At 37.1% G+C, this 144,179-nt stretch overlaps 1 protein-coding gene and 2 long non-coding RNA genes across 3 annotated transcripts; 1 reads left to right on the top strand and 2 right to left on the bottom strand.

Annotated features, from left to right (window-relative positions):
• Positions 1–35,628: 35,628 nt before the first annotated feature.
• On the bottom strand, positions 35,629–102,196 carry MTX2 (metaxin 2). Its single transcript, XM_025934880.2, has 10 exons — positions 101,951–102,196; positions 79,383–79,430; positions 78,343–78,389; positions 55,408–55,480; positions 50,844–50,920; positions 49,488–49,580; positions 48,942–48,980; positions 48,431–48,556; positions 47,256–47,332; positions 35,629–36,073 (listed from the first exon to the last, which is right to left on the bottom strand). The coding sequence occupies exons 1-10, from the start codon at positions 101,988–101,990 to the stop codon at positions 35,890–35,892; spliced, it is 804 nt and encodes a 267-aa protein (XP_025790665.1). The 5' UTR covers positions 101,991–102,196; the 3' UTR covers positions 35,629–35,889.
• Positions 79,431–79,878, bottom strand: LOC147578553 (uncharacterized). Its single transcript, XR_015255335.1, has 2 exons — positions 79,589–79,878; positions 79,431–79,547 (listed from the first exon to the last, which is right to left on the bottom strand). It is a non-coding gene; the product is annotated as an uncharacterized LOC147578553 (long non-coding RNA).
• Positions 102,197–102,230: 34 nt separating the features above from the next.
• On the top strand, positions 102,231–130,909 carry LOC147578552 (uncharacterized). Its single transcript, XR_015255334.1, has 3 exons — positions 102,231–102,359; positions 107,840–108,343; positions 130,838–130,909. It is a non-coding gene; the product is annotated as an uncharacterized LOC147578552 (long non-coding RNA).
• The last annotated feature ends 13,270 nt before the right edge of the window (positions 130,910–144,179 follow it).

Raw genomic sequence — 144,179 nt, 5'->3', positions numbered from 1 at the left:
CCTGGAGCCTGTTTCAGATTCTGTGTCTCCCTCTCTCTCTGCTCCTCCCCTGTTCATGCTCTGTCTCTCTCTGTCTCAAAAATAAATAAACGTCAAAAAAAAATAAAAAAAAAAACAAAACTAGATTGAGATATTATTTCTTACCTCTCAGATTAGTAAAAATCAAAGAGTTAGAAAACATACTTTGTTGATATAAAGGGAATAGAAACACATACACGACTAGCAGCAATGCAAAATTAGATCATTCATAGGGAATTTGCCAGTAACGACCAAATGACCATATATCTGACTTCTAGGAATCAATTCCAAAGATATATTAACAAAAATATGGAAAAAATATATACACAACTTTCCATTAAAGCACGGTTTGTTCTGCAATGGAAAACAGAATAGGAAAATACCTAAATACCTGGAGACTATGATATATTCAGGACAGAGATACAGGCCAGACTTCTCTGAATATGCCTTGTGTTTTATTTATATGTATGAATATGCTTATATTTTGTTTCCTACTTCCATTCACTGAAAATTCCTAAACTAATGATCAACCCAGTAGCCATGAGTTTTTCAACTGTGTTCTCAAGATACCATTTCCCACCAAAAAGAAAGAAAGAAAGAAAGAAAGAAAGAAAGAAAGAAAGAAAGAAAGAAAGAAAGAAAGAAAGAAAAAAGCCAGAGTTCTTAAGAGAGATAGCTAATCCTAGGCCCGGGAAAGGAAATGTATAAATGGATCACAATAAAAGCCAAACAAACATTGGATGCCACCAAATACTACCCCAGTCAAAAGGATTCAGAGTCAAATTTGAGACCCTCCCACTGGCCAAAGATGAGACCATCTGAGCATCAATAAAGCTGATAAATACGCATATTGGAAGAGCAAATCTTTAAAAGTCCATTTGTTCATAATGGTACTAACAAAAATACACTCATTGGTCATTGAAGAATGTTAGGGAACCAATCCATTCATTTGAAAACTGGTAAGTAAAGGGAAAGAAGATGCCATCAGCAAATCCAGACTGCAGGAAAGGCTGTCGGACAAATACCTAGTTTTTTCAACAACTAAATGCCAAGAAAAAATAAAGAGATGGAGACGTTCTCTACAGATTATACAAGATTAAGTGACTCATCAACCTGATAGCAATGTGTGCACCTTATTTCGATCTTTATTTGAACAAACATAATTTTTAAAATACATTTTATAAGCCAACCAAGGAACACGAACATTGACTACATATTAGATGATAGTAAGGTGTCACTGTCAATTTTGCTAAGTGTTATAATGGTGTTTAATAAGTTTTCAAGGGAGTCCTCATCATTTAAAAGATACCGTATGTTTAAAGGTGATACAGGGGCGCCTGGGTGGCGCAGTCGGTTAAGCGTCCGACTTCAGCCAGGTCACGATCTCGTGGTCCGTGAGTTCGAGCCCCGCGTCAGGCTCTGGGCTGATGGCTCAGAACCTGGAGCCTGTTTCCGATTCTGTGTCTCCCTCTCTCTCTGCCCCTCCCCCGTTCATGCTCTGTCTCTCTCTGTCCCAAAAATAAATAAACGTTGAAAAAAAAATTTAAAAAAAAATAAAGGTGATACAGATCATCTAGGATCTGGCTCAGCACAATGACGTACAGAAACAATGGGAATGGATGTATAGACAAAAGAAGATTGCCCATGAGTTCATTACTCTTGAAGCTGGACAATGGGCACAAAGAGTTCATTATGTTATACTCTCTAAACTTTTGTATGTTTAAAATTTGTCAAAATAAAAAAGTTTTTTTTTAAGCACCAGTCAACAGTTGAAAGGAAAAGAGAAATCTAATCAGGGCATGTGAACTAAAAATACTTGTCACAAAGAAGAGAGATCCGACTTGGTGACTGTATGGAATTACATTATAAAAGGCAACTATGCAAAAATGTAACAGTCAGACAATATTGGAAAAGTCCTGATTGCTGAAACACAAATCCTACAATAAGGCCATGAATCCTTGGAGCAGCCAGAGCACTAGGAAACATGTACCCCACCTAGAGCAGGGGCAGAAATGGAGAACCTCAGCCTGGAGGGAATAGGTAGCAAAAACTAATAGCAGAACAATGAGGATCTGAAACCAGGAACAAAGCAATGAAATGAAGATGGTGCCATAAATTCTAGAGACAGTTCACAGGAATAACCGATACTGAGAAGAGGAAGAAAGAGGAGCCAAAGAAGATTTGATTCGATTCAATAAATATTTCTCGAGCAGCTATGTGCCTGACACGGCTTCAAAGACCTGGCAGTCTAATTGGAGAGATTAATAATTAAAATAATTAACTATAAGATACACACAACGTTTATGGCAGAAATGAGCATGAACATTGTAAGAGAACATGGACTAAGGAGCAACTGAATAGATGGTGAGATTAACTGAGATGGTGGGAACACTGGAGGAAGAGCAGTTTAGAAAGGACTGGAGAATTTGAGGTGCTCATGGGACATCAGGGACAACAGGAGGTTAGATGGAGGTCACATCAGCATACAGGCAACGACTTCCAAAATAAACGATTACTTAAGTTTGTTGGAACACAGCCAAAATTGCCATCTTTACACTTTGGTCCTACAAGTACCATATTTTCCTTTATCAGCATCTTCATCGAGTTTACATTTTTATGTCTTTAAACGTTTCCTGAATGCTAAGTAAAGAATATTCCAATTTAATGCTACCATAAAGACTCTGTGAAATCGTCTGGACCTAATGTCAAATTCCCTGATGCACTATTTAAGGGCATCATTTAAGATAGATTAAAGTAATTTATTTACAAATGCTCGCCTCACTGTGCTTACCAGGATAAATATAAAATGGTATAGTGATAATGGCTACCTTCGGTGAGAAAAAATGTTATCTCAAAGAGGGAAATGCAATAAATCTTTGTTTCAAGGGCTGCGTAATGAGAGAGCGAAGGGAGGTGCAGCTGTGCTGATGTAAGTAAATGGAGGTAACTTTTCCAAATGAAAACAAATCATATTTCTCTTTAGAAATCTTTGTACTCGATGTCTGTTTTGGAATTGATAGTTTTCTTGGAAACTCTGGGAAATAGAGGAACTGTCTCTAAGTTTCATTCATCAATTAGTCCAAACAGATACAAGAGAACAAGGACTTAGGAGTGCTCACAACATTTGCTATGTGTGGTTAAAGCATCACACGCGGTTTTCAACATCAATTGGCATCGGGAACTTGGTAAACAAAATGTGTCATGTGGCGTGACGTTCTTTCTATAGCAACCCAGACAACGCATCTATTTAATCACCATTGTTAGTCATTTTCTTGGGCTGAGCAAGAAATCCAATAATACCACGTAAAAAAATGAAAGGTGACCATGAGATATCTGGGATACTTGCATATTAACTTCTTCAATTTACTGGAAAACGTAACAAAAATCCTTCTGATGGGCCATTTTCATCTTCTACACACTCTAGATATCTTTATAGTGAGGAAACGGAAGTCCATAGTCTCAAAAATAACCCCGCCAACTTGAAAGATGAACGAAAGGTGACTAATGGTTGCAGATGGAGAGGTTTATTTAACGATCCCCTCACAGAGATAGGGACTGGAAGACTGCCTCCAGATCCCCATCCCACGGACCGCGCGTTTTTATTTTTATCTAAGCAATGCGCATGATACAGTACATGACTAAACATAATCCAATTTGATTTGTGTTGCAGTGGCTCTCCAAAGAACAAATCTGTAAAATTACAACATGTGAAAGCTTAACACAGTGATATAAAATGGCAGTGGCACGGTTCATATCTTAAACTGACAGACTGATGGTGATTATTGCAAGGACAATGCCCTGCATATGTCAAACGATTTGCAAATAATTTATGTCACCTTCTCCCCCATTATTGTTTTTGCAGAGGACATAAACTGTGTCACCAATATTAAACTGTCTGCAAAAAGAGCCGAGCTCAGCTTTCTCCTCTCTGAGAACGCAGGACCATCTGCACCCAGACAAACATGCATATGGCCATCATTTGTCCAACATCTTACACAGTGTGAAGGTTTTTTACTTGAAATGCCAACCTGTGTGGCAGATGATGTATGTGTTTCCCCAGCCCTGTGATTACCAGGCCCGCGCCGCTGTGCCGCGCTCTCACCTCATCAGTTCCACAAGCTGCGCTCCGAGGTGTGTGAGGCATTTGCGGCGATATGGCTTCTGACACGCGGGGAGGCGGGGCGCTCCGGTGTGAATATCTGCCTCCGGATTTTGTTGCAATCAGGGTCAAAGTCTGACCTGCAGAAATTAGTGCGGGGAGAGATTTAGGACGCCAAAACAGTGGTTTGAAAACTGGAATGAATATATTTTGATAAAGGGGAAAGCAGAGGGCGCTCCCGCTGTCCCCGAGTCCCCGGCGGTGCCAAAGGCCTTCGAAATGGCCTGTGTTTTGCCCCTCTGGAAGAGGATGTAGTGTGAGGTGTGCTTGTTGTCATTAGCCATAAACAGAAAGGGTTACACCTACAAGCTGAAGGTGTAATTAGTTTTAGGGATTTGCCATTACTGTGGACCAGAAGCAGTGGGGGGGAATTGTCATCGGTGCAATGACATGATTCTGCAGATCTAAAATTTGAGGAACACTTCAGTAAGATTTTCTTTTATGTATATGTACGTCCACACATGTGCACACATGCACAGGGTAAAAGTGAGGTCCTAACACATAATTTCTAAACCTTTTTTTTTTTGCTTGCAAATGCTCTCCAGAATCCAGACATTTGATTCAAGGCAGAATACAGTATTTTTTTTTCTTACTATGATCCTCCTGTTTTTATCAGGGAGGGAGAGGGAGCAACAGAGAAGAACTAAGAAGTTTAAAGATTGTCCCAAAGGGATCTGTTTAGACATCAAATAGTTTTTTTACAAAACCACACATTTTGATGAGTTAAGTGTAAATTCATCAGAAACATATGGATTTATTTTCCTATAAAATTCACATGGACATAAAATATCTCCCTGACCCCCCTCTTTCAATGGCGGGGGGGGGCACTAAACAAAGACATGTGATACTTAGTTCTTGTCCTCTATCATTTACCATATTTGGACATAAACAAAAAAACTGTCAAACATGGACTTTGAAAACTTGAGCAAAAGTACCTTTAAAAAGTACCATTTTTTTTAAATAAAAAGAAATCATTCCTCAAATTTAATTTACAAATCAAATATCTATGTACTTACCAAAATGAAAAAATCCCACTTAGGACCAGTTATGCTTATGGGAGTAAGTGAAGTAGAAGCCATCGAGGCCATCTTCGTAGTGACTCAGTAGGATATGATTTCCAGAAAAATGAATACTCTCAATTGGAAATAACAGCCAGTTAACCGAATTTCCATCAATATTTGCCACTTTTGATTACCTGTAATTCTTTCAATTAATGACAAGAGGGAAGAAAATGGAAACATACATATGTTAATAATAAAATTATAGAAAAACAAGCAAGATGGATTTTGTGAATTTACATTTGGGAGTTTTTAAGATGTGGCCAGCAGCCCCCTAGGAACTTATTCTGACAAGTTTAATTTACATGTTTTAAAATGAGCATTGTCAAAGTTGGCAGAGCTAAATTACACCCAGTTTACCCCTCCTCCATCCCCCCCGCTTTTTGTTCTCCTATATCCTACAAAATACCAAGGGCATGGATAGTAAAGTCTCTTTTATGTATGGAAGATTCTTCGAGTGATTTGTTCAATTAGAATTGTAGAAATCAACGTCTTTTTAAACTGCCTACTGGACATTTCCATTTGGATGTCCAGCTCCACACATCCCAAACTGGCTTCCAGACTGTCAGTGTGTCATGCGTGTACTTTTCTTTTTTTTTTTTTCTTTTTTTTTTAATGTTTATTTATTTTTGAGACAGAGAGAGACAGAGCATGAACAGGGGAGGGTCAGAGAGAGCGGGAGACACTGAATCTGAAACAGGCTCTAGGCTCTGAGCTGTCGACACAGAGCCCGATGCGGGGCTCGAACTCACGGACCGCGAGATCATGACCTGAGCCGAAGTCGGATGCTCAACCGACTGAGCCACCCAGGCGCCCCATGCGTGTACTTTTCTATCAACTATACTTCTCCTGCCATTGAGCCTCAAAATCTTTGCTACCACTTTTTCTTACACCCCATCTCATTACCTATCAGCCCTGTAACCTTTTCCTTCCAAACTTTTCTCAGATCTGCCCTTCTATTTCCCTTTTCTTGGCAACCTTCCTAATCCAAGGACTCATTACCTCAACTTAAATGAATGAAATTTAAGTTTCATCCACAAAACACTTTCATGTGAATTAATTTGCTTGGTCTTCACACCAAGCCTGTGAGGTGGACAGAACAGGTATTAACATTTCCATTTCCGTTTTGTAGATGAGGAAGATAAAACTTGCAGAGGGTATAACTTGCCTGAGACCATTTACACGGTTACCAATTGGAGCCAGGAGTCCGAGGCAAGGTTTTTGACTCTAAGCCCAGAGCAGTTTCCATTACACCACACTGTCCAACGACGGCACGTTGCCTAAATGTCAAAACTGCTTAAGCATGCTCAGGGCCATTTGTCACCTAGTCCAAATTCATACTTGTAACTTCACCTTTCATGGTTATCCTGCAGAAACCTTTGATCCAACCACACTGATTTACCTACCATCCATGAATTGGCTGGGCACTTTTTACTCATACTATGACCCTTTAATAAAAGTCTTCTCCCCTATTCAAAGTCTACCTTCCTACCTTTTAAAATGCAATTCAAGGGGTGCCTGGGTGGCTTAGTCAGCTGAGCATCCCACTTCGACTTCAGCTTGAGTCATGATCTTGCCGTTCATGAGTTGAGCCCCAGGTCTTCTGTCCCTCTCTCCCTGCCCCTTCCCAGCCCGTGCTCTCTCTCCCAAAAATAAATAAGCATCAATAAATCAATCAATCAGTCAATAAAATACAATTCAGTTTGCCTTCTCCATGAAGCTTTCTACAACCATTCCATTAAATGTCAATAATTTTTCACATGCTCAAACTGTCATTTTTGGAATACTCCTTTATATATGACCTTCTGTCTCTTCTTACATTCTTGCTTTTTTGCCATCCCATTTACCTTTGCACACACCTTTGCCTTATCTATCCCTATAGATTATAATTTGCTGGAGAGCATGGGCTGTGTCTGTCTTTGTATCTCCTTCAGAAGCTAACAAATGCAACATAAAAGATGTTCAGTAAATATTTGTTTAATTGAATTAAATTCATTTTGATTGAGTTTTGTTAGATGGTTTCATATTTGGAATTTCCATTCTGGCCTTATAATAGGGTGCCATATACAGGCATCTTGACTCCCCTCTCTTAGATACTTTCCATTTGACCTGATATATTTTTTAATTATAGTTACTTTAAATACTATATACATTACATTATTAATAATCACCAAATGAGTTTAAAATAAAGTAACTTTTTTTCGTAGTCTCTTCTAGAAATCAAGTTTTCATGTGACACATTATTTTCTGATTAGTTTACACAGAGATGGTGTTCACTGACTCCTATTAGAAAACCACTTGAAATAACTTCTATAGCAGAAATGTCACTTATCAATACTATTAATTGTATAAATTGTAAAGCTTTGACAACATACCGAATGAAGTGGACATTTGCCTACACTTTATTCCTTTATGTATTATTAATCATCTTAAGTTAATTTCAACACAAGCATAAATATGATAAAGTTAAGCATTTCAATTTGCCATTAAGGATAACTTACTTTCTTTTCCTATTGTTTGAAAATACAAATAACAAATTTTTTCAGCGTTTTCCATGTTATTGAAATGTATCTTCTCTGAAGCCAATCATACGAATCCTGGCTTATCTGCACTTATTGGGTCCTTAGCAAACCTTTCAACATCTTAATATCAACTATAAATGTAGAATAACATTTATTTTATATAGGGTTCTCTCATCTACCTTCCTGAACATATGGAGTATGTATAATAGCTGTTGTAACACTATTATGTGCTAATTCTGTCAACTGTGTCATTTCTGGGTCTATTTCTACTGATTGATTTTTCTTCTCGTGTTACTTTGCATGCCTGGTAATTTTTTCTTGGATGTCAGACATTGTGAATTTTCCATTATTAGGTGCTACAGATTTTTATCCTTAAATGGTTTAAGGTTTTGCTCTGAAATAAAAGTAAGTTACTTGGAATTAATTAAATTCTTCAGAAGCTTGCTTTGAAGCTGTCTGAGGAAGGTCCACACAGCCTTAAGTCTAGGTCTACTTTGGCCCTAATCCTCTTCTGAGCCAACGCCTTTCTAAAGACTCAATTTGATGTCACATGTATCAGGTGATTTTTCCATTCTTGTCTGGTTGGAACACAAACTATTTCCAACCCACCATGAGTCTTAAGGATCATTCTTCTTACTCTTTTCCAGTAGTTCTTTCCTGAGTCTTGGTGGTTTTTTCGTATGCATGAGATGATCAACAGTCAAGACCAGAAGCAAAACTCTCTACAGACAGGTAGAGCTCTCTTTGCAGTTGTTCTCTCTCTGGTACTCTGCTTTGTGTATTCTGGCCACCTTGGCCTTCTTGAACTCTGAACTCGTGTCTTCTCAACCCAGGGAATCTAGTGGGCTCTGTTTGGGTTCCCCCTCAGTAAGCAGCCTAGATAGAAATGCTTGCTAAGCAGAAGCTGGAGCAATGGGAGGGCTCACTTTGTTTCCCTCACGCAAGGATCACAGTCCTGAACTTACTACTGTTTTGTGTCTGAAAACCATTGTTTCCTATATTTTGTCTGTTTTTTTTTTTTAAGCTGTTTAAGGCAGGAAAATAAATCCAGTGCCATTATTCCTATCATGACTAAAAGTGAAGGTTCTTAGATAGCATTATGAAAGGTGAGGGTTAATCTAGGGTACAGAGTAAAAATGAGCTTTTTGGGGGGGAATTTTCAAAAACAAAACAAACAAAAAACCCCAACAGAAATGGAAATTTACCCTTTCTAAAATAAACCCTTTAGCAACGATATTCAGTTCAGAACAGAAAAAGTAAAATGCATCAACTCTTTAGAGTAAAATCCTTGATTAATACATGTATGAAGAGGTAATGCAACATTTTAAAGGTGATGTACCTTTTGAAATCATTTTCGTTTCTTAAAGGTCACAAAAAACATTGTTTTGTTTCAGCGGCCAGAAATATTTTCTGATACACTATTAAAATATAAGGTATTTCTCCCTTTGTGTTATTTGGTAGAAAAATAAAAAAATAGCGTGACTGGCTATACAAATCCGTTCATAGTCACAGGGAAAAAGAGAGAGAGAGAGCAAAAAAGAAAGAAGAAATAAACAGAAAAATTGGTCTGAGCAAGCTGGTACTTTTTTTTCCTTACATGCCCCACTTTGTATTGGTAAGACCAGATAATGAGTAGCACTTTTTCTTTGTAACAATTCATTAATCAGAGAAATGATCCTTGCTAGTGTTTAGATGTTTTACTTAATTTGGTACCTCTGGCCTGCTGCCCCACTAGTGCCAAAATTATTATTTCTCACCCAGCAGGTGATAAATAACAACTTCAGTCGTGATTAATACCATGAATCCTTCAACCTGACTAATGCAAAAAAACTTGAGACCTACAGAACAAGTGGGCGATAATTGTTGTGAGGACTGTTGGAGCTCTGCTCAGCCTGTGAGGAAAGAAATCCACAGGAAATGAAGCGTTTGCTAGCAGGCCAGCTGATCCTAAGAGGCTTCATTAAGCCCAACTCAGCGACATTCGCCATTTGAATACCAGTGCTCCATTTTCTCCCTCCCAACACTAAGTTTTAAGTATCTTCAGAGAAAAGAAACCACTAACTCATTTTTGCATGCATTTAAATATTTATTGAATGGAGGAATGAATGGATGAATGAATAATAAATGAGAAAATAGAATTTTTGCCCAAGTACTCGACATTGTGATATGGGTCATTTGAGAGCTACATATGGTTATCTCTTGTCATTTGTCTAATAATGCAATTGTGCACAAATGTAGTTTTGCTCAAACCCATAGCAAAATTAACATTCTCTGCTGGCAAAAAGAAAACTGTTAGCAATGGCCAGTAACTAAAGCCACATGGTGCCATCAACTTGATTATTGTCATTTAAGACTACATAGTAAGGTAGTGTAACAGTGGTTCTCAATTAGGCAAATGGTAAGGGGAATATATATTGTTTGAAAAGCTTCCCACAATATTCCTTGCTTCCTAATTGAGAAACTTTTGTAACTGGCACTATATAAGTCACAAGTCAATGGATTCATAATAGCGGTCAACCAGTTTAATATGGCCTACAGACATATTTGTTTGGCAGGCGAGTTGTTTTAACTTTTCTTATGTTATTTTAATGCTTTGGGTACAGGGATGCATTCTCCAGTTTGGCACAGCCCCCACTATTCCCCATTGTCTTAATATCCAGTCTATCTCATTTTATTCATTACAAGCCTGGCTTCTGAATTGAAATTGTGATTCCTGGCTAAATGGAGAAGTATTAAATAACAAACAAGAAAAAAAAAAAAACAAAACCTTAAAAAAGAAAAATCTGGGTTTGGGATATGTGGCTAAATATATCCAAAGATTTTCAAGATTCACAAGTTATATAAGCATCGATTTCTTCAGTTAAGAAATATTTTACTTCTGCCCTCATCATAAGAAGCAGGCTAAAGCCTGGCATGGTTATCAAAACCACTTGAAAAGTGTACAATGTTGTAAGTGATATGGAAACACAGAAGAAGAGGGGAGGGTAACCAAGTCTAGAACCCAGGGTAACTCGTAAGAATAGTCCTAACTAGAATCTGTGGAGAATCCTGTGGAGACACAGGATGAAAGGAGAACCCTCTTCCCTCAATAATATCTCATAATTCTTAATAAAAAGTAAAGTATCTTAAATTGGAATCTAGGATACTGATCTATCACTGATTTTCTCTTAAAATTTAAAGAGGAAATTGAAAACCTAAACAAATTAATGACCAAAAATATAAATTGAACTGGTAGTCAAAACTCTACTCTCTACTCCTTTCCCAAATCCAGTAACTTTGAAGAATGGGAATCCCTACCTTATATAAGTTTCAGACAAGAGAGAGAAAGTGTCGCCCAATTCATCTCTTTAAATCATCTTTATTGAAATATGGTATAATTTTCACAGAATAAAATATAGTTTGATAAGTTTTTCCAGAATTTGTTATACATCTTATAAACACCACCATAATCAAAACATAGAACATTTCCATTACCTCAAAAAGTTCCCTCGTGCCCCTCTGTATTCAATTAACAAAATATATAAAATAAAAAATTTTCAAAGCACTTTACCCCATGCAACCATTGATCTCTCATTACTATAAATTAAATTTGCCTACTCTAGAATTTCATATATATGTACATAGAGTATATACTTTCATTTCTGGCCTCTTACCCTCAATAAAGTTTTGAGATTCATCTAGGTTGTTGCAAGTAACAATAGTTTGTCCCTTTTTATTGTTGGGCAGTAGTCCACTGTTTGAACATACCATAACTTATCTATACATCTATAGATGGACTTTTGGATCTTTTTCAAAATTTAGGCGTATATTACCAATTAAATTGCAATGAACATTCAGGTACAAATCCATATTTGGATATAGTTTCATTCCTCTAGCGCAAATACTTAGAAATGGACTTGCTCAGTCATATAGTAAATGCATGTTTAAGAAACTGCTAGTTAGAATGCCTGAGTGGCTCAGTCGGTTTAGCACCGACTTCGGCTCAGCACCGACTTTGGCTCAGGTCATGATCTCACGGTTCGTGGGTTCAAGCTCCACGTTGGGCTCTGTGCTAACAGCTCAGAGCCTGGAGCCTGCTTTGGATTCTGTGTTTCTCTCTCTCTGTCCCTCCCCTGCTCACACTCTGTCTCTCAAAAATAAACAAACATTAAAAAGATTTTTTTAATTAAAAAAAAAAGAAACTACTAGTTTTCCAAAGGGCTCACACCAATTTATATTTTCACTGGCAGTGTATTAGAATTCCAACTGTTACTACCCATCTTTGTCAACACTTGTTAATGTCAAACTTTTCAATTTTAGCTATTTTAATAAGTGTGTAACGGTATCTCATTGTGGTTAATTTACATTTATGTGATAACTGACATTAAGTTTGTTTTCACACATTTATTGGCTATATATATATATATATATATATATATAGTGTGTATATATATATATGGTGTGTATATATATATATATATATATATATATATATATATATGGTATAATTTCTGTGTAAGTTTTTTGCTCAAGTTTCAACCTGGGTTGTCTTTTTACTGAGTTCTAAGAGTTCTTTATGTGTTCTAGATAAAAGACGTTTATCAGATACATTATTGCAAATATTTTCTCCCATTCTGTGGCAACCCTTTGCATTTTTTAGTGTCTCCAGAAGAGCAGAGGCTTTTAATTTTGATGAAGTCCAACTCTTTAATATTTTCATTTTTTATAAGTGTTTGTGTCCTATCTACAAAATCTTTGCTTACCCCAAACTCATGAAGATTTTTCCCAGTATTTTCTTAAAAAAATTTTTTTTAATGTTTATTTATTTTTGAGAGACAGAGAGACAGAGTGTGAGCGGGGGAGGGGCAGAGAGAGAGGGAGACACAGAATCGGAAACAGGCTCCAGGCTCTGAGCCATCAGCCCAGACCCTGACGCGGGGCTCGAACTCACGGACCGCGAGATCGTGACCTGGCTGAAGTCGGACGCTTAACCGACTGCGCCACCTAGGCGCCCCGTTGTTGTTTTAATAGGATATGGAGTTGCTCCAGAACCATCTGTCTAAAAGGCTATCCATTTCTCTTTTGGAATTATTTAGAGTTTTATTGATTATTCTCTATTCATTTCTGTTTTCTATGTCATTTTCACTGATTTTCTCTATTGTATGTCCACTTCATATTTTACTGATTTCCATTATTTATCATTTTCTTCATAGTACTTACTAAGGGTTAATTGCTCTTTTTCTACATTCTAAAGGTGGAAGCTAAGATCGTTGATCATAAACTTTCTCCTTTTCTAATATGAACATTTATTTTTTTTAAGCTTATTTATTTATTTTGAGAGAGAGAGAGCATGAGCAGATTAGGGGCAGAGAGAGAGGGAGACACAGCATCTGAAGTAGGCTCCAGGCTCCCAGCTGTCAGCACAGAGCCCGACCCAGGAGGGCTCAAACCCAGGAAGCATGAGATCATGACCTGAACGGAGGTTGAAGGCTTAACCGACCGAGCCACCCAGGCACCCCTGTGATTTTGGTTTTGATTCTGGGTTATTTTGAAGTGTGTTGTTTCATTTCCAAACATCAGGGGTTATCCCTGACCTAAATTCACACATTAACTATTTGTTGAGTATCTACCATATGTTCAACAAGTAGGTACACTCTTGGAGATAAGGGGCAGTAAATTAGGCAGATCTTTATTCAGACAACTTACCTTGCACCGACCCTGAAGACTAAAGATTTTTACTAAATAAATGAAAATAAGCACTTCGGGGAATGTAAATATTAAATCTGATTGGAACTTAAGTCTCAAGAGTATTAGTCTAGCGATGAAATAAGAATATGATACCAAGAGAAAGACAACGTGGGTCTTCAAGAACTTGACAAATTGCTTCCTGTGCTGTCCAATGAGAAATTTAGCACCTCTAGATTCTCCGAGGGAACAGATAGATAATGGATGCCTAAAATGTTACTGCTTTTGGTTGGAAAAAAATTTTAACATCATATAGTCAAATGACTGGTGATAAATGCTACTGTGAATCCACATTATATGAATGTGTTAAATTATTATTTACATAATTATGGCCTTATATCCAGTAATATATCACAGATTAAGTAATCTTCCAGTCTATTCAAAACATCAACTATTTATCATGATAAACAACTAGACAGTTAGGGAGTGATCTTTCCTCATTAGAAGCCTGGACATTTAAAAAATCATTAATTGACTTAATTTCATTATTAGCTTTGTCTTTTTACTGTGAGACTCCATGTATGGTTGTTAATGAGACTTGCTATTTGTTTTTCCTCACGGTGTTTGCTTCTTGGTTTTCAGTTTGTATTTGTTGTACTAGTTCTAAGCAATATTCCTTTGATGATACCTCGCTTATTCCAACAGAAAAAAATAAATAGGACCAGGAATTCAAACCAAATACATACAACAAAAACCTAAAAATACCAATATCCTTAATGTTTTATTATTAATTCTCTCTAGTTTTATAGGCATGAAACATTACACTGATGAAAGTATATTGAATTAAGCTCAGTAAGGCAACATCTCTGATTTAAAGAAAAAACAGCATAAAATTAAGAGTTTTATTTTATAGTTCTTTTACATATTATTATTTTTAAAAGAATTTTGTTAAGTTTAATTTGAAAACCTAGGCAGTGAAAAACAATAAGGAACTAATCCCCCAGAAACAACTTTGTGCCTATGAATGGTATTTCTTTAGAATATATTATTAAACCAAAATGAAATAATTACATCTTCAACATTAACAAAATATACATGTTATATGGGAGCAGAGAGTATGCTCGCCTCTCAAGAACACAATTTTAACTCAATAATCATTGAAAGTGCACATATTAAACACATATTGTGTGTAAAAACCACAACAATACTGAATAATACCTAATAAACCAAACTTAGGACATTGATCTAACAGTCAGTATAATCACTTAAGTTTGTATTTCAGTAACTTGATGTTTGGTAAAGTTTTCAAAATACTTAGTAAATAACAAAGTGTTTAGTTGTTTTTTTTTAAGGTATAGTCCTTGAGCATCTCACACTAATGGAAAAAAGTATGAGTCAGGAGGGAAAAACGTCATTTCTCAAATTAAAATAATACTATTTCCTCCAACACAACCTCATCAGTAGGTAGGCAAGGATAAAATGAATGCTACATATCTTTAGTGTTTTAATGGGATGTGAATGCTAGAGTGACATCACCACGATGACGACATAGGTTGTTCCTGATTTCACTCCCCCTCACAAGAACAACTAACCACTATTCAAGAACAAGACATCTTTTTGGACACCGGGCTGGCTCAGTGGGTAGAACATGCGACTCTTGATCTCAGGGTTGTGAGATCAAGCCCCATGTTGGGCATAGAGTTTGCTTAAAAATTAAAAAAAGAGGGTGACTGGGTGGCTCAGTCAGTTAAGCATCTGACTCTTGATTTCTGCTCAAGTCATGATCTCATGGTTCGTGAGTTCAAGCCCTACATCGCTGCATCATGCTCTGTGCTGGGCATGGAGCCTGCTTGGGATTCTCTTTCTCCCTCTCTCTCTCATTCTCTCTCTTCTCCTCCCCTGCTTTCACAAGCATGCACATGTGTTCTCTCTCTAAGAAGGAAGGAAGGAAGGAAGGAAGGAAGGAAGGAAGGAAGGAAGGAAGGAAGGAAGGAAAGGAGAGAGGGAGGAAAGAAGAGAGGAAGGAGGAAGAGAGAAGAAGGAAGAGAGAGGAAGGGAGGGAGGAAGAGAAGACACCATTGAGAGAATCCTAGAACATGGGGTGAGACTGAAGCGCCCCAGCACTTCAGAGACCAAGAAAGACCACATTACAAGGGTAAGAAAAGCTGTTACATGCTGACCACTTTGCCCCTCCCCAGGCCAGCATGGCACCACTCAGAGAGGTCTCCCCTGAGCCTCTGGTTCCTCCACTGGGAAAAGAGAACCAGCCTCCTCCCCTGCATTGTGGGTCGCTTTGTAGGAACCTCTACTCTGATCTTGCATCACAAGATTGCAGGGGAATCTGTGGGGCCCACTGGCACTGGGAACGTGACTATGACAGAGAAGAGGGGCTTGCCACAAGCAGCGTGCAGATGGTGGCAGACCGAGTGCACGTCTGCGGTGCCCAAGTAGTAATCCCAGCCACTGGCTTTCCTCATCTGCAGAACCAAGTCAGGGCGGCACGCTGACCAGGGAAACTCAATAGGGTGCAGATCTGCCTGATCCAGATCCTCAAACAAGGAGTTGTGCTGGCCCTAGAGCCCAGGCGCTCATGCCCAGGCAAGGTGCTGAATCACAGCCCCACTTGGGAGTGTCTGCCAGTCCCATCTGACCAGAAGGGCTGGTGACAACTTCTGAAAGCTGTGCTGGCCCAGCAGCCCCCGCCGGAGCTGAGAGGCAGGCAGAGTTTGCAGAACAAAGCCGATAGTCCTGTTCGGTCAGGGAACTTGAGGTGTGGGTCGGCTGGAGTAAAGAGAACAAACAAAGAGCTTCACCAGCTTTAGAGCTATTTCTCCTACCGTGCCTGGGCAGGGAATCTAATTCATAGCCCTGCTCATTGCTGAATACAGCCTTCAGCTTCTCTGATCAGGAAACCTAACCAGAGCACCCAGGAAGCTGTGAAGCCCATTCAACAGCCCTAGGTACAGGGACACCTGAACAGGGAATGCTGCCCGGGGCTTCTCCTGTCTTTAGAGCAAAACTGGTGGCCTCACCTGACCAGAAAACAAAGTGCACCCTCTGGACTTAACTGGGTCCCCAAACAACAAGTTGTATAGGCCCTGGGTCCTGTCCTGTCGCCCTGCCAGGGCAGGAAGGCTAATTCACAACCCCATCAATTACTATGGTACCCAGTCCCAAATATCTAGTAAGCCTAGATAACCCATGGAGCCCATCCTACAGCCTCACTTGGGTAAAGAACCAAGCTGGCAGACTATCCAAGTGTTCTCAGCCAGGGGCACACACCCCACCATCCCAGTCCTCAGAGCTCAAACAGTTGCCTCACCCAAAATAAATAATAGCAGGTCTCACCTGCCCAAGGACACTACCAGAAGACACATCTAGAAACCCAAAATGAGCTGGCTACCAAAGCAAACTTTTAAAGTCTGAAAGAGAAGCCTGGTTACCCAAATGTGCAGATTCCAATGTAAGGAATCAAGGATATGAAAAATCAGGTAAATATGACGCCATCAAAGAAAATTACTAAAGCTCCAATAACTCTAAAGAAATAGAGATCTATGAACTGTCAAAGAATTCAGACATCCTCTTAAAGAAGTTTACTGAACTACAAGAAAACAGACAACTAAGTGGGATTAGGAATACAATACAGGAAGAAAACAGGAAGTGCAACAAAGATTTGGCAACCATTAAAAAAAAGGAAAAAAACAAAAAACAAAAACAGACATCCTAGAGTTGAAACATACAATATCTGAAGAATTGAATAGAGTTACAGGTAGTTGACCATGCAGAAGAAAGAATCAGTGACCTGGAGGACAGGACATTGGAAAGTACCCAGAGGAGCACAGATCAAAAAGAATGATAAAAGAATGAAAGTCTACGGGAATTATGGGACTGAAAGAAAAGAAACAATATTTGCATTATGGAAATTCCAAAAAGAGAAGAGAAAGGGACAGAAACTATATTTAAAGAGAAAAGGCTGAGAACTTCCCAAGCCTGGGGAGAGAAATCTAGATCCATGAGGCTCAAAGGACCCCAAAGAAGTTGAGCCTGAATAGGGCCACACAGAGACACATTAAACTGTCAAGACTCACAAAGAAAGAATTTTAATGGCAGCAAAAGAGAGAAGTTACCTACAAGAGAACTCCCATAAGACTATTGGCGGGTTTCTCAACAGCAACTTTTTAAGCCAGGAGAAATATTGTTCAGCCCTAAAAATTGAGGAAAGCCTACCATATGTGACCACATGATTGGACCTTGAGGGCGTTATGCTAAGTGAAGTAAGTCAGACAGAGAAAGACAAACACTGTGTCACCTCACTTACATGTGGAATTAAAACAAAAACAAAAAAACCAAACGCATAGGAAAAAAAGGTAGGGCTTGTGGTTACCTGAGGCAGAAGGTAAGAGGAGGGGCAATATGAAAAAAGTGGTCAAAAGGTACAAATCTCCCGTTATAAAATAAGTTTAAGTATTGGGGATATAATACATCCCATGAACAACATCATGACTATAGCCAAGACTGCTGTGTGATATACAGGAAAGTTGTGAGGAGAGTAGATCCTAAGAGTTCTCATCACAAGAACACTTTTTTCCATTTTCCTTTCTCTTCTTCAATACATACAAAAAGATGGATAGTAGCTGAACTTATTGTGGAAATCATTTCACAAATACATAAATCAAACCATCATGCTGTATGCCTTCAACTCCTATATGTCAATTATTGCTCAATAAAACTGGAAGGAGGGGCGCCTGGGTGGCTCAGTCGGTTAAGCCTCCAACTTCAGCCCAGGTCATGATCTCATGGTCCGTGAGTTCGAGCCCCGCGTCAGGCTCTGGGCTGATGGCTCAGAGCCTGGAGCCGGCTTCCGATTCTGTGTCTCCCTCTCTCTCTGCCCCTCCCCCGTTCATGCTCTGTCTCTGTCTCAAAAATAAATAAACGTTAAAAAAAATTTTTTTTTTTAAAAACTGGAAGGAAAAAAGATAAATAATGATGTGGTAAATCAAAGTTTTAGAACTTTAGAAAAGTTAATAATTATGATTTAAACATGTATCTAGCATTCTAGCAACTACATATATCAGTTAATTGGCACTAAGGTTCTTCATTCTAATTATAACTGATTTTAATAAAAATAACCCTAAAGCATTACAATATCCTAGAATACTTTCTGATTCATTCTGAGAAATTCAAATCATGCCAGATGCAATTTCATTGTTAACTACATTCTATTGCATTTTAATTATTTGAAAACTGATAATCCATGTAACAAGAAATGCTATAGCTTACTATAATAACTAAAGTCACTGTAACATTTCTGGACAAAATTTCAAATTACGATTTAATACAATAAATATGGCAATTCTTTTTTTTTAATAAAAATTTTTTTAATGTTTATTTATTTTTGAGAAACAGACAGAGACAGAGTATGAGCAGGGGAGGGGCAGAGAGACAGGGAGACACAGAATCCAAAGTAGGCTCCAGGCTCTGAGCTGTCAGCACAGAGCCCGATATGGGGTTTGAACTCGTGAACTGCGAGATCATGACCTGAGCCAAAGTTGGATGCTTGACTGACTGAGCCACCCAGGAGCCCCTAAATATGCAACTGTAATCAGTGAATTCATAAAATGGTATTGGAACAACAGCCTAGAAATTTGTATAAACAAGTAAATAAATATACAAAAAATAAAGCCAAGTCCTTAACTCTCTCTTTTTTTGCCTTGAAATTTCTGAACAGAACAAAAGAAGCACACGGATCAGAAAGCCACAATGAAAACAAATACACTTAAATTTTAATGTATTCATTTACACTTACATTTAATGTATTCATTTACATTTATATTTATGTATTTACTTACATTTACGTTTACATTAATGTATTTATTTACATTTAAAACAATACATTTAAAATGTTTAAATTTACTTCTGGAAAAAATAAAGCCAAAAGCAAATGCCAAGCTGAGGACAAATACCCACAACACCTATGAGAACAATGCATTAATTTATCTATGACACAAAGATCATGCCATGTAAATCAGTAAGAAACAATCCAAATGGCAAAAGACAAAACCAGAGGTTACAAATAACCAATAAAGATATGAAAATGTTCAACCTCACTTATAAAACTGAAGATACAAAATGCAAGAGTAATGAGATATTTTTTACTTAGATTGGCAGATATACATGTTTCACGGTGAAACAGTTTTATGGGAATCTAAATTGATATAACTTAGCTATGTGACCTTGAACAAATTTCTTAATCTCTCTATACCTCCTTAGTTTTCTCACCTTGAAAAAGGTGATGATATTCAATCATAGGTTTACTGTGAAGAATAAATTATTTAATATCTGTAAAGAGCTTAGAACAAGGCCTCATACACTATAAGCACTGTATGTCTTTATTAAATAAATATGTCTTAAAAATTCAGACTTTGGGGCGCCTGGGTGGTGCAGTCGGTTAAGCGTCCGACTTCAGCCAGGTCACGATCTCGCGGTCCGGGAGTTCGAGCCCCGCGTCAGGCTCTGGGCTGATGGCTCAGAGCCTGGAGCCTGTTTCCGATTCTGTGTCTCCCTCTCTCTCTGCCCCTCCCCCATTCATGCTCTGTCTCTCTCTGTCCCAAAAATAAGTAAACGTTGAAAAAAAAAAAATTCAGACTTTATTTTTAGAGTAGTTTTAGGTTCACAGAAAAGTTGAAGAGAAAGAACAGCGGCCTCCCTTATACTCCCGCCCTCACATGCATTATTATTGTCAACATCCCCCACCCAAGGAGTACATTTGTTACCACTGATAAACTCACATTTACAGACCCATCATAATCACTCAAAGTCCACAATTCACAGAACATTACAGTTCACTCTTGGTATTGTACATTCTGTGAGTCTGGACAAATGTAAATACACTTTTTAAAAAGATAATTTGATAATATATAGTTTTAAAATGTATTAAAAACCAGAAGCACATACTCTATGACAGAAAATTTCTGCCATTTGAAATTTATCCTTCAGAAATATTTACATAAACATGTGAAGATATATGTTCAACAATGTTCATTATAATGTAACTTCTACATACTGTAAACCATTAAAATCTGTTAGTAATGGCACATCTTCATATAATAAAACCTTATGGAACCACTGAACATGTGTCCACATCTCCTTTATTCTATAGCCTATAAACAATCTATATATATATATACACACACACATATATATGTTCTAAATATATATTCATACCAACAGTGAAAAGCAAGAAAAAGTGCTCCCAGAGGGTCAGAAATTCTGAAGAACTCCTGATTGGAAAAAAATAAAGCAGATGGCATTAGATCTACAAAGAAGTAAGTTTGAAAGAAACCAAAGTTCCAAATGATAGCAGAAGGTTATCACCAAAAAAATGAAATCTAAGGAAATTACATAGGTCAGTGGCATGTTATACAAAGTACAGGAAGGGATCCTCAGTATTCAAGTGATTAATTAGAAAAATGGATTTTAAGAAGCCAGGCTAATGAAGCTCTTCTCCAGATTTTGCTAAGAATATAAAGCAAGTGGGGGCGCCTGGGTGGCGCAGTCGGTTAAGCGTCCGACTTCAGCCAGGTCACAATCTCACGGTCCGTGAGTTCAAGCCCCGCGTCAGGCTCTGGGCTGATGGCTCGGAGCCTGGAGCCTGTTTCCGATTCTGTGTCTCCCTCTCTCTCTGCCCCTCCCCCGTTCATGCTCTGTCTCTGTCTGTCCCATAAATAAATAAAAAAAAACGTTGAAAAAAAAATTAAAAAAAAAAAAAAGAATATAAAGCAAGTGTTCAATAGCAGTATTTCCTCTCAGATGATGTAGTGAGCACAGACCTGGGATCAGAGAGACAGTGAAGCACACAGGAACAACTAATCCCAAGAATGAGAAACAACACACTCACAAGACAAATCACCACCAAATTCTATTTAGAAGCCTATCGTGAAAAATGAGAACCAAGTAAGGTTATATTACTAGCATCTGCAAAGAAATGATCAGCGATTCTCAAAGGCAAAGATTAGCAGACAACCAAGAATTGTCAAACATACAAAGAAAACCAACCCCATGAGAAAAAGACCCCAAATTCAAGAGAGAAGCCTTCATCCAAAAGGAGTGACTTATGCAACCAAAGATAAATTTAAAATAACAACCAACAATAAATTCTTAGAGACTCCAGAGAATACTGTTAAGTGTGAAACAAAGATAAATAAAAATCTTGGAAATTAAAACTACTCTTATTTGGATAGCAGCTTCTGCCAAGACAAGAGTAATAGGGACCAGATTTACCCTCCAGCCTGAAATACCTAAAACCAGACAAAACCTAAAATTCAGACAAAAACATGAAACGATGGTTTCAAGACACTGGATATCAGGCAACAGAGGACATCAGTCCCTGAAAGATGAGAAACAAAGTGATTTCTATGCTTGCCCGCATTACTGTCTTGAGTTTCCAGGACAGGGCACAGGGAAGAGGAACCTGAGCGGGGCCTGGCAGACTCCCTAAATTGGAGAAGTAGAGGGGAGAGTCCAGGGAGACAAAGGCAGCTAGAGTTTGCAGGGTAGAATAGTAGAAGGAAAAGAGAACTCCAGAGATCCACAGAAGATCCCCTTTGAATATTTAGCAGGATACTGATCAGTACACATGTATGGGGAAATAATCTGGGGCCAAGGCCAGAAGAACACCTAAAAGGATTAGAGAGGGCAGTATGATTAGAGACATATAAGGGTAAGAATATAGTGCCTATTCCCACCAGTGAGATTTTAAATTTTCATAATTCACAAAATGTTAGTGTATTTAGAAGGGTCTTGTCTCAGAAGAGAAAATAATTAGCCCTAGACTAAATATTGCTGCTCTCATGTCTGACAATTATTACAGACAAGACCTAAAAGGATCAAACCATTTCCAAGTAATTTAACTGAATCCCAAAACAAAGCTTGAGAATTGTCACAGGAATGCAAAATTTTCCAGGTCCCCAAAAGATAAAGTTCACAATATCTGGCATCAAATGAAAAGTTATCAGATATGCAAAGAAGTAGAAAGATAAAACTTGTTAATAAGGAGAAAAAAAAAGTCTATATGCAGCAAAACATAAAACTTTCATGAGGTAAATAAAAGAAAATCTAAATGAATGGAGAGATTTACCAAGTTTTGAGACAGGAAACTCAGTATTTTTTTAAAATGTCAATTCCCATCTAATTAATCTGCAAGTAAAAAGATCTTTTATTCTTATTTAACATTAAGGTAGAGGTGCTGGTTACCATAATATGACAAGAAAAAGAAACAAAAGTGTGAAAGAACTAAAACTGCCTTTTTCTAGGAATTATATTATTTTATCCATAGAAAACCAAAAAAGATCCTTAGAAAGATCATTCGAATAACAACGTTCAACAGAATTACAGGGTAGATTTCACATAAAAGTCAAGAACATTTCTTTATATCAACAATTTAAATTTTTAATTAAATATCATTTATAGTAACTAAAAATAGAAAAAGTGAGCAAACAGCAACAAAATCAACAAACAAGATTTCTCTGTGGAGAAAAACTTTATCAAAAGACATTAAAGAAATATATGGAAGCAAGACACATTTAAGAATATACTCAATTTTGTAAAGGTAGTGATTCTTCCCAAAATAATCCAGAGATTCAGTATAAATCCAATCAAAATCCTAGTTTTTGTTTTTGGTGAAATTTTAAAAGTTGATTCTAAAATTTTCAAGAAAGTACAAAGATCCAACATCAATTCCTGAAGACAAAGAATAAGATGGGATATTTGCTTTATCAGATGCCAAAACTTTATATAACTACAGTTATTATGAGCATTTATTTATTTTTATTTTTTTTATTTAAAAATGTTTAATATTTATTTATTTTTGCAAGAGAGACAGAGCACAAGTGGGGGAGGAGCAGAGAGAGAGGGAGACACAGAATCTGAAGCAGGCTCCAGGCTCCAAGCTGCCAGCACAGAGCCAGATACAGGGCACAAACCCAGGAACCGTTAGATCATGACCTGAGCCGAAGTCAGATGGTAACCAACTGAGCCACCCCGGCGCCCTGAGCATTTGATTTTGACGCAAAGTAGGATAGTCGACTTAATAGACCAATGTTATAGTATAGCCAAGAAACAATCCTATGTGCAATGGGATAGGTAATAGAATTGGGATTTTGGACCAGCCAGAAAAACTTAGGCCAGTCAAGAAGGTGAATATGCAGTCCTGGGAAAATTATCCATTTTGAGAAAAGAATGAAATTAAATAGCTACCTCATACCATTTATAAAAAAAAAAAGATATTCCTGGTACATTAAGAACTTCAATAGGAAAGGCAAAACTTGTATAAGAAAATATTGAGGAGTGGCTTTATAACCTCACAGTTGATGAATACAGTGGATTGATGTTCAACACCCGTGACACCATCCTTTTAGGGTGCTATGCTCTCCTGCAGAAGCCAGAAATTTAAAACTTACATTTTCCAGACGGGCTTTACAAGAAGGGCCCTGGATGTCACTTAGGCTCAACCAGATACATTTGTGAAAAATTTGAAAAGCGAAAGTGACGTGCAAGGTACAATTCATTCCATAAAGGTTTTTTCTGTAGCAGCATCAGCAGAGGCCCTGGTAATCTAGTCACTAGCTTTGTGAAGTTAAGAGGCAGGGTGTGGACATCCACGTTGCCAATGCGTATTACAGCAGGCATTGCTGGACTCCTGATCCATGCTGCAGCATGCCAACAGCATCCCGATCGTGGCAGCTTGTTGATCACAGCAGTGATGGAATGGCTGTGGAGCCCACGGTTTCCCGACTGTAAGGGGCAGAAGCTTCACTGGTGACCGAGTCCTATGGAATCATTCCTGAAAGTACAACCTAGATGTTTCTTCAGCACTCTCAAAAATTCTGTAAGTCATTAACATCTTATAATGAATTCCTTCTTGTTTAAACTATCCAGAGTAAATTCCAGTGGGCTTTTGTTTAGTTTTGCTTCTTAATGTTTTAAAAGATTTGTTCATTAACAGGATCATCATATGTTGTCATCAAAATACCCAAGACCCAGGTGAGCAGAGTTTAGTCCTTTGTAGGACAATCCTTCAGGCCAATCAGTATGTGAAGAACTTGACTTTTTTCTTCTTAACTTTTATAAGTATGCGATGCAGTTGAAAATTGTATCTTTGTCAACATATCTGATGTCAGTTTCATTGTCTTCCTCCACAAATTTCAACTGTGCTTAGGAATTACACAAAGTGTCCTTTGCCTGTATTACTTTTGATATATGATTTTTTTTTTCAACGTTTATTTATTTGTGGGACAAAGAGAGACAGAGCATGAACGGGGAAGGGGCAGAGAGAGAGGGAGACACAGAATCGGAAACAGGCTCCAGGCTCCGAGCCATCAGCCCAGAGCCTGACGCGGGGCTCGAACTCATGGACCGCGAGATCGTGACCTGGCTGAAGTCGGACGCTCAACCGACTGCGCCACCCAGGCGCCCCTGATATATGATTTTTTAAGGTCTCCCCTAAGTTGGTAAAGTAAGCAAAGCTTACAAAGGGAACACTAAAATACACAGAAATATTCTACTCAACATCACACAATGCACATTTAGTTTCCAGTTATGGGCTCTATGACATGGCTATCCACTATAACCATATTGGTTCGCAAGACTGTGTCTACCTGATAGGTTAAAATGCAGAATATAAACCAGCCACAAAGGCTTAGGGGTCACCTCCCAAGGAAAACAACAAGGACTTCTTATTCTCATGAATGATGGGACACTAAAACTGATCCCTGAATTATACACAAGAATGGGAAAGGGTGTCCTTTTTTTTATAAACAAGGCACAAAAAGCTCAACTCATAAAGGAAAAGACTGACCAACCTTTCAAGTATATAAAACTTAAGAACTTCTGAACATTAGAATATACCATAAAGGGAGTGAAAAGACAAACCACAAACTAGGAATACAAATATTTGTAGCACTCAGAACCAAGTAGGCATTAATGTCTGTAATGCAAGCAGGACTCCTATAAATTACTAACGGCAAACAACCTAACAGAAAAACAGGCAAAGCCTACATGAGTAGTCATATCACAAAAAAAAAAAAAAAAAAAAAAGGAAAAAAGCATTGGCAATAAATATATAAATATATACTTAGCTTACTGGGAATCTTGAAAATACAAATTATAACCACATTAGGAAAAAACTGTCTAATAATTCCTTGGCAAAGAGTTAGATAGGTATAAAGTGCAAACTGGCACAAACATTTATGAAAACAATTTGGAATTACCTAGTTAAGTTAAATATACACATACTTGACAACACAGCAATTATACTCTGGAAAAGCATATACCCTGGAAAAACTATTGCACATTTATACCAGATATGTAAAGGATTGTTCATAAGCAACATTTTTTAGAACATCAAGACTCTGGACATAACCAAAATGTCCACTGACAAGGGCACAGAGAAATCAAGTGTTACATTTCGGGATAAAAGAATACTATATAATTAACCACTGATAAGTACAAGAAAATGGATGATATTCAAAAATGTAATATTGTGGGAGAGAAGCAAAACACAGAAGAATGCACATAATATAATTCCATTTATAGAAAGATCAAAAGCAAAAAAATTAAATCATGGGAATGATTAACACAAAATTCAGGATAGTGGCAAACTCCAGTGGTAGGGTAGAGCTGGGATTGGGTGAAAATAGTGTCATATACAGGTCTTTAAGATATTAGTAAATGTCCTATTTTTTAATTTCGGTGCGAACACGATCCACATAACAACAATATATTAAGCCACTGAGATAAAAGAACGTGTTTGAATATCTTCAAAAGCAAACTTCTATGAACTTATGTACATCATATATTAAGTAAATAAAGCTTATAAAAATAATGGGATTATAGACTGCCCTCAGTTGGGAGCATCTGAAGCAAAGGAGTGGTTCATTGGTACATGGGAATTTTTATTATTTTCTCTTTTATGTATGTTTAAAATTTTATATAATAAAACCTCTTTAAGAATTTACCACTTTTAATTCTAAATAAGCATTTCTTATCTCAAGATTAACAAGCAGCCTAGATTTCCAGATTTTCAGTTTTAGAATGTAGAAAGCTGAAAAACGCATTGCTCCCACCCTCAGAATAATGATGAACTGGCCATCTACAAATTCACCCCAGTTCTCAACCGGCAGAAAGCTGAGAGTACATGGCCAACTAACCAGGTCTAAGGATAGAAGACACACAAGCATTTGTTTACTTTAAACAGACACTACTGAAATGTAAAAGATAAACAGACACTACTGGACAACGGTAAGAACTCAGCTAAAATTTCTAATAAACTACTGAGTGTGGCCTGACAAAAGACTATTAAAATCCTGGGGCCACAGCAAAAGAGGAATTCACATTCACTGCCAGGCTCTTGTCCAAGGACCTCATAGGAAGTTTACAAAAAAAAAAAAAAAAAAAAAAATTGGAGACACAGTGAGAATCTAAGAAAGTGTCCCTTGTGGTCCCTTGGTGAGAACAGCAGTAGTTGCAGGAAAGGCACAAAGTTCTCACCTGGATCCTTCTCCCATATTTCTCACATGGAACAAAAGGTGTCAAACAAAAGCAATTGTATTATCCATATACAAAAACAAACAAACAAATACACAAAAACTTAGACTTTTACTTCACCCCATTAAAATTAACTTAATATGGATCACAGACTTAGATGACATAAGAGCTAAAACAATAAAACTTCTAAAAGAAAACACAGAAGAAAATCTTTAGGACTTTGCATTATGCAAAGATTTCTTAGATATGCCAACAAAAGCATAATCCATAGACAAAAAATGTGATAGACTACACTTCATCACAATTAAAAATTTCTGCTCTTCTAAAGACACCACTGAGTAAATAAAAAGACAAGCAGAGACTGGGAGTACAGCAGTATATATTATTTGAACATGGGCTCTGCTTAAAGATATATATTGTACACTGTATGTTATAGGTAGGTGATGAATCACTAAATTCTACTCCTGAAACCATTATTACACTATATGTTAACTAACTTGGATTTAAATAAAATTAAAAAAACATTTTTTTAAATACGTATTGTAAACCCTGGGTGACCACTATAAAAAAATTAAAGTATAAATAATAATAGTGGTAATAAGCCAACAGTAGAGATAAAATGGCCTCATTAAAAACAAACACACACACAAAAAAAAAACAAACAAAAAAAAAAAAACCCAATCTGAAAGAAGAGTTAAAAGAAACATGGAACAAGTAGAACCAACAGAAAATAACTCGTAAGATGATATGTTTTAATCCACCTGTATCAATAATTACTTTAAATGTAAACACCCTAAACACATCAATTACAGGACAGAAATTGTCAGGTAATGCAAGATTCAATTCTAAGCCATTTGAAAGAAAAACATTTTAATCTTTTTGAATGTTTATTTTTTGAGAGAGAGAACGCATGCAGGGGAGGGGCAGAGAGAGAGAGAGAGAGAGAGAGAGAGACAGAGAGAGACAGAGGATCCAAAGCAGGCTCCACGCTGAGAGCAGAGGGCCTGATGTGGGGCTCGAACTCACAAACCATGAGATCATGACCTGAGCTGAAGTCGGGACACTAAACCGACTGACCCACGCAGGCTTCTTTATTTAAAAAGAAAAACATTTTAAATAAAAGGAATAAGTAGGCTAAAAGTAAAACAATAAAAACAAAGAGATCTTGCAAATATTAGTAAAATGAAATATAGAGGAGCTATATCAAATAACTAAAGTAACCAAAATAACTAAATATCAGACAAAAAGCTTTAAAGCAAGAAACATTACTAGAGATAAGGAAAGACAGTACACATCAATAAAGGGATTAGTTTTCCAAGAAGAAATACTAACCTTAAATATCTATATATAACTAACAGAAGATCTTCAAAATGTATGAAAAAAATTTGATAGAAATGAAAGGAGAAAAAAAATAACACAAAATTCTACACTCTTCTCAGTAATGTAGAACAAGTAGGCAGAAAATCAATATAAGGATATAAAAGACCTGAATAATGTTGTCAACCAACTAGACTCACAACATATATAGAACAGTTGTCCAACAATAGCAAAATATTCCTTTCAACTGCACATGAAACATTTACCAAGATCAACTATATCCTGGACCATAACACAAACTTTAACAAATTTAAAAGAAATGAAATATAAAGTATATTCTAGAAATATAACAGAATTAAACTACAAATCAATAATAGAATGATATCTGGAAAATCCTCAAATACTTTCAAATAAAAGAATACACTTATAAATAATCCATGGGTCAAAGAAGAAAGCATAAGGGAACTGGAAAATATTTCAAACTGAATGAAAATGAAAGCACAATATCTCAGATTTCTGAGGCATTGCTTGGAGGAAAATGCTTAATATTAAAAGCTTATATTAGAAAAGAAACTTTCAAATCAGTCTAAGCTTCCACATTAAAACTATAAAATGTAGAGCAAGTAGGGGCACCTGGCTGGCCCAGTCAGTAGAGCATACCCAACATGACCCTATCTTGATCTTGAGGTCGTGAGTTCAAGTCCCACCTTGCATATAGAGATTACCTAAATAAACCTTAAAAAAAAAAATGTAGAGGAAGTAAAAGAAAGGAAATAATGAGAACAAAGAAGAAACTGAGAATGACAAAACTACACAGAAAATCAATGTAATCAAAAGCTGGATTTCAGAAAAAATAATCAATACAATTGATAAATCTCTAACCAGACTAAGAAAAAGAGAAAACAAAAAATACAAACATAAAGAAGGAAAGAAGGGATATTACTACAGATGCTACAGACATAATCATGGAATACCAAGAACTCAATGCCTATAAGTTCAAAAATATGGAGAAAAATACACAAATTCTTTGGAAAGGCACACACCAAAACTCTCTCAAGAGAAAACCAGTAACTTGAATAGTCCTAAATCTATTAAATAAATTAAAATTTTAAGTTTAAAATCTTCCAACAAAGAAACCTCCAGGCCTAGCCAGCTGCATTGATAAATTCTACCAAACATTCAAGGAAGAGATAATACCAAATGTAAACTCTTCTAAGAGGAAGGAATACTTCCTGATTCATTTAATGAGGCCAGCATTAACCTGATACCAAAACCAAAGGTATTACAAGATAACTGGAGACCAACATCTCTCAAGAATATGGACACAATAATCCTTAACAAAACCTAGGAAATCACATCACATCCATATGATCATATGGGATTTACCCCAGGAAACTAAAGCTGATTCAACATTTGAAAATCAATTAATGTAACTCTTCATTTCCACAGACTAAGGGGAAAAAAAGATATGATCATCTCAATGGGTACAGAAAAAGTCTTTGATAAAATACATCATTCATTCATAACTTAAACACGCACACAAACTCTCTACAAACCAGAAACAGAAAGGAACTTTCTCAATCTGTTAAAGGGCATCTACAAAAACCTACAATCATACTTAATGGTGGACTAAATACTTTCCCCCTAAGATCATGAATAAAGCAAAGATGTCCATTCTCATTACTCCTGTTCAACACTGTAATGGAAATCCCAGTCAGTGCTATAGGCAAAACAAAACCAAAACAAAACAAGTAAAAGCCATGTGGATTAGAAAGAATTAAATAAAATCATTTCTATTCACAGAACACAGGATTGTCAAAGTCGAAAATCCAGAGAATCTACTATAGTTTACCACAAATTCAATTACTGTAATTTGATAAAAATGTAAAAAAAACAAAAAAACAAAAAAAAACCCCCTGAAGATATAAATTCAACCCCAATTCTTAAAAACTTAAAAACAGATTAGGAAAATATTTATATCAGTCTAGATATAATCAATCTTTTTAATGTTTCCTTTTAAGACTCAAAATACATACATTAGCTCATAAGAGGCAACTGGTTATAATTAAAACAAGTTCAAATAAGTTCAAAAAAGTTACTACATTAAGTGTTACTTTAGAATACAGTATCTTGAAACAGCTACATTTTACCCATCCTCATCAAGGGACAATCATACACAACAGCAATAAGAACAACTACTCATTATCTGTTCTTCAAAAAAGTATCAAGATGTATTAAATGAACAGACTGACATTTTATAATTCACCTTTTCTAGACTTGGGCTCCTAATGAATTAGTTAATACAATGGCTACTTGTCCAGTAGTCAAGTCAGTTAAAAATAACAAGTTGGGACTTCTAAAGGGTTTAATACAAGATATATTAAATCCTTAATGTACATCATTCAGAAGTCATCAAATGACACTGTAAACTGTATCTATCTTGATTTAAACTTTCTCACTACTCATAATTTAAATTTAAATTTAAATAGAGGATCATGCTACTTATTTTAAAGTTCAGTATATACATTAGGTATTTTGTCAGTAAAACAACACTTAACTTTTTTGGACAGCAAACCAGCTTTTCAATGATCATTTTTAGCTACTATAAACTGGCTTTGTGGACCCAAATTTAAAAGATAAAAGCAGGTAACTAAATCACCATAATGGGATGGTCAAGGTTTCTACTTTCTAATGCATTATTTTGATGGTGATTCAGTCAACACTAGAGAAAAACAAGGCCCCCCAGAGTGATCCATAGATACAGTAAGTCTTAAGAAAGAGTAAATAACTCAACTTGGAATAAATAACCATTGTCTCCCAAAGTTCCTCATTTTAAAATAAGAATACAGGCAGTAGTAAAGATTCCAAAAAAATAATGGAAGGGAAGTTTCTGGGCTCATTCTATGAAGCCAGCATTACCTTGATTTCCAAACCAGACAAAGACCCCACTAAAAAGGAGAATTACAGGCCAATATCCCTGATGAACATGGATGCAAAAATTCTCAACAAGATAGTAGCAAACTGAATTCAACAGTATATTGTAAGAATTATTCACCATGATCAAGTGGGATTCATTCCTGGGCTGCAGGGCTGGTTCAATATTCACAAGTCAATCAATGTGATACATCACATTAAGAAAGAGTAAAAACCATATGATTCTGTCAATAGATGCAGAAAAAGCAATTGACAAAATACAGCATCTTTTCTTAATAAAAACCCTCAAAAAGTTGGGATAGAAGGAACATACCTTAATATCATAAAAGCCATATATATGAAAGGCCCACAGCTAATATCATCCTCAAAGGGGAAAAACTGAGAGCTTTCCCCCTGACATCAGTAACATGACAGAGATGTCCATTCTCACAACTGTTGTTTAACCTAGGGTTGGAAGTCCTAGCCTCAGCAATCAGACAACAAAGTAAAAGGCAACCAAACTGGCAAGGAAGTCAAACTTTCACTTTTCGCAGATGCCTTGATACTCTACATGGAAAACCTGAAAGACTCCACCAAAAACTGCTAGAACTGATACATGAATTCAGCAAAGTTGCAGGACATAAAATCAATGTACAAAAATCAGTTGCATTTCTATACACCAATAATGAAGCAACAGAAAGAGATGTCAAGGAATTGATCCCATTTACAATTGCATCAAGAACCATAAAATACCTAGGAATAAACCTAACCAAAGAGGTAAAAAATCTGTACACTGAAAACTACAGAAAGCTTATGAAAGAAATTGAAGAAGACACAAAGAAATGCAAAAACATCCCATGCTCATAGATTGGAAGAACAAATACTGTTAACATGTCAATACTACCCAAAGCAATTTACACATTCAATGCAATCCCAATCAACATAGCACCAGCATTCTTCTCAGAACTAGAACAGTCCTAAAATTTATATGGAACCACAAAAGACTCCGAATAGCCAAAGTAATGTTGAAAAAGAAAACCAAAGCTGGACGCATCACAATCCCAGACTTCACCCTGTACTACAAAGCTGTAATCATCAAGACAGTATGGTATTGGCATAAAAACAGACACATGGATCAATGGAATAGAATAGAGAACCCAGAAATGGACCCACAAATGTATGGCCGGCTAATCTGCAGCAAAGCAGGAAAAAGTATCCAACGGAAAAAAGACAGTCTCTTTAGCAAATGGTGCAGAGAGAACTGGACAGCAACAGGCAGAAGAATGAAACTGGACCATTTTCTCACACTATACACAAAAATAAATTGAAATGGATGAAAGGCCTAAATGTGTGAACAGGAAACCATCAAAACACTAGAGGAGAAAACAGGCAACCTCTTTGACCTCAGTCACAGCAACTTCCTATTTGATATATCTCTGAAGGCAAGGGAAATAAAAGCAAAAATGAACTATTGAGACCTCATAAAGATAAAAAGCTTCTGCACAGCGAAGGAAACAATCAGCAAAACTAAAAGGCAACCAATGGAATGTGAGAAGATATTTGCAAATGACATATTAGATAAAGGGTTAGTATCCAAAATCTATAAAGAACTTACCAAACTCAACACCCAAAAAACAAATAATCCAGTAAAGAAATGGGCAGAAGACATGAATAGACAGTTTTCCAAAGAAAATATCCAGATGGCTAACAGAAATATGAAAAGATGTTCAACATCATTCATCATCAGGGAAATACAAACCAAAACCACATTGAGATACCACCTCACACCAGTCAGAGTGGCTAAAATTAACACCTCAGGAAACAGATGTTGGCAAGGATGTGGCAAGAACCCATTGATGACCTGATCATCATCAATGACAACCTGGACAAGGCCTATCAGGCCCTGGAGGAGGCACTGTCCGAGGAAATCAAGAAGGCCCAAAGGACCAGCCACTCCTGAGAGGAATCGCCAGCTATGTCCCCCCTGATGGGGACTCCGCTCAAGTCAGCCAGCACCTCCTTCCCTCAGACTGCCGTGTCTGGGGGACCCTGGCCTCCCCTTTCCCCTCCTATGGGAGCCAGGCCCATGTCCTAATAAAAACTGCTGGGTAACTGAAAAACAAAACAAAACAACAAACCAACCCTCTTGCACTGTTGTTGGGAATGCAAACTGGTACAGCCAGTCTGGAAAACAGTGTGGAGTTTCCTCAAAAAATTAAAAATAGAATTACCCTACAACCCAGCAATACCACTACTAGGAATTTATCCAAAGGATACAAGAGTGCTGATTCATAGGGGCACATGTACCCCAATGTTTACAGCAGCACTATCAACAATAGCCAAATTATGGAAAGAGCCCAAATGTCCTCAATTGATGAATGGATAAAGATTATGCATATATAGACAGATAGATACACACACACACACACACACACACACACACACACACTACTAGAATACTACTCGGCAATGAAAAAGATTGAAATCTTGCCATTTGCAGCAACAGGGACAGAACGGGAAGGTATTATGCTAAGTGAAATAAGCCAGTCAGACCAAGATACTGTATGTTTTCACTCATATGTGGATCTTGAGAAACTTAACAGAAGACCATTGGGGAAGAGAAGGAAAAATAAGTTACAAACAGGGAGGCAAACCATAAGAGACTCAAAAACAGAGAACAAACGGGGGGGGGGGGGGCAGGGAGAGGTTGGGAAAGTGGGGAAAATGGGAGATTGGCATTGAGGAGGGCACCTATTGGGATGAGCACTGGGTGTTGTATGTAAGTGATGAATCATGGGACTCTATTCCCAAAGCCAAGACTATACTGTATATACACTGTTAGCTAATGTGACAATAAATTATTAAAAAAAAAAAAAAGATAAAGATTAAACAACTTAAAGAAAAGAGTCTAGATTTATATACTGAAGTACAAATGGTTCTGGTTCAATTAAATGAATGTTATGGTAATATTAAAAGAAAAAAGCATTGGGGTGCCTGGGTGGCTCAGTTAAGTATCCAACCTACTCAGGTCATGATCTCTCGGTCTGTGAGTTCAAACCCCATATCCAACTCAGAGCCTGGAGCCTGCTTCAGATTCTGTGTTTCCTTCTCTCTCTGCCCCTCCCCCACTCGCACTCTGTCTCTTTCTCTCTCTCTCTCTCAAAAATAAATAACCATTAAAAAAATTTTTTTAATTAAAAAAAATCACTAAGTACAAAACAAGTATACAAAAATATACACCAAAAAAAAAAAAAGGTCATAAAAATTCTGCAAAAACACAGGTAACTTGGGATTTTTTAAGAATATACATTACAAAACTAGTTCAGGAAGGCTATAAGTGGCACTATAGTCCAAAGAGAGTACCCAAAGTTTATGTGGGATTTAGACCAAGGAGAACCCAATATATCCCTTATATGGTATAAATCTATGATCTTAACAACAAAAAGAAGTGTAGCGTTCGCTAAAGGCCAAACCGATGCCAGACTGCCTGTGTTTGAATTCCAACTCTGCCACTTGCTTAAAACTCTATAACCTTGGGCAAGGCATTATTGCTTTCTTGGTCTCCATTCCCTCCTCTGTAAATTGAGGATAATATCCCTCATATTGTTTTTGTAAGGATTAAATGAAGTAAAAATGCCTGGTATTACACAGACAGAAAATACAAATGTACAATTATTCTAGATATTTTCAAGAATTAACATGATTTTCACATCTCTTTATAGCATCCCTGGTTTTATATAAAATACGAGAAAATTTGAAAGGGACAAAACATATAATCCTTAGTACTTACATATAAATTCCTGTTGATACCTCAGTGAAAACTATACTCTCTTCCCCACAAGAGGAATGAAACATCATTAAAATAATCGTCTCAAAAAAATAAGGTCCTTGAAACTATCCGTTTATCAAATATAAATTATAGCTGCTCTGATGAGATGTTTAAAAATTCAAGGGGTGCCTGGGTGGCTGAGTCGGTTCCACCTTTGGTTCTGGTCATGATCTCATAGTTCGAGAGTTCGAGCCCCACATTGGGTTCTGTATTGACGGCTCAGAGTCTGGAGCCTGCTTCGGATTCTGTGTCTCCCTCTCTCTCTGCCCCTTCCCTACTCATGCTTTGTCTCTCTTCCTCTCTTAAAAATAAACATTAAAAAATAAATAAATAAAAATAAATAAAACTTCAACTAGGTTTAGATATGAAGAATGCTCTTAAGCGGTAATCTGTTCCAGGATTTAATTGCCTTGCAATTATTTACATTTTCTGAGTGCATGTTTCTTAAGAACATTTTTCCCATGCCTAGGTTCACCATGTACCTATTAAAGTAATCTTAAAAGTATGGAGCATAAATTACTCGCCTTAGAAAAGACCGTTTATTCCATGTAAAAAAACTCAAGAGTGGCTTTCAGAAAGATCAAAAGGAAATAAATACACCAGCCATACAGTTCTTTGAGCTTTATTTTTATAGGCATACGTTTCAAGGAAAACAAAAATTTCAAGATATAGAGTACAACATAGCAAATGAAATCATTCAGAATTGCTTTAATTAACAGTATAAAGTACATGTATAGGATACATTATATAATTTACTCTGAGGTTTCAAAAAGCAGTATTTTTGGTTTTAAAATTCTGATATCATTTACTGGGTCTTTCACATATTTCAAGTTAATTTTTTCTAAATCACTAAATTAAGACGTATCTCTAAGATGATCTGATAGATGAGCTGCCTTTACCACGGTCTTCAAAATAGTGCTGTTCAATTCTTCTACAGAAAGCAAGGAGGTTGCTATAGTTTTTTACCTTCTCGGAAAGTTCATCATTGGTCAACTGTGTGGTAAGAATGGTATACAAATGGCCAAATACCAGTGCATCTAGTTCAGTAGGCCTAAAACAAAAATAGAAATGAGAGTAACAAGAACAGCATTTAACTTGTATGGTAGAATATACATTACTTTTTAAAACATTCTATTCATCTATTTAAAAAAAATTTTTTTTTAACGTTTTATTTATTTTTGAGACAGAGAGAGACAGAGCATGAACGGGGAAGGGGCAGAGAGAGAGGGAGACACAGAATCAGAAGCAGGCTCCAGGCTCTGAGCCATCAGCCCAAGCCCGACGCGGGGCTCGAACCCACGGACCGCGAGATCGTGACCTGAGCCAAAGTCGGACGCTTAACCGACTGAGCCACCCAGGCGCCCCTCTATTCATCTATTTAAAAGAAAGTCACATGAGAAATAAATCCTACCTCAACTTGATAGAATTTATTTTGTTTTTACTTGGGAGTTTCTGTTGTAAGACATGAAAAAAAACCTTTTTAAGTTATGATTTGCTAGTTGTGTGACTTGCTTTTTAAAGTAGTAAGACATTAAAATAACCTTGGCACAATTGTTTATATTCATTTTACTCATTAATTTATCCATTAAACAGGTCTCCAATGCGCCAGGAACTGTGTGCTAGGTGCGAGAGCTACGAAAACACCAAAGATATTCTAAGACATGGGACACAAAACATAAATTACCACAGCACAATTTAGTAAGTGCTGTAATAGATGTATAAACAAAATGGTATCGAAGCACAGGATTTCACTGTGGTGCAGGAACAAATAACACCTGATTACCCAATCATGTATGAAAAACAGGATTTAACTTTAACTTTACCACTTTTCAAGTAACTTAGCTTTCTGAAAGAGAAATAAACATAGCTTCAATAAAAAAATTTCCAGGGTTTTTTCCCCTTTAATTAAATATTAGTAACAAAAAATTGAAATTTATCCACCTCACTACTAATGGTCTATAAATGAGGCATCACCAAACTACATTATATTAAAATAATTGCCAGCACAATCTTACTGAAGGGAAAATATCATCATAATTAGGAGCTAATTATTGGTGTCAGTCCCATAGTGATAAAGCTTTTGAGAAAATATGTGTTAGCCTACCTAAATGTGAAAGTATGTTGCAGTGATCTAGTTTAGAATAGATTTTGGGGGTCCATCAAATCTAAGTATGAATCCTAATTCTGCCACTTCCTTTCTAGCTATGTGGCCTTGATCACTAATGATGAATGACCTCATGCTGCTGCATGGCTTTAAATACCTCTTTATGCCACTAAGTCCCCACTATTTGTCTCCAATCCCAGTCCCTCTTCTAAATTCCTGAATCATACACACATACATACTACATAACATCTCTGCCTGAATGGTGAATAAGCATCTCAAACATGCTCATCTCATTTCCCAAACTAAAAGGCACCACTAGCCTCTCAGCCATCTGCACCAAAAATCTCAGGGTTACTATTGAGTCCTCTCTTTCTCTTGCCCTCATATCCATCAGCAAGTGTTGTGAGACACAACCGCCAAATACGTCCTGATTACTACTAATTCTCTCCCTCCGTTCTCATCTACTCTGAGCCACCATCATCTCTCAGCTAGACCACTGCAATAGCCTCCTAACGTTGGCTCTATTCATTGTCCACAGAGTAGCCAGAGTGATTTTTGGTTTAAAGTCACCACACCGTACCACTCCAAGCATAAAATATTCCAACGAATATCCATCCCACTTACAGTAATATGCCAAACTCATTACATGAAGTATGCAAAGCCTAGATGACCTGGCCGCTGCTTATCTCTTCAGCCTCATCTCCCACCACTGTCAACATACTACTAACAGCCTTGCTTCTTCCATCCAAATGTAACAAACTCAAGCCCATCTTACGGCCTTGACACAATTATTCCTGCTGCCTCTAACACTCTTCCCTTGACTTCACATTGCCAGCTTCTTATTTTTCAGAATAAGGTTTAAATGTCACATCTTAAAGCCTCCCCTGAACACCCAAACTAAAGTGGACATGCAGTCACTTATTACCACGTGATCCATTTTAATTCTCCATGTGGCACTTAATACTATCTAACATTTGTTGTTAGGTGTCTGTCTCCCTCTACCAGGGAGATCTTCTCTACTTGTTTCCTGCTGTGTCCCCAATACTTAGAACAATGCCTGGTACAAAGTAGGTTCTTACTATGTTTTGAATGAATAAAAAGGTGATGCATTTATATTACCACACTATAACTGTGTTCACGTGTTTCCCCTCATTATACTCCAAGCTCTTTAAAGATAACACTGCATATATCTTTTATATCCCCAGTTCTTGGAAAAGGATCTCAGGAACTGAATCTGTATATGCTGGATGCAAACAGAGAGAAATACATCCTGCCTAACGTATCCAGGATATTTAATTTTTCAATAGTGGTTATTCAGATTCTTTCAAAGCCTTCCCTTTTTTGACACATTCATGAAGAATTATTAGTCAGGTGAGGGTAGCCAACGTGTCCTTGGACTTAATAGCACCATGATCCTATCATATAAATGACGAATCAATAACAAAGGGATGCCTGAAAAGAACCAGAGATATAGAAGGTGGACAAATGTAGAGCTGAGGCACTCTGGGAGAATTAATATAAACACTAACTCTTCCATATCCCTAAATATATTTCTTAAAAGATGTATCTTATCTCACCAATCTTTCCTAATTCCTGTTTAGGATTAACTACTCTTTGCTACTTGAATTAGATAATAAAAAAAGGTGAATTTATTTCCTGATGCAAATTCCAGTGGTATAGATGGGCATCCTTTATCAATAAATGAAGGCTCTGAGGGAGTTCAAGCATTAAGTGTATATTCAAACTAGAGTGGTCTAAAAGTACCCCTGAAGTGGTCAAAATGTTATTTGCTGCAAATAAACATCCACGTAATTCAAAAGTTGCTGAATTATACAGGTAATGAGCATACAGAAATTGATCTTATGTTACATAAAGATAGCAACTCTTTGGCAAGTTACTTTACAACATCTAACAGGAAGTAGAATACAATATGCTATATCAACTGAAACGTACATAACTTCTAATGCATATTTTTTGTAATCTTTACAAATTTCAGCCATTACTTAATTATATATATATATATATATGACATATAAATTACCAATTCCTACAATTCTTTCTTTTTAAAAAGGACACCAGTGATAGTAGTTACACAACTGTATACCATTCCTAAACATCAGAGCTGTAAACATAAAACTGTCAATTTTACTATATATAAATACCATAACAAACCTAATTTTTAAAGAATTTTTTTAAGTTTATTTTTGAGAGAGAGAGAGAGAGTGTGCATGTGTGAGCAGGGGAGGGCAGCGTGGAGTGGACAGAGGATCTGAAGCAGATTCTGTGCTGACAAGCAGAGAGCCCGATGTAGGGCTTGAACTCACAAACCATAAGATCGTGACCTGAGCCAAAGTAGGACACTTAACTGACTGAGCCATCCAGGCACCCCTAAACCTAATTATTAATTTTTTTAAGAGTATTTATTTTGAGAGAGAGAGAGAGAGAGAGAGAGTGCATGTGCATGCACAAGCAGGGAGGGGCAGAGAGAGAGGAGAGACAGAAGCTCAAGCAGGTTCTATGCTCTCAACCTAGAGCCCAATGCAGGGCTCGATCCCATGAACCAAGAGATCATGCATGACCTGAGACAAAATCAAGAGTCAGAGGCTTTACGGATTGAGCCACCCAGGTACCCCTAACCCTGATTTAAAAAAAAAAAAAAAAAAAAAAAAAGGCAATAAACTCAAAATATTTGCAATTCATATGCAAGCACAAAACACACACTTTGCCCAATATTTCTACTGAATTAAGAGCCAAGATCCTGATGAACATCCAGTTTTAATAATTTTTCCTAAACCATATATAAAGAAAAACAACATTTCTACCCTTCTGTTAAGTAGTGGATTGTAATTTGAATACTGATAGCAACTCTCCTCCTAAGATTTTTAACATCTTTTATATATATTATTACATCTAGCTTTATAGACTTTTTATTAGAAAAACATTCAAAGGTCATAAATACATATTTAAATTCCTTATCTTGCATTATCATTCTTCCCACATTTCTGTTGGTTATTACTATTCTTTTTTTTCCTATTTTTATTGAGAAATAATTGACATATATCATTGTATAAGTTTAAGATGTACAGCATGGTGGTTTGACTTATACATATTATGAAATGATTATCCCAAAAGGTTCAGCTAACATCCATCAGTTATCTAATATTCTTTCATTTGAATATCAAAATAAAAATACTGTAAAATGTGAATGTTTTCTTAATCTTTCCCATTTAAATTTCTCTGCACTCAACTTTTTTGCTTTATTATGACTACGTATTTCTTTCTTTCGGATACCTTTTATAGTCAGTTCAAACACATTAATTTTGTCTCAGTTTTCAAGTAGTTTTTCTCTCCCTTACACTACTAACTTGCCATGTCTTCATACTCTAGCAATAATCTACATATTCTTTCTTTATATACTAATCACTGATCTTTAAGACTGTCATTCAAGTTTGTAAATCAAGTCCCTTGCCAGCCTTTTTTATATCTAACCTTTGAAATTTTAAGCAATTCCTCCTTAATTTTCTCAGGTGGTGATTTTTAAAATTACTATCACTAAAGTATAATTGACACACAATGTTAGATTAGCTTCAGATGTACAACATATTGATTCAACAATTGTATACATTATACAATACTCACCACAACAACTAGTCACCATACAACATTATTACAATATTATTGACTATATTCCCTATGCTGTACTTTGCATCTCCATGACTTATTTATTCTATAACTAGAAGTTTGTACTTCTTAATTCCTTTTATCTATTTTGTGTATCTTTCCCATCCACCTCCCTTCTAGTAACTGCCAATTTGTTTCTGTGTTTAAGAGTCTGGTTTTTTTGTTTATTTGTTCTGTTTTTTGGTGTTTTTTTTTTCCAGATTCCAAATGTAAGTAAAATCATATGGTATTTGTCTTTGACTTAGCCTAATACCCTCTAGGTCCATCCATGTTGCTGCAAATGGCAAGACCTCATTACTTATGATTAATATTCCATGTTATATGCATACATATTATATACAGTATATTTTAATTATATATTATGTATATATACATACATATATACACACTTTCTTTATTCATTCACCTATTGATAGACATTTGGGTTGCTTCCATAATTTGGGTTTTGTAAATAATGCTGCAATAATAAATAATAATAAATATGTATCAACAATATTTATTATCAATAATTATTATCAACAATAATAAATATGTACCTTTCCAAATTAGTGTTTTCTTTTTTGTGTATGTGTGTAAATACCCAGTAGTAATATTACTGTTTATTTCTATTTTCAATATTTTGAGGAAATTCCATACTGTTTCCCACAGTGGCTACACCAATTTACTTTCTCACCAACAGTGCAAAAGGATTCCCTTTTCTCCATCCTTACCAACACTTTTTTATTTCTTGTCTTTTTGATAATAGCCATTCTGACTGGTGAGGTGATAGCTCATTGTGGTTTGGATTTGCATTTCCCTTATGATTAAGTAATGTTGAGCATCTTTTCATGGGTCTGTTGGTCATCTGTATGTCTTCTTTGGAAAAATATCTATTCAGGTCCTCTGCCTATTTTAATCAGATTGGTTTTCTGATGTTGAGTTGTAGAAGTTCTTTACATATTTTTGATATTAACCCCTTATTGAATATATCATTTGCAAATATCTTCTCCCATTCATTTTGGTTTTGTTGATGGTTTCACTGTACAAAAACTTTTTATTTTGGGGTAGTACCAAGTTTATTTTTTGCTTTTGTTTCCCTTGCCTGAGGAGACATATCCATAAATATGCTGCTAAGGGTGATGATGTCTAAAGGATTACTGCCTAATTTTCTTTTAGTTTTATGGTTTCAGGCCTCACATTTAGGTCTTTAATACATTTTGAGTTTATTTTTATGTCTGGTGTGAGAAAGTGGTCCAGTTTCATTCTTTTGCATGTGGCTGTCCAGTTGGCACAACACCATTTATTAAAAAAACTATCTATCTTTTCCTTCTGTGTCATATTGGATATTTTTACCTCCTTTGTCATAGATTAATTGACCATACATGCATGGGTTTATTTCTGGGTTCTCTATCCTGTTCTATTGATCTATGTGTCTGATTTGGTGGCAGTACCATACTGTTTCGATTACTATATCTTGAAATCTGGGATTATGACGCTTCCACAGCTTTGTTCTTCTTTCTCAAGATTGTTTTGGATGTTTGAGGTTTTTTGTGGTTCCATACGTATTTTAGGATTATTTGCTATAGTTGTATGAAAAGTGTTATTTGGGTTTTGATAGGGATTGCATTCAATCTGTAGATTGCTTTGGGTAATATGGACATTTTAACAATACTAATTCTTCAAAACCATGAGCAGACTATATCTTTCCACTTGTTTATATCATGTTAAATTCTTTTCATCAATGTCTTATAGCTTTCAGGGTATAGGTCTTCCACCTCCCTGGTTAAATTTATTCCTAGGTATTTTTATTCTTTTTGGTGTAACTGTAAATGAGATTATTTTCTTAATTTCTCTTTCTGTTACTTTGTAACTAGTAAATAGTAACACAATAGATTTCTACAGATTAATTTTCTATCCTGCAACTTTACTGAATTCATGTGTCAGTTCTCATAGCTTCTTGGTAGAGTCTTTAGGATTTCCTATATATATTATCATGTCAAATGCAAATAGTGACAGTTTTACTTCTTTCTTAACAATCTGGATGTCTTTTATTTATTTTTCTTATCTGATTGCTGTGACTAGGATTTCCAGTACTATATTGAATAAAAGTGGTAAGAGTGGATATCCTTGTCTTGTTCCTGATCATAAAGGAAAAGCTTTTATTTTTTCACAACTGATATTATCTGGGTTTTAATATATGGCCTTTATTATGTTGAGGTACGTTTCCTCTATTCCCACTTTGTTGAGAGTTTTTATCATGAAGAGATGTCATACTTTGTCAAATGCTTTTTCTGGATCAACTGAGATGACGATCATATGGTTTTTATCCTTTCTCTTATTAATGTGATTTAGCACACTGATTGATTTGAGAATACTGAACCACCCCTGCAACCATGGAATAAATCCCACTTGATCTTGGTGAATGATCCTTTTAATGTACTATTGAATTCAGTTTGCTAATATTTTGTTGAGGATTTTTTGCATCTATGCTCATCAGAGATACTAACCTGGTTTTCTTTTTTTCCTTTCCTTCCTTCCTTCCTTCCTTCCTTCCTTCCTTCCTTCCTTTCTTTCTGATAGTATCTTTGCCTGGTTTTGGTATCAGGCAAAGATACAGATCAGAAAAATCAGATCAGAAAAGATACAGATCAGAAAATCTATAACGCTGGCCTTATAGAATGAATTTATAAGTTTTCTTTCCTCTTCTATTTTTTTGAATAGCTTGAGAAGAATAGGTATCAACTCTTCTTTAATGTCTGGTAGAATTCACCTGTGAAACCATCTGGTCCTGGACTTTTGTTTGTTGGGAGTTCTTTTATTACTGATTAAATTTATCAATTGGTAATTTCTTTATTGAATAAACCTCAATAAAATCCAAATCCCCTCTGAAATCTTTCATCTTAAGATTCTTATGTGTAATTTTTGCAGCATTTCTTCAATATCCTTTCCCATCAGTATACGAAAGTTTATTTTCAAGTTTTACCATTTAATAGTTAATAACAACACTCTTTTTCAAATATAACTCTTCTTCCAATTTCTCAATTTAAGCTGGTTTTTTTTTTGTTTTTTTTTTACATTTTACTTATTTTTGAGAGACAGAGCACAAGTGGGGAAGGGGCAGAGAGAGAAAGACACAGAATCCAAAGCAGGCTCCAGGCTCCGAGCTGTTAGCACAGAGCCCGACGCGGGGCTCGAACTCACAAACTACGAGATCATGACCCTGAGCCGAAGTTGGACGCTTAACTAAGCCACCCAGGCGCCCCTCAATTTAAGCTAGTTTTAAAAAACACTTACTGAGCCTCTGCTACCAACTAGGGTTTGTTTAGAAAATACACAGACCTGCAAGGAGCTCATAAATGCTTTACAACAATGTAATTCATTCATCCTGACTATACTTAGGGGGAAAAAGGTAACATAAAAATAACCCTTTAAGAAAAGTTTACTTTTTCATTCCAAGTCCATGCTCACATGAAAAAGAATAAATGACCCAGTAGTCTGTCAGTATGTGTCTTAAAAGAGATCACATCAGCAAGATAGCTTATATATATAACAAGAAAATACAGATTTTGTTTAACTGCATTTCAGAACTATGATTTAAAGATTTAAATGCTACCAACACTATATACTATTAAGAATAAAGAGGCCACCTGATATTAATAACTATCTTGCATTATTTCTAATTCCTTTCAATTTCACCTTCCTTTTTTCTTTCCACCATTTATCTTCTTTGTCCTCTTTTCCCAATTCCTATTCCTGCTGCAGGATTTCCCTCATCTCCCTTTCCCCTTCTCTCATCAAGTACAACTACCGAGTTTCTTTCATGAGTCCTCTCAACATCCCCAGAAGGTAAGCTAGGAGAAAATTTTATTCTAATTTTAGAGGGTAAGGGGACAATACACGGGGAAATAAAGTAACTTGCTGAACTCTGGTATATATTAAAGCCAAGAAGAGAATTCAGGCCACTGGCCTGGAATCCAATACTACCTTATCTAGTAGTATCTTAAGTATCTTAAGCTAGTGCTCTATTCACTAAGGTAAGGTATCTCACAAAGTAATGATTCCTGATACATAAAAAAATTCTGTCATATCAAAGTGAAAATACAAGTTACATTTTCCTAATTCCAGTTCAGCATTAGACAATGGGGTAAAACTAAAGTTAAAAATAAAATCTATTCATTTTTCAATCATTAGGGGAAAATGTTTATGTAAGTCTCATACAAGGTAAAACTATTTCAGAAACCTACATCTTAATATTAAACAGTTCCTCCATAGCAACCCTTGGTTTTTTGCCTGTTTTAAACTTTGAATTTTTCATTACAAGCTTAAATATAATCGTACCATTATATGAAAAAAAAATTTCTTTCTATTGCCACTAAATTACATGCTAAATGATACCTGGTTATGAAATCCCTGACACTGAGTCAAATGAGAAAAATAAGATATATTCTCTTGGCCTCTCATGAAGATAGCATGTATAACAAAACTAACTCCTAACACATAACAATGCACTTCAAACAATAAAACACACCTCTTCTGAGTGTTTCAACCCCTAAGAATTCCTATATCAGCAAGACAAGGAACTACTTGATACTAACATGTGGATACATTTCTTTTGTGTTAGAGACACACAGAGATCTGTTGATCTCTGAGGCACATACAGAATCTACATTGCAAACATTACTAACATGGCTGTAGAAGCTTTACCTACCTGGATTTCATGGTATGAATTCTTTGACCTCTGTGCTTCAGAGATCAACAGACTCCAAATTTCAATTATAGGTAGTATACTTTAATATAACAAATATTTTTTCCTTTTTTTTTTTTGAAAATTTTTAAAGTTTATTTATTTATTTTGAGAGACAGACAGAGCGTGAGTGGGGGAGGACGGGGGGGGGGTGGGGAGAGAGACAAAATCTCAAGCAGGCTCTGCGCAGTCAGCGCACAGAGCCCGATGTGGGGCTCAAACCCATGAAGTTGTGAGATCATGACCTGAGACTAAATCAATAGTCAGACACTTTACATTTGAGCCACCTAGGCATCCCTTCCTTAATATAACAAATATTTCTAAGCTATCACCACAGTTGTGTTTGTTACAAATATTAATATCTATACCAAAAGATGTTTGACGTGGCTACAGAAGATGACTGCCTAGAAAGATATAATAAACAATAGCAAATAAACCTTTTTAAAATTACCAATCTAAAAAGCAAAAATTTGTATTACAGAGCCAAGAAAAGTCTAGAATTTCTACGTAAAACAGTGTGATTAAAATGCTAATTGAGGTCCATCTTAAATTGTATCACAGGATGATTGTGACATATTAAAATTGTAACATTTTTAAAAAAATTTTTTTAATGTTTATTTTTGAGAGAGAGCCCGAGCGAGCAAGCATGAGCAGGGGAGGGGCAGACAGAGGGAGACACAGAATCCAAAGCAGGCTCCAGGCTCTGAGCTGTCAGCACAGAGCCCAACAGGGGGCTCGAACTCACAAACTGGGAGATCATGACCCGAGCGGAAGTCGGACACTTAACCAAGTGAGCCACCCAGGTGCCCCAAATTCTAACATTTTTTTTTTAAAAAGGAAAATTCATTCTTTGCCTTGATACTCTTTTCCAGGTTACAAAATAATTCTGTCTTAAACATGAATTATTCAATTTACATATACATACATACATACATATTTAACCTACATCCTTCATACTCATTTCTGTGCTTTACAAATATTTTCATTAACTTTTAAAATTAAAGCACAACTTACAGACCTATTTTTTTTATTTTTATTTAACTTTATTTCTTTATTTTGAGATAGAGAAAACCTGTGGAGAACAGGCACAGAAAGGGGGACAGAGGATCTGAAGTGGGTTCCATGCTGACAGCAGACAGCCCAATGTGGGGCTCGAACCTACAAACTGCAAGATCATCACCTGAGCCGAAGTCGGACACTTAACCAACTGAGCCACCCAGGCACCCCTATTTTCATTAACTTTTAAAAGATAAGTTCATAATAGTGTTTGTCCATCCAACAATGTTTTTAATTGTTTATTTTTATTCACTCTTCTACTCCCCAGGGTATCACCCTATATAAAAAAGTATAGCTACACTTCATGTTTTAACAGTACTTTGCAAATGCAGAATTTTATTAAGATTATGTAGTTAGTTCCAAACACAGCATCTGGAACTACCCGTAGTAGCACCTCTATCCTATCAGACAATAATGACTGGTTTACATGTCTGCCCTGAAGACAAATTTTTAATGGCAAGGGCTACATTTTAGAAATTTGAGTCTCCCAGAGCCTAGAGCTGTGTCTGATAGCCAAGAAGTGCTAAGTAAATGTCTAATGAGGGCAAAAATGAATTTAAATATACCAAAATCTTTTCACAAATACTGATAAAACAATCCCTCTACGATAGAATAAGTTTGTAACCTAACAATATAGAGAAGAAACTCAAAAAAGATAAACTTTCTTACTGCTTATTGAAGAAATATGGTTGTGTTCCCAGTCTTTGAGAAAGTGCTTGACAGCACTGGTCTACATCTTCTAAGACCTAACAAAGGCAACGGACCACAAAGAAAAATATTTAAATTAGCAAAACAATAAAATGTGTCTAACACTTAGTCTGCACCACAGTTTATAACAAAAATATAAATGTAGGTAACTTTTCATAATATATTTAAATCGGACTACAGAACACATACAGAACATAAGCCATATTTTTTTTCATAAGCAATACTTTCTATATAACAGGAAGACAATGTGAGAACAGCTTTCCTTTAAACACAAGTACACTTACGTTACTTGTAAGGATTACTATCAAAGAAAGTTTTTATCTCAAAACTCCACACCCTACAAAAATGTTTTCCTGAATCCATATATTCAAATTATCTTACATACATTAAAAAGCTTGCTTCATAAAGATGACACTACTGACCTACCATGAGTAAAAGCATCTGAGTGGTCTTCCTGCTAGTGGAGATGGATTTATGTCATTTACTCAATCCCTATTCATTTACCCAATCCCCCTGGTGGCCAATGGCACACATCGGTAAACTGGCTGCTAGGACTACGCATAGCCTTGGAAAAGAGACATTAGTTTAATGACTGAATTAGTTCAATCTCATGACCTTGACCAGACACGTATTTTTTTAATTTTGCTACTTCAGTAAATTTAAAAAAAATTAAAAAAAAAAAAAAAACAGATATATTAAGCACTGTATTTAACAGGGTTTGTTTTTTTATTTTTGTTTTTTGTTTTTTTAATTCTGATGTTGCAGGCTACATTTACTGACATAAAAGATGCCCACGATGTACTGGTGAATGGGAAAAAAAAAAAATCAGATTATAGAGTGACAGGTATAACATGATCCCATTTAAGGAAAGTGTTATTAAGAGATATCCAGAAGAATGTTCTCCAAATAGCAGTGGCAATTTCTATGTGGTAGGATTTCAAGCAATCTCTATTTCCTTTTTGAATTTTTCTGTGTTACGTAATTTGTTTATAAAACAAATAAAAACCACTTCCAAGTCAGAAAAAAATAAGAGCAAAAATTTTCTTAATTTTTTTAATTAAAAAAAACTAAATATAAAAAATGAATTTCTTAATGCATTAAAGTTGAGGCTTTTGTCAACTTCAGTCTGAACTCACCTGGTCCAGAGTCTTGTTACCCCATCCAATAGCTTTCATCTTACGTTTGACTTCCCACTGTTTCTGGTAGGCCAAAATATGATTCAGGGGCCAAGGGTAAGGAGATCCATATCTAGCATGAGTGATCTAGAACAAAAGGATTTTGTTATCAACACGATTCTTTCTAAAAACAAAGCCTGTTTTTACAAACAGAATACTCAGGAAAACATATTTTCAGAACACAAACACAGCAATCTGAAAAAAATACACAGCTTGCAAGCTAAAAAATTAAAATTTTAAGCCATTCCCTTTAAAAATATATAAACTTTTATGTACTTTGCAACCAGTTATATCAAACGATGACACATAGCTTCCCTAAAATGTATGTGCAAGCAAAATTAAAGTAAGTGAAAAACTATATCACTAATGGTATAAACCACAATGTTTCATTTATGAGCAGGGACTTAAGATTCTGAGCAAAAGTGTTTTCTCATTAAATTTTAATTAAGATAAATGCTGCAGAACCACTCACCTCTCCTACTGTAGCTTCATCACACCACTGAAGATACAACTAGGAACAAAAGAACAGTCACTAGAACTTTAGAACACCAAAGAGAAAATGGATAAAGAAAATTATTTTCTGCCATGGTGATTTTTTATGAGCCAACCCTATAAATGTCACACATAAGACAGTTTCCCTCCTCTGGCTAATGTTGCTATACAGAATTATTAAATTTAATTGATGGTAATACTGAATAAAAGTATTTCTTATTCATATAGTAGTGTATCTCTAAATATCATCAAAGTATTTTACAGATATGAATGAAGTAAACGTCCCAAGCCCAAAGTCAAATAACGAATGGGCAAGAATCACTCCTTTTTACAAATAGAAAAACTAGATCTGAAATGCCAGGCAACTTGTTCAAACATAATAACCAAATAATTCCAGGAACCATCCTAGTCCGAGAATTGACAGACTATATTCCTATTTCTCAATAATTTTAAAATAACCCATAAGAAAGATTATCTTTTGTAAGAGGAAAAGCTTATTTTCAAGGCCTATTATCTTCTATTATACCTCTGCAGTCAACAGCATATTGTTGACTAATTCCATGTAGGCTTTCATTTCTGCTTTTTGGACTTCATCCAGCCCATCACTAAGAGAATGGCCCTAAAGGGAATTTAAAAAAATTTAAAAGAGCATCGTATTAAATAGAGAAAAACTTTCAGTTATCTTACTACCAAATAATATAACTTTTTACATCAATGGTTTTATGACAAATGTACAATAAACTTCTAGAATATCTCCTAAAATTTTATATGAAAAATCATTAATTATCTGCTATCACTACAAAATATTAGTAAGTAGTATTTCTATGCTATCATAAAAGTGTATCTTTCAATGGACAAAATTAAATTTTCAATTATTTCACAAAAGAAGAAAACAAGAATGATCAGTAAACCTTTTTTTCTAAGAGACTAACCTTATTAGTAATAAAATAAATGCTGGAAGATTGACATGTGTTACTTATAAAGTGGTCAAAGTTGAAAAAAATGTTAGTAAACGTATAGGGAAACAGACATTAATTTTTAAATTCTAATATACTATAATAATGAAAAAATGCATAAAATGGTATATCCTTTAGTTCAATACAACCATCTGTGGTGAGATTTTAAAAATGCACACCCCCTTTAACATCACAGTATCACTCTTCGGAATTTATCCTAAAAAGATAATCTGACAAGTTTACAAAGGTGTGTATAGAAAATATTTACCTGAACACTCAGTAAGAGCCAAAACCTGACTACAACTTAATGTGTCCATCAATAAAGACTTAAGTGAATAAGTTATAATACATCCATATAAAAGAATACTATACAAGAATTTAAAAGGATGATGTATTTCTGTAGTCATTAACATGGAAGAATTTCCAAACATATTGATGATTTTAAAAGGCAGGTTGCAAAATAGCACATAATAGTAAGATCTGTATTTTTCTATATATGCCAAGAAAAAGTCTGGAAAGATGTTCCCCAAAATGTTAGTGGGGGGTTGTCCTTTATAAGTATTAAAACGTAAGCTGAATAATTCAAATGTATATATTAATATTCAACTTCCAAATATATCCTATATTTCCTTCTCAAAGGTTAACTCAACATTTTATAACAACCTAAGTTTTCATTTATGACCAAAATTCTCATAAGTGTAAGTTAGAAACTTATCTACCATTTTGTAAAGATCAAATTACATCTTTTGCCATTGATTTACACTACGGGGGAAAAAAACTTCCACTTTAGAAATATTTCTCCACTAGTTTATATTGGCATTTTATGAAACTAGGTTAAAATCAATGTAAATGTTAAGACATGCTAAAGAATGATGAATGACTTAAGAGTAACTGTGATCAAATATATTTAATATCTTTTTTATTACCTTTGCTTTAACGAATTGGACTATTGGACCAAGTTCTGATACTACTTGATTTCCTACATGAATAAAAGGTACTTTACCTGTTGAGGAAAAAGAAATGTATGAAAATACTTTCAGTAAATTAACATAAAAATGGAATGTTTTATTAATATACTGCTCTTGTAATCCTGTAACTTTTGAAAATTATAAATGTGTATGTTAAATTCTATAAACTATTTTTTTAAGTTTATTTACGTTGAGAGAGAGACAGAGACAGAGAGAGAGGAGAGAGAGCATGAGCAGGGGAGGATTAGAAAGAGAGGGAGAGAAGATCCCAAGCAGGCCCTGAGCTATCAGCATGAAGTCCAATGTGGGGCTAAAACTCTCAAACTCTGAGATCATAACCTAAGCCAAAATCAAGAGTTGGACACTTAAATGACTGAGCCACCCAGGCACCCCAAATTCTATAAACAATTACTAATTTTAAAAGAAAAAAAGGAGATTCATTTCTAGAATTCTCACCTGCATATAGTAACCGACCACAATAATATTCCCTTTGCAGAACTAACACTGACAAGTCACTCTATAGCAGTAAACACTAATTATTCAATTTACATGAATAGGCAGGACATTGGTTCACAACCACTGATAGATTTCTAAGAAATGCAGTGGGTCTTTCTCTTCAGAGTCCAATGAATCAATCTATTTTTAAACTACATTTAAGAAGACGACTTCTTTTTACATCTACTTTTAAACCTCAGACACGGAAGTTCAATATCTTAAGCACATAACGGTACCTTAATAAATGTCTTTGACTCAAAAAAAATCAGGCATTAAGAGAATTAACAATCTTTGAAGGTATGCTAGTTTATGAATTCTAATACAAAGTATGTTCCCAGACATATTTGGGGGAAAAAAATAAAAGTATGCTTATAAAAACTGGCTTCTCTCTATAAATGTCACATTAAAAAACTAATATTTCATTTTTATAAAAACTAATAGTTGACAAAATTATCAGAGAGGATAATAGTCTCCAAACAGCAATGAAGTTCACCCCAAAAGCTAGAGGATGAAATCTGCTGTCAGACCTAATTCAGAGTTCACACTAACAGCAGGCTTCTTCATGGTCCTTTTCAACAGATTGACTCCTCTCGGCCTCATGCAGACCTAGGGTAAAGGATGAGGTGAACAGCACCAACAAAAGCTTCACCTACATCCATAAAATAACGTGCATTATAAGGGAAAGGCAGGCCTTCGGGGAAACAACTCTATTGATGTGTTTAGAAGACATTTCCATGATACCAGTATAAAAACACCGCATTCCACATACCTTTCTTCTAATCTTGCAAAGGTCAGAAGAATGTATTTGGGTAAATAAGTACTGGGTAAATAAGTAAAATTAGTAAATAAGTAAAAACTAAGTAAAAAGTAAGTACTGGTAAATTTATTGGGTCAGTAAGTAAAAAAGTATTGGGTCATAGTGTTTTTTAGCTTGAGATAAAATCTTTGTTAAGTACTATAATGCTAGAAATAGCACAGGTCGTCTGAGATAAAATGATCTAAGAATGAAAACTATGTGTGGATAAATGCCTAGACTAAAGCTATTTTTAGGGCATAGCATTTTGAAAGCAAAGTGTACTTCTCATTTTCAATAACCAGTTTGGTTTGTATTTTATTTCTTTTCTTAAAAATACTTTGAGTATTGGGCACTGGGGTGGCTCAGTTAAGCATCTGACTTCGGCTCAGGGCATGATCTCTGGTTCGCAAGTTCTAGCCCCCCATGGGGCTCTCTGCTCTCTGCTCTCAGCACGGAGCCCACGTCAGATCCTCTGTCCCCCTCTCTCTGCCCCTTGCCCGTGCATGCTCTCTCTCTCAAAAATAAATTTAAAAAAATATTTTTTCAGTATTGTAGATTATGAAGCAGGAAAGCAGAGTACTCATACATCTCTAAATATAAAGATGTATATAAAAATCAAGGCAACAAATTAGAAGTAAATAATGTTTTTTGTCACTAGCCTGACTTAAAGTGGAGCCAATGTTGGGGTGCCTGGGTGGCTCAGACAGTTAAGCATCTGACTCCTGATTTCAGCTCAGGTCATGATCTCAAGGTTCATGAGTTTGAGCCCTGCCTTGGGCTCTGTGGTAACAGCACAGTCTGCTTAGGATTCTCTCTCCTCCTCCTCCTCTCTCTCTCTCTCTCTCTCTCTCTCTGCCCCTCCCACATTCATACGCACTCTCTCTCTCTCTCTCTCAAAATAAATAAACAAACTTAAAAAAAAAGTGGAGCCATTGTTACATCCTTATTATTGCAAGTACCAGGCAAAAGCACAGTGAGACATTTATTCGCTGGCACCAATCAAAGACCATTAAAAAAAAAAAATCTGAGGGCCCTATTTCTTATTTTATGCAAAACAATCATTTTTTCAACTTTTGTTTTTAAGGGCTCCTGGCTGGCTCAGTTGGTAGAGCATGCAACTCTTGATCTCAGAGTCGTGAGTTCAAGCCCCACAATTGGGCATGGAGCCTACTTAAAGATTTTTTTAAAAAGTGCTTTTAAAAAAGAATTTTTGTCTTTAAAGGAAGCAAGAAGAAAGCAAGCAAGTTTGTAGATTCAGAAAATATTAGAAACAAAAAGAACCCCGGATACCATCTAATGCAATCACCACATATTACAGATGAAGTCACTGACACTCAAAAAAGAGAAGGGAAATTTCCCAAGGAAACTGTTAATAAGTGACAAGGTCACAGAAGGATTAGAGTAAAAATTTCGTAGCTCTTAGCCAAGCAGTCTTCTGATTACTCCATGATGCTCTCTGCTTTAAAAATCTACTAGAACAAGATCATTCCAACAAATAAAACATCCCTTGATCACCCCAAATCATATGATGAAAGAGAGTAATACTAGTCATATGATACAATTTAAATAAGTGCCTTAAGAGAAAGTGCCATTTTCATCTACTTATGGGAGACTCCTCTCTATGAATGTATGTATGTATATATGTATGATTTGTAGCCTCTATAGTATTTATTTGTCTTTCAAAATATCACCTAGGTGATACTTAGTACAGTCATTTTAGGAAACAGGTGGATGAACCACATGGCTTTTCCTCATTTGCCAAGGATAGTAACTTTAGTATTAGATTATTAACATTTTTGTATGCAAAGCTACACTCTTTTTGTATGACTACATAAAGGAAAAAATGGACAGAACCCAATATAATTCATTTCACCAGAATTCAGAAAGTTTATAAAATTTCTATACAAAAATAATAGAAAATGAGTTAATTAATGGGCTTCAAGAATCTAAAACATGTCTATGTTTACAAATCTAGAAATTCTTTTATGGAGATGTTTTAAAATGTATATTCATAAATCTATAAATGTAGATTATTAATGTAGAATTTTCAGTGTGTATGGAGGCTGTCTTCACAGCTTTTGATAATTATTACCACCTTTAAGAATCGAAGATGAAAAGAAAAAAATGCTTTATACAAGTCATTTCTAAGTTATTTTCACAGTGAGGAGACAGATAAATGTCTCCCTAAAAGCAATGTAACTCACTTATCCCAACCATTTATACTCAGTGGATTTACCCATAAAGGAGCGATTCTGTGTTATTACTGTAGCAGCAAAACCATAATTATAATCCATACCAATTTTAGTTAATATTTATCAGCTTTGTGGCACTATATTTTTATATTAAAAATTATCTGAACCAGGGGCACCTGGGTGGCTCGGTTGGTTGGACGACCAACTTCGGTTCAGGTTATGATCTTGCAGTTCATAGGTTCAAGCCCCATATCCGGCTCTGTGCTGACAGCACAGAGCTCAAAGCCTGGAGCCTGCTTCAGATTCTGTGTCTACCTCTCTCTCTGTCCCCCTCCCCTTCTCACGCTCTGTCTCTCTCTCTCTCTCTCTCAAGAATAAATAAATGTTAAAAAAAATTAAAAAATTAAAAAACTGAAAATTACAATTAAAAAAAAATTTATCTGAACCATATTTAAAGTTGTACCCTAATCTACTAATACATGACACACAGAAAAGGCAACACTGATTATAAAAAATAGCGGAAAGGCTAAAATCTTAATAAAAAGTATTTTAAAACCTGTTGAAATAAAAATAAAAAAGAAATAATTAGAAACCAAAAGCTTTCAGAGATGACCTTAAGATCTTTGACAAATTAATTATTCCACACTCTCTTCTTCCCTCTGAATAATAAGAGGACATAGTTTAGAGAAGTGTGTTTAATAATGAATGGATTCATTAATATTAAAATTTGTTTTCTGAAGTGGAAACAGCACTATGTAAATAAGATTGGGGATATCTGAGATTATGTATTTTCTTAATATTTCTTAATATTTACTGTGACTTTCCACTAACCATCTATGACCGCAGAGTTGAAATGAACAGCCATGTCCGCCCAAAGATTATCAAGTTTACAATTGTTACTTCATAAAACCATGGGAAAAGTCTTCAAAGGGTAAACAAAACAAAAAAATCTAGGTACAAACTGAACTATCACTACAATTTCACCAATACAGAATATTAACAGAGAATTAAAAAAAAAAAAAAACAAAAAACAACTTACCAGATGGAGACATATATTCTGCATTTGCCCTACAAACCACTTTGACAGGCAGGTTACACATTTGCAAAAAGGCCTGCAAGTCAATACAAGTATAATTAGCCTAGTGAAGGTAGATATATATTTGAACAAAACTTTTTACTTATTTTCTAAACTTGAGCAAAAGCTCATAGAGTAACACTTTATTGGAAAAAAAAATGAATCAATTTAAAGTAAAATACTTGTCCGAACAAAATCAAATGTCATTTCAGTGCTAAAAAAATCAAGGACTTAGACACCAGTAAATGTATGTATGACACTTAGAGCGTTTATACACACTTTAAAAAATGTAAATTATCCACACTTATTTTATTCCATTAGTTTATATAAGTCAGCAATACTATGTATTGGTTTAACCTTCTTTAATAGATGACTATAAAGTCCAAATTTTACAAGGTATTGCTTAATTCCACTATTCTTTCCAGGATCTTCATCTTTGTTTTAGAGGAAAATTCTCAAAATGTTATTTTTGCTACTTCCAAGTTCTTTCTTATATACTCAGTATTCTAATGTGTAGCTTTATGCTTATCAATTCACTTTTTAAAGACATAAGTTGTTGGTTTTCACTTTGTTTATAGTAACAAAAATTTCACAAGCAACTTAAATGTCTAACAATAAAGAACAGGTAAATTATTTACGGTGAATCCAAATCATGTAATGTTATGCAATCACTTTTTAAAAATCACGAATTGGGGCGCCTGGGTGGCTCAGTCGGTTGGGCGTCCGACTTCAGCTCAGGTCACGATGTCACAGTCCGTGAGTTCAAGCCCCGCGTCGGGCTCTGGGCTGATGGCTCAGAGCCTGGAGCCTTCTTCCGATTCTGTGTCTCCCTCTCTCTCTGCCCTTCCCCCGTTCATGCTCTGTCTCTCTCTGTCTCAAAAATAAATAAACGTTTAAAAAAATAAAAAATAAAAAAAAATAAAAATCACGAATTGTATCTTCACACGAGGCTGCACGAAATAAGTTTATTTCCCAGTCTTCCTTACAGCTGGATGTGACCAATGTCTAAATTCTGACCAATGAGACTTAAAGTTCTGGGCAACGGCTGGGAAGTTTCTTCAAAAATAATGGATATGACCTCTCCTCTTTTTTTCCTTCCTGCTCACTGGAATATGAAAAGGATGTCTACAGCCACAGCAGTCAAACCCAACCATGAAGCAGAAGCTGAGAGAAGATGGCAGAGCAACAAGGGGAAAGATGCCTAGTTCCTTGGTAATCACCGAACCTAGATTACCTGTGTTTATAAGAAAAAGAAATAAACTTCTATCTTTTCAAGTCTCTACTATTTTGGGTCTTCTATAACTCCTAGCCAAACCTAATTCTAACTGATGCACCAACAATTACTGTGTCTAGCTTTAAACCCCACCTCAACCAACCAAAAGCTGATTCTGTGTAAGTGCACACTGTCATCTAAATACCATAACCTGTGCTTCCAGTTTATAATAGTGAACTACTTGACTGACCCACAGGTATAGACTAGGATCAAAATTATGTGGAAGGCTTATTAAAACACAAATTGTTCAGAACGGAAGAATTAGAGACAGTAAGTATCAACAGCTCGTTCAACAAGAATGGATGAGAAGAAAAGGAAGAAGGGGATTAGAAGGGTCTTCCTTCTATTAATATGTAGTGGTACTCGATGAGGGAGAAAGGTTGAGCTTGAAAAAAAAAACAGCAAAAACACACTGAAATGGTAAGAAACAGGGAGAACAACAGGCATACAAGATCCATGAGAAGGTAAAAAGGGATGTAAGAGCACAGGTAGAGGGATCTGGTTATTTGTCAGAAAGCAGGACAGCTTGCTACTCCAATGCAAGGGGTGGTCAGTGTCAGTGGTAACTACAAGATGGTGAGCAAGAAGGACAAGAAAATGAGAATGCTCACATCCTGTGAAATGGGAGAAGAAATCATCTGCCGAGAATGAAGGCTTAAGGGGATTGAGGCCTTCAAAGAAGAACAAAAAGAATCTGAAATATTATCTTAACATTATCTTCTCAAATGTTTGGATAATATTCCCGTTAACAATTACAATACTCTAAAAACAGTAAATATGGTATATTTTGCTAAACTAAATGTATAGTGGTAACTGTACTAATCTTTATTCCAAAAAGCTGTATTTCACCAAAAAAAATTAAGCAAAATGGTAATGTTCTGCAATCAAAGCCATGTTTCCAGTCCTGTGAATTTTTAACTTTTTTACTTTTTTTTTTAATGTTTATGTATTTTTGAGACAGACAGAGACAGAGCATGAACAGGGGAGGGTCAGAGAGAGAGGGAGACACAGAATCCGAAACAGGCTCCGGGCTCCGAGCTGTCAGCACAGAGCCCGACGCAGGGCTCGAACTCACGGACCATGAGATCATGACCTAAGCCGAGGTCGGACGCTCAAACGGCTGAGCCACCCAGGCGCCCCTACTTTTTTACTTTAAAGAAAGGTTAGCAATTTAGCAATGCTCAATTCACCACAGACCTCAATTGATGACATAATTCTAGTTAGCCAAAGATTAATTTTACAACATTTACTACAATTAACCTTCATCCTTCGTTCAGAAGAAATTTTATAAATTAACCTGCAGTTTATAAGGAAGTCTGATGTCACAAACAGAACATTTTATTCAAATATTAAAAATGCAAACCAGAACATTACCATAACTGTCTTTGAGAATATAAAAACTTTAAATCCAAACCAAGCTTTGATCCAAACAGTATTTCTCCTTTATCTTGTAGGATGGAAGAAAATATCTGAGAGGTCCCAAAATAGAATTTTCAATTTTCGCTTTCACTTTCAATCTCCTTCTTAGGTTGGAATGATACACCAACCTAAAACACATTTTATTTTCAATTCTGAAATTGCAGTCTGCATATTTTTATTCCCATGTGAATCCAAAGAAAAATGTAGTTTTAATTATAATAAGGAAATTAGGGTAACTCCGCTAACTCCTATTCCTCCGCTGGACACTTTATTCCAAACTAATTCAATTGATTAATAATATAAAATAATCTGCACCAAAATCTTAGCACATACTATCAGAATAATGTTCAATAACTGTGCTGTCCAATATGGTAGCCACCAGTCACCGGAGGCTATTTAACTTAAATTTAAATTAATTAAAATTCAATAAAATTTTTAATTCAGTTCCCCAATCACACTAGCCACATTTCAAGTGCCCTATAGCCACATGTGGCTAATGGCTACCATATTTATTGGTATGAACATTTACATCATCACAGGAAGTTCTATTAGACAATACAGATCTACAGCAATGGTAATCAGTGCACAGAAGACATCTTAGCAAGACAGGCTGACATCATCTGAAAGTGATCAGGCTAAATATTATAAAAACAATCTGCACAATATGAGAGTGCTCATAAACTCTGCAATTGATCAATCAACTTTTGATGACAGTGACACATTAAGCACCGTAACATTTTCAATTAAAAAAAAAACTAAACTAAATAGGGTTTATTCTGAGCAACTCCAACTGATAAAATGAGATAAATTTATTAACATGTGAAAACTAAGAATTTAAGAATGAATAAATTAAAACTACAGCCAATAAATATATTTTCTTTGAATGGTAAGTTTTTTTAATTTTTTTTTTCAATGTTTATTATTATTGAGAGAGAGACACAGAGCATGAGCAGGGGAGGGATACAGAGAGGGGGGGAAAATAGAATCTGAAGTAGGCTCCAGGCTCTGAGCTGTCAGCACAGAGCCTGACGCGGGGCTCAAACTCACAAACTGCGAGATCATGACCTGAGCCAAAGTCAGTCGCCTAACCAACTGAGCCACCCAGGCGCCCTGAATGGTAAGGGATTTTTTAACACACACACACATATACACACACAGAACCCAGTACCTGACTTCTAAACTCTGAAATTTAATAAGCCTGATGTAGTTTCAACATATTAAATAAATTAAATTCATAACATCAAAAAAAATTCATTGAAGCAATGTTGCTACATTTATTTCCTAAAAAATATAAAAAGTAATACCAGATCATGGATAATTAAACATAAAGAACTGAAGTTACACATTTATCTCTGTAATCCTCTAAAAATCTACCAAAATAACAGTGAAGAAATAGAAAACTGATAAACCCAGAAAGACACAAAGAAGGGGAGAGGAGACCAAAGCAGACCAGAAATATCTGCCCATTTTGTCAGATGGAAAGCAGACTTAGGGCAGAGGAAGCTGAAACCCAAGAGCATGCAGAGGAAAAAAATCAATGTGCCCACATCACAGAAACTAGGAAGATTCCAAAACTGGAGGCACCACGTACCACAGAGGGTGGAGGTGAGGTAAAGGACTAAAAATAAGAGTGGCTGAAAGTGTGTATAAGTATCACACAACTAGTCCACCCCCAACCTGGTAGGAGACAGAGGTCCATTCTCTGAAGAAACCCAACCAGAGAGACTCCTGACTCAAGGCTCAAGCAGCACAGCAGGGCGGAACTGGGTGGGTTGGGGCTGTTACACTGAAAAGAGGAACATGAAGGCAGAGTGTACGCACAGACCAAAGAGACCCACAGCACCCCCTCTCCCCTCTCAGCTCTCACACGCTGGTAACGAATTTGAGTACCTCCAAGATAAGAGAGATAACTATAGAAAAGCCCTACAAATGCTGATATGATAGTAGGGGTGGGAGAGGTTGGGATAGCCGCCAACAAAAATGGCAGCTCACTGTGCAATCAGTCTACAGTGAAGTCCACACGTCAAAAAGTCCCTCATCTCCCCATCAGCTTTTTAGTGTCTCACTCTTAAATATAAATTGTTAGGACAGATCAATAGATACTTGAGGAAAGCCTCGAACATAAAATACAGAGCCAAAAGAAGCCACAAAAAAGGAACTGACAGGAAACAAAAAATACAGAGAAGACAACTTCAAAGAAAAATTATAATGGTTAATATTTATTTAGCACTTACTAGGCACCAGGTACTTGCATAAGAGCTTTGTCCGAGCGGTAGGTACAACAAATATGCCTCTTTTAATATGGGAACACACAAACATATAAAGAGGTTAAGGGATCTGAACAAGCATACGGAAAGGAAGAAAGGAAAGGAAGGAGGAAAAGAGGGAGAGAAGAAGGGAGAGAAAGAAAGGAAAGGAAAGGGGAAAAAAGGAAAACAAAAAGTGAACCATACAAAGGACTGAGCAGATAAATGACAATGACATTCAGTGTCTCAAAGAGCAACTCTGAAAGCTCGACGGTAATACAAGGGCTTCAAAAAATCTTGTCAGCCTAAAATTCTACATGCGGCCAAGGTATTAATGAAATGTGAAGACAGAATAAAAACAGTACCACATAAGCAAGGTCTTTACATTTTTATTGCCCATGTATCCTTTCTCAGGAAGCCAATGAAGAATGTGCTGTACAATAAAAATAATAAACCAAGAAAAAAAAAAAAGAATACAGGATCCAGAGAATATGGGGATCCAACAAAAAAGCAGAAAGAATTCCCTGGATGATGATGAATAGCAGTCATAAGAAAACAGCCCTGCAGCCAACAGAGGAAGGAACTGTTCCAATTAAAGCAGAAGGAACAGGAGTTTCCAAGGTAGTATTTCTGAGAGAAAAGACAAAAAGGATCTGATGTATTTGGCCACTGTGAGGGGGAGTAGTATAGATCAGTCAGAGTTTGAGAGAGAAAACTACTCAAAGAAATTAAATAAAACAATTATTAACCCAAGGGGAGGAAAACCATAGAGAAAGAATGTGTTCATAGTACACTGAGCCACTCAATTGAGATCAACACTTATATTCTAATTATAATGTAAACACTGAATATTAATTTAATCCAAAAAGTGAAAACACTATTGGGAAGATGGAGGAGAGGGAGGGGAGTTGTAAGAGGAGAATTGCAAAATTTTTAAATGAAGTAGTAACATAAGCATCTTACTTAAAAATACAGAGGTAAATACCTGGAAAAATAATACAGCTAAAAGAAATGAAAGTAGTTATCTCTGGATATCCAGATTTGGGATAGGAAAAGGATAGGACAGTGGACTGTTTTTATTTGTGACAAGCCTCTCATATATTACTTACTGGTGGGAGTGTAAATTAATCCAACCACCTTGAAAATGTTTGGTCATTTCTACTAAGCACATGACTACCCTATCAGCCAACAATTCCATTCCCAGAAATATATCAAAAAGAAACAAGGCATAGAGCCACTAACATACACATATACAAAAATGCTCTTAAGCAGCTTGATCCTAATAATCAAATACTGGGAGCAACTCAAATGTCTATTAATATTAGTAGCAAACTTGAATCTAAAATTCCTAACTCCAGGGGTGCTGAGTGGCTCAATCAGTTCAGTGTTACGCATCTGACTTCAGCTCAGCTCTTGGTCTCATGGTTCGTGAGTTAGAGCTCTGCATCGGACTGTTTGCTATCAGCACAGAGCCTGCTTTGGATCCTCTGTCCTCCTCTCTCTGCCCCACCCCCCCCTCAAAACTAAACATTAAAAATAAATAAATAAAATACAATTCCTAACTCTAAGCTAAAAAGGGTATACAATGTCACCAATTGCTATTATGAGAAAGGAAAAAATATACAAGGATTATATATTTTTCTTGACTCTGAATTCTTTACAAAGAGCTTTTACTGAAAACTTTTAAATCAGAGAAATTCCAGAAACAGTCCCAGAAGATGATACCTACAATACTCCATAAAGATTCTAAATTCTATGTCTTCAATTATTACCTCTGAATCATATCTTCTGGGAACCATGGCTCAGATCTTTTTGCAAAAACTGGTCTTGAAGAATAAAATTTATTTGCATATAAGTGAAAGTGAAGCCAAAAGTATAGAGAACAAAAAAAAATCTGTTATCAGTCAAGTAGACCATTACAAATACCTTAAATCCTAGATTCAAAAGTTGTTATTGTTAATAATAATGCCATTGCTTTGATTAGATTATAAGACTAACAGTTTAAATGTTGGGAAAACCGTTTCAAATGTTGTACATAACAGAGTATCAGGAATACAGACAGGGATCCCATTAATCTTTCAGTAACATGGTGACAAGCTTCTGATTCTTCTCACTTCTCATTTCAGATTCCTCTGTCTTCTAAAACCAGCGTTTACTCTTGTAATTCCCAGTTATATGCCAGATAATGATTATCAGCTCAATAAATAAATGAACAAACATGAAAATCTCAACAATACATCAAATCACAAAATGAAGACTAAATAAGTCTAAAACTCAGTAAATCTTCTAGTTTTCCTCCTATGTGAATTTTTTTGATGTAGCAACAGAAACTCTTGATAATAAAAACATTTTTTAAAAGTCTGCTTAGTCATAACATAAAATTTATATTTAACCACTAGCTGGAATATGAATCAATGCAGTTTTCTTGAAGGGTAGCTTAGCAACATCTATGAAAATCCTAAATGTACATATCTTCTGACCCCACAATTGTATTGTTAGAAATCTATCATATGGACATATATGCCTAAAATCATGTAAGATATATGTTAGGATATTCATGCCTAATCCCTACTTATAGTACAATTATACTATACTTATAATATTTATACTTATAATAATAGCCTAATACCCACCAATAAGAGACTGATTCAGTAAACTGCGGTGAATCCATCAATGGAATATTTGTAGTCTTCAAAAAAGAATGGTGCCCCAAAACCTATAAAAAACCTATAAAACTCAGGGCAACGGAGTGGCTCAGTCAGTTAAGCATCCGACTTTGGCTGGGGTTTGATCTCATAGTGGGCTCAAGCCCCATGTCAGGTTCTGTGCTGACAGCTCAGAGCATGGAGCCTGCTTCAGTTTCTGTGTCCCTCTCTCTCTGCTCCTCCCCCCACTCCTGCACACTCTCACTCGCGCTCTCTCAAAAATAAACATTAAAATTTTTTTAAAAAGAACTTCTCGGGGCGCCTGGGTGGCTCAGTCGGTTAAGTGTCTGACTTCAGCTCAGGTCACAACCTCGCGGTCCTTGAGTTCAAGCCCCGCGTCAGGCTCTGGGCTGATGGCTCAGAGCCTGGAGCTTGTTTTAGATTCTGTGTCTCCCTCTCTCTCTGCCCCTCCCCTGTTCATGCTCTGTCTCTCTCTGTTCCAAAAATAAACGTTAAAAAAAATTTTTTTTAATAAAAATAAAAAGAACTTCTCAAACTCAACACCCAAAAAAACAAATAAACCAGTGGAGAAATGAATAGATATTTTTCTAAAGAAGACATCCAGACGGCTGACAAACACATGAGAAGATGCTCAACATCACTCATCATCAGGGAAATACCAATCAAAACCATGATGAGATACCACTTCACACCTGTCAGAATGGCTAAAATTAACACAGGAAACAACAGATGTTTGGAAGGATGCAGAGAAAAGGGAACCCACTGTTGGTGGGAATGCAAACTGGTGCAGCCATTCTGGAAAACAGTGTGGGGGGTTCCTCAAAAAGGAACATTACTCAGCCATCAAAAAGAATGAGATCTTGCCATTTGCAACAATGTGGATAGAGCTAGACTGCATTATGCTAAGCAAAATAAGTCAGATAAAGGCAAATACCATATGATTTCACTCATATGTGGAATTTAAGAAACAAAGCAAATGAACATACAGAAAGGGAAAAACATAAAGAAAGGAAAGCAAACCATAAGATACTCTTATGGAGAACAAACTGAGGGTTGATGGAGGGAGGTGGGTGGGGGTGGGCTATCATAACAAGAAGGACACTTGTTATGATGAGCACTGAATGTTATAAGTAAGTGATGAATCATTAAATTCTACTCCTGAAACTAATATTACACTATATGTTACCTCACTAGAATTTAAATAAAAATTTGAGGAAAAAAAAAGAATAGAGTTGCTCCTCAACCCAAATTCTTATACTACACTCCAAAAGACGTTTCTCATCTGGAATCTTCTGTATGGCTACTGAATGACATGAGACAACATACACCAAATGCAAAATTGCTTTTTGTGTTATTTTTCTTCTAAAGGGCCGGGGTAAAACATTAAAACACAGCTCAATAAGGCCTACAAAAGGCTAATTTATGTGGTCCAATGCATAGCTTCCTGTGAACTAACTTGATAGGAAGACACAATTCTAAATATCTAGAAGAATGAGTGGGAAACATTTATGCATTCATCCCCATACTCAACACATATTTACTGAGCAGCTACTATATACCACAACTGTTCTAGGCACTGAGAACAGAACAGGGACCTTAAAGTCTCGGCCTTCACTGAGTTTACATTCTAATGGAGAGAGATGATATGCAAATAAACCTGAAAATATGTATGGTGATTCCTATTTAGAAATACAAAGCAGTATGAAGGTATTGCTATTATAAGTAGAGTGGTCAGATGAGGGCTCACCAATAAAGTAACATTTGGGCATAAACCTGAAGAAAGTTAGGGAGCCAGCCATGTTCAAAGGCACTAAAACAGTCTTATGCTTCTACTGGTGTCTGAGGAACAAGACCAGTCTGACAATGCAGATTAAGGAAGTGAGTGGTAACAGGGAACATCAGAGACAACCAGGAGATCATGTAGGACTTACAGATACTTGTAAGGATTCTGACTTTTACTTTGCATGAGAAGAACAATTACAAGAAGGTGCTCAGCTGAAAACTGCTGGAATCTAACGTTTTAAAGGATTATAAGCAGTTATACAGAGATTAGATTGTAGACAGTAGAAGCATAGAAGCAGAAGCACTAGTTAGAAGGATTCTGGGGGCGTCTGGGTGGCTCAGTCGGTTGGGCGTCTGACTTCGGCTCAGGTCATGATCTCATGGTTCACGGGTTCAAGCCCCACGTTGGGCTCTGTGCTGACAGCTCAGAACCTGGAATCTGCTTTGTGGATTCTGTCTCCCTCTCTCTCTGCCCCTGCCCAGCTCATACTCTGTCTCTCTCTCAAAAATAAATAAATAAATAAATAAATAAATAAATAAATAAATAAATAAATAAAACATTAAAAAAAAAGAAGAAGGATTCCGCAATAATCTAGGCAAGAAATGGTGGTGGCCTGGATTAAGACAGGAGTGCTAGGGGGGACAAGAAGTCAGATTCTGGCTACATTTTAAAACTAGGGCCAAAAGGGTTTGCTGACAACTGGATGTGGATATGGAAAAAGAGGACTCCAAAGATGGCCCAAACTTTCTGACATAAACAACTACAACAATGGAAATGCCATTTACCAAAATAGGAAAAAGTGCAGGATGAGAAGGTTTTGGTGGGAGAAGGGAGACTTAGGAGTCTTTAGATGGACTGCTCTAACATCACTTCCTTGTCAAACTTTTCTGACAGGCAATGACTAGGAAACAACTCTATTCTCTTTTCAAAGACCTGGTCACGAAGGCAGTTATACGCTTTGAAACCAGATAAGCAGATTCTCCTGAAATGTTGAGAAGCCCACCCTTAAAGGCAACCCACACCCTTTTCTTTTGTGGACAGAGGTGACAGAAATACCTACAAATCAGTATAATCTTTGTCAACACTTTCCTGCAAGGATGGTAATATTGAGGTGTTAAGAAACGGGTAGAGCTATAGTTACTTATGCAGAATAAAAACACAACCAAGGATAGTTTTTATCTTTGATCTCTTCTGTTCCCTGCACCTATAGCCCACCGAGTTTAAAAAGTGAAAAGTCAATACCCAAAAAATAAAAAGAACAGACATAAGTCAATACCAAAAACACCAAATAATCAGATTAAAAAGTGAGCAGAGGACCTGAATAGAAATCCTTCCAAAGAAGACATACAGATGACCAATAGACACATGAAAAGATGCTCAACATCAGAGAAATGTATATCAAAACCACAGTGAGATTTATCACCTTTACACCTGTCAGAATGGCTAATATCAAAAAGACAAGAAATAAAAAGCACTGGTAGGGATGTGGAGAAAAAGGAACCCTCATGCACTATCGGTAGGAATGAAAATTGGTGCAACCACTATGAAAAACAGCATAGAGATTCCGATCCAGTCATTCCATTACTGAATGTTTACCCAAAGAAGGCAAAAACACGAACTCAGAAGATATAGGTATACCTATGTTCACTGCAGCATTATTTATAGTAGCCAAGATATGAAAGCAACCCAAGTATCCGTCGATGGATGAAGAAGATGTAGTGTTTGTATACACACACACACCATGGAATATTACTCGGCCATAAAAAGGAATGAGATCACTTATATGTGGACTCTAAAACACAAAGCAAATGAACAAACAAAAAACCAAAGATTCCCACAAATACAGAGAACAAATTGACAGTTGGCAGAGGGGAGGAGAGGAGGGGGATGGGTGAAGGAGAGTGGGAGATACAGGCTTGCAGTTATGGGATGAAAAAGTCACAGGGACAAAAGGTATAACACAGCATTATATGGTGCTGTACCTTATGGAGAATTACGAGCCTTCAGGAGATTTAAATTAAGTACACAGGTCGTATAATTAATATAAGGTAAGCAGAATAATATTAATGAGAAAATCCAACAAAACAAAACATTTCAAAAATTACGCATACCTAGTTGAACTCTTTGTTCCCAAAGAAATATACTAAAAATATCTCAGAAAGGATCTGGAAGGGCAAACTTAATGAAATTAAATTTAAAGCTGAAAAAAATCATCAATTTCTTTTACAGAAATAAATATGATGCTATCTGACAGGAGAAGGAAAACAGAATCTGCAATATTAAGAAACCTGAAATATCAAACATCTTTTAATTGCATTAGGTTAACAACAACAAAAAACAAACAAAAGGGCAAATAAAAATATTCAGTTCATAAAACTATGAGAAGGGAAACACAGCTAGCCAACAACAGGCCTGCCCTGTCTACTACATTTGCACAGGGAGGATGCTGCCTCATTGACATTCTGTCCTACCATCATTTAAAGGAAGGTGACTTTCTGTTGCTGACTCATACACCATACCAATGACTGGGTGACCATTAGCACATTCCCACTCCTTAATTGTCACTGGTTAAGTGCCTAGCATAACCTAATGGATCCTAACAGAGTACAGACTTAAGAAGCATACTGTTTGAGAAGACTAGAATGCCTTTTGAAAAATGAAAATCCTCTGCATCAATTTTAAGAATCAGTATAGACAGAACAGTAAGACTTAACAAAGCAGATGCCTCCCAGCGAGCCATCTCTGGGCAGGATCTGACTGTTAGAGAAAGGTCCTTTACCTGATAAGCTTTCTTCTTCTTTTTTTTTTTTTTTTAAATTTTTTATGCTTATTTATATTTGAGAGAGACAGTATATGAGCAGGGGAGGGGCAGAGAGAGAGACAGAGACAAGAATGTGAAGCAGGCTCCAGGCTCTGAGCTGTTAGCACAGAGCCCGAAATGGGGCTCAAACTCACAAGCCGTGGGATCATGACCTGAGCCGAAGTCGGACGCTCAACAGACTGAGCCACCCAGGCGCCCCAAAAAGTACTTTTTTAAAAAATAAGATAAAGAGTAAATATATGATTTCTGGTTTACAGTACATACCTTATATAAAATCTTTTAAACAAGGCAAAAACAACTGAATAAAGATGTTTTGATATTGACATAAACGCTTACTTTATGAATAATTTTTCAAAGTCCACACACTGACAAAACTGATAAATTATTGATAACAGGCCTCCCCTCCAGACTGTAAGCTCTATTAGCACACACTGACCATGTCTATCTTGTTCACTGCTTTATCCTCAGCATACTATAGGCTCTCATGTAACACTTGCTCGAGGAATAAGCCATAGATATGCACAATAAATACAAACATACCTAAGTTTGTAGAAAACTAGTAAACTACAAAAAAGACTAGCATTTTGTTATTTTATGGAACCAAAGATTACTGCATTAAAAAGTTAGATGTAACTCCTGTTAAATTCAGAGTTATTTTTTAAAATCAATAAAATGACAAATATCAGTAAGCAGATATTGTTTTAGAAAAATAGTTACAGGAATTTCACTGAAAAAACATTATCAGAAACCACAATTCAATGAGCAGAAAAAGCTTTTAAATGGAGCAAATCTGGTACCAAAACCATGAAAAGCTAATGAAAGCACGTATGAAGACAGATCACAACAGAGAACAGATCTTCCTTAATACAACTCTCACCTGAAAACTACCTTTGGAATAGTTGACTCAACTTTAGATATATCAACACCTGACAGCTGTAGGAAAAAAATCAAGTTCAGAAGGAAAGCAACAAATAAAGATAACAAGAATAGGAAAAGATACAAGCTCTCCCTGTTAGAATTAAATATAAGTAAAAGTTGTAAGGTCAATATTAAGCAGAAGGAGCGATAAACTAGTCAAAAGGCACAGAAAGAATAATTCTTACAACCCAAGAACCCAAAGCAACACCAGTTGCATATTTGGCACTCAATGAACAACTTGGGAATAAAGAAAGGAAACTACTTTTTTTTTTTTTTTTTGAGCTCCTATAACGAGTATTTTAAAGTTTTATATTTTACAGATAAAGATTCCCAATTGAGAAAAATAATAACAACAAAAGCCTACCAAATTTTAAATTCTTAGGATAAGCTAAATAGTAGATGTGAGGGATCTAAAATGTATTCATTTTGATAAACTAACAGTAACTCCATATTGGATCATTTACCAATAAACAGCACCAACTATTTTCTTTCCGCTTCACTATTCCAAAAACAAAATGAACATTTACTTGTCTTACAAGTTAAATACACAAGAATACTCTTTGCGTTTAAGCAATAAAATCAACATTGCTTGCTCATAAAAATATAAAAATAAGGGCGTCTGGGTGGCTCAGTTGGTTAAGCATCCGACTTCGATTCAGGTCATGTTCTCACGGTTCGTGGGTTGAAGCACCACATCGGGCTCTGTGCTGACAGCTCAGAGCCTGGAGCCTGCTTCAGATTCTGTGTCTCCCACTTTCTCTGCCCTTCCCCTGCTCGCACTCTGTCTCTGTCTCTCAAAAATGAATGTTAAAAAAATTTTTTTTAATAATATAAAATTTTAAGGGAATTGTTCTTAAGTTTTTCAACATTTATTTTTGGGACAGAGAGAGACAGAGCATGAACGGGGGAGGGGCAGAGAGAGAGAGGGAGACACAGAATTGGAAACAGGCTCCAGGCTCTGAGCCATCAGCCCAGAGCCCGACGTGGGGCTCGAACTCCCGGACCGCGAGATCGTGACCTGGCTGAAGTCGGACTCTTAACCGACTGCGCCACCCAGGCGCCCCAAGAATTGTTCTTAAGTTTTTAAAAGATCAGGTGCTTTATACTGATTAATATTGTGGAATTTAAGGGATTATAAACATAGCTTCTAAATGTATATAGATCACATTAACAAAGTTACCAAATTCTAGATAGGGAAAAGCAATTTTCAGTCTAACCATGTAAAGCTATCCTTAGACAGCAGACCTCCGGTTTTCTTTCTTAGGACAAAGCTTCTATTCATTTCATAATTAAATTTGAAATATTTCACGTAAGAATTCCCTACGGACTATTCGAAAACATGCAATACCATTTTCAGGGCACAAAATGAAAATGGTTCTGATTTTTAATTCATATCTTGTTTTACCAGGACACAAAAGAAAATCTGTGACAACAACCAAAGAATTATTTTCCCCCTTACTGAAGAGGCATGTTTTAAAATTAAAAACCATGAACAAATCTACGTACAAAATAATTCATTTTTTATATCAAACAGCTGCAGACCCTGTAATTGAAATAATGTATCTAAGGTTACAAATGAAAAGTGTTAGGTATCATTCTTGAAGTGACAGATTAAGTTCCTAATCCAGTTAAAGTAATAGCCATATTTGTAGTTTAACATAAATTAAGACCTTAATTATATTTGTGACTATTTTAAACAAAATAACAAATTTCTTTGTACCTGAGAATGTAATTTATAGCAAAGCCAGGTTCATTTTCCAAACCAATCTATTTCACACTGCAGAAGTACTCTGGTATAATGGTATAATGTAATTCTTGTTGTAGAATGTTGAAAGAGTAGATACACTAAGAGCACAGAAGAGGTTTGAAGATAAATGAAGATGCTATTCATTCAAGGGTAATTTCATCTTAGAACTATATGAAGGATGTTTCGTTCACACAGGCTAGTCTATGGCCTCAAATTTAAGTGTATTTTCAGCTCAAATATAATGCTGCTAGATCGATTATGCTGATACTGTGTATCTAATAATGAAGAATTCTAGCCTTTTTCTATTTAAAAATAGACTGCCATTTTTTCATCTTACTGCTAGGTCTTCATTGTTCTGCTTAATAGCAACAAATTTTAAAATCCGCTTGCTATTTACTTTTTAAACAGAAAAGTATATGGTTGACATTCTAACTTGCAATCTCTCCTGACTGCAGGAAAGCGCATTTTTGCTAAGTTAAAGAGATACTTAGGTTAGCAAACCATTACCCTACAAAACCATTTTATTTCACTAATTACTAACACTGACAACTCTAAAAGCCACCTAACTGTATTCTGAATATACTTCACTCTCCCAAATCCTGTAAAGACTAATTTAAATGTTTTATGTATACCATACCATTCATATGCTGAGAAATTAATACTGAAAGTGTTTTTAATTTGCTAAATTCTGTTTGTAATTTCAGGTCAATTTTAATCACCTCAATTTAAATTATCTTTTCTGAAGATCGCATTTTATATACTTAAATCCTTAAAAGCATAAATCACCAAAATACTTTAATACTCTTGGTCTATAAAAGTGATATGACATTCAGTCTGAAGAATTTAAATTCAGTGATATCAAGGAAGCAGCCTGTAGCCTCCATTTTTCTCATTTTAGAATACTGAAAAGGATTTCACAAGTCCCCTTATGTAACAAACATTCCCTAAATTCCCTCTATCTCTAAGCTTTCCTTCCCCCCGTTCTAATCTTGAAAGAAAATACAGAAGCCTCATTTTGCAGCAGATGATTCAAGTGGAAGAGATAAACAAATGTCAAAAAACTTTAAGATGCATCTATTTAAAGAATGTTTTTCATAAAAGTGTCCTCTTAATTCTCTATTAAAATATATCCACTGGTGTCATCTTTGTCAGGTTTGAACTGACACCTAAAAATTGCATACGACCATAGCCAATTTGTTTAAGGGAAAAAATCTATCCAACCAAACTGAAAATTCAAAATCATTTCCTCTACAGCTGTCAAGGTACGCTGTCCACGGTAGCCATCTGAATGCCATGACACGTTTACAGTGGCTCTATTTTCATAATCACTGTTATTTCTCCAGTGGATCAATGGACTCGCGGCCCAAAGGAGAGAGAGCTACTCCTTTCTCCTGCTCTTCCCAATCACTACATGAGGATATTATCATTTAACTGCTAATTAATATGCCCACCTAAAAGGCATCATTTGCTAAAAGGAAAAGGCAAGGGTCAGCTAACAATTTATCAGCAGATCTGACATGTTAGTGTTCATGGCCCAGAATTAACAGGGCCTATAAAAATGTCGACTTTTTAAAATGATACAACATATTCAACAGAAAGAAAACAGGTGGGTTTTTGTTTGTTTGTTTTGTTTTCTGTTGTCTTACCTTTCATTTTTAGGGACAGAGTATTTATCCACAAAAAAGTAGGGAAAAACTAGAAAATTAAGTAGAATAGTGATATTTCCCTTAACCGGGCTTAAACGTCATTCTTACAGGAAGTGAGTATACAAACTAAGTGAAGTAAAAAAGCAGCATTCTCTTTTATGCAGCGTTCTAATAATGATCATCAGTTTGAGACACTCCAAAAATAAATTCAAACTTTTACAATAGAGTAAGCCATACAAAAAAGAAAAACAGGTTTCTTTTTAAATTGGATTCATATACAATAAACAAAATCCCTTCTAAAACTTGCGAGAAAGTAACGTTTTATTATATGCATTCACAAAATACGTATTTATAAATCTTTGTAGTCAAAATAGGCTCTAATTCAACATTCAACATCATCTTGTATTTCTACTGCTATTTCTATTGCTTTCACTGTTTTCAAAAGAACTTCTCGTTTATTATCTGACTTGAGTGAGCTTCACAATAACTCATAATATAGGTAAGACTGCGTTTATCACATTTCAGGGATCCAAAAGCTGAGAGACATTTATTTTTCACATCTTAATGTAATCTATAAATTGCAAGATACAGCTTGCTAAGAAATGTCAGAAGTGATTCTTGGAATTAAATGTCCACTTATTTTTGGATAAAAATTCAAAGACCTGCATCACTGGACTGGACTGCTATGCTACAAAGTGTTATGAACATGGATTCTTGACTCCAGACTCCCTGGGTTGGCACTCCCGCCCTGCTAAGTACCACCTATGTAAGTTTGAGCCACGGGCTTTAACTTCTTAATTTGTACAATGGCAATAATAATACTACCTACCTCCTAGAGTTGCTGTGAAAATTATCTCTGATACCTGAGGTACATTTAACAAGACCTGGCACATGGAGTAAGTGCTGTGGAAACTTTAGGTTCGGTTATTATGGTTGTTCTCACTAACATTGCCTGCAGGATGCGGATTACAATAGCACTACCTCATTTAGTTGTTGTAAGGACTGAATGAGTTAGTAAGAATTAAGTGCTCAGCATAGGGACGAGCACGTGGCAGGTACTCAGCCAATGCTGTTGCTGTCGGTTACCTCCACAATTTGTGGGCTCTGTGACCTTGGGCAAAAAAGCTTTCCTGGGGCGCCTGGGTGGCGCAGTCGGTTAAGCGTCCGACTTCAGCCAGGTCACGATCTCGCGGTCCGGGAGTTCGAGCCCCGCGTCGGGCTCTGGGCTGATGGCTCGGAGCCTGGAGCCTGTTTCCGATTCTGTGTCTCCCTCTCTCTCTGCCCCTCCCCCGTTCATGCTCTGTCTCTCTCTGTCGCAAAAATAAATAAATGTTGAAAAAAAAATAAATAAATAAATAAATAAAAAAAAGCTTTCCTTCGTTTCAGTTTCCACATCTTTAAAAATGAGGTTCCTAAGAGTACCTTCCACTAGGGTTATGGGAAGGACAGAATGAGATACTTCACATAAAAGCTCTCAGTAGAATGCCTTCATCAATAAAAGTATTCAATACTTTTTTTTTTTTCAACGTTTATTTATTTTTGGGACAGAGAGAGACAGAGCATGAACGGGGGAGGGGCAGAGAGAGAGGGAGACACAGAATCGGAAGCAGGCTCCAGGCTCCGAGCCATCAGCCCAGAGCCTGACGCGGGGCTCGAACTCACGGACCGCGAGATCGTGACCTGGCTGAAGTCGGACGCTTAACCAACTGCGCCACCCAGGCGCCCCAAAAGTATTCAATACTTTTTTTTTTTTTTTTTTTTTTTTTTTATTTTGGGGACAGAGAGAGACAGAGCATGAACGGGGGAGGGGCAGAGAGAGAGGGAGACACAGAATCGGAAACAGGCTCCAGGCTCCGAGCCATCAGCCCAGAGCCCGACGCGGGGCTCGAACTCACGGACCGCGAGATCGTGACCTGGCTGAAGTCGGACACCTAACCGACTGCGCCACCCAGGCGCCCCAATACTTTTAAAACAAATCTTATTCAGTATTTTTTTAAAAATACATTGTTTGAATTAAAGTATTCAATATTAATAATTTGGACACAAATTCATATGTGTCAAAAAAAATTCTTAAGCCTAACATTGATTTTAATTACTCGGGTGTGGTTGGACATCATAAAGCTTGCAAACTTGCATTCCTCCTGCTGACATGGATTATATACACTCCTGTCAATGAACAGGAGAGAAAGAAATAATAACCAACATTAGCTGCGTATTTACATTACACCAAGTACTTTTCTAAGTGTTTTTTCTATATGTTAACACATTCAGTCCTCATGACCTCCAATAGAATAGCTTCTATTGTAACTCCCTTTTACAGATGAGGAAACTTGAAACAAAAAGTAATGTTTAAGGCATGCTGTATTTGGAAGAGACCAACTGCTCATTTCACTTGTACAAAGCATATTCCAAATCAGTAAAGGCCTAAACTTCTTGAAGAAAATAAGACGTTTTTTATAGAAAACTTGCAGGGGAGTTCATATGTATTTGCTTACTGTATTTCTAGACATATGCTGTTCCATACAAGAGCCATCAGCTACATGTGTCTACTGAGCACTTGAAATGTGGCTAGCACAAACTGGGATGTGCTGTAGGTGTAAAATAGACATCAAATCTTGAACTGAATATAAACAAAAGTAAAACATCAGGGGAGCTTGGGTGGCTCAGTAAGTTAAGCGTCCTACTTTGGCCCAGGTCATGATCTCCTGGTTCATGATTTCGAGCCCTGCACTGGGCTCTGTCCTGACAGCTCAGAGCCTGGAGCCTGCTTCAGATTCAGATTCCCTCTCTCTGCCCCTTCCCCACTCACATTCTGTCTCTCTCTCTCTCTCTCTCTCTCTCTTTCAAAAATAAACAAACATTAAAAAAAATTCAAAAAACAAGAAAAACCTCCCATTAACAAATTTTGTACTGATTACATGTGAAAATGATAATATTTTGATACACTGGGTTAAATAAAACATTATTAAAGTTAATTTCATCTGTTTCTTTTTATCTTTTTTAATGGGACTATTACAAAATTTTAAACCACGTATGTGGCCGACTTTACATACATTATACATCTGTCAGACAGTGGTTTAGGTTTAGGAAGTAAGACAATAGTAACAGAATTATTATCAAAGTTCTTTTCCCAAACACACACACATAGATTGATGTATATATAGATATACATACATATATACTGCTACACACACACACACACACACACACACACACACACACACACACTGCTCATGAGAACCAGAGGAACATGCTACACTAATATGTCACTACACTCAACATACAAGATTGTTATATGACTAGGCAAACACTTCAGGTAACACCAAAATTTGTGAATGAGGGGGGAAAAAGCAAATCTAAGAGGAAATATCAGCCATGGGAAAAAAATTTATTTTCTTTTAAACTGAAATCATAAGGGTTCCTTTAATCAAAAAAGATCTGACCACTTAGTTCCAAGAATATAATAAATGCCAAGTCTATGTGGTAGGCAAAATTTAAATTTCCTGATGGCTTAACTGGCAGACTATTAAAATATCTGATGCTTTATATCTGGTATCTTCTAGAAAGATCCAGTTTATGGATACCTGTCACATTGTTTTCATCAATTTTACACATTTAACTGATTCCTCTAAACGGATACTGGTCCACTATATAGAAGAAAATTACTCCATAAAGTTTACATCAGATATCTGGAGAAGTCACATTTATAGTCATGGCTACTATCAGCTGTCAAGTCAAAGAATATTGGAGAAAACCAAGAATTTTTAATATATGCTGGTTAATTTATCATCTAAGTGACATATGTAGGATAACAAAAAAATTGAAATGCTTAAGCAAAATTCTGCATTTTTAAAAGGTTCTTTTTTTCTGGCTTTATATTTAATTGCAACTATGATTTAAAAAGCCATGGTTAAAGTAAATTAATAGGAACCATAAAAACAGAGTTACTAAATAAAGTACACACTAAGATTTCTTTTTTTCTTCCCTTCCCCAGATTATTTAAAACATTTTTTTTAATGGTAATATACTGGTATCTTGGTTTGCACTGAAAACTAGTTAATTCCAGGGTTTCTCAACATTGACACTATTTTCATTTGGGGCTGGGTATTTCTTTGTCGTGAAGGGACTGTCCTGAGCATTGTAAGATGTTTGACAGCATCCCTGGCATTTACCTAACAGATGCCAATCGCACCGTCCCCAACAGTTAGGACAACCAGAAATGTCTAAACACTGACAAATGTGTTTTGTGGAGTAGAAATTTCTTTCAGTTGAGAACCCCTGGTCTATTCCTACTCAAAATACCTTCTTATTTGGTAAAAATTACTTCAATAATTTTAGGGGCTCTTCACAGGGGATCTCCAGATAGCGTCAGCAAGATCAGTAAACCCTGCAACCACGTGCAGAATAGTCTAGGTATGTTTCCATTTGTGTATGCGCTCTGGCATGTTTTCTGAGAAATGTTTTACAGTTTTCATCAGGTCCTGAAAGAGTTATCCCAAAAATGGCAATGAAAAAAAAGGGTTAAGAATTAGTGCTTCAACTAAAAGATTCACTGTGTCTTGAAGCTATTTTTTCAAAGAGAAACATTGAAAATACTATTTTATACACAGCTAATAATTTGCTTGTGCTATCAGTTATCAGGCACCACACTTACAAACCTTTCATTCAACAAACACTTACTGAGTATATCCTGTATGCTAGGCACTATGTTACTTATTAAGTATCTGAAAGCTAAACTTAGGTTCTCCCTCACCAAAAAAAGAAAAGACAAGATTAACAGCAGCATAACGTCTGTATTTATTGCATACAATCACCGAGAATTTCTGCTTCTCTAAAGTGAACATAAGAAAAAAACACACTAGTTATAAAACTAGTATCTAAAGATAAAATAAAGGTAAATAAATAAAATAAATGTAATTTACTTTTTTGGTAAAAAGACTTAAAGTAAATCTAAAAGAAAGAAACTCATAGATCCTCATATGAATAAATTATTGTCCAAATATTTCTTTCCATGTTTTCCTTCTTTCCCCGTCTTAAAAAACACAAAAATGTACTGAATGGCATGCTACCAGTCAGTCAGTAAACCCAGAGAATACCAAGTTGAATAAGAAAATGTGAGATGACCAAGTGCCTAATATCATGCCTAGAACACAGCAAAAGCTCACAGGCCCTTCTCTTCCCCTTCTTTCTGTCCTCCAGAAGCTCACAGTCCCATCTCCAAAAATGTCACACGTCTTAAGGTTTCTCTTTTATCTTGTAGGTGTTCCACAATAAAATCCTCTTTGTGATTCAAACTATGTAAGCTAACTAAATAATAGCTAACTGTAAAACATCTGAATAATTTTAATTCTATAAATCTACATAAACATTTCTCTCTTTTCTTTTTTTTAGTGAATTGTGGGATATTCATACAGTGGGATAACATACATCAATAAAAATGAATAAATTAGAGGTACATCTATCAATATGAACAAATATAAAAAACAATGTCAAGTACCAAAAAAAGAATCAAACAACATATAGAGTTTGTTTAAATTTACATGAAATAAAAAAATGATCTATAATACTAGTTAGGTTTGTTCCCTTTTTATGTATGCATAAGTTATCAATAGTCTAATCATACGATAAGCAAATTCAGTACAATGAAAGAGAAGGGAGACGGAAACAGAATCACTGAGGGTTATACTGGGCCCGTTAGCAATATCTGTAAGAATTTTTTTTTCTTAAGTTTTTATTTTAATTCCAGTTAATTAATATACATTGTTATATTAGTTTTTAAAGCAAATAATCCCCACATATCCTCTTCTTCCTATAGTACAGTGTAAAGTTTACAGGACCACTAGCTTTTTTTGGATTCCACAACTGTGATCTACAATGTAAAGAGCCACTGCATTCAATAAGTGGTCTGGGGGTAACAGATACCAGTACAATCATAAATACAAAAGGAACAGCCAGAGAAGAGTATGTCTACTTTAAGATTGCCAAAAGGATTTAGGCTAGAATGAGCACAATGAAAGAACGATACTTAAAAATATGTGGTAAATAAATCTTTACAAATAAGTTATTAAATTGTATCCATAAATGAACTTGTCACCACAAATAATTAACACCATCATATCTAGTCAAAAGCCAAACTACGAAGAGAATACATCTAGCATAGAAGTGATTTTTATAAAAAGAATGAAGACTTTTCTTTTATATACTGATAACAATTAACTGAAAATATTACATAATAAAATTGCAGTTCACAGATGAGATGTTATATTGATAATGGTAAATCACACAGAAAAATTGTACACATACGACATCAGAGACTTCCTGGTGAGGAAAAAACACTTGCAACTCAAAGTGAAAAAATATTACATTATTTACATATTTACCTGCACAGCAAGAGAAGCTGCATTGTCAGAAAGCAAAATTTGCTCCCCTGTGGAAATACAATGAAAGGTCTGAGTCAAAAGTGAGATTGCTAAACAAGTATAATACACTTATAAATGTTTTTATTTTAAAACACTATTCCTATTTTGAAAAATAAAAGGTACAGCCTTTCATCAAAGTAATTACAAAGTTCTCTATCAATGCTATTGTGCAATCATAATTTTGATTAAATTATCACAATATGTACACAATGATAAAACAAGACTATTTCCTCCAAAACTATTTGATCATTTATCGTATTTTATCAACAATATTTAATTAAAATCACTCACTTAAAAACAAATTCATTTTTCAAGTTTTCAAGAAATATTATTCTTCTTTTCATTAAGTAAAACAGTATGTTCTCAAACCCCTCTAGTTAAAAGTAAAAGCATTCAAAACCATATAAAACCAGCTTGCAGTTAATATTGCACAGAGTGTCTAGGTCTGTCACACAAAAGAAAGATGACAAGTTTGCAGCAATAAAAATTCCATGCTTAGAAGACTAGGGCTGCTGCCTATTAGTCTTCATTACTTTGCAGTCTTCTGACAACTGCAGCAGGCTGCCGAGCCCCAAATGGGGTCCATAATGTGATCTGATGATATATGAAGAGCTGCTAAAGGGAGCCTGAACCATCCTAGCCTATACATTTTAACAGTTCCTTTCTACTGAGAGCCCACTTTACCACAGGACTTCAAAAATCTGCTGTGTCAGCTATTGGTGCAGTAAATCTGCCAACTGCTCCTGCAACCACATCATTTTACGCTGCCTACAGCAGCCAATATAATGAGTCAATAATAAACTAAGAACCTTATAGGCCATGAATAGTTGGTTTACACTGGCAGATACAAGTTTAGGCAAACTCTCCAATACAAATTAGATGAGAGAATCCCTTCTTTATGTTTTATGTTCTCTCAGAAGTAAATGACATTATCGACGGGTTTTTTTGGTAATAAGTACATTTTTATACATAACCATTTTTAATCGTGAACAAGTACCTACCTTTCAGTTGCTGATATAAGGTAGCATTTTCGGGCCAAGGCTCTGCAGCTGTGGAAACGAGGCAGTGATAATCAGGTACATAAGGCAAACACATATCAATAACCAAATTAATAAGCACAAACATTTGCCTAGAGCATTTAACTGAAAGTCGATCGCCAGGGGCGCCTGGGTAGCTCAGTCGGTTGAAAGTCGATCGCCAAGGTTACCTTATATATATGGCAATAATCACACCACCTTAGATCGTATGGTATCCTGTGTAAGTAGGTTAGATAATTTCTTTTACATGCATGTTTGGTTTCTTATTTGGTGGCGGGTTATATTGTTGTTGTTGTTTTTGTTGTTGTTGTTTTAATGGAGAAGAAGTGGAAGACATCTTGCCCAAACAAAAGTGAAAATTTATTTATGTATTTTAATATGAAATTTATTGTCAAATTGGTTTCCATACAACACCCAGTGTTCATCCCAACAGGTGCCCTCCTCAATGCCCGTCACCCACTTTCCCCTCCCTCCCACCCCCCATCAACCCTCAATTTAGTCTCAGTTTTCAAGAGTCTCTTATGGTTTGCCTCCCTCCCTCTTTTTTTTTCCCCCTTCCCCTCCCCCATGGCCTCCTGTTAAGTTTCTCAGGATCCACGTAAGAGTGAAAACGTATGGTATCTGTCTTTCTCTGTATGACTTATTTCACCTAGCGTAACACTCTCCAGTTCCATCCATGTTGCTAAAATGGCCATATTTCATTCTTTCTCATTGCCAAGTAGTATTCCATTGTATATATAAACCACAACTTCGTTATCCATTCATCAGTTGTTGGACATTTAGGCTCTTTCCATAATTGGGCTATTGTTGAAAGTGCTGCTATAAACATTGGGGTACAAGTGCCCCTATGCATCAGCACTTCTGTATCCCTTGGGTAAATTCCTAGCAGTGCTATTGCTGGGTCATAGGGTAGGTCTATTTTTAATTTTTTGAGGAACCTCCACACTGTTTTCCAGAACGGCTGCACCAGTTTGCATTCCCACCAACAGTGCAAGAGGGTTCCTGTTTCTCCACATCCTCTCCAGCATCTACAGTCTCCTGATTTGTTCATTTTAGCCATCAAAAGTTAAAATTTAAAAACTGAAACAGCCTATATGCTATTACTTTAGCCTCCAAAAAACAGACATCCCAAAATGTTACTTATAAGATACTGAATTTGATTCACTATCGAAAAAAAGTGAAACAATATTTATAATATTTTACTGTAAACTTTTAAGAAAGTAAAGTTTAAAAAAAAATTTTTTTTCAACGTTTATTTATTTTTGGGACAGAGAGAGACAGAGCATGAACGGGGGAGGGGCAGAGAGAGAGGGAGACACAGAATCGGAAACAGGCTCCAGGCTCTGAGCCATCAGCCCAGAGCCTGACGCGGGGCTCGAACTCCCGGACCGCGAGATCATGACCTGGCTGAAGTCGGATGCTTAACCGACTGCACCACCCAGGCGCCCCAAGAAAGTAAAGTTTTAAACAGACATCACTGTATGAAAGAATCAAATATATCTCTTTCAGGCTATGCATCTTTCCTTATAAGCTGGTGGTATTTAAACCTACAGAAGAATCTTACTGTATTCTAGAACATTCCATTGCCTTGAACCCACCACCACCACTCCATAAAAATAAAGTGGTGTAACATGATGAAGCAGTACCTACACTGTGAAATAAAGCTACTAGTAAAACTAATGTTAGGCCTGAGTCCAGGCTTGACTATAATTCTTAACCTCTCCTTAAGATGCACTAAACAGTCCAGGGAGTGGGGCTGGAGGGAGGAACGCTTTAATTTGTCTTTACTCATACTTCAGAATGAAAAGAAAAACACAGTATCATTAAAAATTATAAATGCTACTTTTGGTTTGGTTTGGGCTATACAAAATCAAACTCATATTTAGGAATGATACCATGAAATCATCAAGCAAATAATGGACCATACATAGTTTTGTATGCTGTTGCTCATAATATATATATATGTAAAAGCTACTGAATTTCAACTCACATACCAAAAAGCAGTAAAAATTAAATATTTATTGTATGTTACTGTAAAACTTTTAACAAAGTAAAATTTCAATAAGAGCCCAATTAACCTGTGTAACAGTGTTTTTAAAATAAAAGTCAGGGAAACAAAAACAAGCTGACATCAGCGAATTACTAAAAAATAACCTTTTAGGATAAATTGTATGGTCAGCACACCTACACCGTTTACATCTATATGAGAAACAATACAATGAGGTTCATTCGTTATAAGATCCTACATCATTGAAGATTCAATTATTTAAAAAATGATTCAATTATATGTATCTTAATCTTATTAAAGCAATAAAGCAGAAAATAAAATCTACAAAAATTTCAAAGACGCCGAAACTAAGTTTCTTGAGGGCACAGATATGTCCCATTTATATGTTACTCTGTACCATGTTTTGCATACAGTAATTGTGGAAAGAAAGAAAGAAAGAAAGAAAGAAAGAAAGAAAGAAAGAAAGAAAGAAAGAAAGAAAGAAGACATTTGATTAAACCTACCATTCTATTCCCTAAACACTCAGGCTAACCAAAGCTTTACTGAACTTAACATTATCAACTAGGCTAAAGTCATGGAGTGTGCTAATTAAATAGTCTGGTTTATTTTAACTTATGGTTAACTGGGTTTTACATGTACTAAACAAAGATTACTTTTCAAAACAATGGAATAACATACACTTAGCACTAAGCATATACTCAAAATAATTTAAGTATTCTGTGACTACTCAGAAGCTACTTAACTACACTGCAAAACTGCAGAGTTCTCATATGAACAGCAATTTACGTGTTCAGTAGTAGTTCCAGGTAACAGTTAATTTATTATCACCACCATGAATTCTCCAGTTCTAATACAACAGACATTTGTGAAAGTAATCTTGAGACATAACACCTGACTACAAATAAAAATAAAGAAGTTGCCTACAAATACTAAAATCTCTGTTATAAATAAGGAACTAAAGATGCAAACTGGGGTGAAGGGGTGAAAACTGGAAGTTTTTCATTGATCCATGATACAAAATACATTCCAACTCAGAAACTACTGTTGAAAATAAACTCTAAAAAGTAACTCTGCCAAAACATCTGATGTTATCTTCACAAATAGAAACTTTCATTTAAAAAGAGAAGGCAAATAGGTTGCCTCTGTGTGTGTGTGTGTGTGTGTGTGTGTGTGTGTGTGTGTGTGTGCGCGCGCGTGTGTTTAGCAGCCTGGCATTCTAATATATCCGTGGACGAGGAGGCAAGAAATGGTAGAGTATGCAAGAAATGATCAACTGCCTATCTCACCCTTGAGCAACTCAAAGTATACAAACATCACTGATTTAAGTGCATCTCCCACCGGAACCAGCTCAAATAATTACATTTTAAACATGACATGGGAGAAGAAATACCTAGAGTGTTATTCAATAGAGTGCCAAAAGTGAAAATTCTAAGTTGTGTGGCATGGCAATGGATCTACAAACCAACCATGCAGGTATCTTTCTAGGAAATGAACTCTATTAACTGCCTTCATAAGTAAATCCATGAATCACGAACATTATTATGACACATAACAAATATGAATGGCTGTTCCTTGGTTTGGGCAATATTAATTGAGGTTTTCTTTACTGAGAATGCCCATTATTGAAAGACAAAGCCCAAAAATGCAACAGCTTTCCCTATACATCTTTCCCAAGGCTAGACAAGTCAATATCTACCCCTTGCTCCTAACCACATGTAAATGAGAGGGAAATTAAGAATTTAAAATTATGGTGCTGACAATAGACCTTAAAAATCTGTAGCATTTAAAAAGAAACATCTTAATAATAAAACATTTTCATCTCTTACTGGTTTTACTTCCATCGACCTAAAATGTTTTAGACCATAGACTAATTCAATAGTGAGTAAAATGTCACGACTCACCTAAGCTATGTTCAATTTCTACCACCAAAAGTACTCCCTGGTGTGAATTCATTGCCTTTTTAAAATTACTTTTGGGAAAGGCTAGCCTTGGAATAAATACAGAAGGTAAAACTCAAAGCTTCTGAAAAAGAGTTTGGTAGGAAATGGGGACTGAGAGAGAATGCTGTCCAATGCTATCAAGGTGCAAGATACTGGTATTATTTGTGCCTCAAAAGTAAACTTTATACTTAACACACATCAATGGTTGATGTGGCTCTTGGAATAAAGATCAGAATCCTCAACTTGGCCTTACATATCACCGTCTCTACCTCTCTGGCCTTCTGCCTTCTGGCCTCATCATAACTCCACTCTGCCAACTCTACACTCCAGCTACACTGGCCTTCAGACAGCTTCTGACTGCACCATGTTCCTTCCTGACCCAAAGATTCATTTGTGCTGTTTCCTCTGCCCTGGCACTATCTTTCACTCCTAGTATGGCTCAGCTCACACATGCTGAGATCTCGGGCCAGCTTCCTGGACGTGCTACCTGAGCAACTGCACATGGCTTGCACTTAGAAGGACTCCACGCTTGATTTTAAGTCTATTACACGCTGCTATTACAGTCTTGGTATTGTTTTGAACAAGGAGCCTCATGTTACCATTTTGCACTGGACCCTACACATTATGTTGCCAGTCCTATCCTCAGGGATGTCTTCACTGACCTCCCCAAATAGTGCAAATACTCTCTTTACAAGCTTGAATAGCACGCACAGTCCTTTGTACCACTTATCAGAGATAACATTTTTACACTGATATGAGGACTACCTGGTTGATTATCTCCCCTACTAGAACATAAACACCATGAATCCAGTGTTCATTTCTGCTCTTTGCTCACTACTTCATCCCTGGAACTGAGCACCTAATAGGCAATCAGTAAATGTTGGCTGAATAAATGTTTTTATTATTACCACTATCAGCGCTGTTATTATTCTGTACTGTTTGGGTTAAGAATGCAGCAGACAAGATAAAGAAATTACAAAACATGGCCAAAAAGAAAAAACTTTACCAAGTAAATTTAATACTACAATCAATAACCCAAATACAAAACTATCAAGCAGCTGCCTAAATAACTGGCAGAATCTACTTCTATAAACTTACCTGTGCACTGACCCTAAACCTGGAAATTTCTTTGTTTCATATCAAATATATAGTTCCCATTTGATATTCCTGTTGTAGCATTCCTAAGACAAACCAAAGGCCTTCAGTTATCTGACCAGTCATCTCAGTATTCCCCTTTCCACATCCTACAACTCTAACCCAGGCATTACCACTTTTTAAAATCTAACCCCAATCGATGAAATATTTGAGGTCCAAATATTTCAAGTCCAAACAGATATAGGAATCATATGGTTGGTATTCCTAAGCTAACAAATCACGCACATTAAAAAGCATACATTAAAAAAGAAAACAGAATTAAAAAATAAATTGAAGTCCAAGCTCCAATACTTTCTTCCTATACTTGAAAGGATTGTCTTACATAACACAGGGTGTATACACGCCATTCCACTTTGGAAAACAACTGCTCTAATTAAATAACTACTTATTTGACATTTCAGCAGGGAACCCAGTTGCTCACATCCACTTGAACAAAGAAGAGTCCTCTATTCTAGTGAAATCATCTTTTTTTGACTATGAGAAAAGGTTGGAAAGAACACACACAAATTAACTGGGGGAGTGGAGGAGGGGGTGGTAACAAGACCCTCATACCCCACCAGAATACTTACTGCTATATACTTCATGCTTTCTCACCTTTGTGACTTTGTTCAACTTATTCCCCTCTGGACAGAATACTCCTTTCACCACAAATACCCAAATCCTACACCTTTTTCAACACCAAGTTTAAATGCCACCTACCTCAAAAAGGCTTTTGCACTGAACAAACCTAATTTCTTTTATCTATATTGTCCATAACAGTTTGTACTTGTTTTATATCATATATTACTTTCAACTCTATTCTATTATTATGTCAATACCTTATCTTTCTAAGCAGTAAGTTCCTAGAATACAAAAAAATTCCTATGGTCCTAAGATTATTTATTAAAGACTTGGCTTCTCAATTGCTCCAAATTGAATGTGGCCAAAATATGAAATACAAATTAAGCTAAATTTAATTTTTTTGTCTGAGTGTCATTAAAGCTAACATCTTTATTACAACAGTTTCAAAGTAAAACTACCTACCTTTCAGAAATTCTTTCACAATAAGAAACTACTATATCATTTTCATAACAGCAATAACTTACTCTAAGGTACTTAGTGGCCGACATTAATTATCTAAAATCAGAATGACTTCTTATTCCCTAGCAAAAGACCCATGAAAGTTTTTTTTATCATTTTTATAAAGAAAAAACATATTCCTATTCTATAAAGAAAAAAATCTAGAAATAAAGCAAATATGAGAGCACCTCATAACTAAGTTTCTATCCAATTAACATTATTAAAAGTCTTTTACCTACTTAGCCTTTTACCTACTCTCAAATTCTGCAGAGGCAAAACTGCCATGATTATTTTATATTTAGTGCCTCTTTTACCAGAAGCAAAGGAGATGCCTCTTCAAGTTTCAGTCTTCAGTGGAATGGTAAGCTTTTTTATCAAAATGAGTGTTTTTAAATTTTTCAAAGAAATTTTCTCCATTCTTTAAGTATTTATGTTGGAAGAGAACAAAGTTTAAAAGAAAAAAAAGAGGATACATACTCTTGGGACTTTTGAAAGCCGTAAGATAAAATAAACGAAAGCATATGTAGTGTTAGAAATGTACACAGGGTAAAACAATACCCATAGCCCCCCAAAATACATATTTGCTTCTCATTTAATTACATTTAAAGCATCTACTATTTTTAAGCTTTATCAACTAACACAACATAACAACAAAAAAACCAATATTCTTTACTACTAATCCATTATAACTTTTAGAGAAATGACTACTGGTCCATAACTTCACATATTGCTATCCCTATGTCTCTTACAGATGCTATATTTACCTGCAGGTAAATTATCCTCCCAAGTATCAACTTGGGTCACTCCAGGGGCAATGTTTTATCTATGCCATTCAATACAGACTATTCCACGGTATGGAAATGCTATGACCTAATAAACATCTCTTGATGATCTCATCTAAGAGGGCAAGAGAGGGGCCATGGAAAGAAGTGCCCTCTGTTATTTTTTAAGTTCTGCATTCTTAATGCACAACATGACTCTTCTGGCATATGAATGTAGGTGAAGACATAATTTGTAGAATAATAGGCACTAATATTACATGCTGCTTCAGTACTGTCATATTTCCAATCCATCAAATTGATTAATGCTATAATAACTCTACACAACCCTATCATTTGTGCACTAATGAAGTCAAACCCAGTATATCCTTAGGCAACTAAATTCCAAAAGCTCCTTCCTGTATGTCATCTCTTCAGCTTCCTACGACTATTCAGACAGTGTTATACAAAAGGAGTAAGAAACATGTGTACCCTATCTCTAAATTTGGATGGCCTTCTGCCAAAGGTATGAATGCAAATACTGAGATAACAAAATACTCAAAAAAGCATTTGGCAGCTCATAAACATGGACAAGTTACTGCAAGACACACAGAGAAAGAAGGAAGTAAGTTTACTAGTTTGACATAAATATTATGCTGATGATCTCCATGATATCACCACAGACATCTATCAAGTTTCAGGCAGTTATGATATAAAGCCTTCATTTAAAATACATTTTTAAGGGGCGCCTGGGTGGCTCAGTCAGTTGAGCGTCCGACTTCGGCTCAGGTCATGATCTCACGGTTTGTGAGTTCAAGCCATGCGTCGGGCTCTGTGCTGACAGCTCAGAGCCTGGAGCCTGTTTCAGGTTCTGTGTCTCCTTCTCTTTCTGCCCCTCCCCAACTTGTGCTCTGTCTATGTCTCTCAAAAAAATAAAATAAAAACGTAAAAAAAAATAAATAAAATAAAAAACATTTTTAAGATGTTTAAAATATGATGCCATGGGACTTTATCAAAACTAGAATTTTAAGAGCTATGTGTTAGATTTAACAGCAATTTAACCTGCAGACTATAGTACAGTTCAAAGACAACACTACATCCCAGAAAATACTGATCATGAAAGTATTAAATATCAATGTCGCTGAGCTACTGTTTCATAGGGGATGTTTAATGACACTACACAGGATGTGTAAGCAGGAAGTGACCCTTCCCATAAAAGGAGTTTAAAACCATTGTCCCATCACCTCAAAAGTCAGAGATCGATGTTCATGTCAGAAAATGGCTCATGTTAGAGAACAAAGAAGTGCAGTGCCATGGTGTCATTTCCACAAACCTGAAAAAACTGGCAGGTAAGCATTCTGTAACATAGTAGTAAGGCTACTGTCTTAGTCCCTGTGGGCTACTGTAACAAAATACCACAGACTGGTGACTTGCAAACAACAGAAATTTCTCACGATTCCGGAGGCTGGAAGTCCAAGATCAGGATGCCAGCATAGTTAGGCTCTGGTGAAGGCCTTCTTCTGAGACTCTAACTGCTGCAGTCTTGCTGTGTCCTCACATGGTGTAAGGGGCTGAGGAGCATTCTGGGATCTCTTTTACAGGGGCAATTAAAATGACCCAAAGTGAGGGCATATGGATAAATGATACAGGAGAATTACTATCCAAGGCAAATGGGTTCTAATAACCTGCCATTCAGAAAGCAGAGGACAGAAAGCAAAACAGATTGAAAATTCAAGAAAACTCGTAGTCAGTTCTGGTCAAACACTACCTAAAACTTCTATCTAGGTAGGTAATGATAATGATGATGGTGGTGATAACAGCTAAGATTCCAAGACACATAAAGCTGATATCCAGAATAAAGAACTTTTACAATTCAGTAATAAAAAAACAAACAAAAAAAAAAAAAACACACAATTTTTTTGATGGGCATAGGATCTGAAGAGACTTTTCTCCAAAGAAAATATATGAATAAACAACAACCACACGAAAACATACTTAATATCATTAGTCATTAGAGAAATCCAAGTCAAAACCACAATAATGAGATACCACTTCACAGGCACAGAATGGCTATAATCAACAAGATGCGGGGCGGGGGGGGGGGGGGGGTGTTGCGGAATAAGAAGACAAAATAAAAAATGTTTAAAAGATGTAGAGAATTTGGAACTCTCACACACTGCTGGTGGGAATATAAAAAGTTTGGCAGTTTCTCAAAATGTTAAACACAGAATTACCATATGACTCAGCAATTCTACTCCTAGGTATGCACCCAGAAGAAATGAAAAAAACATATATCCACATGAAGACTTGTACATGAATGTTCACACCAGCCTTATTCTCAATGTCAAAAAATGTAAACAACCCAAATGACCATCACCGGATGAATGGATGAACAAAATACGGCATACCCATACAAAAGAATAGTGTTTGGCAATGAAAAGGAACCATATGTTGATACATGCTACAAAAGGGATGAACTTCAAAAGAATTATGCCCAGTGAAAGAAGCCAGTCACTAAAGAAAACAAACTATTATTCCATTTATCTGAAATGTTCAGAATAGGCAAATCTACAGAGATAGGGAGTGGATTAACGGTTGATTCAGGCTGGGAATAGGAAGTGACTGTAAATGAGGAAGGGATTTCTTTTGGGAGTGATGGAAATGGTCCACAATTAGATTGTGGTAATAATCACAATTCTGTAAATATCCTTTAAAAAAAATCACTGAAGGGCAGCTGGGTGGCTCACTCGTTTAAGCGTCTTGACTCTTGATTTTGGCTCAGGTCATGGTCTCACAGTTTGTGAGTTCGAGCCCCACATCAGGCTCTGTACTGGCAGTGCAGAGCCTACTTGGGTTGGGATTCTTTCTCTCCCTCTCTGCCCCTCTCCTGCTCGCACTCTCTCTCTCAAAATAAATAAATAAATATTTTTTTAAAAAATCACTGAATTGTACACTTTAAAGGGTATGTAAACTATACTTCAATAAAGTTGAGGCAAACGAAATTTTAAGACTCTTACTGTGTCTATTGTGCACTTAAGTGCTTGGCATGTTAACTATCTCACAACTTTATTAAGTAGACTATTACTATTATCCCTAATTTACAAAACTGAGACACAAGCACAGATAATTTGCCCAAAGTCACAGTGTGAATAAGTGTTAAGAGCCAGGGTCTGACCCCAGGTAGTCTGGTTCCAGTCAGTGAACACACAGCTGTATTAGCTAACAACTTACACAGCCTACAAATAAACATTCTTGGGTAATAATTAAATATTAGAATTAAAACAACTATAATCATTCTACAACAGTGGTTCTCAACCCTTAGTACGTAAGAATCATCTGTGGAGCTTCATAAAATTATGTATTTCCACCAAACCCTAAACTCTGAAATTCTGATACCATATAGAGATGAGGACCAAGAATCCAAACATGCCACAAGCAATCCCAGGAATTCTGATGCAGATGGTCTGTAAATACCACAAAAAAAAACAAAAAACAAAAAAACAAAAAAACAAAAAACCATCCCTGAGACACAGAATGCACCTGATGTAAGATTAAGTTCTTTTCACCTCTTTCATTCATTTGCCTCAGAATGTGGTAGTGAGGCTATATGTAGATTAACTTTATTCAAGATTTCTGTCCATCTTATTCTACTTAAGTATTTGCCCATTTGGCTTAAAGTCATGTTTTAAAACATGCCTTAGTTAACATGTTGCAATTTTACAGTGTTCCAGAGTAAGCCTTTAAGATTAATGAACCGAAGCATCACTTATTTTGGAACCAACATGGTTAAATGATAGTTTTTCCATTAGATGCAATCAATAGGAAAGTAAAATTAAGTTCATCATTATGAGACTTGAACATGAACCATCTAAATCTATCTATGTGAAACTGGAGATCAATTTCAAAATGGCATTCAAGAATCAATTTCATAAAACTAACAAACTTCTGGAGGTTAACAAGGGTCAAGAAGACTAATGCACAGCATCAACAAGCCAATAACTGAAGCTAAAGCGAATACAAGTTAAATTTAAAACCTTCCATTCTTTCTTAGTAAGTACACGTGTCATCTTCTCAAATGGTCATGTTTAGACTTTGTCACATTATAAAAACCATCAGCCATTTGTCATTAATTTCCAATGAAAAGCAGGTCAACTACATGTGATCATGAATAGATATGAACCTTATAATTGGGCTGCAAGATTTGAATTCTCTTTTAAAAAATGGTCATCTGGGGCACCTGGGTGGCTCAGTCGGTTAAGCATCCAACACTTGATCTCAGCTCAGGTCATGTTCTCACAGTTGGTGAGATCAAACCCCACATCAGGCTCTGCGCTGTCAGTGCAGATTCTCTCCCTCTCTCCTTCTGCCCCTCTCTCCCACTAACCCTCTCTCTAAAATTAAAAAAAAAAAAAAAAAAAAAAAAAAAGGGGGGAAGGAAGAAAGAAAGAAATTATCCGTTTCAATCGATGTGTTCTGTATAAGAATGTAAGTTCATCAAAGGTAAGAACTGTTTTGCTCTTCTATGTAACCCAGCACCTAGCAGAGGACCCAGCACAAATTAAGTACTGAACCTAACAAATATATTCTATAGGAAATCAAGCAGGTCTTTTGCTATCTAAAGCCTGAAAAATATCTGACAGCAAAAAGTTGCTATAACTCTGGAAATAAAATCATCAAACAAAATTAACATCTCAACAAAAATGTGTACTAAATTCAACAGTAAAAACTCATAAACTCATTTTCGCTCCCAAATTGTTTAATGGTTCTAACTGAGGTATACAACCCAATCATCTATGTAGGTTTTGAAAATATCCTTGCCCTAGAGCTGTCCTTAACCTTCACACATAACAGGCCTTTGGTAAGAAAACAGGGAATGTGTGTGCAAGTGCATGGATGAGGTTTGAGAAATGCCATGCAATGCAAGCATGGCTTTAGAGAGCTCCACAGATAATTGTAATGTGCAATAACACCCTACCACCTTTACACACCATTCTACCCACACCCACATCCCATCCACCCCCACCTCATTTTAGAACCTCTATTAGTTCATGAATGGGACTAGTCAGTTCCCAGATTTAATTAAACTCAGCTGATCCCTCTGCACCAGTATTATTACCACCTTGTTTACCGTGGCATATTATATTTCTTAAAGACAGCCACAACAATATATCCTGTCCTAGAAGCTCTTCTAGAACCTCACAACACCCCACCTACCCCATCCTCCTATCAAGAGGTGAAAGCTAAATCTCCTCCCCTTGAATCTGGGGCAGACTTGTAACTCTGTTGTGACTGACAGAATATGGTAGAAGTGATGCTTCAAGACTTCCAAGGCAGAGTCATAAAAGGTGATATATCTCCTCCTTTGGTGGCTTGAACATATGCCTTTGGAGAACTGAGTTAAATGTCTGACCTCTCTATGGCCTCCAGGCTCTGAGGAAGTCCAGGCCACACGGAGAGGCCATGTATAAATATTCCAGAAGACAATCACAGCTGAGTTCCTAATTGGCAATTCTTAGACATGTAAGTGAAGATGTTTCTAGATGTTCTAGCCTCCAGCTATCGAATCATCCCTAGCCTTTGAGTCTTTCCATCTGAGTATCCACACACTGTGAGGCAGAAACAAGAAATCTCTCCAGTGGCCTATCTGAATTATTGACCCACAGAATCCATGAACATAATAAAATGGCTGTTTTACATCCCTAAGCTGTGGTGTGGTTTGTATACTACAATAATAACTGAACAGTTTCAGTTTTAATAGTTACTATTAGTCACAGGTCTATCATTAAAGACAGAATTAAATATTAATCCATCTGAAGCCTCAGAATTCCCTCTGTTCATCTAAATCAGACTCCTGACCATGTCACATTTATAAACCCCACTTTACTGCTTCAGGCATGGATTTTGGTATTTTCACCTTCCCTCTAGTCAGTTCCATTTTATTAATCCATTACTTTGAAACTTTACCTTCCTGAAATCTCACTCTCCATCTTCCTGACCACATTACTGCTCCCTGACCTCCAGAATTTGGAACCCAGTAACTACAATGGCATACCTCCATCAGAAACTCTGGTCTGTTGGCAGTTACTACATTATTCAGGAAATGAGGAAAAAAAGAATCCAAGAGAAAAATGATTTAAGTATGCTAGCTAAACTCAAAGCTTACCATAATCTTTTCATAAAATGCAGACCAGTAAAGCCATTTACCTATGATACAAAGATAATCCAAAACAGTAAGTAATGAAACATACTTTATATTTGTTTTTAAACTGTACCCCATGACTTCTAAGACATTATCTCCCTTTCTAAATATTTAAGACTAAAATGATTTTACCTTCTCCAAATAGCCACATGATAGTGTGGGAAAATCAGTACAAGTATATATGACAAGAAGGAGAAATCTGTTTGAGAAGAAAATATATCAAGAATAATTCACAATCTCAACTAAAAAAAATAAATATAAACTACTACATAAATACCTAACATTATATAACCAATTCTCATCCACTAGCCAAAGTACATCATCAAATTGATGAATAGTAAACATTACAACAATGCCTAATGAAAAAAAGAAAGTAGCTTTTATTTTTACATTCTTATTGACATAAAAACTTTTTTTAATTGATAAAACAAGAAAATCAGAAACTTCTCATTCACGAAGCCAAAACATTCTGCTATGATGTAAAGGCTAACAATCAAAAGAAAAGGAGGTCAAAAGGCCACATCATTAAAGCATCAGCTGCCAATACTAACTTACAGAAATAAATGCTGGAGTAATGATGGCCCTCTTCAGGCCTAACAAATGATACAATTTATTTGTATGAAGTTCTAGTCAGTGTTCTAGTTTGAACAGGTAACGAAATACAACACAACGTGTGTGAGGCAATTCCATTTCAATATCTAAGGATACTGTATCCCCTGGGATAAATATACCAAACAAACTTTTTTGAAAATCCAAATGCAGACTAAGTCATAAAGAAACTTCTCTGGTTTATAAAAGTTCTTATAGATAAAAATATATAATCAGCACAAAAACACAGCTAAGTGTGTAAGCACAACGAAATGCTTTTTATGGTTTCCATTTTGCTAACGCAGTTACAGTTAATGGGAATTGCCATGACAAAATGATTGTTTTTATGAAAATAACCCTCTTTATCACTAACCAATCAAATTTCAATTTTATTACTGATGTAGAAAAGTTCAAAACCATAATTCATTTATAGAGCGTACAAAAATAAGAAAAGTGTTCAAGAATAGAGTAAGGATCATTTACAAAGCCATAAAAAATTAAAACATGCATTTCTCTTACTGGCAAGGCAAATATTTCTACACATAAATGTCTGTAGCTGAATTTGCTGAACATTATTACTTCTGTCTTTGAACAAAAAATGAGAAGCCTGAATTTAATATCTCGTCTCCATTTGGTATCTTCAGTCCATCTGATAACTGCTTACCAAGAAATTTATAACATGTTTGAAAAATGTTAAAAAGTTTGATAATTTTTTTTTCAATTTTCACTCATATATGGAAGGCTTGAGCTAACATTAATTAATAACTCAAAAGTCTTCACAGAAATAAGATGAAATCTTTATGGGGTACCCATCACCAAAAACAACTAAAAATCATGTAATTTCAGAGTATGGAATGTTAAAGCATACAAGAAAATTAAAACTCACATTATAATTAACTGTGGACTACTTCAAGGTCAGAAACTTTCAAGTTATCTTAACATCATATCAAACTTTTCTAAAAGACAACAAAACACTGCCTCTGAGAATTCGGTTTCCAACCTATTCATGAATATAAATATGATAAAATAAAATAGGCCACACTGCTGTCAATAAACTGTCTTTTGCCTCTAATCTGAAATATAACCTATTTTGTCTTTGCTTTGCTTCTCCATCTGCCCCTTCAATATCATCTTCAAATACTCCAGGGTGATAAGGACTACAGTGTGAGACTATTCACGTGGCTGATCTGAATGAAAGAAGATTCTCTGAAATGTGATGGCCAGTTGAAAACGTCTCAGTAATTCCTCGGTGCATTCCTCAATACTGGAGAATCCTCAGAATACTAAGTGAAAATAACTAAAAAAAAAAAAAATCTTTATTTTCGAGAACAAAAGAATTGAACACAGTGTATATTTTCAATTATCTGCTACAACTACCATCATTAGACAATAAGGCATGCAGGTATTAAGAGCTTTGACTGGGGTGCCTGGGTGGCGCAGTCGGTTAAGCGTCCGACTTCAGCCAGGTCATGATCTCGCGGTCCGGGAGTTCGAGCCCCGCGTCAGGCTCTGGGCTGATGGCTCAGAGCCTGGAGCCTGTTTCCGATTCTGTGTCTCCCTCTCTCTCTGCCTCTCCCCCGTTCATTCTCTGTCTCTCTCTGTCCCAAAAATAAATAAATGTTGAAAAAAAAAAAAAAGAGCTTTGACTATCATTTTCCTCATGCTCAATAAACCTTGTGAGCAACAGCAACACGTCGATTTTACTTTTAAACTACGTTTTCCACTTTGAGCTTCTAGTACCCTTCTGAACTGCTTTCAAAGTCCACATTTCCTAGTACTTACATGGAAGAGGGATGAAATAAACAATACTTTGTTGCTGATATAAAAACAAAATGTTGTAGGGCACCTGGGTGGCTCGCTAGGTTAAACATCCAACTCTTGATTTTGGCACAGGTCACAATCTCACAGTTGGTGAGATCGAGCCCTGCACTGGGAGCTGTGCAGATACCATGGAGCCTGCTTAGGATTCTCTGTCCCCCGACCTCTCTCTCACTCACTCTCTGCTCCTCCCCCACTCACGTTCGTTCTCTCTTTCAAAATAAATAGTTTTAAAAAATGTAAACATGCCTGTTTTGATAATACTTTGAAGATGCTTAGAAATGGATTCCATGGAACCCATAAAACTACTTTCCCAGATCATACTATAAATTAATGCTACTGCTAGAATGAAGTTATTAATAAACTTAAATAATTAAGCACCCACGTGTCCACAAAGATAAATGAAATATTGAAAGTCTTCTTTTTTTTATCCCTTATATAGTTTACTGAGCTTCTAAATAAAGAACAGAACAGATATTATACTGATTTCAAAAGATTAATAATTACAGTATGATGAAATTAACTGATATGCTTAAAATATAGAAAGGCATTGGTGAAGTAATAAGGTCATTCAGAAAGATGGTATAGGGTTACTAAAAATAAAGATACTTTGGACAACATGCTGTCCAAAATGGCAATAGGATAACATTACCAATGGAACATCCTCAGAGGCTCTCGGGCAATGAAAGTAGTAACAACAATTACCATGTACTGAACATTACTAGGTACCACCCTATACTAAGTGCTTAATATATATTATAAAACATATTATCCCCTTTTCCAAATAAGGAAACTGTGGCCTGGGACAGTCTGCCCAAAATCACAGAACGAGAGGGACAGCTGAGCTTAGAACTCATTTCTGTCTTACTCCAATGGCCCAGTTCCTAACCTTTATATTCTACTACCCAACAGAGCTTCAATTTCCTCATCTATAAAACAAGAATAATATCTATCAGACAGGATCAGAAGTGCCTAGGAAGCTCAGTCAGTTAAGTGTCCAATTTTGGGGCAGGTCATGAATCTCCCGGTTTTTGAGTTTGAGCCCTGCATCAGGCTCTCTGCTGTCCATGCAGAGCCTACTTAGGATCTTCTACATCCCTCCCTCTCTCAAAAATAAAATAAACATTTAAAAAAAATTTTTTTAAACAGGATCAAATTGTTAATATTAGCAATTATGTATATCAATCATCTAGAACAGTGGCTCAGAAAAGGATGCTTACAGTGTGTCAGATACAAGGTTAAGCATTATTATTTTCTCATCATCTTTAAAATTTTCTTAATTAAAATTTAAACCATCTTGCAAACAAAAAACCTGAGACTTAAAAAGGCAAGTAATTTACCCAAGGTCACATTTAGTGAGTAGCCAGGTCTGACTTACTCCAAAGTCCACCACAAGTGTAAAAACAAGGTGAAAGAAGTGACTGACTGATGAAGCATCTGGTTGGTTCAGTCCATGGAGCGTGTGACTCTTAATCTTGGGGCCTTAAATTCGAGCTCCACTTTAGGAGTAGAGATTACTTAAAAATGAAATCTTAAAAAAAAAAAAAAAAAAGTGATTGACACTGTGGGAGATTTCTGCTGCTTAGTGCTCAGCACCTCTCTCCTTTTGTGTGTATGATGGGTCTGCGGAGCCCTAAAGCCTGGAGCCACTCCTAGTACAGGGATAAGCAAGAGTCCGGTCTGTCCGTCACAGTACTCCATCCTCTTTGGCTCCAAATGGGCTCACACAACCCAAATGGGGATACTCAGCCCTCCCCTATGATATACTGGAAAAATCTTGCCATAAAACAAACAAAACAACAACAACAAAAAGCAAATAAGTATTGGGGCGCCTGGGTGGCGCAGTCGGTTGGGCGTCCGACTTCAGCCAGGTCACGATCTCTCGGTCCGTGAGTTCGAGCCCCGCGTCGGGCTCTGGGCTGATGGCTCGGAGCCTGGAGCCTGTTTCCGATTCTGTGTCTCCCTCTCTCTCTGCCCCTCCCCCGTTCATGCTCTGTCTCTCTCTGTCCCAAAAATAAATAAACGTTGAAAAAAAAAAAAAAAAAATTTAAAAAGCAAATAAGTATTGAAAATACACAGTTCCAAAAGATTTTGAAAATGATTCAATATCCAGGACTATTTTTATCCCTCTTCCAAGGTTCTAAATCTAGCATATCATCACCTAGAGATCCAAGCTATAATTCAAAAATTAAAAATTAAAAAAAATTAAAATTCAAAATTACAATTTACCCTTCCTTTCCATATTATTAAGTAATAAGAACAATTCAAAATCCTCTTCCACTTTAGGAAATTTATCCAAAGAAACTACTCAAGAGATACACAAATATGTCTATGAAAGCACTATTGACATCACAGAAAAATCATATATACCAGTGATGGCTATAGAATACATCAACTTGACTAGACTGAACCACATTTGCCAGAATTCTCTTTCTACTGATTAGGATAAGCTACAAGGGACATTTTCTAGCAGACCCTGGGAAAACAAAAGAGAAGAGCCATTTTGTAGTATATAAACTCCTTCTCTGTTAGCCATGTGCTGCTGTGAAGGGATTTTGCAGATATAAATAAAATCCCTAATCAGTTAACTTTACATTAATCAAAAGGGGGATCGGGATGCCTGGGTGGCTCAGTCGGTTAAGCATCCGACTTCAGCTCAGGTCATTATCTCGCGGTCTGTGGGTTCCAGCCCGCAGTGCTAATAGCCCAGAGCCTGGAGCCTGCTTTGGATTCTGTGTCTCTTTCTGCCCCACCCCCCACCCATGCTTGTATCTCTCTATCTCTCAAAAATGAATAAATGTTTTAAAAAAAAAATTTTGGGGGGGCGCCTGGGTGGCGCAGTCGGTTAAGCGTCCGACTTCAGCCAGGTCACGATCTCGCGATCCGTGAGTTCGAGCCCCGCGTCGGGCTCTGGGCTGATGGCTCAGAGCCTGGAGCCTGTTTCCGATTCTGTGTCTCCCTCTCTCTCTGCCCCTTCCCTGTTCATGCTCTGTCTCTCTCTGTCCCAAAAATAAATAAACGTTGAAAAAAAAAAATTAAAAAAAAATAAATAAATAAATAAATAAATAAATTTTTTTTTAAAAAAAGGGAGGGATCATCTTGGGGTGTGCCTGATTTAATCGGCTGAAGTCTTTAAAGAGAGGGCCTATGAGCTCACACACTGCAAGCAGCACCTGCTGCACGTACCCTTTCTTCCTCCTGCATCTCCCATTCCTGGCTACCTGCCTTGTGAACACAGTCCTTGGTTGGCCTACCCCCACCACAGCATAAGCCAATTCCATGTATGTGTCCATGCATGTGTGTGTAGACATACAGATATAAAGCTAGAGCTAGAGCCAAAGGTAGAGCTAGAGATCAAAATCCTACAGCTTCTGCTACTCTGGTTGAACTAATACAACACCCTAAATACCCACCAAAATAAGACTGGATAAGTTATGTATTTCTTCATTACAATGAAATGCTATGTAACCACAGGAATAATTCAATTTGCAGACATGGAAACAGATCTCAATGATATATGGCAAAACAGGTTCCAAAAAAATATGTACATTCGATAATTTGTTTCATTTGTTTTTTCATTTAGGGGCAGAGAATAAGATAGCTCTGCTCACCAAAGTTTTAATGATGAAGGTGAAACTTTAAAGTCTTAACCTGGTGTTACGATTTTAGGTGATTTTTACTTTATTCTTCATATTATTTCATTGTCTACAAGGCCAGGTATCATAATTATTATCAGACAAAAAGGAAAAAAAAACAAACAGTTCTCATTTGACAAGAAAAAACGTAAGATAGATTTATAGGTTAAAATGTGCCCAGAGTCTTAAGGGACAAACGAGTTACAAAAGCAAAGTGGGCATTTCAAGCAGAGGACAACATGTGCCAAAGATGAACTCTAAAACAGTTTAGAAAGGTGAGAATTTAAGAGTGACAAGAGATGAGGCTTACTTATGACAGGTCTTATACACTTCACTCCACCTGCGAACAATACGGAACTAATGAAGATGTTAAAACAAGAGTCGCATTTGCATTGTAAGAAAATAATAGTAGGGTGCCTGGGTGGCTCAGTCATTTATGCATCCCACTTCTGCTCAGGTCACGATCTCGAAGTTTGGAGGGCAGGGTGGGGTTCAAGCCCCATGTCGGGCTCTGGGCTAACAGCTCAGAGCCTGGAGCCTGCTTCAGATTCTGTGTCTCCCTCTCTCTCTGTCCCTCCCCCCCCCAAAACTAAATAAACATTCAAAAAAATTTTTTTTTAATAATAAAGCTCTCAAGAATATCACAGATAGATGCAAGATGCCCTTCTATGTTTCTGAAAGAAATGTCAGTGTGTTAGCTCACATCCACTGAAAGGAAGAAGAAAAAGCACACTGTTAATAAAGCTCTCAGCTGCAAAAACAGATTCACAACTATTTATTCTATTTATAATAGGACTGTATAGATATGTACCTCTAATCTCCTGAGATTGATCTCTTCTGAGAAAACCATATTATTGTCAGAAATAGAAAACTCTGAATAGTTGTTGGATTGGAGTCACACTTAAAAGTCACTTACAAGGCAAACATAGGGTTTCATATAAATTGTTTATTTTAGCCACCCTTATTTCACTGCTCGTCCAGATACAATCTTTTAAATTTTTTTAATTATATTGTTTAAACCACACAAGTAAAATATTCTCATTATAACAATTCAAACAATTCAGAAATGTAGCTCCTCCCCCCTCCACCAACTCCCTACACTTATTACTCTGAAATTACAAGTTAAAATTAGTTGAATATTCTATTTTTCTGTACTTACATAAACATATACATGTTTATATAGGGTTTATTTAACAACAATGGGGTTCATACAATATATATATTATACTATAACTTGTTTTTATTTAAGATAATCATAAATTTCAAGCCGATATATTTAACAGATATATCTCTTGATTTCTAGTATTTGTAATAATGTGGGCATACCATAATTTGGCATATATTTAGTACATTTCTGGGTTTTTGCTATTAAAATTAATGCTATAATGCATATTGCTTTAAACAACAGTCCTTATATTTTTATCAAATAAATTCCCCGAAAAGTTTCTGGATCAAAGGACGGTATTTTAATAAACACTGCTATATTAAGTTCCCAAAAAGTAGTAATAATTTATAGACTCACCAATAGTTTGAGGGTAGATGTTTTCCCCATGCCTTTGTCAGTACTAGAAATTATCATACTCATTTTTGTGCATCTCACTAGCTGGAAAACTATCTACTTTCATTGACAGAGAGCATTTACTCATATGTTCATTGTCCATCTGCATTTCCTGTTTGTGAACTGCCTGTTCCTATCCTTTACCCTGGATTCTGCTGATATTTTCATTAATCTGTAGAAACGTATGTCTTTTATCATATAAAGCTTTTTAAATTTTTCTGCAATCAAACCTGCCAATTTTCTCTCCCAAGGATTCTGGATCCTGTGTGTCCTTAGGCTTCCTCTGCTACCCAAGATTATTGAAAATTACCACCTATATTTTCTAATTATTTTATTACAATTTGGTTCTTGTTCTTATTTTACATTTAAATCTTTAATTCATTTGGAATTTATTCTTGTGGTGTTATGACCTAGGAACTGGCCCAACACCATTTATTGAATTTTCCATCTTTAAATGCCTCCTTCTAGGGTAATAGAGCATTACAAACAGCTAAGATGACAGACAGATTACAATTCCTAGAAATTCTTAAATTTTACTAACTGACACAAAAGTCCAAACTCATTAAGTTTACTGAAAGACATTTATCATTTTTTTTTAGAAGAAATCACACATTGGAATACATGCATACAGTATACCAGTATCAGCATACAATATGAAATGGTTGATTTTTTTTAACATTGCAGAAATGGAAATTAAATCAGTGATCTAACTTTTTTTTTTTAACATAAGCGGTAAAAAGAGAAATAATCATTGTTTGAAATCTTAAGATTATTCACCGACTCGGGTCACAAATTCTACTAAGCACCAACTAACAGGTGTTCAGGATACAATGGGGGACAAAACAAATAGATCCCTATTTTCATGAAGCTTTTAATCTAGTGAGGGCTTCCCTCTCTGCCAGAAAACAATGTATTTAAGTGAAAAAGAAAAAAAGAAACGTATGTTCACACAAATGCAATGCAATGAAAACCATTTTACAAATTTTAGGACACATTCAGTACTTTCCATTTCCAAGACACTACTTCATTTTAAATGTACCTATTTATCCTGGTAACTGTCTCTTTACTCATGTTGAAAATACTTCTGGGAAGTTAAGATTAACTCCATTTAAAGATTATCCCATCAATACATACCTACAATACCTGTGTCTAGTCTCACTTCCTCAACAATATTTAATTTCTTCCACTACAGTAAGAACCTCGAAAACAGAAAACATAAATCTATTTTATTTACATCAGCTACATTCAGTCCATCAAATCAAAGGTGTTTCTAAAAAATATATGTAGACTGACTTTTCGACGAATCCTGCAGACCTAGCAGATGGCAATATCGTGGTGCTGGGAGAGAAAGCAAGATCTTCGGTAGCCCCTCAACAACATTAGGTAACAAGGGCAACTCATTAGTGACAATCACTTTAAACTTCAGGTCCAACGACGGAGGCCAACCTCACTCTCAAACTGAATGAAGCCTTATAAGACCTGGCCCCTGTAGCCACGCCCCCTCATGCCAACCCACGACATCCTTACGCACCCCCACCCCTCTTGACCTAACCGGAGGGGAACCAAAGTACGCCCACGAGAAGGAAGGCGGTATTCCCGCCCCTGCTAGGTGACCTTGGCCAAGTGTCCCCCCTCAGTTTTCTCATCTGTGAAACGAGGCGGGTACTCCGTGCCCGCCTCTATCCCCAGGCCTGGGTTCTGCATCTAATGCCGCAAGGTTGAGGCAAAGCTGCAGCCCTAACCCGCACGCTGCTCCCGGCGACTGCCCTGCGCCGCCCCCGCCTCCACCCGCAGCCCAGGGCCACGCGCGCTACCTGCGATCTGCGAGACGAAGGCTTCCGCCACTAGAGACATGTCGGCTGGGCGGTCCTGCGCCCGCAGTTCCTGGTCCCCACGGCCCTCGGCGTCCTCTCCTACAACCCCGGCGTCTCCTAGCTGCTACCAGTCCCGACCCGGCTGAGGCTCAGACTCGCGCAGCCCACCCTGGCGGCGGCGGAGGCGGCGAGGACCCCAAGGTTACCGCCAGGCCCGACCAGGAACTTCCGGCTCAGCTGACAGTGGCGCGAGAGCGCTTCCGCCGGCGCAACTCCGCCCCCCTCCCCCCGCGCGCCCGGTTTCCTAATGCAAATCTCCCCGCCGCAGCCAAGCGCTCTGCGGACCTGGGTGCGTGGTTGCCGACCGCGGAAAAGGGGAATCCGGAAAAGGGGATCCCGGATGTTTTCAGTATCCTTTCTGTAAGCGAGAATTTTGTAAGCAAGTAAAGTTTTTGAGCACGCCATACCAGGCACTTTAAAAAAGGTATTAACAGCATTCTGTTTCATGTCAGCTCAACAACCCAGTGAGCCGGTATTGTGATAGCCATTTTAAGGGTAAGGAAACAGAGAGTTTAAACTGCCTGCTCAGGGAGTATGCCACGTTAACTTTCCTCTGTTCCACTATACTGTTAGGTTGATAAGTCCATGGACAGACATTAGTGTTTATTCTTTTATTCAAACATGCTTGCTAGAGAGGAGGCTTGACTAACACCTAAGCTGAGAGACAGTTTGTCCATCAACTCTATTACCCGAAATGAAGCTCATCTTGCAGAATAAGATACTCTAGTTTCACACACGTCTCCTTTTTGGAGGTGGGTGAGAGAGGCAGAAAGAGGAGGAGACATTAAATCCATAAGTGACTTTCTATACAGTTTATACAAAGCTATACAATTAAGGAAAAATCAGAATATGTTACAGATTTAGAGGCATAAAGTATTACAAGTGAAACTGACTTCAGAGATCATCTGGTAAGCCAAAGCCCCCTTTCACTGATGAAAAACTCCTAACAGATCACCACAAACTAAATGGATTAAAACAATTTTATTCTCTTCCAATTTTAGAGGCTAGATGTCCAAAGTCAGGGTGTACAGAGGGCCATGCTTTCTCTCAATACTCCAGGAAAAATCCTTTCCTACCTCATTGTAGCTTCTAGGGGGTGCCAGCAATCTTTGATCTTCCTTGGCTTATAGACACATCACTCAAATCTCTGCCTTCATCACATGGCAGAGTATGTTCATGTCCAAATTTCTCCTTTATAAATCCACCAGTCCTTGGATTAGGGTCTACCCTAATCCAGTATAGCCTCATATTAACTTGATTTCATCTGCAAAGACTCTATTTCCAAATAAGCTCACATTCACAGGTACCAGGCGGTAGAAACGAATATACTGGTTTTTTTCTTCTTTTGGGTAGTTGGGGGGGGGGGGGGGGGACACAATTCTACCCATTGCACTAAATAATAACTATTTTAAGGATAAATCATCAATTTGCATCACCTCTGAAACTAGGAAACTTGTTAAACTAAGTTTAAACATACCCAAAAACGTAAATGAACATAAACCCAGCCATGTTTGAAGACACAGTATCTTCTCATTGGCTGAGACTCAGAGTTGACAAGGGGCTGAAATCACAGGTTTTTCTGGTTTGTGCTACGGGAGATAACATTGATAGTAAAGAATATACTATGCCCATGGGTGTAATGACCAGGAGAAATTAACTGTTCCAGGTATTGGGTGTCCATTGAAAGAAAAACTTTTAATTCCTGTCTGTTTCTCTGCACAGTGAAGTAGTTTAACTTGTAAAAGTGAAGACCTGTCACCTATTCAAGTTCTATTACCACATTTTGTTTGTCCCTTTTTAAAAGCAGGAAAAAAATTTTTGGCTACTTTTTTTTGTTAATGTTTTAATTATTTTTTGAGAGAGGGTGAGTGGAGGAAGGGGCAGAGAGAGAAGGGGACAGAGTATCTGAAGCGGGCTCTGCATTGACAGGCTGACGGCGGCAAGCCAGATGTGGGACTCCAACTCATAAACCGTGAGATAGTGACCTGAGCCAAAGTCAGACGCTCAACCGACTGAGCCACCCAGATGCCCCTTTTGACTACTTTTTGACACATGCAGATTTCTTTAAGATTTCTCCATGACAGGGGCGCCTGGGTGGCGCAGTCGGTTAAGCGTCCGACTTCAGCCAGGTCACGATCTCGCGGTCCGTGAGTTCGAGCCCCGCGTCAGGCTCTGGGCTGATGGCTCGGAGCCTGGAGCTTGTTTCCGATTCTGTGTCTCCCTCTCTCTCTGCCCCTCCCCCGTTCATGCTCTGTCTCTCTCTGTCCCAAAAAATAAATAAACGTTGAAAAAAAAAATTAAAAAAAAAAAAAAGATTTCTCCATGACATAGAGATTGTGTGGAAACCTGAACCAAAGTCCTTAGTATTGGACCAGGGAATCAAAAATCCAACAAGTCCCAAAGGCAAAGGTGAGCCCCAAAATGGAAGGAGAATGGCAAGAGCCAGAGACTGGGCATACATGCAAGAGAAATAGAGCAAGATTAAAGGTAAAGGAGAATGCACCCTCAAAATTTCGTTAGGTGTCTATGGCTTGATGCATGGATGAACTGGACTGGCTCAAAGATACTGAGTTGGGACTGACACGAATCCTGTTCTAGCAAGCTTTTGAGAAAGAAACATGGATCTGCTGGGGGCACTGTCTATATTCAACCCTTTCATCATTGTAGTCGGGGAAACAGACTCATCAGCGCCATATGGATTCACTTTTTCTCCCTGACTGATGGTTCTTTTGCTTCCCACACAGGCTAATTTAGACTGGAAAGAATCTATAATGTGGGAGGTCTTTATTACTAAAAATTAGATCCAATAAAATGCAGATGTCCTGACAGTATCCACAAACAAGCTGTCTTTGAATAAATAACCAACTGGAGAAAATGTATTTTTGCATCTGTATCAGAACAACTGGGAGATTTAAAACTGAGGATCTGTTTAAGATCACAATTAAGGAAAATACAACAAAACAAGCCACTGGAATTTTTAAGGATGAGATGATAAAACAAAAGTGCTAGGGAATCCATATGTTACTAAAAGGATAATCACACAATTATTTAACATAAAATATTAATGCATGCTATTAACATTGTTTGCCCTAATAAAATCACTTTTCTTGCAAAACTGTTCCATCATGAGAATATTTTCCTGTCTCTAATCTAGATTTTACATTACTGTATTAAATAGGAAATATACAGCTGTCATGATGAATATATACTTTATTAACATTAAAATACTAAGGCATTTTATCTGCATTTCATTTTTCTCTGACAGAATGTTAATATTTTAAATGTAAATATCTTCTTTCTTGACAAATGCCTGCAAGATAAAATTTTGGCTGAGATTCCTTCAAGATTATACTACTTATTTGACAATGATGTAATAAATTCATGCCTTTTATTCAAATTAGACCATCCTCCCACCCTCACCAACAGAAATAATCGTGGATAATTCTATCAATCCAAATAAAGTGTAAATGCAATTAAAAACACTAAGGTAACCATGTTGTGCTCCGGAACGTTTTTGTTCATCTGTTTACAGTTCTTACTTCCTTAAAAATAATAGAGGGGCACCTGGTGGCTCAGTTGGTTAAGCATCAACTTCAGCTCAGGTCATAATTTCGCCATTCGTGAGCTTGAACCCCATGTCCGTCTCTGCGCTGACAGGGGATGATCCTCTGTCTTCATCTTTCTCTGCCCTTCCCCCATGCTCACTTGCACTCCCTCTCTCAAAAATAAATAAATATTAAAAAAATAAAAATAACAGAACTGTAGACAACTACAAGCAATCTAATATATCAGGTTAGCAAAGATATTTTTTAAAGGGTACAGAAATGTGTCAGCCATTCGTCCTTACATCTCTCAACTCTTCTTTCATCCATTTTGTTTAATTCCTGAGAGATCATGATCGATCCAGAACTAAGTTCTTACCATTTTCTCACTTTCTGATCCCACCCTCTTGTATTTTAGGCTAGCACACCCTCAAATGAACTACAGGCATATTGACTGCAATGCTACACTTTGGGAAATAACTACATTATTGATTACAGTGGGCCTAGATACTTCAAATATTAACCAGTTTTCAATAGAAATTAAAATGATAGTTTTCTGCCTAATTTGGCAGAATATGTGTGTTGTCTCATTTTCATAGCTTTATGTTTTTATTGGGATCTGAGTCTTTTAACCGTATCTAGTGGTGCTTTTCACTGGCGGTTGATGTCTTATCTACCATTGTAGGAACTGAATTAGTTAGGACTCTCCTGGTTGCAAGTTATAAAGACACAATTAAGCCTAGCTAAGCAAGTTTAAGTCATAGCGGTAGAAAGTACACCAGAGTAATTCACAAAACTGAATGAAGCGCTCTAGGGACCAAGGTATCAGCTCTGTGTCTCTCCTTGCACTTCTCATATCTGTTCAGTGTTACTCTCTTTAGCCGAAGGCACACCTTCTCCCAGCTGGCAGGAAAAACAGTTGCCCAGATAGCGCCAATGTCACATCTTCTTACCTTGGCAGCCCCAACTTCCATAAATTAATAATCCCGGGGAAGAATTATAATTGCTTGGATGTTGTCACCTCTGACAACATCCGCCTTTGTCCAAGCGGATGGGTTCCACGATAGACCAAGCAAAGGAGGAATAGAATCTGTTACAAAGGAAAATGATGGAAAACACACCAGGCAACCAATGCCATATACCACAGTCCACAAAGAAGAATCAAGAGTGCTATAGTGAGGCTACCACTTGTTTTAAAACTACAAAAGTCACTTAAGTTCTTTAATGTTTTTCATTTCCATAAAGGGGGTCATAAAATGTCATGATGCCTTGACTACAGCCCCTAGAGTTGGGAAGGGAAGAGAAATTCGGATGATTGTGTTCACTAAGAGGAAAAGCTGAGGATGTCTTCAACAGAATTTTTACGTTTATTATTTATGTAGATATTATTATATATATTATGGAAGTAGTTACTTTCACATAAATGTAGTGAGCGAACAACCTTAAATCACTGTAGCAGTAAACTTGCAGGGTTTTTTTTTAATTTATTTATTTTTGAGAGAGAGAGAGAGAGAGAAAGAACAAGTTGGGGAGGGGCAGAGAGAGAGGGAGAAAGAGAGAAGCAGGCTCTGCATTGCCAACCCTGAGCCCAGTGCAGGGCTCACAACCTGAGCCAAAGTTGGACGCTTAACCCACTGAGCCACCCCGGTGCCCCAACTTGCAGGTTTTCAAAACAAAAAAGAAAAACCACTGTACACAATGGTCTCATCCCATTGTGTATATATTGTCCTTCCAGAACTGGCTAACAAGGATATATACTTTCTGAAGCTGTAAATAATATGTGTGAACATAACAACATGGAGAATATGAATGATGCTATGTTAAGTAAAAAAAGCAGAATTTAAAAAGTACTTTATGGGGCACCTGGGTGGCTCAGTCAGGTAAGCATCTCACTCTTGATTTCGCCTCGGGTCATGATCTCACAGGTTTATGAGTTCCATCCCCGCATCTGGCTCTGTGCTGACAGCTCAGAGACAGGAGCCTCCTTCAGATTCTGTGTCTCCCTCTCTCTCTCTCTCTGCCCCTCCCTCCACTCATGCTCTCTCTCTCTCTCTCTCTCTCTCAAAAATAAATAAACGTTAAAAATTTTTAATAAAAAAATATGGAGATCAAAAAGTCTGGAAAACACTAATCCAAATTAAGTAAGTTTCTTTACTATAGGACTTCTTAGAACTATGAACATGCTCCTAAGAATTATGAGCTTCCATAATAGAGAACGGTATGCAGATTTCTACACTTTTTTTTTTTTCCAACTAACCAAAATTCCCTTAACCAATCTCTCCAAAAGAATTTCTCAAGATGAGATGCATCTCGGAACACACTTTGGAATTTTGGAGCACTCTGTACACCAGTTTCCTTCGCCTCCTCTCTGCCCTCCAAGTCAAACACAGAATCTAGGAATTTTATTTCTATTTTACAGGAAACAGATCTTTCTAACTTTGGAAGATTGCCACAGAGTACTGCTAGTGTTGTCACTAACATGCTACTGAACAGCATACTGAAAGCCACTCTAAAGCAGGCGCCTAGAGCTGGAGACAGTGGAGTGCTGAGGAGGAGAGCGGCTCTGTTGAGGGCAGGGGAGAACAAGGAGCCATTTGAGTCAAGAGGCCCAGGAGTTTCTGGAAACTCACAAGGAATCTGGCAGCACAGTTCCCAAGAGGTCTGACCCAGGAGGATCAGAAAAACTCTGTGGTTCTCAGAGGCAAATCCCCAACCCTGGGAGTCCAGAAGCTGCAGGCTCTTTCCAGAAGGGAGAAGTTCCTGCCAAGGCCCTTCCAGACTAAGCCTGTAGGTGAGTAACAACATGGCAGGCGGGGTGGGGACAAGGCTGAATGGGATTCTATGTCTCAAACAGAAAACATCCTGAACATTCCAAACATTCCAAATGAGCTTTTTAATTGAAAAATTTGAATGAAGTCACTCCTCAAGAAATACTTTGTCAGCACAGGAGAAAATGACTTCTCAATAAAACTTTGGAAGAAATTATAATGACAGTGAGAGATAGATAGCAAAGAGTTGGATAGATTTATCATAAATCTGTTCATTGAGATGTTGCATTCATTTAAACAGAAGTCATATTGTGTGCAAAAAAAAATCTTTTGCATGTTTTTTTAAATTTTATTTTTTATTTTTTTTATTTACATCCAAATTAGTTAGCATATAGTGCAACAATGATTTCAGGAGTAGATTCCTTAGTGCCCCTTACCCATTTATCCCATCCCCCCTTCCACAACCCCTCCCGTAACCCTCAGTTTGTTCTCCATATCTATGAGTCTCTTCTGTTTTGTCCCCCTCCCTGTTTTTATATTACTTTTGTTTCCCTTCCCTTACATTCATCTGTTTTGTATCTTAAAGTCCTCATATGAGTGAAGTCATATGATTTTTGTCTTTCTCTGACTGACTAATTTCACTTAGCATAATACCCTCCAGTTCCATCCACATAGTTGCAAATGGCAAGATTTCATTCTTTTTGATTGCCGATTACTACTCCATTGTGTGTGTGTGTGTGTGTGTGTGTGTATATATATATATATATATATATATATATATATATATATATATACCACATCTTCTTTATCCATTCATCCATCGACGGACATTTGGGCTCTTTCCATACTCTGGCTATTGTTGATAGTGCTGCTATAAATATGGGGCTGCATGTGTCCCTTCGAAACAGTATACCTGTATCCCTTAGATAAATGCCTAGTAGTGCAATTGCTGGGTCGTAGGATAGTTCTATTTTTAGTTTTTGAGGAACCTCCATACGGTTTTCCAGAGTGGCTGCACCAGCTTGCATTCCCACCAACAATACAAAAGAGATCCTCTTTCTCCGCATCCTCACCAACATCTGTTGTTGCCTGAGTTGTTAATGTTAGCCATTCTGACAGGTGTGAGGTGGTATCTCATTGGGGTTTTGATTTGTATTTCCCTGATGATGAGTGATGTTGAGCATTTTTTCATGTGTCAGTTGGCCATCTGGATGTCGTCTTTGGAGAAGTGTCTATTCATGTCTTTTGCTCATTTCTTCACTGGATTATTTGTTTTTTGGGTATTGAGTTTGGTAAGTTCTTTATAGATTTTGGATACTAACCCTTTATCTGATATGTCACCTGCAAATATTTTCTCCCATTCCATCAGTTGCCTTTTAGTTTTGCTGATTGTTTCCTTTGCTGTGCAGAAGCTTTTTATTTTGATGAGGTCCCAATAGTTCATTTTTGCTTTTGTTTCCCTTGCCTCTGGAGACATGTTGAGTAAGCAGTTGCTGCGGGCAAGATCAAAGAGGTTTTTGAGTATTTTGATAGCTTCCTGTCTCACATTTAGGTCTTTCATCCATTTTGAGTTTATTTTTGTGTATGGTGTAAGAAAGTGGTCCAGGTTCATTCTTCTGCATGTCGCTGTCCGGTTTTCCCAGCACTGCTTACTGAAGAGACTGTCTTTATTCCATTGGATATCCTTTCCTGCTTTGTCAAAGATTAGTTGGCCATACGTTTGTGGGTCCATTTCTGGGTTCTCTATTCTGTTCCATTGATCTGAGTGTCTGTTCTTGTGCCAGTACCATACCATCTTGATGACTACAGCTTTGTAGTATAGCTTGAAGTCTGGGATTGTGATGCCTCCTGCTTTGGTTTTCTTTTTCAAGATTGCTTTGGCTATTCGGGGTCTTTTCTGGTTCCATACAAATTTTAGGATTATTTTTTCTAGCTCTGTGAAGAATGCTGGTGTTATTTTGATAGGGATTGCATTGAACGTGTAGATTGCTTTGGGTAGTATCGACTTTTGCATGATATTTTGTAGTAAAGAAGATAACAATTGTTTGATTATCTGATACTAATGCATATATACATGTATGTATATATGTGTGTGTATATATATATGTATATATACGCATATATATAAATACAGTCAGCTTTATCAGTGCTTGCCTCATGGAACTTCACCCAATTTCAGATCCTAAATTTGCTCCAGTTCTGACCAAGTCTGAACCAAGCCTGGTAGCATATTGGAAGCCCCATTCCTATCATACATAGGGTCTGGAATTAGTCTTGGTATTCTAAGTCTGGTATCCAGGGCACCTATAGTTCATACTCTGACCTACATCTTCCCTGCTCCCTGTATTCTTCATGCATGCGTAATTCTTCTGCATTACAGGACTTCTTTCCCAATTTATTTGGTAATCCATTTTTCTCCTAGATATATCTGTCCTAAACTCAAGACCTTTTTTTTTAAAGGTTTTTAATTTATTTTTGAGAGACAGAGCATGAACAGGGGGGAAGCAGAGGCAGAAGGGGAGAGAGGATCCAAAGCGGGCTCTTCACTGACAGCAGCAAGCCCCATGAGGGGCTTAAACCGCGAGATCATGACCTGAGCTGAAGTGGGATGCTCAATCGACTGAGCTACCCAGGCGCCCCTAACCTCAAGCCCTTTTGACTGGGGTCTTGACAGTCACCCTAGTCCTTGTCAGCAGCTAACCTCGACACCCTCCCACACCATCATTACCCTTACATTCTACCTGACTGCTGGGGTCTTGCTTCCAACTGGACAGAAATCTCACAGCCACTCTTCTCTCACCATTTGACTTAAATTATCACCACTTCATGGAGATCCCTGCCACAAGGCCTCACCCCAAATATCTGACATTTTTAATATAGGCACTAATCAATTGGGACGAAAGTTCATACCAGTTCCCTGGACATCATGATTTGTAATATTGACAACTCCCAACCATCAATCAGTCTTAGCCCTGCTTATGCCGAAACAGCTCCCCTCTCCCAGAAATCTGCCCAGAATGAGGCCCCAAAATACTTTTTAAAAATTTAACAGCTTGTTCTTTTCTTATGTTCTTAATTTCTTCTATGAAGTAGATAGTTGTAAAAATCAGATATTTTGAATATCTAACCAATTTTCCCATTAATTGAATTTCTTGGGGTCTAATCATGCCATATGGTATATTTGCTGACCTTCACTCATAGTAGATTATTTCCTTGTGTATCCTGTAATTTTAATCTGTGAAGCTTTCTGTGGAAATTATTGCAACTATGACTAAAGGCATATCCCTCCAGAAAGGTTTTTCCTTTGCTTCTACCAAGCACTCCAGAAGTAATAGCAGCATAGCCTAGACCTCATTATTTTTTGGTTGATTTCTCAGTGTGGGAGAGCCTCTACAGATAGTATAAATTCAAGTGACAAATCGGTATGAGGACTTATGGTTACAAATTTAAAGTGGATATGACTTTAGTCCAACCAAAATACAGGTGTAAAGCATCCAGCTCCTGCTTGCCTCCTTGTGTTGGTTGATTTTTGCTAGCTTGCCCTTCCTCTGAAGGCACAACCTTTTGGGGCTTTAGCATTGTGGGGATGTCTAACTTAACACTGGCCCAAGACCTCTTGTTTTCTTGCATGGGAAATAAACCCAAGGCTCTAGGTTAACAAGACCAATAAACTCTCCAGGGCAATCATAGCATCATCTTCCGCCACCCTGTTTTGGTTCTCAACTCAGTCTTCACTTTGGTGTATGGGGATGTTTTATTTTACCCTGATTTCCAAGTGTTTTATACTGAGAGATGTTTTCACGTTGTTTAATCCCCAATTTTTCTGGAAATAGAAGTGTCAGTGTGCCTTTTTTTACAATGAAAAATTCAACTGGTTACTCTATCAGTATAATTATATATCATTATATATAATGATATAAATGACTTATATAAACAAAAACTACTTTCAAGAAAAACAAGAGAAGGCCTTACAATGATGTATTTGAGAGAATATCTCACTGTCATTTATATATTTGTTATAAATCAGAAAGCCTAGAAAATAATTTCTGCTCTGTGAAATAACAAAATAGCATTCATTTCCTGTTATCTTTTTGCATGTTCTTTGCATATCCACTGCCACTCTGGGTTAGGCCATTATCTCATGCCAGGATTTATGAAATAGACTCTTAATTAATTTCCACATTTCCAGTCTGTCTCAGCTCCAAATCATGCCACAGATAACCACCAATTAATCTTCCTAAAAATGCTGCTTTTGCAGTAACATTCTTTTTATATATCTCTGATACTTCTCTATTCAGACATTTACCCACTATACCTCTGTGCCCTTTTTTTTCTTGCTTTTGTTCATAATTTTTCTCTCATCTAGAAGGCCTTTCTTCCTTTTCTCTGTCTTTCTGACTCCTGCCCCACTCTTAATGTTCTGTATAAATCTTCCATCCTGGAAAGTTCTCTTACCTACCCCCCTGGAAGCAATCTTGCCCTCCCTAGTACCCAATTAAGTGACTAGCATCTGAAATATTCACTTAGCATTTATCATATGGAACAGAGAATCCTCAATTTTCAAACAAGTGTGTTCCAAAAGTATCTTTGTAAATTGGCTGCTTAAAATACTAAGTACAATTTCCCTCAGAAGTTAGATTGTAAATACTGGTTCGATTCTGAAGCTAGCTCTCAGAATTCTATTCAGCCCCTGAGGAAACTGAACCAAAGTACTAAATAGTAACAATTCAAGAATTTGTGAGTCAAGCTTTACACTATCTAGAAAAAGCAAAAGAATGAATATTAATGTATTCCCCCCTTTGATAAAGCAATAATTTCCACTATTAGGCCAGTTTCTACTCAATTTAACAAATATTTTATTGGACAATTGCTAAGTGCCAGGTACAGTAGAAATACAGCAATCAAGACAGACACATCCCTTGGCCTCATAACAGTCTCTTATCCCTATCCCTTCATGTATCCAATCTTCCCCCATCTCAACGTGCCCTTCTTCCAGGGCCCAAAGTTTCTGACCCAGCAACTGGGCTGTTGCCATTCACCAGTGTGGGAATTACCAGAGAAAAGATGGCCTTGGTTTTGCTTGCTTTGGAGTTTTTTTGGTGGCTCGCTTTTTATGATAGAAGTGGCAATGAATGTGGTTTCTACTATTGTTATATTTTGTTTGGAGAGAGATGGTGTTTTTAATAACATGGAGGACATTTTATTTTATTTTTTAATTAATTAATTAATGTGAGAGAAGATTATGTATTCTATTGGAACTTAAAGTTTGGCATGCTGTGGGACACCATGTAGAGATCTGCAGAGTGATAAAGAAAGGAAATCCGGTCTTAGAGCTTATGGGGATAAGAAGTGACCTGGACTAGAGATAGAGGTTTAGATTCATCAGTGATTCATTCTCATCATAAGTATGAGTTAGATCATTGTTTTGTAAGTATAGGCTGCTTGAAGGTTTATTTTTTAAAGTGCTAAATTGGCTGTGTGATCTTGTATTTTATTTTGTTTTTTTTTTCCCCCGAGGGCATTCTACAACAGCAGCTAGTCTGCTCCCCTAGGGCTAGAACCTTTCCAGTCTAGCTTTATGCCTCATAAAGACTCTCATACTATACTATATGGATGCAGTAAATATTTGCCGATTGTTCCACTGTGTCAATGTTAGATTCTGAGACACATCAATAATTTCCCTAGGGTTAATAAAAGTAATTGTAAACAGTTGGATAGTCTGATGTACCACAGGCTGGCTAAATATAGCAGTAATAGCTACCACATTTGCTAAAATAACAGCTAAGCTGCTATACACAATTTGGGATTAAAGACTCATTAAATAATAATGCAATTCTTTCCAGCCAAACTATTCTGCTTATTCTTCCAAGACAGGCATTGAATATTTCTGTTCCCATGTTTGTGATGACTCCATTTATCCTACCCGGAAAGATTTTATCACTTTTTCCCATAGGTCCACCCTCTTCTACCTTGTTAACCTTTCTCAAGTCCTGTCCGTAAAGGTCTTCCTGAACACTCCGGCCCTGGGTTATCTTACCACCCAGTACACAACAACCTGTTTCCTTAATTTTATCTATGTAGCCTATTTCCCAGCCAGATTGAAGAGGAGTCTTTTAAACTTTTCAGTATCCCCCTTTGCCTAGCCCAATATGGTGAAATAATAGGCATGATAATAACTCTTTGTTGATGATGATTGAAGGATAGTCACCAAATAAGTCATAGAATCATAGAATATTAGAATTTGAAGGAAACTTTGGCAATTCCATGATGCCGGCTTAACATCTAACAGACATTGTGCATTTGTCTTCAAATTGACTACATAGGCTAATTGGAGGTTCCCAACTAGGATTCCCCAGACAACTGCTAAAATGAGATCTTCTGATGGGGAAGCAGGTCCAAAAACAACCCAGTCTAGCCCAATGTTCTTATTTTGGAAATAAGGAAACATAGTTCCAGGAAGCCAAAATTATTTTTCCAAGGTTGCACAACTGGCTAGTGATTTAATCTAGTTTATCTAGATAAACCTAGTTTACTGATCCCTGAAGGTTTTTGCATAATGCCAAGCTATTTGGAGACCAGTACCTTAGCTATATTACCTATATAAAGGACATACATACTTGACAACTTTCCCTTTCTGCTTTCAATAATGATATTTTGAGTTCAAAATCTATTGAATAATTGAACTAGACAGTGACTGGATAAAAATAGTCTTTTGAGTTAACCAAAATAACTTTAAACTTAAAAATGTTCTTTATGGTTATTACCACTGAAACTCAACTCCAAATGGAGTAAAGTAGGAGAAAACTTCCAGAAGGAAACTGCTTCCACTATTTTATCCTTGCTACCAATTCCCATAGGTCAAGGATATTATGAATCACTAAATCCTCCAAAATAACTTCTATAATGTAAATATGGCTTCTTTGGTGTTGTGAAATTACCACGCTTCATTTTGTTTTGAACATCCTAGATAGAGTTCAACCAATAGTCTTGAAATATAGGAAGCTCTAAAAATGGAGTAGGCTATAATATAGTCAATACCTCAAAAACAGAGTTTATTAAGTAAACAAGCATATTTAGCTTCCATTGCATCCTCTCAAAAGTCTGTAATTGGGAATAATCCATGCGAAAATTTAAGAAACTATTCATTTCATATCTATGCTTATTAAAAATTGGGAGTATCACTTTTGAACATATACAAAAGTCCTCAACAAAACATTAGCAAACTGAATTCAACAATACATTAAAAGGATCATGAGGAATAAAAATCATATGATCATTTCATTAGATGGAGAAATATTTGCCAAAATATTTGACAAAATATTTGACAAAAAATATTTGACAAAATACAACATCCGTTATAATAAGAACTCCCAGCAACATGGGTATAGGTGGAACGTACTTCAACATATTAAAGGGCATATATGACAAGCCCACAGCTAACATCACATTCAGTGGTAAAAGACAGGAAGGTTTTTCTCTAAGATAAGGAACAAAATAAGGATGTGTAGTCTTGCCACTTTTATTCAACATAGTGTTGGAAGTCCTAGACAGAACAGTTAAGCAGGAAAAAGAAATAAAAGACATCTAAATCAGTTGGGGCACCTGGATGGCTCAGTCAGTTAATGTCTGACTTCAGCTCATGTCATGATTTCACAGTTGGTGAGTTTGAGTCCCTCATCCGGGTGCGCTCGTGCCCTGCTTCCAATGAGCTCTGCTTCAGACTCTGTGCTGTTAGCATGTGATTCTCTCTTTCCCCCTCTGTCTCCCTGTTTCTCTCCCTCTCTCTCTCCCTCTCTCTCTGCCCCTCATGGGATTCTCTCTCTATCTCTCTGCTCCTCGCTCACTCTCATCCTCTCTATCTCAAAAGTTAATTAATTAATAAACTAAAATGTCCTCCATGTAATTAAAAAAAAAAAGACACCCAAATTGGAAAGGAAGAAGTAAAACTCACACTATCTGCAGACATGATTTGATACATAGAAAACCTTAAAGACTCTACCAAAAACTGTTAGAATAAACAAATTCATTAAAGTTGCTGAGATCAATACACAAAAATCTGTTATGTTTCTATACAGTAACAACAAACCATTAGAAAGAGAAATTAAGAAAACAATACCATTTACAATTACAACAAAGGAATAAAATACTAAAAAGGAAAGAAAGAAAGAAAGAAAGAAAGAAAGAAAGAAAGAAAGAAAGAAAGAAAGAAAGAATAAAACACCTAGAAATAAATTTAACCAAGGAGGTAAAAGACTTGTAGACTGAAAACTATAAGACATCAATTAAAGAAATTGAAGAAGACAAACAAATGGGAAGATAGTTCTTGCTCATGGATTGGAAGAGTTAATATTGTTACCCAAAGCAATCTACAGAGTCAATACAATCCCTATCAAAATTCCAATCACCCTTCTCACAGAAATAGAACAAAGAATCCCAAAATTTGTATAAAACCATAAAAGATACCGCACAGCTAAAGCAATCTTGAGAAACAAGAACAAAGCTGGAGGCATCTCACCTCCCTGATTTCAAACGATATTACAAAGCTGTAGTGTAGTGATTAAAACAGAATGGTATTGGCATAAAAATAGATACATAAATCAGTGGAATAGAAAAGAGAGCCCAGAAATAAATCCATAAATATATGGTCAATTAACTTATGACAAAGAAGCCAAAAATATACAATGGGGAAAAGACTATCTCTTCAATAAATTGTGTTGGGAAAACTGGACATGTGCAAATGAATAAAACTGGACCACTATCTTACATCATACACAAAAATTGACTCCAAATGGATTAAACACTTGAGTTAAAGGTCTGAAACTATAAAACTCCTAGGAGAAAACTTAAGCAGTAAGCACCTTGACATTGATCTTAAAGATGATTTTTGAGATTTGATTCCAAAGGCAAGGACAACAAAAGCAAAAGTAAACAAATGGAACTACATTAAACTAAAAACCTGCACAGCAAAGAAAACAATCAACAAATTAAAAGGCATCCTACTAACTGGAAGAAGATATTTGCAATTCATGTATCTGATAAGGGGTTAAAATCCAAAATATATAGGGGCGCCTGGGTGGCGCAGTCGGTTAAGCGTCCGACTTCAGCCAGGTCACGATCTCGCGGTCCGTGAGTTCGAGCCCCGCGTCGGGCTCTGGGCTGATGGCTCAGAGCCTGGAGCCTGTTTCCGATTCTGTGTCTCCCTCTCTCTCTGCCCCTCCCCCGTTCATGCTCTGTCTCTCTCTGTCCCAAAAATAAAATAAACGTTGAAAAAAAAATCCAAAATATATAGAGAACTTAGACAACTCAATAACAATTTATTTTTTTTTATTTTTTTTTTCAACGTTTATTTTATTTTTGGGACAGAGAGAGACAGAGCATGAACGGGGGAGGGGCAGAGAGAGAGGGAGACACAGAATCGGAAACAGGCTCCAGGCTCTGAGCCATCAGCCCAGAGCCCGACGCGGGGCTCGAACTCACGGACCGCGAGATCGTGACCTGGCTGAAGTCGGACGCTTAACCGACTGTGCCACCCAGGCGCCCCTCAATAACAATTTAAAAAGAGATCTGATTAAAAAATGGGCAGAAGATCTGGATAGACATTTTTTCAAGGAAGATATACAGATGACCAACAAATACATGAAAAGATGCTCAATATCACCAATCATCAGGGAAATGCAAGTCAAAACCACAATGAGATATTACCTCACACCAGTCAGAATGGCTATTATCAAAAAGACAAGAAATAACTAGCGTTAACGAAGATGTGGAGAAAAGGGAACCCACATCATTGGTGGGAATGTGAATTGGCACAGCCACAGTGGAAAACAGTATGGAGGTTCCTCAAAGAAATAAAAACAGAACTGTCATATTATCCAGCAGTTTCACTTCTGGGTATTTATCCAAAGAAAACAAAAACACTAATATGAAAAGATATATGCATCCTTACACTCATTGCAGCATTCTTTACAATAGCCAAGATACAGAAACAACCTAAGTGTCCACTGATGGATGAATGGATAAAGAAGATATGGTATATATATATATACAATGAAATACTACTCAGACTTAAAAAAAAAAAAAAAAACAAATCTTGCCATTTGCAACAATATGGATGGACCTTCAGGGTATTATACTAAGTGAAATAAGTTAGATAGAGAAAGCCAAATACCATACAATTTCACTTCTGTGTGGAAAACAAAAACAAACAAACAAAAAAACAAGCAAACAAAAAAAAAAATGAACAACAACAACAAAAAACCAAGCTCACAGATCCAGTGGTGGGTGCCAGAGGGAAGTTGAGTTGGGGAGTGGACAAAATGGGTGAACGGGGTCAAGAGGTGTAGACTTCCAGTTGTAAAATAAATAAATCATGGGATGTAATGTACAGCATTGTGACTATAGCTAATAACAGCTATTGCATATTTGAAAGTTGTTGAGAGAGGAAATGTTGGAAGTTCACATCATAAGAAAAAGAATTTGTGGGGCGCCTGGGTGGCACAGTCGGTTAAGCGTCCGACTTCAGCTCAGGTCATGATCTTGCTGTCCGTGAGTTCGAGCCCCGCGTCAGGCTCTGGGCTGATGGCTCAGAGCCTGGAGCCTGCTTCCGATTCTGTGTCTCCTTCTCTCTCTGCCCCTCCCCCCTTCATGCTCTGTCTCTTTCTGTCTCAAAAATAAATAAACGTTAAAAAAAAAAATTTTTTTTTAAAGAAAAAAAAGAAAAAGAATTTGTAATTATGTATGGTGATGGATAGTGACTAGACTTATTATGATCATTTCACTGTTATACAAATGTCAAATCATTATCATATACACCCAAAACTAATGTTGTAAGTCAATTATACTTCAGAAAAAAAAAGAATTTTCTACTTCAGTAAGAAAGAAGTACCATTTAAAAGAAGAATTAGTTTTCTTGCTCTTTCCCTTCCCCCATCTTTTAAACTGACAAAAAAAAAAATAAATATAAATTTTACTTTTCAGACTATTTATTCAGTCTTGCTATTGTTATATCTCCAGGGACTAGATTTACATTTTGAAAAAATACCGTGATGTACAAATGTGCATACTATACTCAGCCAACATATCATAAGATACTATATAATAACATCTGGGAATATTAAACTTTGCCTTTACTGGCAACCCAATTGGCATCTTTAATTTATAGTGCAGATGTTTTATACTGATGTGTTTTGGAAATATTTGAAGTATTCTCAAGACAGTATTCTGAGGTTTCTGCAGTGGTCCACTTTAGTCTTTTGAAGTTCTCTATACAATAGGATACATACATAGATTTTCCAAAACATGCTTTGGTGGGAATAAAAAAAAAAGAAAAGTTCAAGTTGGCATTATCCAAAGCTTCCCTGAGTAGTCTGTCCCCAATTCCTTTTTGGCACTGTCGTTTTGACAGTCAATGAGCTTTATGATACCCATCTGATAAAACTGTTCCTGTTTCCAGACTGCTTTGTGGAATCTAAATCATTTTAATGCCTTATATTTAGGAAACACTTATATTTCTAAAGGACGGATATGAAATTTTAATTTCACCTCTGAGCACATCATATTTTGGTTGTGCATTAACCAAAGGGTGATGCCCCACGATAGCAATTATTGTCTCTGTGTGTGAGGAGATGGCTGATGAATCCGATGTGTGATGAGGAGCCCTTCCACGGTGTTGCCACTGAACAGAGTTCTTTCATTCAGGTCCTCAACCATCTCTCCTAGAGCTTGCTCCTATTCACACAACCAGCTTCTCAACTTGAGCACAGTTTGGCTTTTGTTTAATAAAAGCTGACTTTAACCATCTGTTGCCAGTGCTTGCCAGTGGTCCACCACTGTGCCACATGCTTAAAACGTGGACCTTGGAACTTCTTACAGCAGAGTTTACATCTTCCCTATGTCAGTGTAATGTAATTAGCACATAGAAAGCACATAGACTTTGAAGACACATATGCGCGGGTATAGTTCCTAGGTCCATTATTTACTAGCTCTGTGACTTTGGATAAGAATGCTTTGGGGCGGGGCACCTGGGTGGCTCAGTCGGTTAAACGGCCGACTTCGGCTCAGGTCACGATCTCGCGGTCCGTGAGTTCGAGCCCCACGTCCGGCTCTGTGCTGATGGCTCAGAACCTGGAGCCTGTTTCAGATTCTGTGTCTCCCTCTCTCTCTGCCCTTCCCCTGCTCACGTTCTGTCTCTCTCTGTCTCAAAAATAAATAAAACATTAAAAAAAAATTAAAAAAAAGAATGCTTTGGGGCTCCCAGTTTTCCTTCTTCTATGATAGAGACAACAATACTTTCATGATTAGGCTGCAGTGAGGATGGAATTAAAGGAGGTGAATAGAACACTTTTCACAGTGTCAGATTCCTATTAGGGTATGCAATTGACATCCTCTGAACTGACTTGGATTAGCAGTATTAAAACGTACACTGCTTCAATTCCTTTTCTCGTGTGTTAAAAAATACATAACACAAAATTTACCACTTTAACCATTTGTAAAAATTTTAATGTTTATTTTTGAGGAGGGAGGGGCAGAGGGAGAGGGAGACAAAATCTGAAGCAGGCTGCAGGCTCTCAGCTATCAGCACAGAGCCCAACTCAGGGGACTCGAACTCACAGACTGAGAGATCATGCCCTGAGCCGAAGTCGGACGCTTAACTGACTGAGCCACCCAGGTGCCCCCATTTTAACCATTTTTAAATACAGTTCAGTGGCATGAAGTACATTCACCACTCCTGTCTGTCTCCCCAACCACCATACTAGTTTCTGTTTCTATAACTTGACTACTCCAGGTATCTCATATAGGTGGACTTATTATAATATGCTTCCTTTTTCTTCAATTCTTATAAATTAGCCACTATTTGGGACTTTGTTATTGATTACCTTGTCTTGGCATTAAATTATTAAGTTAACATTGCCTTACATGCATTGCATTCAAGATATTAGGGTCTAACATAATGCACCTGTGTGTATATGTATCTTAACTATCCTTTTAATGAGAGATTAGACTAGATGATGATGATGATGATGTATCCTTCCAGTGTTATCTCCCCAGCCTTCCTTTTGCCCTCTGGAAAAGTCATTTCATTGTTAGCAAATTCCTGTCATCCTTCAGTCTCTTCACAAAATCTGACTCATCTCTTGCCTATGGAGAACTTGAGAACTTTCTGTGCCCCAGCCACCCTGCTATAGCCCTGTGGAGTAGAGGCTGCTCATTTTCCATCCCTTATATTCAATGAGCCTGGAGACTGTATTGGCATTCTCCTAATATTTCTGTTTTGAAAAGCATTACTTTTGGGGCACCTGGGTGGCTCAGTTGCTTAAGCATCGGACTCTTGATTTCTGCGCAGGTCATGATCTCATGGCTCGTGAAAGCAAGCCCCATGCTTTCTGCGCTGAGCGTGGAGCCTGCTTAAGATTCTCTCTCTCTCTCTCTCTCTCTCTCTCTCTCTCTCTCTCTCTCACCCTCTGCCCCTCCCCTGCTTGTGCTCTGTCTCCCTATAAAATAAAAATAAAAAAGCATTAGTCTTTGATCTTTATGCAAAAACACTTCCTCATTTGGGTCTCCTGTAAACTGAGATAAGTAACAAGGTTTGCTGAGAAATTTGATGTAGAGTAGGAGGGAAAAAAAAGAGATGTCAGTGATGATGCCAAGATTTTAGGACTTTAGAAGGATTGAGTTGCTATTCACTAAGGTAGAGAGGACCGAGAAAGCATTTGGGGGCAGAAGGGAGTGTCTGGAGCTGTGTTTGCACATGTTCAGTTTGAGATGCTCAGCTGCTCGTTAGATACCAATGGAAGATGGCAAATAGGCAATCTAAGTGAGATTCAAGGGAGAAGTTCTGGGAACCTGAAGTTCATCAGTCTATAAACGGTACATAAAGTCATAAATTTGCATGAGATCATGTAGGGAATGAGTGTAGACAGAAAGGAGGAGAGAGGGGTCCAAGGATTGGATACTCCAACATTTCCAGGTCAGCAAGTCACCAAATGAAACTGAAAAGGAAAAACCAGAAAAGTCAGGCGAAAAGCAAACTAGTGTGGTACCCTAGAAGACAGAAGATGTTTCAAGGAACAGGACCATTAACTGTCAAATGTTGCCAATGGGCCAAAGGAACTGAGGACTGAGAAATGAATACTTACTTGGAAGTGTGAAAGCTATTGGTGGCCTTAGAAAAAGAGCAGTTTGAATGCAGTAGTGAGGGTGAAAATCTGCCTAAAGTGGGTCCAACAGGGAATCAGGCAAAGGCATTGAAGATGGCTGCCATAAACAACTAATTCAAGGAGTTTTGCAGGAAAGGGACAGGGACGTTAAGTGTGTAGCTGGACAGGGAGAGAGGGCTGAGAGGCTTTCTAAGATGGGAGAAATAACAGCATGATTGTATACTAATGTGAATGACATAGTAGAGAGGAGAAGGGAGGATCATGATGCAGAAGAGAAGGGGACAATTGCCAGAGTGACATCCCTGAGTTGAGACGGCATGACCCGGTGTGCAGTGAAAGGACTGGCCTTTTCTAGAAGCATGGCAGTTCATCCATAGCAACATGAGAGAGGATGGTGTATACAGGCACAGATAGGGGTAGATGAGTAGACATGATGGTAAGAGCTTGTGGAATTCTCTTCTGATTCCTACAAGTGTCTCAGTGAAGCAAAATCATCAGCTGAGAGCGAGGGAGGGCAAGTACGAGGGAGATGTTTGAAGAGGGAGGAGAAGGTGCAAAGTAGTCTAGTCATTTAGAGCAGCGTTCCTCAAAAAGGCTAGTCTAGGGGCGCCTGGGTGGCTCAGTCGGTTAAGCGGCCGACTTCGGCTCAGGTCATGATCTCGCGGTCCGTGAGTTCGAGCCCCGCGTCGGGCTCTGTGCTGACAGCCCAGAGCCTGGAGCCTGTTTCAGATTCTGTGTCTCCCTCTCTCTGACCCTCCCCCATTCATGCTCTGTCTCTCTCTGTCTCAAAAATAAATAAAACATTAAAAAAAAAAAAAAAAGGCTAGTCTACAGACCAGTGCTTTTTCACAAATTCTTTGTTATCTGTCCATGAAAAGGTTAAGTACAGGAATTCAGGGTAAGCATTTAGAAGCGTTTAGCAATTTAATGGAATAATTTTATGACTGCTAAATTTAATGATAAAAATTTGGGACTTGCATTTTGTATGTCTCTGTTTTATTTCATTTTTCTTGTAACTCATTTAAGTTGTATTTTCCAAAAGTATTATTCCAAAATGGATTTAAAAATATAAGAAGTTGACCCTTCACCCAGATAGTTTGAGAAACACTTGGTTTCCACTTAGTGGGGGAGACTGGATGAAGCAAGTATAGCATAACTGCTGGGAAGCATTAAGCACCTGATGTTAGAAATCATGAATTTAAAACACACAGTTAACATAGTTGTTGTTGTCTAGTCTTATTCAACCTCACAGGTAACTTTTTATTGGTTGGAGAATTGTATTTAAGCAGGCTTTGGTTTCGCCAGGTGAAGTAAAATAAAGAGAGAAGGGACACGGGAGTTGGGGTATAAGCAAGGAATTGATGACAAAGAGTGACTATATAGTTTGCCAAAACTCAACAAATGTGAACTTTAGATTTTTGCCTTTCTTTGTGTGTAAATTTTACATCAAAGGAAGAAAACTGTAAACAAAGATTGAACTAAATGATACGCATGCTGAAAACTGTAGGGAGAAAGTCAAGATGTCTGTAATTTACTTTGAAATCACTTTTTAAATTGCTGGATAGAGGCACCTGGGTGGGTCAGTCGGTTGAGCATCCAACTCTTGATTTCAGCTCAAGCCATAATCCCAGGGTGGTGGGATCAAGACCCACATTGGGCTTTGCGGTGAGCCTGGAGCCTGCTTAAGACTTTCTCTCTCTGTCCCACCGCCCCCAACCTCTCTGCCTCACTCTCCCAGCGCCTGGGTGGCTCAGTCAATTAAGTGTCTGACTCTTTTTTTTTTAATTTTTTTAATGTTTATTTATTTTGAGAGAGAGACAGAGAGAGAGACAGAGCTTGAACAGAGTAGGGGCAGAGAGAGAGGGACACAGAATCTGAAGCAGGCTCCAGGCTCCAGGCTCTGAGCTGTCGGCACAGAGCCCAACGGGGGGCTCAAACCCACCACCTGTGAGTTCATGACCTGAGCCGAAGTTGGACACCCAACTGACTGAGCCACCCAGGCGCCCTTAGTGTCCAACTCTTAATTTCAGCTGAGGTCATAATCTCACAGTTCAAGAGTTTGAGACCTGCTTCGGGCTCTGGGATGACAGCGCAGAGTCTGCTTGGGGTTTTCTGTCTCTCCCTCTCTCTCTCTGCCCCTCCCCTATTTGCAATCTCCCTCTCCCTCTTTCAAAAAAAATTAAAAATAAAAGATTCTCTCTCCCTCTGCCCCTCTCCCCCACTCACATGCCCGCTCTCTCTCTTTCTCTCTGTCTCTCAAATTAAAATTATTAATTAGTTGCTGGATGGATAGAGTAATGCTTAAACGGATAAATATATGATAAAACTGAATGCTAGAATTTAAGTGATGGAGACATGGGTAAGCACCATAAAATTCCTTCCATTTTGCTCTTTGTTTAAAATTTTTCATAGTAAATGTTGAAAAAAATATTGCCTTGAATATTTTTATGATCATTCATTTTATCTCCCCAGCCAGATAATTAGCTCCTAGAAAAGAAAAAGGTTATTTCCAGAAGGTTAGCTACTCCATGCTTCTTTTCTTCACAGATGAGGAAACAGAGTCCTAAAGATGATGAGTGACTTCATCAAGATCAGATGGCAAGTTAGGGGCATATGTGACTCCTACAAAGTTTCTTCCCAATACATAAGAGGCAACTGTAGTCCATAACTCACCCCTACGGGATCCATGGAGGAGCTTCTGGAATGCCCATAAACTCCAAAAGCTAAATGTTGAATTTTGAGTGTATGTTCAAATGTGCACTTTCTAAGAAGAAAATTAATAGCTTCCAAAATATCTTTAGTTTATGACTCAAGAAAGATTACTATCTCTTTAAAAGGGAAAATTTGGGGGCGCCTGGTGGCTCAGTCCATTAAGCGTCCAATTCTTGATTTAGGCTCAAGTCATGATCTCACAGTATGTGAGATGGAGCCCCGCCTTGGGCTCGGCACTCACATCATGGAGTCTGCATGGGATTCTCCCTCTCTCTCTCTCTCTCTCTCTCTCTCTCTCTGCCCCTTTTCCTACTCATGCTTTCTTTCTGTCTCTCAAAATAAATAAATAAACATTAAAAAAATAAATAAAAGGGCAAATTTTATTTTCATCTGCATTCCTTGAAAGTACTGAACACAGTTTTAAGACATTCAAGAAATATATTTTTTTACATTTTTTTAAATTTAAATCCAAGTTAGTTAACCTACAGTGTAATAATGATTTCAGGAATACAATTTAATGACTCATTACTTACATATAACACCCAGTGCTCATCCCAACAAGTGCCCTTCTTAATGCCCATCACCCATTTAGCCCATCCCCCCACCCACAGCCCCTCATCAACCCTCAGTTTGTTCTCTGTATTTAAGAGTCTTTTATGGTTTGTCTCCCTCTCTGTTTTTATATTATTTTTGCTTCCTTTCCCCTATGTTCATCTGTTTTGTTTCTTAAATTCCACATATGAGGGGCGCCTGGGTGGCGCAGTCGGTTAAGCGTCCGACTTCAGCCAGGTCACGATCTCGCGGTCCGTGAGTTCGAGCCCCGCGTCGGGCTCTGGGCTGATGGCTCAGAGCCTGGAGCCTGTTTCTGATTCTGTGTCTCCCTCTCTCTCTGCCCCTCGCCCGTTCATGCTCTGTCTCTCTCTGTCCTAAAAATAAATAAACGTTGAAAAAAAAATTAAAAAAAAAAAAAAAAAATTCCACATATGAGTGAAATCATATGATATTTGTCTTTCTCTGATTAACTTATTTCGCTTGACATAATACACTCTAGTTTCAGCCACATTGTTGTAAATGGCAAGATTTCATTCTTTTTGATTGCCAAGTAATACTCCATTGTGTACATATACCACATCTTCTTTATCCATTTATCAGTTGACGGACATCTGGGCTCTTTCCAAACTTTGGCTATTGTTGATAGGGCTACTAAAAAGATTGGGGTGCATGTACCCCTTTGAATCAGCATTTTTTTTAGCCTTTGGATAAATACCTAGTAGTGTAATTGCAATTTTTTGAGGAACCTCCATACTGTTTTCCAGAGTGGCTGCAACAATTTGCATGCCCACCAGGAGTGCAAAAGTGTTCCTCTTTCTCCGAATCCTCGCCAACATCTGTTATTGCCTGAGTTGTTAAATTTAGCCATTCTGACAGGTGTGAGGGGTATCTCACTGTGGTTTTGATTTGTATTTCCCCGATGATGAGTGATGTTGAGCATCTGTCTTCTTTGGAAAAGTGTCTTTTCATATATTTTGCCCATTTCTTCACTGGATTATTTGTTTTTTGGGTGTTGAGTTTGATAAGTTCTTTATAGATTTTGTATCCTACCCCTTTATCTTATGGGTCATTTGCAAATATCTTCTCCCATTTCGTTGGTTGCCTTTTAGTTTTGCTGATTATTTCCTTCACTGTTCAGAAGCTTTTTATCTTGATGAGGTCCCAAAGGTTCATTTTCGCTTTTGTTTCCCTTCCCTCTAGAGACGTGTCAAGTAAGACGTTGCTGCAGCCAAGGTCAAAGAGGTTGTTTCCTGTTTTCTTCTCTGGGATTTTGATGGCTTCCTGTCTTACATTTAGGTCTTTCATCCATTTTGAGTTTATTTTTTTATATGGTGTAAGAAAATGGTCCAGGTTCATTCTAAATGGTTGTTTTGTTTTGTTTTGTTTTTTGAGAGACAAAGAGAGACAGAGAGAGAGAGAGAGAGAACATGAGCAGGTGAGGGGCAGAGAGAGGAGACAGTGGATCTGAAGCAGGTCCTGCACTGACAGCAGAGAGCCCAACATGGGGCTCGAACTCATGAAGTGTGAGATCATGACCTGAGTCGAAGTCGGATGCTTAACCAACAGACACCCAGGCGCCCCAAGAAATACTTTTGAACTGATAGTGTTTTAGTACTGATAATCAGTGTTAAACTGATAATATTTTAAACTGGTTGGTGATAATGGTATTTAAGAAGGCTTTTTGTAATTCCAAGATTGTAAAGCTGTTTATCATTTAAGACACTCAAATGCTTTATAGTTTTTAATCATTGTTGAGCTTACACCTTCGTGACTCTCATAAGCCTGGCTGAGGTCTGATTAAAGATTTCTTTTTTTTCATTTCTTTGACATTTACACGTTACTGTATTGTTTACCAAAATCCATCCAAGGCTTTCAATTCTTACTCTCTAGGAAAATACTGTATTATATAATATAATATATTCAAGTTTGGACTATACGTTATTTTGCCTTTGTATATGGGGTAAGAAGTTGACTTTGAGCATAGAGTCAAGCTTGTGTGTTTTCCCCTGGTCCTCTGCTCTCCCATTAGAGGAAAGCCATCTTCCTGAGCATTAGCTTTTTTACCTATAAATTCAGTAGTTCCTAAAGTGTGTCACAATGTGTTGTTGGTATTAAGTGAATTATTATTTTTAAATAGTTTAAAGAATATGAAACAACAAAGTGTATAATATTATATTTGGTCAAGGGAAATATATATTTACATACATATGTTCTATATATAGATTATATACTTCAAGAGATCCAAGATTCTGTAAATTATTGAAGAAATGAATGATTTGGCCACAGCTTCTTCTAACAATTGGGGGAAAATATTCTTCATTTCATATAAGCATCTTTCCAGAGTGACTCTCCCATCCACCTGTGCCTGCGTTTGCCATCCTCTATTTTTCTTATTTGTCAACTCAGTCAATGTCTACCTAGGTCTTCTAAAGGCTACATTTGTTAAGTAAATATTATAAGAACCCATAAACACTGACTGCAACAGGTTTCTCCTGAACCTCCCAAGGATAAACTGAATAGATAGGTTGGCATGGCTAACACAGGACTGTCCATAAATCTGCCTGGGCTGTCAAAAGGAAGAGAAGAAGAATTGTGCAGGAAGTAAAACAGTCAATGAGACAAATTAAAGGAAATAAAGAATTCTGGTGTGGATTGAACAGACAAGCTCAAGAACAAAATGATAAAGACCTTTAATCACGTCAGAAAGTCTATAAAAGTATGTAAGTACAAGGACCAGAAAATGTTAATAATAAACCTTATCCTATTACATAAAGAGATAAAAGAACTACCAAAACTTCAGAAAGGTCATCTCTATCACATATGAGACAATCAGGGGAATTTTAGTAATAACTGAATATTTAACAATGTTAAGGAATTCTTGGGGATTTTTTTTGATGTGATAATATTATTGTGGTTATTTTTTTTTTTTAGTCCTTATAGAAATACATACTGAAATATTTACAGATGAAAAGATATGATATTTGGTTTTGTTCCAAAATAATTCAATGGGGGGGTATAAACAAAACAAGATTGTACATGAACTGATCATTGCTGAAGCTTATTGCTGAATACATGGAGGCTCACTTCTCTCTACCCTTGTGTATGTTCAAACCTTTCCATTTAAAAAATGTTTTAAGATTATGAAAGAATATCATTTGCACACAGGAAAAGTTTCACAGATACTGCTCTTTCTCATGATTGACAATTAAGCCCTACTATTGCAAAAAACCCTCCCTTTGCAGACACTTGTTCCTCTGGAGACCCTCAATAGCATTATATTAATGCAAAGATCCCCCTGGGCTGAAGAGTGGCTCCAAGCAACTTAAGAATGGAATGAAATCATGATAGAGATGCCTATGTACAATGTGTGCCCATAAACTGTAGTACATGTTTTAGCATTAGTGTGTACTCACTGAATGACTTCCTTTTTGAACTAGCCAGTTTTTAAATTATTAAAATAAAATCATGTCCATGGTTAAAAAGTCCAAATAGTACAGAAGACAGAGAAAGGCAAAAAGTAAAATTCTTTCTCTCAACATTCAGTCTCAGTAGATAGAAGCACCTAATCAACACTTTCAGTGTCGTTCCAGAAACGTTCAATGCGTAATTGCACGTGTGGTTGTATGGTTGTATGGGAATACAAAGAATATTAAAATAAGCACAAAAATTATTGGGCTTTTGGCTAATTTTATTATAAACAATTATTACTGAACATATAATGCATCTTTATTTTGCAGCAATACTTATATATCCACAAAGTTGTCTATTCATAGAGCTTCATCTTAGCTCTCTTGTCTCATATGATTTGCCATATCATTCTAATATAATTATTTATATTTTTATTGATCATTTGAACATGTAGCTGAACTTTTTACCTTAATTTAAAAGAAAATGGATTAACATGAAAACAAATTAATGGCTTATTTATTGTTTCTTTTTAAAAATTTTTTTTAATGTTTATTTGTTTTTGAGAGAGAGAGAGAGACAGAGTGCGAGCAGGGGAGGGGCAGAGAAAGAAAGGGAGACACAGAATCTGAAGCAGGTTCCAGGCTCTGAGCTGTCAGCACAAACCTCAACACAGGGCTCGAACTCACAAAATGTCAGATGTTGACTGGAGCTGAAGTCAGATGCTTAACTGACTGCATTACCCAGGCGCCCCTATTGTCTCTTTTAACCTTTCAAATTGAAAATGTTTAGATGGATTTTCCTTTGGGGCTATTACAATGCTCTCATCAATGAAGTAATATAAAACTTTAGTGCATGAAAAGATAAGAACAAGATTGGTATCTTTATTTAATCTTATGTCATCTGTCTGAATTAGGAGTAAAAATGGTTATGTTATAGGTATATGCAACACTTTTTTCAAGATACATTAAATTGTAAGAGCAGCTTTTTTATATTACCTCTCTGTAATGTTTAGCCTTTTTTTAAGTTGTAAGGTTTGCAGCAATAAAAAACATTCTTTAAAAGACTTTAATGCACTCATTTTCCACACAACTATGTAATTACTGCACTTAAGATGATTCTCAATTGAACATTAACTGCAAGTTCTTTTTTTTTTCCTGTTAATTCTTTTTTCTTTTTACTGCTTTTTTAAAGTTTATTTTTTTAGTAATCTGTACACCCAACGTGGGGCTCAACCTCGTGACCCGGAAATCAAGAGTCCAATGCTCTTCCTTCCAGGTGCCCTTCCTGTTACTTCTTTTACAATATCCCAAGATTCAGCTTAGGCTTCAGTTAGCCAAAAACAATCTTATTTTTCAATATGGCCCCCATTAATGTGAGCTCATTTTGGGTTCTTCCAATGGTTACTGATTTTTCAAACTACTGAAAAAGAAAAGGCGACTCTTACTTTGGTTACATGCAGTGCTATTCATGGGCACATGACCCGTGCAGGCACACAGATCCCAGGGTCAAAAGAGCCCCACTCTTGGTTTAATGCTCTATCACTGTGTTGAAATTCATAATAATTAATCCTTGAACTTGGCTTACATAAGCAAAGTCCAAAGGGAGAAAGAAGCAGGGCGTGAGCAGATAATGCAGAATGTGCACAATGTATGTGTATCTGATGTTTCTTGCCACCCCACTTTCATATAGCATTCCTGATGCTGCGTGAATACAGAACTCCAGTGGATCCAGCATGGGACTCAAAGCAAGCACAAGGCAAGCATTTTATTGAAGCTGTTGGCTTCTGCAGAGTGTTAGGAGAATGTGCATGTATCAAGAAGTGAAAGAGGGGCACCTGAGTGGCTTAGTCGGTTAAGCGTCCGACTTGTGTTCAGGTCATGATCTCATGGTTCGTGGGTTTGAGCCCCGCATTGGGCTCTGTGCTGACAGCTCAGAGCCTGCAGCCTGCTTCAATTCTGTGTCTCGCTCTCTCTCTGTCCCTCCCCGGCTCACACTCTGTCTCTCTCTCTCAATAATAAATAAACATTGAAAAAAAAAAGTGAAAGAAAAAAACAGGTGAGTTAGTTTTTTGCAACATATCCAGGGTGGTAGTAAGAACAAAAGCATATACACATGCAGGTACAAGCTACAAAACACAAATTGTATAATTTTGGTTATCCTGCATACAAGTTAAATGTTCTCATATAATTTGGGGGCACTTGGGTGGCTCAGCCAGTTAAGCATCCGACTCTTGATTTCAGGTCAGGTCATGATCTCACGGTTCATGAGTTCAAGTCCCACTTTGGGCTCTGCACTGACAGCACAGAGCATGCTTGGGATTCTCTCTCTCCCTCTCTCTCTCTGCCCCTCCCCCGCTCATCTTCTCTCTCTCTCTCTCTCTCTCTCTCTCTCTCTCTCTCTCAAAATAAATAAGTAAGAATTTAAAAATTGAAGAAAAAAAACAAATGTTCTCAAATAATTCAATAAATATATCTGAACAAATTTAAAACTGGAATTCCAAAATAGAAAGATGAATGGTTAAAAAAAAAAAAAAAAAGCCAGTAATTTAAAATGTTGTCTTCTTTACTCAGAGCGCATGAAGTAAATAAAAGAACACCATGACAAGTCAACAGAGATACTGTGGGAGAAGGGGGAAAACTTTATATTTTAGTATCTTTAATGACACTTTTTCCCCTGACTTTTGAACAAGGGGTCCCCCATTTTCATTTAGCACCAGGGCTCACAAGTTCTGGAACCAGCCCTGGTTAAGGGTTCTCTGCCTGCAGGGGAATTCTCCTGCAGGAAGCATCTGTCTTCCATTCTGAAGTCATTAGTTCACTCTGGCAGCCTGGGTCTGGCTGGAGAAAGAACATCTTTATTTTGGCAAATGGGCGACACTCGCAAACAAGTAGCAAAAGGAATAATCATGTGTCCTGAAATCTAGTATGGTAAAGTGCTTAGGCTCTTACAGATTAGGCTTGCTTTCCTTTGTTGCCATTTACAGCTGTGAATTTTTCACACCGAAGAGCAGTTGTCAAAATAAATGTTTTTCCTTCGCCACTTCCTTACAAATGCTCAAGACTTTCAGTGCCGTCTTGCTGTGAATTTTCTTTTCTCTTACAACTACTAGAAATGACCCAAGGCTAACCCAAAACTGTGTTGTTAATTTTTGTTATGTGCTTTTCTGTCATTGTCTCTGATGAATCATCTTCAGAATATTTCAACAAATATTAATTAAGACCTAGCCTGGTGAGAGGCACTGAGCTAGGCACTTGGGAGACCAAGTTTTGAAATAGAAAGGGTCTCTGGCCTCAAGGGATTTAGATGGACGAACCCTCCAGAGGAAACAAGTAAGGCCAAAGTGTGCTGGTGCGTGATCTGGTGGCTCATAGGGCAAGTCTTTTGTTTCCCACACAAACTAGTGAACTTTACCTCTGGTGGTACATAAATCACTCCCTCATAACAAGCTAAGCACATTAAGTTAACTTAGAGTACCACTGGATAAAAATATTAATATTGCCAGAAATGGCAAGAAGGGGTAAAATGAGCTCATTTGGGAGGGAAAATGCTTCTTTGAAAAAAGCTGCTATCCTTATGAGTTAAAGTTTCAGTGTCTCTGATTTGAAAATCGAAGCACAGAAATGCTGCTTTGGAGAATCTGACCTAAATGAAACTCACTAAGTCCCAAATCCGCGATTCAGAGTAACTCCACTGACAATGGTCAAAATCATTCCTCAAGTTGTGATAGGTGCTGTCACACTTCCAGAGTCCATTTATCCACAGGTCCCTGAGATCTTTTTTTTTTTTTTCAGCATTCACTCAGTCTTCTTCATTCTCAGCACCTACAATGGGAATAATAACTGGTGATGTGCTTTTAATACCAGGCTCTTGAGAGTTGGCTTGTGGTTCTGTTACAGACATGTTCCTGAACATGATTTAACATATATTTAAAGTTAGTTATTTAATGCTAGAAGGCAGAAATTCTTTGGAACTTGTTTTCATGAAATTCTTGTGGATCTGTTTACTCCTAACAGTCCCCAGTTGCCTCATACTTGTCTATTCCCCAACATCTATTCTTTCCTTCTTTTTGGCAATACTATTCCTGATCTGTAGCTGAGCCCGTGGTCACCTGGCATAAAGACATTTCCCAGCTTCTTTAGCAACTAGTAATGGCCATATGATGAAATTTTATCTAATATGATATAAACAAGAATATGTATATAGCATCCTTCTTTCTTGTTGGCTGGAATGCAAATGTGACAGCTAGGGGCTTAGCATCCACTTTGGACCAGGAGATAGAACGCTAAAGACAGACAGTAAAAAAACAGAAAGACAGGAGGAACATATATGCCTGATGACTTCAGGAACTGCTTATTTCTAGACTTTCACATGAACAGATAAAGCTGTAACTTGTTAAAGCCACTATTATTTTGGGTGTCTGTTACTTGCTGCTGGATCTAATCCTAACTGATACATTTTCGTAGAGATGACTGTTTCATCTGTCTTAGATGAACTCATTCTGAATATTTATACTTTTTTTCTTCTGCCTTGAAAATTACTGCTCCTTCTGCTAAAGTTTCCTTAAGGGAAGTTATGCTCTTCACAGCTCCAGTTAATTCTAGTTTTAAAAAGGGTTTAAACAGCATAGCAGCTGCAGATATGAACGCAGTGGCTACAAATACCAGTTATTGGCTTTCTGCCAATACGTATTCTAATTCTGCTAAAGAATTCCACCTATTTTATATTCTAATTCTGTCTAAAGCATTCAGCTCTAAGCCCACCTCTCGTCTGCTTTCTGATCCTATCCATCCCACCTGCTTCCACAATTTGACATTTAATTAGCAAAAAAAAAAAAAAAATTTTAAGGGGCACCTGGATGGGCTTAGTCCGTTAAGCATCTGACTCTTGATTTCAGCTCAGGTCATGATCTCACAAGTTTGTGGGATCGAGCCCCATGTCAGGCTCTGTGCTGACAGAGTAGAGCCTGCCTGGGATTCTCTCTCCCTCTCTCTCTGCCCCTCCCCTGCTTGCACTCACTTTCTCTCTCTGTCTCTCTCTCAAAATAAATAAATAAACACTTTTTAAAACCTTTTTTTAAGAAACAGGGCATGTGGATTCCACCTCAAGCCTGGACCAAGTCTGATAGAAGCTTTCTAAGTGGAGGTCCGGAGAGTGTTTCCTGTGGCAGCCACTGAAGCTTTTGCTGGCATGGGAGAGTCACAAGATGCCACAGTTGTGAGCCGGAAGACAAGTGGTGTGCTTCCAACCCAAAGGACAAGGTGAGGACTAGATGGCTAATAAACTAGATGGACAAACGAGCTGTAGAGTCACTAGAGGAGAAAGTCTCAGCAGGATGGACGAGTACCCGACTGGGTCTGAAAGAGCAGTGTAAGATTTAGTCCTGAGGCAGCGTAAGCAGCAGGGGATCCCTTTACCTAATTCCCTGCAGACACAAGTGAGAGATGTTCCAATGGCCTTAAAATGAAAAATAGAGCCTAGGATCATAAGGAAATTACTACAAATATGAGCTGGACATGATGACAGGTTAAGGTGATAATCATAAGGAAAAGTCCTAAGTGTGGTTAAGATGAACGAAAGTTAAGGTACATAAAGAGATAACTGCATAACAGTTAAAAATTTGAAGAAATCTATGAAGGTAATTATGATTCTGTAATTGGTTTAACTCTTTAATTTGACTTTCGGGGGGTCTAGATGGAAGGAGTGCTATTAATACCAAATGATAATCACTATTAAGGGCTACTATCCATTTTAAGCTACTCAATTTCCTTTACAAGGAATCGTGTCAAACATCATGCAAATCCTGATGCATTCAACAAATGAAATTTTAACTGAAAGTGAAAAAATACCAAGAAAGTTGGAAATTAAATTAATAATTGAAACAAGCCATTCCCAAACAATCTCAGAATATACTGGTTTGAAAAACTGGGCACGTTAATCCCTACAAAAAGCAAGAGTCGAATATATCAGCCAGTGGCAATAAATATCCAGGATTTAGCAAGAAAACTAAAGGAATCGATTATGACTACACTCCACTGATTCAGGTAGGGTCTTTCCTTTCCTGTTCCCTTTAATGAAGTGATTTGCAGGGGTGCCTGGGTGGCTCAGTTGGTTAAGTGTCTGACTTTGGCTCAGGTCATGATCTCACAGCTTGTGGGCTTGAGCCCCACATCAGGTTCTGTGCTGACAGCCTGGAGCCTGCTTTGAATTCTGTGTCTCCCTCTGTCTCTGCCCCTCCCCCACTTGTGCTCTGTCTCTCAAAAATAAATAAATGTTTGGGGCGCCTGGGTGGCTCAGTCGGTTGAGCGTCTGACTTCAGCTCAGGTCATGATCTCACGGTTTGTGAGTTTGAGCCCCGCGTCGGGCGCTGTGCTGACAGCTCTGAGCCTGGAGCCTGCTTCAGATACTGTGTCTCCCTCTCTCTCTGCCCCTTCCCCACTCATGCTCTGTCTCTGTGTCTCGAAAATGAATAAACGTTAAAAAAAATTTTTTTTAATAAAAAAAATAAATGTTAAAAACAAATTTTTTAAAAAATAATGAAGTGATTTGGAGAATGGTCTCTTATCCCTGAGAGCTGTTCTTTCCTCTTTTTTGTTTTCTTTACTGGAAAATGGTTCTTAGCAGTGGGCCAGGGAGCCTCATCTGTGAGGGGTACAGCTATGCCTCCTAGAAGGACGAGGATGGGGGAACTAGCCCAATCTATTGGATCTGGAGCTCTCTAGGCCAATTTGACAGCTGTCCCAGAGTGTACAGAAAGAGTGAAACAAGCATCAGTTTCTGATCTGATTTCCTTCTTTGCCTCAAGGCCATATCTGGTGCCTTTGACACCAAGGCAGGCAGAGTAAGAAACTCTGAACTATTAGCAGAAAATGTATAAAACAAAGTACCTACTGAATGCCAATGGATATAAAACAGTAGATATGAATTCTGCCTTTTACTTATGATAAAGTTGGTGAAACAAGAAACAACCAGGGGTCATTACCTTTTTGTGTGTATCTTCCACTAGATTTTAAGTTCCATGACTTATAGTAGAAACTATATTCATTGTATTCACAGTTGCCCATTGATGCCCAGTCCCTGCCCACCCAATAAGTACTTGAATAAATGAATGAACATACACTATTGAAGCAACAACAAAAGACAGCCTCTACATAATCATGTACCAAAGTGCAGGGTACATGAAGAATAAAGCAGTTAGAAAAGCAAAGGTAGGGGGCACCTGGGTGGCTCAGTCGGTTAAGCGTCCGACTTCAACTCAGGTCACATCTCGTGGTCCGTGAGTTCGAGCCCCGCGTCGGGCTCTGGGCTGATGGCTCAGAGCCAGGAGCCTGCTTCGGATTCTGTGTCTCCCTCTCTCTCTGCCCCGCCCCTCCCGTTCATGCTCTGTCTCTCTCTGTCTCAAAAATAAACGTTAAAAAAAAATTTAAGAGAAGCAAAGGTAGCTAAGTGGACAGTCAATGGTTTGGAGGTTTAGGTTAGAGCTGAACCTTCTGACTATGTGCAGGATAAAAGATGCTCTCCCAGCTTGCCAAAGCCTGGCAGCTTTGGGACTCTGTCCTATCAAATGTATAAGGCATTCTCTTTTTTTTTTTTTTTTTTTTTTTTTAACGTTTATTTATTTTTGAGACAGAGAGCGAGCATGAACGGAGGAGGGTCAGAGAGAGGGAGACACAGAATCTGAAGCAGGCTCCAGGCTCTGAGCTGTCAGCACAGAGCCCGACGCGGGGCTCGAACTCACGAACCGCGAGATCATGACCTGAGCCAAAGTCGGCCGCTTAACCTACTGAGCCACCCAGGCGCCCCTGTATAAGGCATTCTCAAGAGAGGACATAAAACAGCGAGTATCACAACTTCAATATCAAAGGTGTCTGTCCCATATGGGACAATGGTAGTATCTTGGTAGAGGTTCCAAGAACAATCGCTTCTCTAAAGTCTAGAGACCTTCAAACAAATGACACTTAGTAATGAGACGTTCTTTGGTCACTAGACCTGGTGAAGAGACCACTGATGGAAAGATCATCTCAACTTTAACTGGTAGAGGAAGGATCCAGTTTTCTTGAGGATTCATAGATATTGAAATAACTCCATTCATAAGGCAATCCATAAGGCATAGTACTGTAGTGCCCCAGGGGCCGTTACCACCCTGCAATAACAAGGGTATAGGGAAGTTACTGGAACCTGAAGGTTGTACACAGAGGGACGCCAGACAGGAGCGAGGACACAGCCAGCCTAATGAAACCCCTCAGGGAGGAAACCATAAATACTCTCTTCCCTCTAATCTCCTTTGCCAATACCAACAGGAAGCCGAGGGGCAAGGGGAGCCCTTTGATGCAATCTCTACAGGTCAATTCAGATGCAGACAGCAAGAGGGAGGAGGCTAGGCATGGATCTCAGGGGGCTCCAGCACAGCTGTGCTTTATCCATTCTTCATAAGTCTGCGTCTGGGTAAAGACTCATTCATTTCAAATAGAAAAAAAAAAAAAAAAACCCTCCTTCTAGAATTAGTCCTTAATCAGACTAATGCAGTGAACCACAAACAAATCAAATCATGGAATCAAAAGCCTAAATTACAATCCCAGTGCTGCCAATAATTGGCTGTGCGACACTGAGAAAGTAAATTTTCTGTATTTACTTGTAGGCTTCCTAGTCAGTCCACTCTTCGCTGTCTCATGAAAGTATTTTGAGGATATTTGCAGCACTTGACTATATGTTGACCACAATCATTTTCCTTAATAGCTCGATAACCAGGAACTTCCCTGGTTCTTTCTACTCATTTCTTCAAAATCTCAGTCTCTCTCTCCATCATTGTTTTATATTCTTTCCCGCTGCGTTTCATCTGATATTGAACCCTGCTTTGTGGTGATGTCCTATGAATACTGTGGTGGTTTAATTCCATGTTCGGCGCATCTGTTGTTAAGCTCTGTAAAAAGCAGATCCTTCAAGTTTAAGGTGAACCCCACACCAATAGCATATTTTGCAATCCTGATACTATCGCAACTTGTTCAAAACACAAATACCGTTCACAGATATTGTTGAAAATCTCCTTACAGAAGCAGTAGAATGCCAGAAGCCACATTATTCAAAGAACAACTGATTCTATAGGATTGTGAATATGGTGACAATAACGATGATGATGATGACGATAAATAATAGGAGTTTACCTTTACATATGTTTACATATTATTAAAGAAATAACGGGTGTTTATGTGCCAGGCACCATACTATCTATTTTGACATATAATTTCATACCAATTATCATAAGGTATTATTAGATGTCTTCATCACCCCCACTTTGTAGAAGAGGAATATGAGACTGAGAAAAATTAGATTACTTCCCAAAGGTTGTCGGGTATTACTCAGATTAAGGACTCAAATCCGGTTTGAATCTAACTCTACAGCCCATGTTCTTACATGCTACAATATAATTGAATTTTCAAAAGGGCACATAATTCAAACTCTCTGACCCGGTAATCCCACTTACAAGAATTTTTCCTACTCCAAAAGAAAGGCAATTCCGTTCTGGAAGTGGATAATGGTGACAGTTGCACAACAACATAAATGTTCTTAATGCCACTAAATTGTACACTTAAAAATGAGCAAAATGGCAAATTTTATGTTAGGTATATTCTACCACAATAAAAAATATTTAAGAATTCAACAAGAAAAGGGGCACCTGGGTAGCTCAGTCAGTTAAGCATCCGACTTTGGTCATGATCTCAAGATTCATGGGTTCAAGCCCCGCGGCGGGCTCTGTGCCTGGAACCAGCTCAGAGCCTGGAACCTACTTCGAATTCTGTGTCTCCCTCTCTCTCTCTCTCTGCCCCTATCTCGCTCTCACTCTGTCTCTCTCTCTCTCTCAAAATAAATAAACATTTAAAAAAAAAAGAATTCAACAAGAAAAAAAGAAGGCAATATTTCAAAATAAAAAAAGTGACTTTTGTAATATGGTGATTTAAATGCTTGTGTGACAAAATTAATTATAAATATACATTACCTATTTTGTTTCTATGTATAAAATTGTCTACTCAAGCTGGCTAAAAACTTTGAAACTGTATTCTTACTGGGGAGGTAGAATTTTTCTTAGGTTTGATATTGCCATATATTTGGGCATGGCAATTTTCAACCAGAAATCAATAGCCATCTAAATTAATATTTAATGAACAGAAAAACAAAGACAGCTTTAGCATGAAGTGACTCAGAAATTTTGCCATCCAGCAACCACTGAGGATTATCTGAGGAGTTACTATAGCAAATTGAGGAATGTACCAAGGAAGAGAAAGACATGGGAAAAATGAAAGTTAAGTAAGAGAGGGGGAGAAAAAAAGAACCACATCCACAAAGATGATGGTTGTTACATTATTTTTAATTGCAAATTAAATAGAAAGTAATGGAAATGCCTAAAGAGAATGAGGAGGTTAACTAAATTATGCAAAATTTTATTCACATTATGCTCCCCAGCAATATAAATGTATGCAGACTGAAATAAAACATGCAAAAATTAAGCCACAGTTGGATTGAGTGGTAGAATTATGGATGACTTTCCACCCCACCCTTTTCCAAACTTTCTGTAATGCCATTTCACTGTTGTAATAGTTATCTATTGTTATGACACAAATTATCCCAATAAGCATTGATTTTCCCACAGTTTTTGTGAATCAGAAGTCCAGGCACAGCTTTTCCAGATGCCTCAGTCTCAAGGATGACAGCTGGCTCAAGGCATGACCCAGAAAAGATCCCCTTCCAAGGGCACTCAAGTGGTTGTTGACAGGACTAGGTTCTTCTGAGGTTGTTGCATTGAGGGCCTGGGTTTCCATTCTCTGGCTCTTACCCGGGAGCCTATCCTCAGTTCCTTGCCACGTGGCCTGTCCATAAAGCAGCTCAAAACATGGCGGCTGATTTTCATCAGAGCAAATGCATGCAGGCAAGCGCGATGGAACCCAGAGCCTTTTTGTGGCCTCACCTCAGAACCAGAATTTCATTATCTTTGCCATATTCTGTCTGCTGGAAGCAAGTCATTAGGTCCAGCTCACACTCGAGAAATTGGAATCACTGGAGTCATCTTAAAGGCTGTCTACCTACCACAGTGGTCGTTAAAATAAAAGACTCATGAAGTAGAGCTCTTCTTTTCTTTTTATCATCCAGCCCATGACCCATTACTTTCAGGGAACAGGATTCAGCAACGTCTTTTAGCACAAGAGCTTCTAGACACTGGAAATACCAGCAACCATGTCCTCCCCTAAGGCCTCTAGAAAGGAATGTTCCTCTGCCAATTCCGCGGTTTTAAGCCAGTGAAACCTGCATCCGCCTTCTGCCTCCAGAACTGCAAGATGATAAATTTGGGTTGTTTTAAACCACTGGTTTGTGATAATTTGCTAAGGCAGTAATAGAAAACTCGTACAAGCCACACGCCAAACAAATCACAGAAGTGTAGCTTATCCAGTCTCAGTTAGATTGAATGGTTATTTTACTAGAAGGGGTCGCACAGAGATATAAGGATTCTTTGGGGTCTGGCTTGTAGGAGTCCTGTGAAAGCAGTTTAAGCCTGCTATTGCAATCGTTAGAAGTAGTCTCAGAAAGAGCAGTCTTAAATCTCTCATTGACTTCTCTCACTGAGTTGTGATAGTAACTTTCATCCACCACAGAAATTGATTTTAGTTAGTGAAGAAATTGGAAAATATACGCTTGTTTATTTCAACCAAAATGAATGAAAAAATAAAGACATTTAGCTTCTACCGATACTCTGAGAATACAAAGCCTCTTCTCAACTTTAAGTCCAAGAATACAGTGACATTTTGGCAAAGGCAAAGAAGGAAGGAAGGAGGGAAGGAAAGGAAGGGAGGGAGGAAGGAAGGGAAAATCCTTTCATTTCCATGTAAGTAAGAGGGGCCTGGCTGAAAACTTGTCCTTCATGGGTTAAGTTAGATGGGACCCCATTAATCTATCTATTCTAGAAAGAAAAAGACAGCAAAGTCCATCCTCCAGGGATGGCAACACATGATTCCAAATAGTTTAGCCATTTTAAAGCTAAGGCTACAGTGTGGTGAATTGGTAAGTGCAAAGAGATGAGATGGACTTCTGCTTGAAAATTCCATGGGATTTTTTTTTCCTTTGCTTTCCACTCCACTTCAAGAGTCTGTGGATGGAGACTGACAGATGAACGTGAATGTTAAGAGGTAGATTTCCTTGATGATGCACTTGCCAAGCTTCCATTAACACTTCAGGGAATTGTGTACAACTATCAGTGGGAGTATATCTCCCTAATACTCTATTTTTAATTTTTTTTTCAATTAACAATTATGTTTAGTCAATCCCCAGCAGGATTTGTTGGTGAGATTGCCGGTTTCCTAATGCAAGTTTCTTTTCCGTTAGCCAAGCTAATGCTGATGACCTGTTTTCACTTGATGATGTACTGTTAGGTACATCCAGTGTCTACGTAAATGCCTTTGTGAATTAAATCTTGTCTGGGAAGATTTGCTCATTCAACCTAGGGATTAGAAATTATATTGACCCAAGAAGCAAGACTTGCTATATTTAGTCTGGGATCTGTGCCAAACATGCAGAGCCAGACCGAGGGATTAGGGAGCCCTGACACCAGTTTTACTCCAGTGCCTTATAAAACATCAGGGTTAGTGATTATGCTACATCATTGGAAAGATACATTCCCAGGTTTCAAATTATTTTAAATTTTTTGTGTGGTGCCTCATTTTCAGATCAATACTATTCAGTGCATGAAGGGAAAGGAAAGGACTAGAAGGGGAAAGAAACAGCCTTTTTAGCAAGGACCAGCCAATATTTTTATTCCCATTCTGTGTGAGAAAACCAATCCACAGAGAGGCTAATTAAGTAAATTATGGAAAGGTACAATCAAGTTGGTAGCAGGATGAATATTCCAGCCCAGACCTATCTGACTCCAGATCCCATGCTCTTACCTTGTTACTATTCATTCCACCTTTGTGTGAGAGAAAAGGGGTGTGTATATTTCATTTCAGATAGAAAAGTAAGTGAGACCATTATAATAATGGAATGAGTTCAGAATCTCCCAAGAAAAGCTGAATAATAGCTTCTGACTCAAACTCCCCTTTTTCAGACAGTCATTTTCCTCCTCTTCTGCCTTTCCTTCCTAATAAAAGCACGAATGAAATTAAACATTAAAACTCCAGGAGGAAAAATATCTCCAGGAGGGCACAGATTGTCATTTATCTTTGTATTTCCAGTGCCTTATACTTACCTGGCCCAGATTAGGTGCTTGTCACTGGCTTGTCATAGGAAAAAGAAAATGAATTAATAAACCAATGAAGATTATTCTATTTATAATGCTTATTGGAACTGCTGTTTCACTTTCAAATGTAGGAAAGTATTTTGTTATCATTTAAGCCAGCTGTTTCGATGATATTAAATATTCCAAATTTCTGAAGTGTGTTACTAAAGACTGATTCTGAACACGGAGCGATTTTTCTTCCTCACTATACACAGACACATATACACATATATATGTAGTGCTATATATTTTTTACTGTTTTATTTATTTCGGGGGGTGGGGAGGGGGCAGAGAGAGAGGGGTGGACAGAGGATCCAAAGCCGGCTCTGTGCTGACAACAGCAAGCCTGATGCGGGGTTGAACTCACTGACCGCAAGATCATAACCTAAGTCAAAATTGGACACAACCGAACGAGCCACCCAGGCGCTGCTGTAGTGATATATTTTTATTATGCTCCCCAAAACGATTTAAAACAGTATATTCAGAGGTATGAGCACTCTGAGGTCCAAGTAACATTCTCAGAAAGGGCCTTTTAAATTTTCATTAATTAAAAATGAGAGCATTCATAGGTCTCTCTAAACTGCAGGTATCTCTTGGGAAGGACTTACAAATTGGCCGACTGTAATGTAAAATACTTTTGAAAATGTGGGTAGATGTGGAGGATGTTGCCATTAACGGAAACTAAGCAAAAAGCGGTAGTTCATATTTAAAGTCTGGCTGTATTTGAAGCAGCTCTATGGACACAACCCCAGACAGCAGTTAAAACTTTCCAAAGTAATATGTAATGGTGCTCTGAGAATTCTTCTCAAGACGTACACCTAATGTTTCCCACATTAGACTTTTCTTTAGAAGCAAGTATGGCATCTTAAGTGTCTTCTAGCAAAAAACAAACAAATTTTAGAATTTTCATGTGAAACATTCCACGAAATGCCTGGTTTCCAAGTGAAAAAAACCCTAAGGAATTATAATTAAATACAAGTTTTGCTTCAGTGAAGAGCCCATTTCTAGAGCATTAGTTCTATCAAAAGTGAGACATTTGCTATGAAAGACTTTAGTTCATAACCTTGAGAATAGAGATTTTTTTCTTCATTAATACCACCTTTGGAGGATGCATTGGTATAAAGAATATCAATACACACAGGTCATACATGGGGTGTGTTTGCATTGATTATACATTCTAACAGCCTAAAATCTAACTGAAGAAGAAGGTAATATAGGACCACAGAGATCTTTGCATGTTATAAAAACACATGGGGAGGTGTGTTGTAATGTGAAGAAGACTAATTGATCATCTTATTGGGGAAACACTTACCTCAAGATGAAAAATGGCCACATTGTTGTCTGACATTTGGATTGTCGATGACCTGACCAGGAGAAACCTTAGTCAAACACTCCAGAGACATGAACAGTTCAAGAGAGCAGTTTCTTGCCAAAGGTCACTGATAGAATAATAGGGTTTTTTCTTCACCATCTGAAGAAAGGCTGATGCTGCTTATATCCTAGTGAAGGGGAAATAAAACAACGGCCAAAAGCCATGCTTTTATTAAAAATAATATCATTCATGTAACAACGAAATGACAGGATAAACTCTAAAATTTCTTCATAATAGAATCCCTAGACAGTATACTTAAGGCATGTAACCTATACTCTGCTCATGTGATGTACATCAAAAGTAAAGTATTTAATTCTTTTTGAGAAAATATAAGCTAAGAAAATACCAAGATGAATCACTAGTTATCTACCTTGAAAATCGTTCAAATGAATAGAATTCTGAAG

This window comes from Puma concolor, chromosome C1, assembly GCF_028749965.1.
Source record: "Puma concolor isolate L17-30 chromosome C1, mPumCon1.1.hap2, whole genome shotgun sequence".
Taxonomy (NCBI): Eukaryota; Metazoa; Chordata; class Mammalia; order Carnivora; family Felidae; genus Puma; species Puma concolor.
The sequence above is the reverse complement of the archived record's forward strand: the minus strand, read 5'-3'. Positions and strand labels throughout refer to the sequence as shown.

Coding starts and splice junctions, on each gene's coding strand:
- MTX2 (XM_025934880.2), bottom strand. CDS start 101,990: ATGTCTCTAGTGGCGGAAGCCTTCGTCTCGCAGATCGCAG. Junction 49,581..50,843: donor TCCAATTCGTTAAAGCAAAG/GTAATAAAAAAG, acceptor AATTCCCTTTAG/GGCCATTCTCTTAGTGATGG. Junction 48,981..49,487: donor ATATGCTGTTGACTGCAGAG/GTATAATAGAAG, acceptor TTTTGTTCCTAG/TTGTATCTTCAGTGGTGTGA.